Below are 144,179 nucleotides of genomic sequence, written 5' to 3'. Positions count from 1 at the left end.
AGAAAACTATTAGATAGCTGTTCATAGCTTTCATGCCAAGGAGAATGTAGCAAGAACAAAGAATACACTTTCCCGGCAATCATGGTGCATTATTTAAACATCAAGCAGGTATGTCCTGTGTTGAAAACTGGGTTAATTGCTAGGATCACCAGAACTTTATGATAAATAACGTTTTGCAGTTAAGGTTGTCGCCCTTTAAAGAAAACATTCGATTAACCAGCAACACCATTAACAACAGCTTGTAACTTCTATTTGTGACTTGGGTTCTTTGTCTGCTTAAATATTTATACAGCATCAGTGTCATAAAATTCCCAGTCTTAAAGATGATGGCAAGATTTAGATCTACAATAAGCATTCCTCTCTGCAAGGATGTTAGATTCATTAGGATGATGTGTCTCCACACTTTGAGGGATTGTAACAGATTCCTTTTTCCCCACAACAAAAACTCTGTGAGGATTGAAAAATGATAACCAAAAGTCACACAGTGAGATTCCATAGTTGTGGGCTGACTTGAACATGGAATTGCTAAATTCTGGATTAATACTTTAACTACCGCATCACATCACAGCACCCAGGTATAATGATGGGATCAAAGCTAGATGTGGATGATAATTAGTTTCACTTATTTCATCTGATAGTTTCACACTTCTCTGAGTGCTAGCTTGCATAAAAGGGTGTTACGGGATAACCAGTTAATCCCATGATGTTTATTCCATGGAGTACTGCAAACCTTCATTTTATCACCATGCTTTTCAACATCAATCTGAAGCTGCACAGTGAGTTCATTCATAGACTTAGAGCAATAAATCCTTGTTATCTCATAACATGTAGCTCTATCTTTCCTTTTCCTCTGAGGCAATGGAAAGGCTGAATGAGATCCATCAAAGTATAGAGCACAATTCAGAGGAGACAGAAGATGGTCCTCTGGCTGGTATTCAACTTATTTTGGAAGGGATGCACTCACCCCAAAGGTTCAGATGCATAGTTTGGGACTGCCTCTAAAAGCATTGAGAAATGTAAATGTCTTCTGTGGCATAAAATAAATCATTTCTTATTAGACTAGGCAGAGACACAAAGTACTACTGTAATCCCAACTGAATATAGACCGTGGGTGATTTCTCACATAGATTACTGTAGGACATAGTGGACCCGTTCTAGAAGATAGCCTGAAAAATTCAACAAGGACACCACTTGGTGACTAGAGCACTGATAATAACTGGTCATTATGAATGCGGTATGCCAATCTTATATAATCTTTACTAGCTCCCAGATTTTTAATTAGTTTAGAGTGATATGTTTTAGGTGTTGTGTTTATTATACATTTTAATTATTTTAGACTCTGGTGTGATTTTAATCTAAACTGTCTTGGGAATCCAAGTCTTAATTTGCTTATCAAATCAATATGATCCTTTGCACATAAAAACTAGTTGGAGCTGTCATCACACCCTCAAGGCAGCCATCTTGATTTTTCCTTTACTACACAATTTTGAAGATTTAGCTTTTATTAATTCTGTTTTTCAGAAATAATGTTTCGTGAGCATAGGTCTTGCACTGATCATGTTTACAGTAAACATTTTTTTTAAAAAAAACGCTTTTAGCTCTTCTAAGGCTCCTTCCCCTTACATGAGCGGAATAAATACTAGTTCTGCTGCCTTTCTCAGAATTCCAACAAAAGCTGTGTTCTTGTTCCAAAGCAACGTAAGTGTGAGAATTCACCACTTCAAACAGTGGCTGGCAGATTCAGTGTCTGATGGTCGCCATCTGCACTTTCACCCTAATGCTCTCACTTTTTTGTTTAAATCACACCAGATTCTTCCAAAAAAGGTTGATGTAGCCACACAAGGGCAAAAGAACCATTTCTGGCTTATCTTTTGACTTCAATTCCCACTTGCATTCTGTTCTGTTCAGCTAGTCATTCTTTGTACATTCTCATTGAGTGTCATAATTACCTTGTCAGTAAAAAAAAAAGCCAAGCAGAGTCTCCCATTGGCTTTTTACTCAGCTGGACCAGCCATGCATAATCAAGCATTGTCCTCCTGCTGAATAGATGACCAACAGATGGGGGACACTGAGAACCTCCAAAGCCCTCTGTTTCGAGGATGGACAGCCCATAGATCACATCTAACTCCCACAATGCTCTTCTCTTAAAGGTAGTCTCAGAAAGTAGCATGTACCTTTGTGACTGAAAAAGTATTTTTGTATAGTGTTCTGGATATCATTCAAATGCAAATACAGCCTTTTTCATCTCAAGATATTCTGTTTCTTGAATGAACAACTATTTGGGGATCAGAGCCAAACTCAATTCCTAAATCATATTTGGGGCTATAGTGCCAAACTGGCATAGTCCAGGTCTATAATGGTCAGCCTTTTCTATTATTGCTCTCTGTCCACGTTTGTTTAAATTCTATCCAATTTAAAAATGAAGAAACACAAGAGGGGATAAATATAAAGGAAATTGAAGTCACAACATTGGACAGCAGGCTGTGATCTTCATGACGAGATACATTAGCTGTAACTGTGGCAAGATGCACTAATGAGAGAGTACAGAAAAATTCTGAGCAATGCACACCTACCTTCCTCATTTATCAGCTAGAAGACTCAAATCTGCCCAACAACTTTAACATCAATTTCCAAGGGAAAACCATATAGGTTGCGGAATGCCCAGATAAAGGTAGACATATAAGTGACCCTACAAAAAAAGGCACCTGGCTTCAAACTACCACATCAGCAATGGACAATCCTGAATAGTGTTTGCATTTCTCACGGTGTCTTTACCACTTACCATTCTGCATGATGAATTAATCTATTGTGATAAAATACAAGGCTTTTGTACAGATTTGAGGCACAGTTCTTCCATATCTTTTTTTTCCCTTTTCTCCTCATACTGAATTACGATGCAGTTGCCATTCTGTGCACACTTAACCAAAAAGTTCCACTAAACAAAACAGAACCTGTTTCTGAACAAGCTTGCGCATAGAACTGCAGAACAGATTATAATATTACCTATCTAAGTGATAAACAGCTATTTCTGTAGTCATAAAAAAGGAAGCAAACAGAGAAATAATCAGGAAAGAATGAAATAAAAAAGAGTGTTGGGATGGAGAGAGAGAGAGAGGAAGAAGGGTCCATTTCAATTTCCATAGTCACTGCCATTTCCAGTGAAAGTGCTGAGTTACTGGTGCATGGGAAGGCAGTAATATAAAGTAATTCCTTCAGAAGATCTTTGATGCATGTTCCAAAAGGTCATGTATGCATGAACCTTAAAGGTGAGCACAAGGGAAGCATTGGCATGTGAGAAGCTCAGCAAATGTTCAACCCACTAAGAACTATATTGACTGACTTGCCAAACTGGCTAGTTTTAATGGTAATTTCCCATAATATCTCTGACATAGTGTTGCTTCATATTAATGATGGTATTTACTAGAAGAGGAAGAAACTGATTAGAGGAAATCTTATTTATGGACCCAATGAACCGAGAGCTATTACTGTGGGAACAGTTCATCAGGTGTAAACAGGAGCCAGTTAATGAAACAACTATGAGAATGGAACAATCTGGGAGTCATGGATCAATGTGGAAAAACAGCTCCAGCAGTGAATCCAAGACTGCTCTGTCAATGTAATAATAGCTTCACATTTCCAACAGAAAGAAATTTTGGTGAAAAATTGCCTATTTGTGTACACCACACACCTTGTATGTGTATGTGGGAGAGAGAATATGCTGCTATGGAATTAAGCAACTGTATGAAACACTAGTTCTTTGTTATCAACTTGCAGAGCACAGGGCATGCAAGTACAGTACAGTGTGACTTCTCCAAACCAGCATGGAAGTTCTCCTTTCTGTGGTGTAAAGATAACAATTTTGCTCTGGATGAGGAGAGATGATTAAATTTCACAAAGCTTCTTTCTCAGAACTCTCCGGTGGGTAGCCTTCTCCTGAGAGGAACAGAGAAGTTTCAGAGGGACAGCTGCTGTCCTCTTGCTAACATGTGAGATGAACGTGTGCTTAATCCAAATTATCTACAACAGATCCAGAAACTCAGAAAAAGGAGCAAAAATGCTTCCTCTTCAGAAGCTGCAATAATTTCAAAAACTCTTTGTGGGAGATGGGCGGTTCAGAATGTGAAAAATAAATTAATAAAAATTCCATATCTTTCCCTCACACACATACACAGTCACACACATGCACACACAGAAATACACAAACAGTTTTAGAACAGAGAGGAGCTGGAACTGAAGATTAAAGTGGTGCCTTATTCTGTATTCCCTTACGTGAGAATGCTTGTTTTTCGAATAGATGTTTAAGATAAAATAAAATGGAGAGAATGTGACCAAGCATAAGGTCATCTGTGAAACTGTTAGAAACATCTTGTCTTCCCAGACCAGAGGAGGTGTAAAAGGCCATATCAGCATTGCTGGCAACGTGAGACTGTCCATGCATGCAGTTTTTGACAGTTATATTAGAAGTTTGAAATCATTCTCCCTTTCATGAAACCTGGCACTGATCTTTTTATGTGTACGTGTGTGTGTGTGTATAGATAGATAGACAGAGAGAGAGGTGACAGATAGAGATAGATGTATCAATCTTCCCACTGAAGATTCCTCAAAGTGGGGAACTAAAAAAAGCACACAAACTTGCAAAACCAAATTAAAATAAAGAACACAAGCAAAATATATCAATAAATGGAAACCAAGAAGAAGAAACAAATAATAAAAACAAGCCATTTTACGGTAGCATGCTTCAGGTGATATAAAGCCAGTAATTACCTTTTCCGGCCATTTTGTTTTAGGATCCAGGAAAATTAAAATGACCTATGAGATTGCTAATTCTCACAGACATCCTCAATAACTTGCTCAACATCTCACACAAATGTACCAAGAATTTTTGATCTCATGAGATGTTAGTCTTTAAAACAACAATAACAACAAAGCCATAAACAAATTATATACAGTAGTTTGTAAGGATTTAGAAAAGATGTAGATGGGAATTAAGGGATCAACAGGATGTGGAAAAGAGCAAGATGATAATTATTCTATACAAAGAAAGGCAAAAGGCACAATTATTTTCATTCTCTTTCTTTTTCTACTTTTCTTACTTTCTATTGTTTTGTTTCTTGGTTATACCTTTTACTATACTGAAAAAGTAATATAGAATACAAATATAGATATATAGAGAGATATAAACAAATAATATAGTTTGGAGTTCCAGAAGATTTCGCTAATGGGATTTGCAGGTTTTTGCTGGGGGATTCTTGTCAGACCATTCAATAAAACAAAATAGTGAGCTTACAAAGTTAACACCTGTCTGAAGGAGGTTGGGAAGCTTGGGTGAACACAGCGGTGGTGTTCCCAGAGCCTGTTCAAAAGATATGTGGAGTCAGAGTGCTGATTTCATTGCAGAATACAGGGATTTATAACATACACTAACGGATAGCATTGGTTGAGCTCAGCTGCCCAATTGTATGTTGCTGATGGCTCTTTTCTTCCCAATAAATAACTGCAATGGTTGCTCATTCACTGAAGTAAAAGCTAGGGCTGCTTACAGAGGAAAGTGCTAATAAATAATTGCTGTGCCCCTACAAGCTTCTATCAATACAGTCATTGAGCTTTTACTCAATATTGTAATAGTTCATCTCATAATCTTTCATTCACAATGTTGGGCATAGCAGCACTTGCTGGTATTCAGTTTCGAGCTCACTACATGTTCTCTATAACCTTTGCAGTAGTTGCTATTTTCAGTAAATAATATTATGCCACTTACCGGTATTAATTTTTAAGCTAACCTTTTATCTGGAACTAGAACACCACGGGATGCTGCTTCTTCAGTTGAAAAGGCTGTTAGAGAACAAAACTGTCTCACCATCTGCTTTCGGCCATTTGAAATATATGCAAGGAATGCTTCCCTGCATAAAAGGGCAGGATATGTCACATTCATATGGATTCATACACTCTTATTTTTGTTCACATAAAGAGATATCAGTTGTATATCTTCCTCACCTCTGTCTGGTCCCCCCAAACTGAAAACTATTAGAAGACTGGAAGAAAAGGAACTGTATGTAAAACATGAACCCTCCCTCAAGAAGCTCAGATAGTACAAGGCCAAAGCAATACCATTTTTTATATCTTGGGAGCCACTAAGAACCTTGCATGCAAAAGCATATAAATGTGATGAACAAAATAAAAAACAAACAAAAAGAGTAATCACTATCAGAAAAAAGCAAGTCTCTTACAAATGTTGAAGCATACATTTGCATCCAGCATCCCGATTGTAAACTGAATTAAGGGGAAATAGAGTAGTGTAGGGACACGGTGGCTCAGTGGGTTAGGACGCTAAGCTTGTCGATCAGAAGGTTGGCAGTTTGGCGGGTTGAATCCCGAGTGCCGCGTAACAGAGTGAGCGCCTGTTACTCGTCCCAGCTTCTGCCCACCTAGCAGTTCGAAAGCACATAAAAATGCAAGTAGAAAAATAGGGACCACTACAGTGGGAAGGTAACAGTGTTCCATGGGCCTTTGGCGTCTAGTCATGCCGGCCACATGCCCACGGAGACGTCCTCAGACAAGCGCTGACTCTTCGGCTTTGAAACGGAGATGAGCACCCTAGAGTTGGAAATGACTAGCACCCATGTGCGGGGGAGCCTTTACCTTTACTAGAGTAGTGTTTTGTTTAAAATTATACATATGCAAATCATTTGGAGAAGATTTTTCTTTTGAAAGAGCATTGCATAAATAGGAGAGCCAATTTCTTTGATTCTGTAGTTCAGACTTTGATCACATGGAGTGTGATCAATAATGGAGTACCCATTATTATTTTATATTCACTAAAAGTACTTGGTTTGAAATGAGATCCAGTTTGGTCTATTGGTTAGGGTGCTGACCCCTCCCAAATTAGGAGACTGTGAATTCTAGTCCTGCTTTAGGCATTAAAGTCTGCCTGGGTGACTTTGGGCCAGTCATTTCTCTCAGCTCAGCTCAGCTCACCTCACAGGGTTGTTGTTATTTGGAAAACACAAGGAGGAAGGAATAATATGTATATTTGCCTTTTTCAGTTACTTATAAAGTAATAGATGTGGGATAAAAATCTAATAAATAAATACATCTGATATAAAGTGTGGTCTATCTGATTACTCATTCTTATCCCAAGAAGCTGTTGGTGATGATATTCACTTGTAGAATTTGCTCAGCTGCTTATCTGGCCTACTGTATCTCTAGTAGACAATAAGAAATGATAGAGAACAGAGTCCCATCTCACTAACTCTCAGGGTCATAAGGAATGTAAACTAACTAGAAAACAAGGACCTTGAAATTCTTTTCATTTCTTCCTCTATTTCTTCATTGTTTTCAGAATGGTTACCAAAATAACAACACTTCAAGCAAGTTATACTTTTCAATTTATGCTTATATTCATTAGGAAGTTGTAAACCCAAGAGAGCTGAAGGTTAGAAAAAGCTAGCTTAGATGTCAAATTAATTCTCCATTAAAGGAATTATATGCCTGGAACTTTTGAAAGACACCGACAGGCCCAAGGGAAGAATGGCCATTTGTATCACTTCTATCCACCTCAAAGCTTAGTGGATTTTTCTATAGGTTTTTTTTTTGCCTCTTGAAACTGATGTCTTGTAATTCTTACTTTAAGCTGTATTGTCTCCAGTGAAAAAGCTAATTCATCTAATGATGTCAACTACCAAATTAAATTGGATGGAGACTTCTCTAAGTGAAAAACCTGAGGCAATTGCCCCATTGAGTTCCCACTGGGGGGAAAAAAGGGCTTTGCAGGTGGACAAAATTATCAGATTTCTTGAGAAAATTTGTCACTTTCAGGAACAATAGTTGTATTCCCCACCAAAGGTCAGTCTAGCAGGGGTGTCAAACTGCCGGTCCATGGGCTGAATGCGTCACGTGGAAGCCGCACCCACCCCATTGCCAGCAATGGCAAAACAGTCTCGATACGTCACGCGATGGCACATGATGTCACAAGTTTGACATGTCTGGTTCTAATGTTAATAAAGAATACTTGTAGCTCAGGGTTGAAATGACAGGTCCTTGGTGCTCTCTGAGCTTGGTTTTTTTTTCTTGCAGACATTTCATTATCCAAACTAGAACGGATGATATTATTTAGTTTGTGTAATGAAACATCTGCAAGAAAACAACCAAGCTCGGAGAGCACCCAGCACCCCTCAAAGTCTAATACTGTACATTGTTGTGGACTGAAAACCTGAAGGATGGCATGCTTTGATGCCATCCATTAGTTAGGAAATTAAGGGTCATTGGTAGGCTGTACTCTTTGTTGTTGGAACAGGAAGAGCGATCTGGCTTCTTCCATCATCCAAAGAAGAATGAAGTGCAAGAAGCTTCTTTTGCCCTTCCCTGCTAGACAAAGGACTCGGTTTCTACAGGTTTTTTTGAAGGCCAGCACATGATACTGGCCCAATCAGCCCAAGAGCTACTCATTGCTAGTGTTGTGATTCAGTGTCAGCCTGTGGGTTCGGCAGCTGAATCGGACAATTCTGAGGAGGAGGAGGAAGAGTAGGAGGAGGGGATTGGAGTGCCTGCAGAGGAAAGTTCTGAGGCATCGCAGAGCTCTCAGCCAGGCCCCTCCCATCTTGTTCCTCCTCAGACCTAGTTGTGTGAGCCTGAAAGCTTGGACGAAGACAATTCACAGCTGGCTTTGTTCAAGGACGCTCGAAGCAGGAGGCAGACAAGCAGGAGTGAACAAAGGAAGGCAATGAGGCACCTCGGGAGGAGGCAAAGAGAAGCCACGCCTTGAAACTGTGTTTAAAAGGGGAATGTGTGGGAGGTGCTGGTTGCTGAAGGCAACCGTTTGAACAGCTTCTGATTTAGTCGTGGTTAGTATTTGTTTTGCTCTGTTTTGGATCTGTTTCGTTTCATTTGTATAAATAAATTTGGTTGGCTTACTTTCAGCCTATTGACTATTGAAAAGGGGTTGTCCCTGACATTTCTGCAGGGCCGGTAGTAGGCTGGAACAGAACAGCTATTTAAACAGAAACTTCAGGAAGGGAGAGGTAAACAGCTTGACTGGCTAGATGACAGTCTAGGTCCATCATTTCTTTTCTGGCCTTGAGTAATAAGCTTTCCACCTCTTCCTTTTTTTTGTTTCCTGCTTACCATTTCTTGGAATGGCTTATCATTTAAGACTATGAGCCTGAGACCTAGACCTCTTTTTTATGTCTTGGGAGACAGTGTATTTTATTTTATTGTGTCAACTTTTCTATTGCTTCATTCTTTTTAAAGCCATAAGTAAGAATGCTAGCTTCCAGGTTACAGGATTATGTAAAACATTAGAAGCAACACATCAGTAAAAAAAAAGATAACATAATAAAATATTATTTATATGGTTATCTGCAAGATTACTACGATGGAGTGATCAAAGCTCCACCTGTTTTTTATATGTACCACATAAAAAAAAGCTGGAGGTTCACTTTTTTATTACCGTATACCCTGAAGACACCTCAACAACTTACCAAAATGAAGAGTTGTTGGTTAATTTTGTCTAGATTAAGGAGCTAAGCAGAGTCGGACCAAGTCAGCATTTTCTGGGAAATTTCTAGAGGAGAGAAGAATGTTGGGTAGTCTCTAAGGAATGCCCCCCCTCCTCCTCAAGAAGAAGCAAAACACTTCCATAGTACAGGTAGTCCTCAACTTACCACAATTGAGCTCAAAATTTATGTTGTTAAGTGAGAGATTTGGTAAGTCAGCTTTGCCCCATTTTACGACCTTTCTTGCCACAGTTATTAAATGATCACTGCAGTAGTTAAATTAGTAAACTGGTTGTTAAGTGAATCTGGATTCCCCATTGACTTTGCTTGTCAGAAGGCTGCAAAAGGTTATCACATGACTCCGGGACACTGCAACCATCATAAATATGAGTCAGTTGTCAAGCAACTGAATTTTGATCATATGATGTTGCAATGGTCATAAGTGTGAAAAATGGTCATAACTCACTTTTTTAGTGCCGTGTAACTTCAAACAGTCACTAAATGAACTTTTATAAGTCAAGGACTACCTGTATTATATTGTCAAAAATGTATGGACAAGTTCATTAAATTACAAGAAACTGAGCTTGTTTATTCCAACCTGAGAATTTGGTTCAGATGAAAAATTTAACTAGAAATCAAGAAACCAATTAGCATTTGATGGCAAGCTATCAAATACTGTTGCCATTTAATGTAGCTAATACACACACATACATATATACACACATACACACTCCTTGGTGGAGCAGTGGGCTAATGCCTCCTTAAGTAACACCAGCTGCCTGCAATTATTGCAGGTTCGCATCCCACCAGGCTCAAGGTTGACTCAGCCTTCCATCCTTCTGAGCTAGGTAAAATGAGGACCCAGATTGTTGGGGGCAATAAGATGACTTTGTAATAATGCCGCTTGGGGGGGGGGGCTGCGAAAGCCCTAATAAGCAAGCATATACATAGAATGAAGGCTATTGCTAAGCACATTTGATTTGTGCTTAGATTGTAAGCCGCCCTGAGTCTTCGGAGAAGGGCGGGATGTAAATGGGATTAAATAAAATAAAAAAATACACAGCAAATAGCTACATTAAATGGCAACAGTATTACTTCTGTTGAGGTGAAATGTAAGAATCTAAGTCTTAGGGTAAAAAGGTAGACCAAACAATTTAGAAACCCATATTTTCTATTCCCTGCTTGTCCAGATCTCTTTCAGCATTAAAAAGGGCTCACATCCTTCCCTGCATACGTTTGGTGGACAAATACCAGACACAGTTCTAGCATTTCAATCTGTTCCTGCCAAGGGATGGAGCCTTCCTGATAGTTTGCCTGAACTGGATTTAGAGCAAGCATCAGCCCTTAGTACATCCTCATGCTACAAACATTGGTGCTGTTTCAACATAGGCCAAAGACTGGCATTTCGATCTCCCCCTCTTTTTCTCTTGTCTTCTTTTTTCTTCTAAATAAAACATGGTTTGTATTAAAACAGCAGTTTGTCCTGTAGAAAGAGAGGTAAGTATTAGTGTTCCACAGGAAGTGAGTCTAGCCTCAGCAAAGCTGTACATTTTTTTGCAAGCAAAAAAGATGGGAAGAATGAATATGCCCAGTGGCACCAATTTCCTGTTTAATGTTCTCAAAAAGGCAGTTGGGGGGAAAATGCCCCAAAGCACAGATGGATGGATGCAGCACAGACATCCTGTTTGGGTGGAAAAGAAAATCTAGGGCCTCTCTTTTCAAACACGAGATGGATTCCTTTTAATGAACAATTGCCCACATTGGTCTCTTACTATACATTTTAGCTTAGGAACAGTGAATACGCTGCAACCAAAATTAATCATTTGCAAAACCACATCAGGAATAGCAGCACAAGTGCTTAATTCCTCTCTGCTTTTGAGATCAACAACATTTTAAAGGTATGTTTAACTTTGGCTAAATTATACCATCTAAATCACACATGCAAGCATAAATTAGCCCAGATGATCTAATCAGGCACCTTCAACATTTTTAAATATAAACCAAATTTCCCCAATTTGGGCCCTTCCAAAGTCAATTCTTGTAAGGCGCAGATAAGATAAAATGCTCAGTTTTAAGCAACCTTTCGGTGCCATGTTCAATTTTGAGTACCACAATTTGGAAATAGGTTTGAGACTTAAGAAAATCTTTATGAGAGTCATAGAAATAAGATCTTCTAGAGCCAGCATAAGCTAAGGGTTGCTTGTGGCAAACTAGTGGACCATCTGCCAAATTTTCATGGATGGACACCCAAATACCTCCTGAGGGATGCTGGATTCTTTCAAATAATTCTAAAAAAAAAAGATAAGTTTTACATGATCCAGTTGTCAAGTCTACAATGAACCTGGCGGCAGCCATCTTGCTCATTCTTGGTTATCACAAAATGGGAGGGGGTGCATAAGATTTCTGCCAGTCTAAACATTTCACTATCCCGTGGGAACCAAGGTCATTTCTGTTGGTTAGGTGGGGAGCGCGAGCAAACTATTCTATTGGGAAACTTAGCTGATTACATAGCATTGGGGTGGGAAGTTTAACTTTGTAATAGTGTTTCTCTTTGAAGGGGATTTCAGACTTGGTTTCACTTTTGACCATGCGGATACTATGTAATCAATAAAGATGTTGAGGAAATCTCTAACCTCAGAGTTCTGATTTGTTTGGTCTCATCTCTCAGAACCTTGACATCAGTAAGCCAGTTTTTAATATTTTAATAATAGCTGCTTTCTAAATCTGTTGTTCTACAAAACTCTCACCTAAATAATATATTTAAGAAATACAGATGTATTGGTCCATCAGGGGAAAAAAAGCCAAAATCCAAAGTTGAGTAATATCTTTATTAGCACAAACACAAATCAGGTTATCTTGCCCTAGAAAATATTTACATGAAACTGTAAAGGTTTGGATGACACCCAACCACAGGAGCTGGGTGTGTTTTACCTTAAGGGGATCTAATTAAGATAGGACAGATTAATATTTTCAGATGTTTAAAACAATAATGAGACAGAACACTTTTTCACCCCATGCAGCAGGATGGAAATTAAATCAAGGGAAATGTTCTTACACAATAAGAATGAATAAGGATCAACTAGACATGGGGGCAGCACTATTTGATTAAACCCAAATAGGTCTCAATCATTGAAGAAGTGGGAACATTATGTCCAATTTACAAAGCAAAGGAAAGGCATGTTTTTCTTTTCCATCTCCCTCCCTGTCAAAATTAACTTAAGACTATTTTATTAAAACACAAATAGGCTGCAAATAAGTTATTTTATTGAGTCCTGGGCTTTTTTCCTCTTCTCATGAATGAATTAAAGAGCAATCTAATATCCTTGAACTAGCAGAAAGTTGATGGTGATTCCCACCTTGCTGCAGCTAGGATGCAGGGACATAGTGCTATCTTTATTGACAGTGTTATAAACACTTTTGTTTCCCTCCCACAAAGTGTCATCAGCCATCTGAAAACACACCCACCAATCCTTCTCCTTCATGTGGGATGGTGAAGATGATGATGCTGGAGGTTAGTTTTGATAGATGGCTAGATTAGCAAGTTTAGCCATCTGTCAAAACTTGTTCTGGTTTGCACAAGTATTTGACATGTTTGGGAGTGTTCAAAGCTGATAGATGGAATCCTCCTGTTCCAGAAGACACTGAACTTACATTCAAATCAGCCTGAATCACAGATGGGAAACACAATAAGAAAGAAAGCAATTACTTGGTTGTTTTAGCATGCAGTTACCTTACCACCACCATTGCTTAACTGCTGAGCAGGCTGAGTTCATGGAGTCAGGACTTGGTTTAGAGAGCTGATAAGCCTGGAAAGAACAGTCCAGTTTTAAGACCAGGATGCTCCCACTGCCCAAACCAAATGGCCCAAGAAGATAGTGCTTAAGAACTAGAGGGAAGGAGACATGCCTCTCAGTTTTAAGGATCCAATGGGTAGTGGGATGATCCCAACCCCTAGAGGTCACCATTAACCAGAATGGTTGGTTAAACATGTCAGATTTTATCCTTGACAAAACCTGGGATAAGGGTTAGGAAGGCTATTGCACAGATCCGTCTTGTGCACAAATTGCATTCTTTCCCGGAGCCGGAGGTCTTGCTCACAGACATCCACTGTTTTGTTACCTCCCAGCTAGATTATTGCGATGCACTTTACATGGGGCTGCCCTTGATGATCATTTGGAAGTTATAACTGGTTCAGAATGTAGCAGAGCACACAGTATTGGGTGCCCATGGTTTGCCCATGTTACACTTTCTTTATGTGAGCTGATCTGGCTCCCAGTTTTCTTCAGGGTACAATTCAAGTTGCTGGTTACCATCTTTAAAATCCTACATGGCACGGGACCTGGTTATTTGTAGGGCAGCCTCTCCCTAATAATATCCACCTATCCCACTACAATAGATAGGGTGGGAACATTCCCTAGTGGGACTTTAGATGTGTAACTTCTCTGTAGAACACCCTCTCGTCAGCAATTTGACAAGTCCCCACCCTTCTAGCCTTTCACAAGGCCATTAAAACCTGCCCTGTTACTGAAGTATTAGGATAGGGTTGAATAGGTAGAAAGTATGAAAGGAGAGGCGAGTATGTTGTGAGATATCCCAAGGGGACAATTAAGACACTGTTGTTTTTTATTGTTTCACACTTTTTTCTGTATTATGGTTGTTTATTTATTGATTTTATTGTTATTGTGAGCCACTGACTGTTCCTTAAGACGGTTGGCCATATAAATTTTTTAAACAAATCAATATATAAAAACTGATGTAGCTAAGGATGATGTAAGTCTGCTGGCAATCAGATAAAGATAATATCAGAACTGGGGGAAAAAGAGGTTGCCAGGACACATTAAAAGTATGAAAACTGTGAAAAATAAAAAAGAGAGCGATGAAACTGAAAAGCTACTGTCTCACTATAGTACAAGCAATTAAAAATTCAAATCCTAACAATAAACATATGACAAAGCTTAGTATAGAATACAGTGTTTCTCAACTGTAAAACCTGTGGCCTTCAACTCCCAGAATTCTGGGAATTGAATTCCACACATCTTAAAGTAGCCAAGATTCAGAAACAGTGGCTTAGTATCACCTTCTTTCTCTGCTCATTATTCTCAGTTTTATGTAACACGCATCAAACTATAGCTGCCTGGTTTTTGGAGGTGATGATGGAGAGTGTTTAATATTACTGAAACTTTTGTTTAATTTTACTCTGAAATGCTGTGCTCCATTGTGCAATCAACTGTTCTTATCTGATGGGCATCTTAAACATTATAAACATGTTTTGATTATTAGAAAAAAAAACTAATTACTTTCAGGATGGAAAAGTGATGGTGGTTAAGATATAAACAGAAAGAAACATGCTGTACTTGAACTCTTTTGAAATATACTCTCTGTCCTTCAAAACTGATACCCACCTGCATAACTTGCTCTGTTCACATATATGCATTACACACTTCAGAGTCACTTATTGCTCTAAAATATTTTTTATGTGTTGAGGCAATCTCCATTTTATTGGGTTGGCTTTGTTAGGTTATATGAGAAAACCAAATAGTAATCATTGGTTCGTCTGCATAGGCTTGGTTGAAGTTCACTACAATTAGAGTCTAACTCTGCCTTCGTTTCTAGATGGGCTACAACTCCAACTCACATCAGATTTTTAACATCTCCTTGCAAACGGCATGTGTACCATCGTGCTTGAAAGCAGCTACCATTGTCCCAGTCCCCAAGAAAACTGCAGTTGAGTGCCTGAATGACTACAGACCTATTGCATTAACGTCTGTAGTCATGAAATGCTTCTAAAGATTGGTTGTCCAATATCTTAGGACATGCCTCCCACTGGACTTTGATAAACATCAATTTGCCTACAGGGGAAATAGGTCGACAGACGATGCCATAGCTACTGCTTTACACTCTGTAGCAAGTCATCTCGAGAGACCTGGAAGTTATGTCAGGATGCTTTTTGTTGACTACAGCTCGGCTTTCAACATCATTTTGCCGAGCATTCTCATCAAGAAGCTGACTGACTTGAAATTCTCCCCTGCCATCTGCGATTGAATTCAAGACTTTCTTAGGGATCGGTTACAAACAGTGAGGGTCGGGTCTGCTTTGTCCACCCGCCTGAAGCTTTGCACTGGCACGCCACAGGGCTGTGTGCTTAGCCCCTACCTGTACTCTTTATACACTTATGATTGTGTATCATCTGACCCATCCACTGATATAATCAAGTTTGCAGATGATACAACTGTGGTGGGTCTTATTACAGGTGGGGATGAGACAGCATAAAGGACGGAGGTACAAAAACTATCCATATGGTGTAGTAACAACAACTTGCACCTAAACATCGGCAAGACGAAAGAGATGGTGTTAGACTTCTGGAGAAAAAAGGAGGAACCTGCCCCACTTTACATTGGGGAGGACTGTGTGGAGAGAGTTTCCTCCTTTAAATTTCTGGGAGTCTACCTCTGTGAAGATCTGACCTAGAAAGTTAACACAACCCAGGTGGCTAGAAAGGCCCAACAGAGGCTTCACTTTCTTAGGGTCTTGCGGAAGAACAGGGTAGAACAACGGCTAATGACCCTCTTTAACAAGTCTACTATAGAGGGCATCCTCTCGTATAGTATTGTGGTTTGGTATGCTGGTCTGACAGCCGCGGACAGGAAAGTATTACAGAGGGTAGTGAGCACAGCACAAGACATTGTGGGCTGTCCCCTGACACCACTGGATGACATCGCCAGGGCTCGTTGCCTTGGAAGAGTGAGGAAGATTCTCAGGGATGACTCACACCCTGGACAGTATCTCTTTACTCTCCTACCATCTGGTAGGAGATACAGGAGTATAGCCAGCTGTACCAACAGGCTGAAAAATAGCTTTTATCCGTGGGCTGTTAGGCTTTTAAATGGGACATAATCTCTGTGAACTTATGCAGAATTGACTTGGGAGGCCAGTGTGTGGTGTAGTTGGTTCACATGGTGTGGTAGGATGGAGGGTTTGTTGTCACTGTGTGTTGGGGGAGAGAGCACGGGGGGGGGAGGCTCAGCTAATCTCAATAACACATGTTGTACTTTGACAATAAAGGTTTATTATATACTATCTAGGTATTCTAGCTATTTTATTCCCAGTAAATCCAGAGCATGCTAGACTGGGAACCATTGGTCTAATTGGTCATTATGGGAGACACAGAAAGAGCATCAATTCATCATACTTAAGATGTCCTATATCCAGTAAAAAGAGCAAATGATACCACATCCGTGTGTCAGGTGGACTCCTTTCCATAATCTAATTCACTGGCAACCATTTCTACTAGAAGATGGAGAAATGCTATATGGAGCGATGTCTTCTCGCAACTTTGTAACTTGAGTAAAAATGGATTAGTACTGTTCATATCACCCCCATAAAATACCCTTCAGTATGGGTATTAAACTTTCTACTTTTTCATACTTTCCATGCTTTGGATGTTGTTTGGTATTCATAAACTATCCTAGGAATAGAATTCTGTATGACAACAAACCTTGTGAGCTAGAAATAAGAACTGACACTTGTGTAGTTTCAGGGTTAAATGTGAAGCTGTTTTTTTTTTAAAAAAAGCATTTTTCATGTAGAAAAAGAACAAATTGCCCAAGTATAGATTATTTTTACTATAACATGACTTTACTTCTGTCTAAATAGCCCCATCACAGCATCTGAATACCTTTTCCAAGGCTTTCACTGTTACCGTAGTTTGCAATATATTTCTTGACTGGTTCCTTTATTATTAGTGGTCAATCCTAAAGACAGAAGCTAGCCGTCTCTTCAGTACTTTCATGGTTGATTGCTGAACCTGCTGTAATTCATTTGGTCTTCTGTACATTTAACTTTAGTCCTTTCATTGTGCTTCTTGACTTTCATTATTGGAGCTGGTTTTTTCCCCTTCAATTTTAAAACAACACTCATTTTCTTCCATTCTAATTTCCTTCAATATATATTTCTCATATAATTTGGATAAATGAAAAGCAAACATATAGCCTTGTCTCATATTGTTACTGATGTAGAGTCAATGTGTTTCATCGTGTTCCATCTAGACCAGTGGTTCCCAACCTTTTCTATACCCCGCAACCCTAGAATGCTTCTGATACGCCCCCTTACAAAAGTAATAAACTTATTCAAACAAATTTTGAATGATGTGAACATAAAAATAATTTTGAAACTTCTAAACCCAAGTTTTTTCACCCCCTGGAATATTGTCTTGCACCCCTAGGGGGTATGAGCACCTCTGGTTGGGAACCCCTGCTCTAGACTGTGGCTTCCTAGCTTATGTAAAAGTTTTGCATTAGGCAATGAATTATTGTGGGATTCCCAATTCCAAAGGAATTTCCCCAGCTTGGTATGAATAACACAATCAAAGGCATTTCTATAGTCAATGGAACACATGCTGACTTGTCTTTGGCTTTCTCAATTAACCATTGTGCAGTAGCAATGTTTCTTGTTCCCCACACTTTTCTAAAATCAGCTTGAATATCTGGCACCTCCTATTATGTACTCCTATGGTTGGCAGTCCTAACCATTGTTTTGTTGGTATGTGAAATTAAGAATATAATCTAATAGCTTGCACAATCTGTTAAAGAATCTTTTTCTGTTACTTGCCATATTTCTGTAAATGTTCTATCAATTCTTGTAGCCTTTCAATTTGTAATTTCTAGTGTGCTGATCTACCTTTATTGTCTAGATTAGAACTAGAGACTATGGTAAAAAAATTGCTAAGTTATCGTGAGTGTTGACAACCTAATATACAGAATATCAATATATATTCTTTCCATCTCTATTTGATCTTCTCTGAATCAGTTACTATCTACCCGTTGGCATTCTTTACAACAACGATTTGAAGTTGGAGCCACTTTTGACTTCAGGTATCATTTGGAAAATGTTTTTGAGGATTTTTTTCTTTATCTACTCTTGATGTCTTTACAGATGTTATCATTATACTGCTCTTTCTCTTTCTTTCTGAAATGGTTAAATTTCTTCCTGAGATCTACATCTCTCTCTGTCTCACTGTCTTCCACATCTACGTCTGTCTGTCTGTCTGTCTGTCTGTCTCTCTCTCTAGTTTACACAGCCATGTAAACTTACAAGCAATAATAGTTGTAATAGTAGCTTACAAGCAATAATAGTTGAGTAGCTTACAAGCAATAATAAAAGCAATAAAAATTAAGAAAAACCAGCATAAGTACACCCCTTAAAATAATACAGCTCTCATGTCCAACAAAGAACTTTTCTGATCTCCAGTGACAAACTACTCCTATGCTTGCAAGAAAAGTCCAAGACTCTTTGGAAGGCTAGGAGGGTAAAGTCCTGCCACATCTTAGTGGAACGAGTGTTCCAATGAGTAGTGCCTGCTATCAAGAAGGTGCATTGAATAGGTCCAACTTTAAGGAAGGGACCTGGAATACACCCACCCTATCAGACCAGGAGGAGAAGGCAAATTCCTTCATGGAGAGGCAGTCCCACAAGTAACCAGGCCTGTGCCCACAAGTAATTCAGGCTTTAATAACTGACATCTTGGACCGCACCCAGAAAGAAACTGGAAACAGGTGCAGCTTAACATCAGCAAACAGTGGGGTACCCAAACTGAGCTTGCTGCAATCTTTCTTGGTTTTGCTTCTCTCCTCTGGGTAATTTCTAGCATTTCTTTTAACACCAAGTTTCCTGTCTTCTGTTTCTGGGTCTGTGGTAATATCTTTTCACATTTATCTTTAACCATTTCTTTGTCAGTCTTTTGAGGCAGACCAGACAGGAAGCATGACCAGATGAGCCAATTCTACTTTATTGTAAGGTTACAGTAACAGTATTTGGCAAATCTGAAAGTACCTTTATTGCTTGTCCACTGTCCACTTTACAGCCCAAAGAAACTGGGGAGTATTCGTTCTGAGCTGTTTTGCCCTGCGCACATTCCTCGTGTGATCTAAGTTGCCTCTGGCTGCCTCTCTTCTCCCTGTCTCTCAAGTTCATCCGCACTCATCATTATATCCTTTGATTTAATTCCACAATTCCTCTGGCTACCTATTAATAAGGTTCAGAAGTAAATTGCAGTTTCTGGTGTCCTCCTTGAAAATGGTAGATATATATTCAGGATCATATTATGGAAACTAGCTGGCTCTGACCCTCCACGTTAACTTGATTTGAAATTTGCACATAAAACAATTTGTGATCTATTCCACAATCAGCCTTTGCTATTATAACTCAATATTTCTTCTCCTTGTACCAATAATATAGTCAACATGACTTCTGTGTGCTCCATCTGATGATGTCCATGTATGCAGGTGCTGTTGGCTTGACTGAAACATGTGTTATCAGTGAAGAAATCATCAGGTTGGCAGAAGTTGATTAAGTTGTTCTGCTTCATTTCTCTTTTATAGCCCATAAAGCCCGGCTGCATTTTCCTTCTTACTATTTCCCACATTGGCATTCCAGTCTCCAACCAGAAGTAGCACAACTTTGCTTGCTTGTTTTATCCATTTCAGAAACTCATCAAGTGTTTTTTTTTCCTGCACCAATGACTGTGGCATAAATTTGAATAATCATAATATTAAAGGGTTGTCTGCAAAATCTACTTGATATTATTCAGCCATTTACTGTATTATACTCAAAGACTGTCTTTGCCATGTTCTTCTGTATTATGAAATCTTCATTCTTTATTTTTCATACCCTGAGTAGTAAACATGATTTTTTTTTACTGAAAGTGTCCAACTTCAATCTACTTGAATTTGTTGGTACTCAAGATGTCAACAAAATTAATTTCATCTTCGCTTTGAACTTTCTCACATTTGTGCTTTTTATATTCCACGTTCCCACTAAAATTCTGCTTTTGAAGCTTCAAATTATATTTTCCTGGATGGTAATATCAGCAACTAGATGCCTGAAAGGTTTTACTCTAGTCACATCATAAATACTAGTAGCATGTTGAGTATCATTGAAACTGAGGCCCCTATCATCAGTCACTTTATCTTGACTACCTGTATGTCTTCTTGGTAAAATACAGGAGTGGTTTACTGTTGACTTCCCCCACACAGTATGTAATGATGCTTATGTTGCTTTCGTTAAGGTGATTTCCTGCCTCCAGTATCTTCCTATATTGATGCTGCTTATTACAGGTATCTCCTTCCTTTATTTGTGCAACTGAAGTAGCCTTTATACTTTGGGTGACCCTAGGAGGAGTATACACACTGGTGTGTTTTACTTATGTCTCACAAAATTATGAAGTCTGTTCCCCTGAAGAAAAAAACAACAGGGGGGGGGGGAAATGGAGGAATGGAGAGGGCTTTCTCAGTTAATTCTAAATAGAGGCTCCAAAGCACCCTCTTTTATATTTTTTCTTCTGCTGGATTAAAGGAGGAAATCCTTGGTAGAACTGCTAAGACCTTTCCATTAGGAGATTTGGCCGATAGTTTTTAGCAATAGTAACAATTTTAAGCAAACCTTTGGAAGAAAACACCAGCCAGTGAGGTTTAAAATTTTCCTCTCTCCCTATTCATAATATACCATATCCTGGAGAATGCACTAAATACTTTTCCACTAATACTTTTCAGTTTATTGGTGTGTTATCGCAAAGAAGAGTTTGAACCACTGAACAGAGCTCCACATCCATTCAATGCCAATACAGATGGAAAATATACATAGATCTCAGTGTGAAGCAGGAGACAGATTTGTCCTTAGATGACTTAGGAGTTAAAATTCCAATTTAGCCATTATTCAGTGCAAGTTTGACAGCAGAAACAGTTCCACCAGGCATCTGAGAGCAGAGGAAGTAGGCAACAGTTCTAGCTATTAACTCATCCATACAACCAGTCCTCTGCCCATGGGGTTATCTGGTGGTGTTGGTGATAACTAAAAACTGAATCCTATTTTCAAATTCCCTGGTGATTTGGATCAGATGTAGTAATTTTCCAGCCTGTTATAGGTACTAAAGTTATCAAACAGGCTTTGTATATCCAGCAATTGCCAACAGATGAAGCCAGAAGCAAATGGATTGGTGAGAAAGTAAAAGGGGGAAACACCAGTATGGATCTGACTCCCTGATCTATGACAATACTTTGCCAGTGAGCTCTTCTAACGTGAACCTGTTTCTGGTTTGCATAGAGCAGGGAACTATTTTAACATCAGTTTCCCACAAGACTAGACTAACAGCAACTTACATAGCCGAGTTTTGTTTTGGAGACAAACTTAAATCATTTGGACCCAGCCAGGAAAACAAACAAACAAACAAAAAACAAGAGTCTCTGAAAATAATGGGGTGAGCAATATCTGAATGGCTACTATCATGCCAAATATATTTTTCCCCCTCTGTGTTAATAACACATTATTGCTCTCTTATATCACAACAATGTAAAGCAGCATCAGCTCTTGCCGCAATGTGATGGATGGGAAATATGTCCAGATGCTCTACAGTGAAATTGGAACTGCCTACCCTTATCTACAGTGCTATTGTGTGCCTGAAGTTATTAACAATGCTGATTTTTATTTCACTGCAAGTATGCATAGGGAAGGGAAATTCCTTTTCCTTATTTTTAATTCCATGGATGAGACAGGAACTATATAGCGCATTATGAATATATCTAACAACCTATAACACTAGCGGTTAAATTTCTAAGTGACTACTAAGAATAATTAGTGCTAAAGTCCCTTTTAGACTATGTTAGAATATTAGAACACTCAACACATCAGCATCTGTGCATGTAACTATACATATTAGCTTCTGAAGACAATGATAATGCAGTCTTTCCTCTGGAACAACACACCTACATTTGTACATCTAGTCCTTGACTTACAACTGGTCACTTAAAGTTACAATGGACCCACCCCAGTTACTAAGGACCCATTTTTTAAATTCTGATGGTCGCACTCACCCTTCTTAAAGTCATGTGTTCCCATTTTGGGTACTTGGCAACTGGCTCACTTTTACATTTAAGTCACATGACTATAATTTGTGACATTTTTTGCCAATTTCCAGCATTTACTTCCAGTTTCTGGGCAAAATTGATTCACTTAATAATTGCCGTACTTGCTTAACAATGGTTGTATTTGCTTAAAGGCTGTTGCAAAAAATGTCAAAAAATGAGTTTGGTCACATGATGCTTCAACATATGACCACAATGACTTACAACAATAATTTCCGGCTCAATTATAGTTATAGGTCAAGGACTACCTATATCATTTATATAACACTGACAGAGAAAGGGTTGTGGATATTCTAATGCTTGAGTAGCGTTTAAGTGATGAGTAAAGAATCTGTAGCTCTCAAGATGTTGAATTACAGTTCCTAGCATTTCTTATCATTAGACATGTTGGCACATTGTAAGCAAAAATTGACTTAGGGAGACTACTTCCCAAAATAAATTGGGATTACTTATTTCTGAGTTAACATGTTTGTTCTTGTTCAATTATTGTGCCTTTATAAGTTTGTTAATATGGCTTTAGATCAACTATTACATGTGAAATATGCATATGTTCCTCTTGATTATATCCTCAAGTACTTGAAGTCTATCAAGATAACAAAGAGCCATGGAGGCTCTGTTAGAAGAGTTACAATATGTTATTGTTATGCATTATTTGTCACCATTTGAATTTTTTCCCCCCACAAAGAATCATGAAAAATATCAAGCATTATGATCAAACTGTTTGTGGTTGTTCAATATACAATATTACTATGTCTTCGTTTTTTCTTGCTATCCATATTTAAGATTGTGTTGATACTCTATTTCTATTCTATTTTGCTTTTTGGATGATAAGTTTAGTGCGATGAAATAAACAAAGAAAAATACATGAATGAAGAAAACATAACGCTCCTTCTGACGCGGTCTGAAGACCCATTTATTTGAACAAGCTGGCCTGGCCTGATGGGGGATGTTAGGGTTTTTAATGGGTTTTTATATTGTTATTGTTTTATCTGGGCGATTATTTAATTCTTTTTAAATTTTTGTATTTTCTATTTATATGTGCCCTGTTCACCGCCCTGAGTCCCTCGGGAGAAGGGCGGTATACAAATTTAATAAATAATAATAATAAATAATTCTGAATTTGTAACACAGAATTACCTGGATTTAGAACCACCCTAGGTACAGCTTCCTGAAGTATATCTTTTATTCAGTTCCTGAAGTAATTCCTCCCATATAAGACAAATTTCATGTGATCAAAGCAAATGTTGAACTACAGAAAGAGGGTTATGTCTATAGCCAATAAACTGCTTAGATCAAGCTGAGGCACAAGGCAGGTTGGAATAAAGGATCACTTTGAGGCTTTCCCAAGAATTCCTCACTTTTTGCTGTTTCATGGGAAGGACCAAAAACAGAAAATGCAGTCTCAACAAACAGGAAGTAGTGCTGCTGTGGCCCCTTTCCCTCTATGTGCAGTTAGACCACTCTTGGTTGTGCATGGATGAATAATGTCATTCTGAAAGCGACAAATGCCAACTGAAGGATGTATATTTCCTAACCTAAAATGGAAAAAAAACCACAACCCTCTGGACATCATAATTAAAGGTTCTTTCTTCTGAGCAGGAAATATAAGTCAACTGATGTCATTTCCCATACTCATATTTCTCCAGTTGTTCAGAAAAATGGGGCATTCTTGGATTATATTTAGGTCTAGTTAATTTACATTAGAAATTGAAGTAAGAACTTTAATTGTAACCTAATGGATCTTTTCTTGGGAGTAAGGTTGTATTGCCTGAATGCATTAAGGTTTACATTTGAGTCCAAAGGAATCGAGGGCTTAAATTTGGTTTTAGGAAGGGAAAAAGTGTGAGTGAATTAGTAACACTGGCTCCCCAGACTGTGTGCAGAGGACCACAGTACAAAACAGATTGGGATAGGGCCCATATGGAGAGAGAAGCTCCAGAGTTTTGAAGAGTAAAATGGATGATTTGGTTCATGTTATCTCCTACAACCATCAACCATTCAAACAACAGAACACTGGGAGCTGGGGGAAGAAGCATGAGGGCTGCTGACTGCATTGGGTTACATAGTTTGCCCCTATGTAGATACTGGATCAACCCTTTTTAATATTGGAATAAATACAGTGTGTGCCGAAAGTCAGGCCCGCAGGTCAATCATAGTACATTTTATTAATGTTATTAACATTTTTTCAGGAAAAAAAGTTACTGTACTTAGGCATGTTCAAAGGTCATTTGTCAAATGGACAAATAAGTATTTAGAAGAAAATAACCAGTTTGAATTTATATAAAAAATTCTATATGTGCTTTGACTTTTGTTCACATACCGTATTTATGCTATCACTATATTTCTATACTGATGTAATGGATATTACTGAATCAATACAGTTTGATTAATCTAAACTTTGACTTTATTTGAAACATGTTTTCCTGTGTACAATGAAGTAGTTTTTAAAAATGGATAATGAAGTGAATTTATATTTCTTGTTACTACAGATAGCCTTCGACTTACAATCATTCGTTTAGTGACTATGCTAAAAAATTGACTTACATCTAGCTTCGCACTTATGACTGGCAAAGTGTCCCCACAGGCACATAATCAAAATTCAAATGTTTCACAACTGGCATGTATATATGATGGTTGCAGTATCCTGGGATCATGTAATCACACATTTGCAACTTTCTGAGCTGGGTTCTAATAAGCAAATTCAACTGGATTCACTTAACAACCATGTGATTCACTCAACTGAGCAAAACAAAAAAAGGTTGTAAAATTGGGTGCAACACACTTAACAACCACTTTGCTTAGTGACAGAAGTTCCAGTCCCTATTGTGATCATAAGTCAAGGACTACCTGTATCATGATATGTTGTGAATAACAAAATTTACTGAGAGCAATTCGGATTACTTTTTTCTATTGTATAAGCTCACTTTTGATTAACAATTCCCTGTCGCTTTTCACTGAGAAATTTTCTCTTTAATTACTGAAAGTAAATCCTTCTTTATTTTTTTTTTTTTTTTTTTTTGCAATCAAGCCTTACTTACTCTTTTGAGTGCTGGGAGATACCTGTGCCTAAATTAAAGAGAACATTTTAATCCACTATTATGTTTTTAAAAAGCCGGAAACAAGTGTTTCATTTCAGTGGCACTGATCTACGACTGACATGCATTGTCAAAAAAACCCACAGTGTTCTTACAAAAATAAAATTATATTTGAACCATGACTGAAACTGAAAACTTCTACAAAAAACTGAAAAATCTTTACTCAAGAAAGCCATGTAAGACCTACTGATGTGTGATAATAGTACTGAAAGCAATGGAGAAATAGACTTCCCACGAGGTGCTTAGATGTCTTTGAGAAGTTTCAAGAACTGCACTTCTTCCTTAACGTGGCTTATTGATGTCCTTTTGTTTTTGACATTTCATGAAAAATACAACCTGAGGATTATTTGAGCTTTAGGGACTGCAACTGAAAAATGAAGGGAAAAGTTCAGTGCTCCAAGCTATGCTTGCTATTTGCAGAGTAAAGAAACGAAAAACTCCTGTTCCTAGCAATTTCAGGGGAATGTCTGTCTTTGCTTAAGGCTTGTTAGAAGACAGCTTTTTATCTGGAGATCTTCTTTGTTTGTCAGGTTGTTCAAGACCAATTTTTAAAGTTACTATAGGAACAGAGCTTCAAGTATCTTGAAATACTCCATCACCATTCAGCATACGGATAGCAGACTAAACAGGCACATTACAGTAATTACCTGACAATGCACTCTCTGTTTGATTTTTGAAATCCTTCCTAAATCTGCATTAAGCCGTGTCCTGGTTCTATGTCAACCCATGTTGTGTCCTTTCATAGTGCAGCTTCCTCCTCCTCCTTTTTTCTTTTTGACATCCAGCAACTCAGCGTACCTTCAAAAGTGGCAAACATTGGCTAAAACCACCATATCCGCTGTTGCCAAAAGCATGCATACATTTCCAGTCATTTCAGTCAACCCCAATCGCTCCAGAGTATAGCTCTTTTGTAGAGTATGCATATACTGTACAGTATGAATAGTTCTGTTTCTTTAATGCCTTTTATTATTACAGCTATCGGATAGATTATTTGACAGATGACAGTCAACTAATGTTTAGTAAAGAGCTCCCCAATCTTTTTTTAGCCCAATGGGCACATCTGGAATTTGGACAATATATTCTGATCAACTATAAGATGGTTGTAAGATATGCGTGGTCAGTCAGCTTCCCGCCAATGCTTTAAATTAAAAATCAATTTAGGTGGAACATATTGCTTAGCAAATCAGAAAAACATATTGGTTGGAATATAGTTGCTGCTAAGAAACTCACTGTGATTCTAAAAATAGGAGATCTTTGTGTATTTTTTTTTAAAAAAACTTTCATAAAGGCCACCCAGAGTTGTGATCAGCTGAGTGGCTTTTTAAATTTAACTAATAAATAAAACAATTCAGTGGGTAAGATCAAAGGCCAGCCTACACCATTATTCAGTTATTAGACTTGGTAACAACTAGATAGCTATGAGAAATCCAAAAATAAAAGCAAGTTAGCTCAGGGATGTGTATGTATGTGAATCACCCACGAGGTTGGCTGGAAGACTTTTGAAAGTGTAGAGCCTCATATAGAACATATTGATATAGAACAGAAGATCTTGTGCCTCGTGGGAAGTCCTGCTGCTTACTTCACATCTCTACCTTTATATAAGGCAGGTATTTATGTGTGCCAGAGGGCTTCAATGTAATTTTTTTAAAAACTGCTGGGGAAGAGAGGGACATATTTAACATTATATATAGGATTTGTTTTCCTAAAAAGGAATATTAGTAAAACTAGAAGCTTGTTTACCTGCATTCTGAAATGTCCAATACTCTGGAAGAGAGATACTATTCCGACAATATCTAATTGGGAAGTTAAACTTGGAGAATAAGCAGCAATGGCAAAACTATCACCATATATGGAAGCAAATATAAGCAAGAGTGGTACCCACTCTATTGTATCCCATAAATACAATATATCATGCAATATGGCAACTTATAAGTTAGCAGTAGATGTGGTGGTTAAGGCACCAGGCTAGAAAGCCAGAGACTGGGAGTTCTAGTCTCATCTTGGGCACAAAGCCAGCTGGATGCCCTTGGGCCAATTACATTTGCTAATCTCTAGGAAAGAAGCAGTGGCAAACACTGCTGAAACATCTTGCCAAGAAAACCGCAGGGACTTGTCAAGAAAATTGCAGACATCTCCAAGAATCAAACACAACTGAACAGAAAAAAAACACCACATTACACAATTATACAATGGAGATATCAATACTAAGTTACCAACTTAAGACCAAATCCATTATTGTAGCAGTGTCTTTTCTTCTAATGTTATATTCAAGTTTTTTTTATGAAAAGTCACTTTATGCTTGTAATACTGATACCCTAAGTTATAATTAATAATGGTAGAATATTTCTTTCTCTTTTTTAATTTCCAATACTCATAAGTTATCTAAACAATATAATATATGTATACTATAATACTGTCTACATATTATTGTATTGAAAGAGTGTATCAAGATTTACAACAACATAATAAGAAAAATAATAAGAATAATAAGAACATAATAAGAAAAATGCAAAACTAAACCCAAAACATATAAAAAAATAACATGTTGAATATTGAATTGTTTAAAATCATGCCCCAATTTCAGATACTGGATATTCAAAAACACATTTTGGAGGTAACACTATTATTAAGATCTCAGAATCATGCTAGTTGCTTTAACAAATGACCCATTGTTACAAAGCTGGAAAGGGATTTGATCCTTATTCTTTAATTTGCATAAAAATTATTGAGCAATACATCATCCACCAGACTGTAGCAGATTTATATCTAAATCAGGATATTTTGTTCCACTGAGCAGCATTTTTTTCCTCAAAAATCCATTTTAGATGTTTTAACTTTGTCTTGTTTCATTGAACATTTCTCCTTTCTTTAATATAGCTGATCGGATGCATCTATATGATAATATAAGCTTTATTCCACAAGTAAATAAATCAAGATTATACAAATTACAGTGAAAGGTTTTGCCTCTAAGTGTTTATTAGTCTCCAAAGATACTTTCAGAATCACAGATACTACTTTTGAATTTTCCCACCCAGAAGGTTCCTGGGGTGGATTTAATCAGAATATTTAATTTTAAAAATTGGCTTACTTATTGCATTTAGCTTGTGGTTTTCCGTAGTAAATGAACAAGTTGTGAATAAATGAAAATTATTTGGAGTTATTTCTGATGTCAGCTTCTCACAAACAAATTCAGGGTTGTAAACCATTCATTAGTGACTGTTTGAAGTTACAACAGCACTGAAAAAAGTGTCCTGTGACCGTTTTTCACACTTGTAACCCTTTCAGCATTCCATGGTTACGTGATCAAATTCAGATGCTTGGCAACTGGCATGTATTTATGATGGTGATCAACTTTTGTGAACTCAAGCAAAAGCCAAGTCAATGGGGGAAGCCAGATTCACTTAACAACTATGTTACTAACTTAACTGCAGTGATTCACTTAACAACTGGGGCAAGAAAGATCCATCAAATGGGGCAAAACTCACTTAACAACTTTTTTGCTTAACCATGGAAATTCTGGAAGCAATTGTAAGTTGAGAACTATCTGTAAAGTCAGTCATATCATTTAAGTCTTTACATGTATACACTTAAATGTGACTTAATTTATTGAGCATACATGTTTTCTTTTTCTTTCGGTCACAAGACTAAAGGCAAACTCCACTGGGTGAAGTTCATGATTTCTTCACTAAAACATGTTTTCTTTCCTTTCATTCTGGGTTAGAATTTTGGAACAGAGTTAGAATTTTGGAGTTAGAATAGAATTTCGGAAGTGAATATTTTCTCCGCTCTTCCACAATAGTTTTGATAAATTACTCTAGGAAACAAGAATCACAACATAACCTCCAATAAGGTCTCAGAGCAACATTATACCATTATAACTTGCTTCACTCAAATCTCTTTACCAAAGTTTCTATCTCCACACCCATTATCTTGAAAGGAAGTCAGGGCGCTATGGTGATTGAGAACAAAGCAGTATAGGCATCAAACAGACAACAATTTCATGCCGGTATAGTTTTCTGGTGACTCAAAGATTGGGTGGACAACATTTCAGCTCAGAAGTGGGCGAAATCCCAGTCCATTGTTCTCCAGAACAAGCAAACCAAAGTTGACAAACAAAAGCATATTATACTGCAATGTTAGGAAGAAGTTTACATCACGCTCCCAGATTTCTACAGCAGGGTACTTTCTTGGAAGGATTGGAAGGTATAGAAATGCCCCATTTCAATGATAAGAACATGGGCCTGTGCATGCAATAGACATAGCTGATCATGAAGGGGGATTCATGTCTCAGATTAACACTTCAGCCCTAGTAATCGATCCAATGAACTTATCCAAAAGGGATTAGTTTTAGATATCAAATCTCCATAATCATTTGGGACAGTTGTGTTTTTCCTTGGTCAGTTGTGTTTTTCAAATGGCTTACTGGAAGAAAACCCTAACTTTAACAGATTAATTCTTAGAGGGGCTCATGAAAATATGGGGTCCATGGTGTTCTCTGAAGTTGTTTTCTTGCAGATGTTTCAATATCCGACCAGATAACAGCTACTAGCTCTGATGATGTTACCTAGTTGGATAATGAAACATCCGTAAGAAAACAACCAACCTCAGAGAGTATTAAGGACCCCTCAGTTCAAGCTGAGCTACAAATATTTTCTTCTATTGGTATCACGAAAATATCTTTCTTGCAATTTTTATTTTCATCTCAGGCTGTCCTGAAGCAGTTCTAGAAAGATCAGTAACTTTATAATTCTTTCCACAAGAGTGACTTGTCTTAGCTAGGAATGGAATGGGACAACTCACCATGGCCAACTCACCACGGCCAGCTTGCTGTGGCCAACTCACCACAGAACAATTCATGATGGCCAATTCGTTGCAGGACAACTCATTGTGGGAAAATTCAACAATTTTATTTAATTATTTAAAATAATTTAAAAAATATTTTAATTTTTGTCATTCACATTTCATTTTGTCCCTCCTTTTGCATCCTTTCTTTAATGGTTCTATTTCACAATTTCTTCGATATTATGTAACTTTTGTCTTGCAGCAAGTTGTCCCATGGCAAATTGGTCATGGCAAATTGTCCTGGGGCGAGTTGGCCATGGTGAGTTGGCCGTGAATTGGCTGAAGTAGGCTTGATTAGGATAGCCAACTCTAAAGCTGCAGGAGTAGAAAAGCAATTTCACTGATTTTGAGGACCTTGAGTGAGATGGACCATCCAATACAACCAAGTTCCTCCCCTTTTGCGAAGGAGCCTGTGCCTGTCTAAGTCTTGCTGAGAGCAATGTTGTGAACTTAGAAACGATAAGTAGACTTGAATGTTCTCATATTTTCCCCCTCTGCCTTCCTTCATTGTTTTTTACAAGTCTGTCATTCAGTAGGCTGATAAAAGTTTATACTACCATGTGCCAATCTCTAAAATTGTCCATGAGCCTGAGAACTGGAAACAGAAAAGCAGCCAAATGTTTGGGAACAGAAAGAGAAAAGCTCCAGCAGACTTCAGCCCACCTTACACCCGGCAAGTAACTGATTTCCCAATATAGAGCTGCTCTTCTCGGCATGAAAACTGCACCCACCCATATCATGTCAGCCCACAAGGATTGTGGCTTCCCCATTTGTCACCTTTGAATCAATTTCCAGGCAGTTAATTCAGCCAACTCTTCTGGTAACACTTCTCAGGGGGTGGAAGGGAAATGAAGATTTTTCTTTCTATATTTAAAACTCTCTGTCCTTGCATGCACCTGCTTGTAATCATTTTTCACATGTCTGTTATTACTGAGTTCTTTGACTTGGGATGGGGAGGGATGACTATTTTATTTTTCTTTTCTTTTCTTTTTGTTTTATATTAATGAGATTACCAGACCTCTAGTGGACATCTTGCAACCTTAAAAAAATCTTTTGAAGGAGACAGGTGGTTCAAAAAGGTAAAAAAACAAATGAATAATTAAAATAAAACCCAATAGCTTCCCTGTATTCATGTTTCAGGATGCTGGGAATGGAAAGGCCCAACTTTTTATGTTCAACCTTCAAAGATGGGAGTTGGATTTGGGAGGTGATAAGGAGCAAAACTGTTGACTTATATGTTGCAATGTTTTAAGTCTCATGTGTCAGCCCTTGAAAGTACTCCCCCCACCATAAATATTTGGGCTGATTTTCTCATGGAGAACCTTTAAGAGACAAGTGAGTGCCTTAAGCATGTGAAAGAATTAAGGCATGCAATTGGCCCTTTAGTGACCTCAAATCCAGGGCAACCAGCCAAAAGCATTTTGATGTGACCTGGATTCAACCACTCTTGCCCCTGAATAGAAGAAAACTGATTGTCCATGCTCTGATTGCCGATCAGCTACTAAGTTACTGATTTGAATTATTTAAAATACTTGTACTTGCCTTTTTGTAAAACAGCAGTCAAGATGGCTTAAGATTTTTCTTTCTAGCCACATTAAAAAGCTATCCACCAATCCTTCAGCTAGTATAAAACTATAAAAACATAACAATTGCTGCCCTGTCAATAACACTAGCAAAAGTTGCTGCCCTTACTTATGTACAGAACATGTTAAGAAATGGAGGTTAGTGGTGGATTGTCTCAATTTTTTTCTTTGCCCAACCCAAAATATCAAGAGCGTTCAGGAAACCATCCATCTATTATTTTCCTTAATGTGGGTCAGAGCTGGGGAGGAAGTGAGTTTTTGCAGATGATTAGGCAGTGAGTTTAACCATCTGTCACAAATCATTTTGGTTTTGCACAAATGTTTTGCGCAGGTGTGTTCCAGTCCATTGCCTGATATCAGCTAATAGTTTGATTGCTTTTTAATGTGAGTTCAATGCTATTTCAGGAGACAGTTCAACACCTCTTTACTCATTTAAAACATTTATATGGGCATCCACGTCAACCAAGGTGATTCTGGACAGCTTACCAAAGGCAAAAACCCAATGAAAAGATCACAAAACTACAATATATACAGCCACAAATCATAATGACACAATAAGATGGTAATCCAAATAGCAATAGCCAGTCATCCAATTAGGACTCCAGCACATCACAACTCAAAGGCCTAAGCAAGGAGCTAGTCTTGACAAACTTTTTGAAGGCCATCAGGTTTGGAGACAGCCAAATTTCAGGAGGAAGGTTGATCCATAAAATTGGGCCATTGCCAGGAAGGTACACTTCCCAAGTCTCACAAGATGACACTGTTTCAAGGAAGGAACCTAGAGAATGCCCTCCTTATCAAAGCATGGAGAGGGGGCAGAAACTGTGGAGAAGCACGTTCTCAAGTACTCAGAAGCAGTTGAAAAGATCATTGTCAGGCTCGATATGGACCCTGGGTCCTAGAATTCCCATCACTGGGAAAATGCTCACCTCCAACTTCCAGTGATTGATCCAGCACTGCTGAAGACTCAGTAGTTCAGCTACCTAGGGGAGATGACAGCACATTCCTGCAAAGTCAGTCTAGAAGCAAAGTCTGCATGCGCAGCCTATATTAAGGCTTCTGCTACACAACTTTGTTTCTTGCCTCACAATGGCAGCAAATCATGCCACTGGGTTCTGGTGATTAGGCAAGACTCCAGGGCCAAAACATAAACAAATATAGTGATTTAGTGGTCACATGTAGCTCTTGGCTACCTAGCCAAAACAGAAATTTCATTTGTGATTTTTTCCCCCGAATAGCACATGTGCAGTACTATTCTCAGGGCTTTTTTTGTCATAGAACGCTCAGAACGGAGTTCTGGCACCTTTTTTGGATGGAACCTTGTAGGCTAGGCAAGGTGGGTTGTATGACACGTGTGAGTTCCGGCACCTTTTTCTTTTACAAAAAAAGCACTGACTATTCTTATTAGTTTCAGGTATAAACTACTTGTTTTGGCAACAGTTAGAAGATGTTAAACATCTGTACAATTATATGGTAGGCAGAGATAGGAAACTTTTCTTAGACTGTCCTTGAATGCTACACCTATTGTGTAGTGGGTCCGACGCAAGGAAGAGACGCCAGCCGGTGTGTGTGAGTTCAGCTCTTTATTGAAGGGGGGTAGTGAACTGGGGAATGAGGGCTACCTGGCCTCCTTAAATACCTAGCCAGGTAAGCGGACAGCCAATGGGGTTGGCCCTAGGTTTCCCGCCGAAACCGTCCAGGCCAATGCCCCCTGGTGGCTGTTGCTATGCAGGTGCCTGCATACATAACAACACATTTCTAGCACTTTAATTGCTTCAAGTAGCAATGACACATTAAGTTAGCTACATCCGTGAATTCACCTATCACGTAATGTCATAATCATGAAAGAGACAATGGACTGGATCTGCCCCTTTGCTGTTCGCTGAAGTAAGTTAAAACAATGGAATTATAGTGAGCATGAAATTGGCACTGTAAAGTACTTGCAGCTGTGACTTATTGACCATGGGAGAAGTCAAGGAAATCATTGTTTTCTTGGTCTTTGCTAGAATTAAGCACGTGTTGACAAAAGGCAGTGATTATATAACAATTTTGTGGAATGTTTTAAATAAGCAGAAAGGATGGGCCTGAGGAGACAGAAACCTTAGATAACAATGAAGTCTGAAAAGTGATATCATGAATTTTCTTTACCTTTGAAATAAAGCTGAAGCAAAATAATTAACATCAAGGTAAGGAATTGTCCACTATAGTCTTTGTGAAAGCCAACAAATTTTAACTGTTCAGTAATGTCAGCTATGAGACATGCACAAAAAAATCTCATTATAAAATTATAATCTATAATTACAACTGTTATCATTCTGTCCCTTCAGGCCAATGATACATATATCTATATCCTGACCAGGTGTGCTTAATTTTGTTGGTTGATTCATTATGAGTTTAATATTAACAGTTATCAATGTTAACAATATCAACAAGAGCCATGGTGGTGCAGTGGTTAGAATGCAGTATTGCAGGCTAATTCTGCTGACTGCCAGCAGTTCAATTCTCACTGGCTCAGGGTTGATTCAGCCTTCCAAGGCTGGTAAAATGAAGACCAAGATTGTTGGGGATAATATGCTGACTCTGTAAGCCACTTAGAGAGGGCTCTCTATGAAATGGTCTAAGTACTATTGTTATTACTATTTACTTGATCTGAATGGTGAAAAAGTTGCTGTGTGATGAGTGGTAGCAGTTACTACATCCTAAACTTGCTATTATCCTATAGAGTAGTGGGTGGTCAGGTTTTTGTTGGAATTTTGGAGGCATAGCAAAAGAACTCTTATAAAAAGGCTCCTATGATACTTAATCTGCTTGTTAAAGTTAATGGAATTCTTAGAACATCCTTATTTTTTTCAGGCTTTCACAGGAGCATAAAGAATATACAGCTCCTATAATTAATGGAAAAATAAGCTGTAGTAAAGGTCTCCACAATATCCAGATCATTTATCTAGCCCTGGTATTAATCTGATTCTCTAAAGGTTAATTGAATAATGTCAGATTGTATAAAGTTGCAGTGACACTTGAGTGTTTTTTTTGTCTGCACTTATTTTGCAGAGGACAAAAACAATTGCAAATACCCAGGTTTGGTTCAGCAACTTCTGGAAAATCAAAGGATCCCCATTTCTTATTTATTTATTTATTTATTTATTTAGTTTTCTATACCGCCCTATTCCTGAAGGACTCAGGGCGGTTTACAGGGCAGCATATAAAAGACAATATAAAAAGATAATATAAACTTAAAATGAATTAAATTAATTAAAGCCCAACAATTAAAACAATATTAAAAAGCTAAAACCCCTTCAGTCCAGGCCTGATAGATCGAAAACCCAGGTTTTCAGGTCCTGGCGAAATGAACGCAGATCGGGGGTGGTCCGGAGTTCCACAGGTAAATCATTCCAAAGGGCAGGCTTCCATGTTATTATCAGGAATGGAACCATTAACGGTCAAGTCCTTCAAGAATTCAACCTGATCCCCTTTCAGTTCTAGCTAAGCCTAAGTGTCAGTGAAAGGATTTTTCTTCCCAGTATAAGAACACAGAAAAATATGGGTAAGAAGTTCTATTCTAACATATGTTCAATTAGAGAGAATTGGATTGCAAAGGGAAACCATTAAAATGGGCATAAGCACAATATCATTTTTACATTCCCTGGAAACACCATCTCTGATTTGAAAATAATCTATATCCATTGTGATTAATTGCTCTTCATAGCCTTAATCTCCATGAAACTAAAGTTAAAGACATCTAAAGGTTGGGCATAACTATCCTGTGGTACTAGCAGTTTCTCTATGCTGCACATTTTACTTGTTTGTATCATCTATCATAACTTCTGTCTTGTTTCTAGGCCTATAAATACATCCTCTTCCTAAACCTATAAATACATCCTTGTTAACTCTTTTATGCTATGTCATTTTAACATAAGTTCACTGTATTCTATTCACCTAACCTATTTGTATTCATATCAATTTACGAAAGCAAAAGGCCACTACTTCATTTTGCATTGTAACATCGGAATAGTCAGATACTTTGTTTTAAAAGTAAGCTTCTGTTTTATAGAAGAAAGGAATCACTGAATCATTTTAGTATTCTACAATGAAGAATATGCTAAAAGTTCCTTTGGCAAATAAGTGGAACAATTATACATAGTATTCTTTTTTGAAAGGCAATATTGGCTGCAGTTATACATAAAAAGCAATATGGTATTGAGCATAGTTTAAAAACAAGAGAGTTATGTCATGCAGGGGAAAAAAGTTATCGGACCAGGATTTGCAAATGAAGCTACCAACGCTTTACAGTTAAACTACCAAATGTGGTAAATGTATTTATCTCCTTTTTAGACACAATAATGGCATGACTCTGCCAGTTGAGCATCAGAACCAATGAGACCAATGTTCATTTGCCAAACCTATTTTATTTTACCTAATGCCATCCAGGTGACTTGAAAATGATGCTTCTAAAATTCCAGTCAACGTTTCCAGCTAGTATAGAAAATGCTAATGGGAAATTATGAAGGCTATAGTCTAACATTTCTGAAGGACTCCAGGATGAGGAAAGTTGAACTAGAACTCCCAGGTGCAGAATCAGGGATACAAGATGCTGGATGCCTGCAATTCTGCAAAAATCTGATTTATCAAGGGTTGTCAAGTTTTATGTAAGGACATCCATACTCCCAGACATTGATGAAGGCTATGACACTGAGATGCTAGAGGTAGAGAAAGAAATAGCACTGTTTGTAGGCAATTTCTTCAGTCTAAATCTCATATAACAGCTAGCATTACCTATGCAGAAAGGAAAACACTTGATGGAATACACATTAATATTTGATCAATCTAAATGTTATATGCTACTTCTGAAATATGGGAAATTAAAGGTGATCTAGGTGAGAAATCAAAACCTACATTATTCATTTTCATGATAAAATATTGGTTCAAGTACCTCAGGAAAATGTTAAAGTAATTTTTACAAGTTTTCAATACGTTAATTCATTTCTAGGCAGTATAAGATATGATTGCTAAGTAGCCAAACACTGAAATTACCACACATCAAAGGAATAGGATTTTCTACTCCACCTATGCTTTCTGGATGGAGCACAGTTGCTAGATAGACTGAATTGTTTATAGTATATCTGGAAATCTGTCTCTCTTTTTGTAGAAATTACTTGCATTTGGCTACTAATATCCCCAGTTAATTAGAATACAGGAAAAATACACACAAGAATCTGCAGTTTTACACCGCAATATCAATGAGACATTGGGAGCCAAATTGAAAAAGTCCATTTTTACTGGGTAATATTTTTCTAGCTGTGACACAAAAGGTCACACTTCTGGTAAAAGCACATAATAGAAAACACCTCCTGTTCTGCCCTTCTGCACCAGGCTATCACCTGTTTAGATTTGCCTGACTACATCATAAGGCTGCAGTCATTTGCCTCTACCAGAACAATTATTTTCTGTCATCAGGGATAGAATATTAAAGAAAACACAATGAAACTGAGGAGTGATAGATTTTGATTACCTTTCTACAAACTGGATTCTAAATATATTATTTATGCAATTGATATCTCACCCAGTCAATGCTGTACTGGGGTGATGGGACTAGTAGTCCAACATTATTTCCAAGGACAGCAAGTTATGGAGGGCTGATTCATTTCTACTTAAACCTAGAGAACATGAGTCATAGTGGAGCCCTGATTTACTCCTCAAGTCAAATGGCTATCTTAATTGTGTGGTGCTTTGAAATTCAAAGCAACTGAACCATTTTAAAGGAATAAATATTGAATTATGTTATTCATAGCTGATGCCCTAGGATATGATTTAAGACACACAACATTCAACACTGAGGTGGCAATAGTCAGCATATGAACTACCAGCAAGGAATTTCTTTCATTGTCACACCTTAGAGGAGGGCACATCTAAAATTTGAAAAGATATTCAGATTTATTTCTTTGTAAACATTTCATTAATTTTTTTACAATCATAAATACTTAATAATGTGTTGTCTGGGTCCATTGGTAAGTCAGTGGTACATATTAACTTTCTCAGTCTAGTTCCAATACTGCACCATCCAGTGCTTCCTTGGACCTCTCTTGTTCCAGCATTTTTCAACACTGGGCAAATACAATTCTTGTTACTGTTAATACATATACAATTAAATATAAACATCTTCACATTTTTTCTGATATTATACATAATATCGATAATGTCAGTTTATAATATCTTTTCTAGCCAAAACATATCTCAATTGCATTTGCATTTAAAATCCATTTGTTCAAGCAGTATTCTGGTTTTCCCGCTTTTTTAAAAAAATAACAATAATTTCCCATCAATGTTCAAAATATCTCTATTGCTTATAATTTTCTCATAATATATTATACTTGGGTAATCAAAAGCTTCCCTTATTCAAACCCTTTTAGAATTTTCATATTTCCCATAACAAAATATAATATTCTAGTTAGAAATCTATCCTTCTAGTTATAATAATACTTTTTATTTCTAAAAGTTATCTATTTTCTTAACCATATTCAAACATCTGTTTAATAATATAATATCCCATCTCTATCGCATATAGTTTTCTCATAGTAAATTATATTTGGGTAACCAAAATTTTCCCTTATTCAGACCCTCTTGACATTTTCATATTTCCCTTCTCATACCAAAATATAGTATTCTAGTTCCATATCCTATCTTTCTAGTTATAGTAATACTTTTATTTCTAACAATTATCTATTCTCTTAGCCATGTTCAAAAATCTATTTAATAATATAATGTCCCATCTAATGGGTCAAAGCCTCTATTTTCTTCAGTCTTACTCTGGCTTTCTTCCTTTTCCAACTAACTTTCCAAGTCAATGCATTTGAGTCCTCAAGTAGTTCTTCCCCTATTTTTGTGTAAATTGTTTGAAGTAAGAACGGCAATTTGATTAAAGTATTTTTTGGAAGAACCCTCAGACATTTATATTTATTAAACAGCCTAAGATATTCAGATTTAGGATGCCACAAGAAGTCCTCCATAAAACTAAATTTAATTTCTGTAACTGCTTCTTACTCAAAGTCGCAATGCACACATTGTCTCAGCCAACATACTCGTTTTCCTTTCCTCTTCAGAGTCCACGATCCACCATTGGCTTTTTGGTCATCAGTTGGAGATAAAACTAAAAACTATTACATTTAATATAAATATATTAAATATTGCTAGCATTAGTCCCCAGGACCTCTCCCCCTGCTGAGTTTCAGTGCTATCTATCCATACTTCAGTCAGCGAAAACTATACCAGCATGAGATTTATTGACCCACTGCCAGTCCTAACATTGTCCATAATTGTATCTGTTCTTAGTCATTGCTGAGTACAGAACAATAGTGTTCCGTGCAATGTGTGATAAACAAAGCAGTGGGTCATTTTTTTAAAACTTTTCTCCCGCTTCTTTAGGCCAACATGAGTTGTTAAAAAAAAGCATCTGCCAATCTCCGGGACTCTGATAGTATCAGATATCAATCTTTAGGCTGTCTTGCTCTCCCACACCCCCTATTGAGTTAAAATACACAATTTATGAAGTATTTACAACAGTAGCAACAAGGACTTCTAAAAGGGACTGAATCACTTGTAGTATTTCCAAAGAGAGGTTTGGGGAGGGGGGCTGTTATCAGCAGAACAATAAAAGTATGCACAATGTCAAGTATGCACAGTGCAAGAACTAATGTAGAAAAAGTTATATGGTCTGTGCCCAACTCCAGCATGCATTGAAAAGGATCTTCAGTGAGTTTAAGAAATGGGCAAACAAGCACATGTAGTTTTCTTTGTAACAGGAGGGATGGTTTGTTAAAACAATTTCTTAGAGAGTAGACAGAAGAATGGAAATGGAAGAGGTTGACCGGAGATTAGAGGAAATATGTCAATGAACAAAAAAAGAAGTCCACTCACAATGACTCAACGTCCAGACAACCAGAGGAAATGAAGTGCCCACACCAAAACTACTGCCCTCATATCAATCTGAAACATTAGAGATTTCAGATAAGATGAAGGCAGTGTTTAGAGAATTGCCATTTTCAAGAAACAACTGTGCCCTGGTTAAGTGCAAACTGTGACATGACCTTAATTTGTTTTCCTTTTTGACACATTCAAAATTATAATACGGTGGAAGTTTTTTGAACAGACTCTGGAGACTGCATTTAAGGGTTTCAGGAACCACGTGCTATAACACTTATGCTCTTGAGAATCACAGAGGAATTGCACATCACCATTCTACACTGGTTCAGACTACTTGAAGTTCAGGAAAGATGGAAGTCATCTTCCATAGTTGGCCATCTTCCATAGTTTAGGACTGATTCACATTGAGTGTGAATTCACAATAATTCCATTCTGGCAACACATATTCCAAGCATGATTCATAAAAATATTGTGTGATATGAAAGAAATCTATCTTAGGCTAATGAGAGGATGAGAGTGATCTAGGAAAGAGGGATTAACAGCTTACCAATTACCAATTACCCTGGCATTGGGGTGGCGTTTCAAATCCCCACGACGATTGGGAACGGCAGCAGGCGGTTTACACGGAGGGCCATATCAACACCTGGGATCGCGCCCCCGCTGTCTTCAAGTGGTGGCGTGCTCCGACCCTCCGGTTGGCACCCGTTTATCCAGGGGTGAGGGGGATCAGGCCCCTGAGCTCAGGCTGGTGTACTTTAATGCCAGATCCATTGTAAACAAGGCTCCCCTCATCCATGATTTGATCAAGGAGGAACACGCGGATCTGGCATGCATTACAGAAACCTGGTTGGGCTCAGAGGGAGGTGTCCCTCTGACTGAGCTTTGCCCTCCAGGTTTCTGTGTGTTACATCGGCCGCGGGCTCAGGGCAGGGGCGGTGGGGTGGCGGTAGTTATACGGGAGACCTTATGTCCGCAGGAGACCACTATTGAACAGATAGGCGGGAGTGAATCCCTCCTCCTGAGGTGTGGCCCTGGGGCTCAGTTGGGCTTGTTGCTAAAATACCTGGCGCCCAGCTGTGTAGCAACGGCCCTGCCTGAGCTTCTCGACGCCCTCTCAGGGTTGACGGTTGAGTTTCCCAGACTTATAGTTCTGGGCGACTTTAACCTGCCTTCTCTGGGAGGGTCGTCTGAGTTGGCCCGGGAGTTCATGGCCTCCATGACAGCCATGGACCTGACCGAAGTAATTCAGGGTCCGACTCATGGGGGAGGACACACTCTCGACCTAGTTTTCTTATCTGGGCAGTGGTTTGATGATCTGGGAGGGGGCTCACCAACTATAATGAGCCTTGGTGAAGCAGAGGGCTGATGCCTCCTTAAGTAACACCAGCTGCCTGCAATTAGTGCAGGTTCGCATCCCACCAGGCTCAAGGTTGACTCAGCCTTCCATCCTTCCGAGGTAGGTAAAATGAGGACCCAGATTGTTGGGGGCAATAAGCTGACTTTGTAATAATGCCGCTTGGGGTGGGTGTGAAAGCCCTAACAAGCAGGCATATACATAGAATGAAGGCTACTGCTAAGCTTGTAAGCCGCCTTGAGTCTTCGCAGAAGGGTGGGATATAAATGGAATAAAAATAAAAATAAATAAATAAATATTGTCCCCGTCATGGTCCGATCATCACCTCCTGCGGTTAGTCTTCCGCTATGCCACCCCCTGTTGCTGGGCTGCGGAACCGACCAGGTGGTTCCGCCCCAGGCGCCTAATGGATCTGGAACGGTTCCAGATGGCACTTGGGTCTATACCTATCCCCCTCGCTCACAGCCCAGCCGACACCTTGGTCGATGCCTGGGAAAGGGCTGCCACCGAGGCGCTCAACCATGTTGTACCCTTGCGACCCCTGACCCAGCGCAGATCCCGGTGGGCTCCATGGTTTTCTGTGGAGCTCCAGGAGATGAAGCGTCAGAGACGAGGTCTAGAGAGCTGTTGGAGATCCAGCCGGTCTGAGTCTGACCGATTGCGGTTAAGAACCTTTACGAGGTCTTATCTCGTGGCGATGAGGACAGCGAAGTCTAATTACTTTGCTGCCCTCATCACATCCGCAGATAATCGCCCGGCCACCCTGTTTAGGGTGACTCACTCCCTCCTTAATCAGGAGGTGAGGGAGGAGCCCTTGCAGGGGCGGGCCGAGGAGTTTAGCTATCATCTGACGGACAAAATCGCTCAGATTCTAGCCGGTTTGGATTCTGACTGGGCAGAGACTGATGGGGAGGAGTCAAGTGGTCTAGAGAATGTTACCTGGAGTGAATTCGATCCTGTGACCCCAGATGAGGTGGACAGGATCCTGAGGAGACTGAGTTCCGCTATGTGTTTATTGGACCTGTGCCCCTCCTGGCTGGTATATGCAGCCCGGGAGGAGACACGAGGCTGCTTCCAGGCAGTAATAACTGCTTCTTTGAGGGACGGTACCTTCCCTGCCGCCTTGAAGGAGGTGGTGGTGAGGCCCCTCCTCAAGAAGCCTGCCCTGGACCTGGCTATTTTGAACAACTATCGTCCGGTCTCCAACCTTCGCTTTCTTGCAAAGGTGGTTGAGAGAGTGGTGGCACTTCAGCTCCCTCTGTTCCTGGAGGAAACTGATTATCTTGACCCGTACCAATCAGGCTTCAGGCCCGGGTACAGCACAGAGACGGCATTGGTTGTGCTGGGCTCAGGACAGGGGTTGTTCCTCTGTCCTAGTCCTATTAGACCTCTCAGCGGCTTTTGATACCATTGACCATGGTATCCAACTGTGGCGTCTCAGGGGGTTGGGAGTGGGGGGCACTGTTTTACAGTGTATCAGCCCCCCGTCCGACGAGGCAAAAGAATGCGACCGGAACGAGAGCTGGTTCTCCTGAGCAATGTTTATTCCACGCCATAAACATCCACCCGAAGACAAATGAAGTCAGCGTTGGTTGCACAGCACAACCAACGCTGCTAAATAGCCGGCGAGGCCGACACCCATCACCACGCCCAAACAATCCAACAACCTACCCCCCTACTTAAGCACCACCACCCCTGGCCTCCGCCCTTTGGACTCTGCCCTCCATGTGGACCTCCGTCCTGTACCGCAGGTACATACCCTCCCTGTCCCCGTCCCACCACCACTGCAGCCGTCAAGCCAACCCCCAGCCAGGGTAACCCCCCTCACGGCCCCGAGACCTTACACCATCACCCCCCACAGGTCCCCAAACTGCCGCGACCTGCTCAGCCCGGGCCGTCTTCAGGCGTCGCTTGCCCCGCAGCTCCTCAGCAAGGCCGGCAGCAGGCGGCCTCCGAGCGGGCGTCGTAGACAAAGCCTCGGAGCGAGCCGTCTGCTGGGGAGGGTTTCCAGGGGGACGCTGTGCAGGTGCCGGAAGCCATCCAAGCTGACCCCAGCCTGCCGGAAGACCCTGGTGGCTGCTGGGATGTCCTGGCGGCCGCGCTCCTCCCCAGGCCGCCGGTAGGCCTCAGAGGCGAAAGGGCCGGATGCGGGCGTCCGTGGCTCCTTCCCGGCCTGCCGGAAGGCCCCGGTGGCTGCTGGGATGTCCCGGCGACTGCGCTCTTCCCCGGGCCGCCGGGACACCGTGGAGGCAGAAGGGCCGGTTGCGCGCTCCTCCCCGAGCTGCCGGAAGGCCCCGGTGGCTGCTGGGACGTCTTGGCGGCCGCGCTCTTCCCCGGGCCGCCAGAGACCCCAGGGAACATCAGGGTTGTGCGCGTCGGTGGCTGGTCACGAGGCCCGGTGAGTCGTTCCGAGGCCTCGCCGGGTGTCGGGCCTGCTGGGCCCGACATAGTGGTTCTCCTCCTACCTCCTGGGCCGCTCGCAGTTGGTGTTGATGGGAGGGCAGAAGTCCGCCCCGAGGCCTGTTTGTGGAGTTCCTCAGGGGTCGGTCCTCTCTCCCCTCTTGTTCAACATCTATATGAAGCCACTGGGTGAGCTCATTCGTGGTTTCGGGGTGGGGTATCATCAGTATGCTGATGATACCCAGCTTTTTCTTTCCACCCCGAACCAACCCAGTGATGCCCTTGACGTGATGTCCCGTGGCCTGGAGGCGGTTCGGGTTTGGATGGGGAGAAACAGGCTTCGTCTCAATCCTGCCAAGACTGAGTGGCTGTGCATACCGGCATCTCAGACTAACCAATCTTTTTCATCGTTAACTATGGGGGGGTGAGGTGTTACCCCCCGTTGATAGGGCCCGCAACTTGGGCGTCCTCCTGGATTCACGGCTCAGTTTGGAAGATCATATAGGAGCCGTGGCCAGGGGGGCTTTTGCCCAGGTTCACCTGGTGCGCTAGTTACGGCCCTATCTGGACCGAGATGCCCTACGCACAGTCACCCATGCGCTCGTGACCTCCCGGCTAGACTACTGCAATGTTCTCTACATGGGGCTGCCCCTGAGGACCACTCGGAGGCTTCAGCTGGTGCAGAATGCAGTCTCCCGATACTCCCATGTAACACCTCTTCTCTGCGAGCTGCATTGGCTTCCAGTTGCCCTCCGGGTGAGATTCAAGGTGCTGGTGATGACCTATAAAGCCCTAAATGGCATGGGCCCAGATTATCTGAGGGAGCACCTGCTGCCAGCGTCAATTTCCCATCGTCCTGTGCGCTCCCACAGGGAGGGCCTCCTCAGGGTACCGCCGGTCAAGGATTGCCGACGGGCGATCCCCAGGGGGAAGGCATTCTCTGTGGGCGCGCCTGCCCTATGGAATTAACTGCCAACGGAACTCTGGACTGCCCCCGACCTTCGTTCATTTCGCCGGGACCTTAAAAACCTGGCTCTTTGAGCTATCTAGTCTGGACTGAGGGGTTTTAATGTTTTTAAATTGTGATTCTAATTTTTTGGGGCTAGACTTAATTTAATTTAAATTTTATATTGTATTGTTTTTAAACTTTGCCTTGTAAACCGCCCTGAGCCCTTCGGGAGTAGGGCAGTATATAAACCGAATTAATAAATAAATAATAAATAAATATAGTCAAATGCATTCTAATGACCTCCTTTATCCTAAACCTCAACATGGTGATGTCCCTTTTGGGGATTCAGAGGCTGTAATGTCGTTTCAGGATCTGGGATCAAAGTGGCAAATTAGAAGGGTGTGGCAAAGGCTGGATCCTCTCTATATTCCAGGTTAGAAACTGGATCATTAGGCAAGAGAAGATCTATAAGGTGACTGTTCTCATTTTCCATGTCCTTCTCTGATTAAAAAAAAACCCATTAAACATCATGATGAAAACTTAACAGATGGTTTTCCATCTTCAATGGCTATTTTACACATACATTGCCACTTATTTGCTAGTAAGTGTGTATATATGAATCATCTCTCAGAACTCCATCTTTCTTAGTTTGCAAATGATGATCAGAAGATCATCATAATCACAAGCAGGGCACCTGAGTGCCCATATTGAGATCATGTGACTGCAGGGATGCTGCAGTGTTTGAACTTTAAGGACTGGTGAGTCAATTTTTTCAGTGTTATTGTAACTCTGAAGTCACTGAATGAATGGATGTAAACCGAGGATTAAGTGCTAAAAGAGCAGTCACTAGTTCAGAAATCTAAATAGAAAGCAAAGGTGGAACCTGCAGTTCAAATGCTGAACAGGCATGGCTGACTGGGGCAAGCAGACAATGCATTGGGAATCCTAGCTGCAAAGGAATGGGATATGAAAAAATGCTCATCTGAATATGTGATTCAAATATGAGGTTGAGCCGAGTGGGTGACACAATGCACATGTCAAGTTCCAGGTGTACATTTACTGAGTTGGGGTCTTCTTTCAATCTTGACTTTTTAACTGTCTCAATATACAGCACATCCCGATGTCCACATTGATATGTTCTCACAAAACCCTCTTGTGGAAATAAAAAATATGGATTCAAACCATCTCTTTTATTCTTTTTGTTATGAACTGTATGAATTACCACCACTGCTGAGCACAGAAATTATGCAATTGCTTCCATACCAAGCGCCACTGATTTTCATGGAAGAGAAATTGCTTCATAAAGTTATTTCAATGGAGAATAATTTTAAATGGATTCTTCATTGATAGAATATGGTGTCATCCATTGTTTTGAAAATATAGCAATAAGAACTGTATAGCCCAGGGGTAGGCAACCTCGGCTCTTTTATGACTCATGAACTTCAACTCCCAGAATTCCTGAGTCAGCATAGCTAAGTCCATGAGTCATAAAAGAGCCGAGGTTGCCTACCCCTGATATAGCCATTCCCAAACTTCTGATTTACAGCATCTTACACTATCTTCCATTTATTGCTGGGGTTATACAGTATATCAGAAACAAAGATAGACTTTATTTTGCCAGATTGGCCTAGTGGTTAAGGTACTGGCCTACAAACCAGCAGACTGTGAGTTCTAGTCCCGCCTTAGGCATGAAGCTGCCTGGAGACTCTGGGCCTGTCACTCTCTCTCAACCCAATCTACCTTACAGGGTTGTGGTTGTGGGGAAAATAGGAGAAAGCAGTATTATGTATGTTTGCCACCTTGAGTTACTTATAAAGTAACAAAGATGGGATAAAAATCTTATAAACAAACAAATAAAATGGTGGCTGGGTGTTGCTGTACGATTCTATAACTAAAACTTGGCTCTGCCAATTGGCCTGGATAGCACTGGATTAGAAGATCCCACTTACAGTCTACTTTATATACCCTCTGACACCTTAGCTATTTTTTTTGTTAATTTCAATGTGTTTATTATCTCAATGTTTTAATCTTTTAAAATATAGCTTTATTGTAAGCCACCCAGAATTGCAGGACAGCAAGATGAGTGGTGAATAAATTTAATGAATAAATAAATCACGAGTGTGGAATGACCTAGGGAAAGATATATTTTCTGTCCTTTCCTTTTCCATCTTTTTCTCACCCATGTCTTGTGTATTGCAGTCCCCTTTTTAAAATATTTTGTTATTAACTCTTTTTGGTTAACGTGCTCAGCAATCATTTTCTTCCTGAGGAGTCTCACAGATGTACAGGTAATCCTCAACTTAAGAACATTCCTTTATCCACAGTTTGAAGTTACGATGGCCTTGGGAGAGGTGAGTTATGATCTTTCCTTGAAGTTATGACTGTTGTACCACCCCTGCGATCGTATGATTGCAGTTAAAGTGCTTGTCAGCCAGTTTGTATTTACAAAGATTGCAGTGTCTTAAGGTCCAGTCACGTGATTGTGATTCGTGATCTTCCCAGTTGGCTTTCAACAAGCAAAGTCAACTGGGGAAGCTGGAGTTGGTTAACAATTGCATAAATTGCTTAACAGCTACACGATTCATTTAATAACCATGGTAAAAATTGTCATAAAATTGAGTCTGTTGACATGGTGAGTCACTTAATAACTGAACTGCTTATCGACCTAAATTCTGGTCTCAACTGTCCTCATAAATCAAGGACCACCTGTATGTACCTTATTCCACTCATAACAACTTTTTGGCTTTTCTTAAAATTTCTAACCTTGTCTCCTTTCGAGTTCATCCAAATCGCTGCTCAAATTATCAAATTCTCATGTTAATTGAATCATATGCTCTCCTCCTCCCAGCTCCTGGGAGGGTTCCAAAGTTTCCCCCCAGCTCAGCATTCTCTCTCCCACTTTCCTCCCTATTTTTCAATGATTAAATCTACTCTGTAGTGCTTCAGACTAGAGGTATTCCTAACTCAGTATAATCTACAGTACGTCAAAGAAAGACAATCTTTCCCTCCTTAGGGAAAGCACTTGTTTTGGTATGAATGTTTTGATAATTGGCCACCAAATGCAGAACTTCAGCTGTTTTAACTTCCCCCGCACCTTTGGAGTGGGTGGGTAGCTGGCTGGGTTATAGATTCTTTCAATGCTTTAAATCATGGGAGGGGGGAATTCAACAGTGAAACCAATTACAAGCAGAGATGGTGACCTCCCCTTCACTATGTATGTTCAAGCAGAGGCTAAATGCATGATTTAATTTTTAAGCACAGCAAGAGTCTGCACTTGGTAATTCGACTGGCTGTTTCAAACTCTAAAGTTCTGTGAGTGTTGGCAACAGCCTGAAGAAAAAAGGACAGAGCTTAGGAGTGGATGTGGCCTGTGCATTGTGGATTGTGCTTTCCACCCTACACTTGATGGACTGATAAGAGTACTTCTCCAGGATTTCAAACAGCAGCCTATCCTAACCCTCTCATAAAATTTTAAGGACTGCATTTTGCAAATGCAAAGCATGAATGAATGAATGAATGAACCTTTATTATCAAAGTACAGCATGTGTACAGTGAGATTGGCTGAGCCTCCCTTCGTGCCCTCCCACCACCACAACTCACAGTGACAACAAACCCACCATCTTGTTACACCATGTGAGCTAATGGCACAACGCGCCGGCCCTGCAAGTCTATCATAGAGTTATTTCCCATTCAGGAGCCTGACAGCCCATGGATAGAAACTGTTCTTCAGCCTGTTGGGGCAGCTGGCTCATGCAAGGTCTGTCCCATCTTAGTGACTAAACCCTGGCTACTATGCAGATGGAGAAACCAGGGAAATGTTCTTCCCATAGCCATAGCTTTATTGGTTTGGCTTGCCCTTCCCCCCCCCCCCCCCCAAAAGAGAGAGAGAGAGAGAGAGAGAGAAAATAACAGCATTGAATTAATCAATTGAATTTGGGCAGCTATAACGATTTCAAAATAAATAAATAAAGTAAATAGGCATTTTGGTGTCTCCATTCCATCATTCTTATCCAATCCCAACAGACCATAGCACTATTGAGCAGAAACCCAGGACCTCATTCACCACAGAAGGCTCCCAAATGAAGCAAGAGTGGCTTTTCGCACAATGTGAAATAAGAGAGGATAACCATGAAATATTTTTTTTTAGTAAGGTATATCTGAGCTGCAAAAATCTGGAAGAAAAGCTGTAACTTGCTGCCATCTAATCCAGTGAAAAAATATACATGCAAACTATTGGGAGTGATCAAGTCATAGAGGTGATAAGAAAGAACAGAAGCAATACAGGTAGTCCTTGACTTAAAACAGTTCATTGTTATGGCACTGAAAAAAGTGACTTGTGACCATTTTCCACACTTATGACAGTTGCAGCATCCCTGTGGTCACATGATCAAAATTTGGGCGGTTGGCAACTGACTCATATTTATGACGGTTGCAGTGTACCGGGGTCATGTGACCTTCTGACAAGCAAAGTAAATGGGGAAGCCAGATTCACTTAACAACCAGGTAACTAACTTAACAGCTGCAGTGATTCACTTAACAACTGTGGCAAGAAAGGTCATAAAATGGGGCAAAATTCACTTAACAAATATTTCACTTAGCAACATAAATTTTGGGCTCAGTTATGGTCATAATCGAGAACTACCTAATAGCTTTTTCTTTGTTATAAGCTGCTCTTCACCCTCTGATGAAATAAGGAGAGTTTGTACAACATATTTTAAACTTTCCCCTCTTTTATCTTTCTATCACCATCCTTTGTTACATGAATCAGCTTGCTTGCTTTATTTATTTATTTATTTATTTATTTATTTATTTATTTATTTATTTATTTAGATTTCTATACCGCCCTATTCCCGAAGGACTCAGGGCGGTTTACAGGGCAGCATAAAATACAATATAAAGATAGTATAAAATTAAAATAAATTAAATTAATTAAGCCCAATTAAAACAATGTTTAAAAAGCTAAAACCCCTTCAGTCCAGGCCTGATAAATCAAAAAGCCAGGTTTTCAGGTCCCAGCAAAATGAACACAGATCGGGGGCCGTCCGGAGTTCCACAGGTAAATCATTCCAAAGGGCAGGCGCACCCACAGAGAATGCCCTCCCTCTGGGGATCACCTGCCGGCACTCCCTAACCGGTGGCACCCTAAGGAGGGCCTCTCTATGGGAGCGCACAGGATGATGGGAAGTTGATGCTGGCAGCAGGTGCTCCCTAAAATAATCCGGACCCATGCCATGTAGGGCTTTATAGGTCATCACCAGCACCTTGAATCTCACCCGGAGGGCAACTGGAAGCCAATGCAGCTCGCGGAGAAGAGGCGTTACACGGGAGTATCGGGAGACTCCCATCACAACTCGCGCAGCTGCATTCTGCACCAGCTGAAGCCTCCGAGTGGTCCTCAAGGGCAGCCCCATGTAGAGAGCATTTTTTTCAAAATCTATCCTTCACCTTAACACAATTTATGACAGTATACAGTATTGCCCCTGTTGGTACAAAGTACTACTTTCCTTTCGGTTCATTTTCTTTACACACACACCTATGACTTCACAGGTGAGATTCGAATACAGCCGAATTCCAGACCCCAAGCAACCTGTTGAAAAAAATGTTCTGAATTTGCTTTGTTAAGGGGGAAAAAATCCCCAGTCTCAATATGAGACTAAGATACATAGAAGGAATAGTACAAGTTATCTTACATCATCTTTGCTAAATTTTACAAATAGCAGGAATATTTGCATAGTAGATTGTTCTGTGTCCAACAAGCAAAAAATAATAAAATCTATAAAAATAATAAAAACCTATCACCTTCTTTGAAGGATTCAAAAGGTTCCAGTCTTCTACTTACAAAATAGGTTTGTTTTTAAAAAACCTCTCATCTTTGTCTTTGTTACTTTCTTACTCTCTGTCTTATTCTCCTGAGAGTAATATGATAACACACCACAGTAAATTTATCCTGTACTAGAAAAGAAAAGAATTAGCTGAGAGATACCTGCTCTGTGCACACAATTCCATTAAAATGAGAAAAAGACATCCTGTAGCTGATGGGAAGCCGTTCTGAATGTCATCTCTTATAACCCAGGCCATGATTTGATACATTAGCTTAATTCCTCCATGCACGCTCCAAGACTGCCTGCCCAATAAGTCGTGATTCTTTAAATGCAGTGGGAGACCTTGTATGTGGGTTTAAGTGCTAAGACAGAATAAAGCTTCCTTAGGAGAAAATAATAGAAGTGAGAAAATGAATTGCTGTAGCATGCCTTTCAGATTCTTAGATTGCCTAACAGTGAGTCCTGACGTTGTCTTACATTACTTTTAAAAACAGAGTTTCTATAAAACTGTGTGGGTTTATGTTGATATGATCCATATGAACATAACCCAAAGTATCTGGTTTGGCTATGGTTTTTGGACAATTTCTGAAAGAAACTTGCTGTTACACAAAGTGTGAAGCAATTAGTAGGCCAATTTCAGACATTACAGCATGTTAAGCCAAAGCTGTTTCACACAATATGCATACAAATGAAGATAATCATAATTGATAAGTGCTTCATAAGATAAATATGTTTGCAAACATATATTTCTTGCATTTATTTATTTAATAGGCTGCCCAATTCCCAAATGAGTTTAGGTAGCTTAAAACTAAAAAAGAAAATATTAAAAGAACAGTATGGTATTAAAAGAAAAATACAAGAGACAAAAAGAACACAATTACCAAACCAAACCAAACTAAATCAGAGGCTTCACAACCTTCTTATCTCCAAGTTGAAACAATAACCAAGTATTCAACCTAGTTTATCCACTTTTAGATATTAAGGCTTATGGTGAGATATGCTTCTAAAATAACTTTTATATTACTAATTTATTGAATAGATTTACTATACAAATTTATGACGCTTGGGAGCCAACAGTATTAAAAATGTTAAAAACATACAAAAGGGAAAAAAAACAGCCAACATGAAACCCATAGCAATGAGATTGTAAAAGCAAAAAACGGCCTTCAACATAACTAAGAGATGGCTCTGTTAATGACCAGGAGCCATGGACTCTAGCTCAGAGCCAAGTCTAAAGGGCTTTGTGAAAGGCCAACAAAGACAGGATCAGACTGGTGTTTTGAAGGCTATTCCAGAAATCAGCTGCCAAAAAATAACAGAATAATAAAGTTGGAAGGCACCTTGGAGGTCTTCTAGTCCAACCCCCGTTCAAACAGAAAAGCCTATGCCGTTTCAGACAAATGGCTGTCCAATCTCTTCTTAAAAACCTCCAGGGATGGAGCATCCACAACCTCTGGAAGCAAGTCATTCCAACTGGTTAATTGTTCTGTCCTTAATTCTAGGTTGCTTCACTCCTTGATTAGTTTCAATCCATTGCCTCCTGTCCTGCCTTCAAGTGCTCTTCTTTGTGGCAGCACCTCAGATATTGGAACACTGTCATCCCTAGTCCTTCTTTTAATTAGATTAGACATACTCAACGCAACCTTTTTCATAATTTTTAGCCTCTAGTCTCCCAATCATCTTTGCCGCTCTTCTCCACAGTCTTTCTAGAGCCTTAGCATCTTTTTATATTATGGCAACCAAAACTGGATGTAATATTCCAAGTGTGGTCTTACCAAGGCATTATAATATGGTATTAACATTTCATTGATCTTGAGTCTATCCCTGTTAATGCAGCTTAGAACTGCATTGGCTTTTTTTGTGGCTGCAGCACACTGCTGGCTCATTTAAGTGGTTGTCCATCAGGACTCCAAGATACTTCTCGCAGTTGCTACTGTTAGGCCAGGTACCGCCTATTCTATACCTATGCTTTTGGTTTTTCTTGTCTAAGTATAAAACCTTACTTTTCTCACCACTGCATTTCATTTTGTTAGATAGGGCCCAGGTTTCAAGCTTAAGAAAAGTGTTCCTCAATCCTTTTCTCGATCTAGTTCCAGATGACTATATCAAGTTACATTAATATTTGGAAACTATAATTTTGAACTCTGCTATATGTTCTTGCAGCATATGACAGAGGAAGAAACCTGTGGTGGGCGTTGTTTGCCCCAAGATTGGCATTGTTTAGATTTACTACTCAATATGGACAGAGCAACAATCTTTGATTGATTACATTTAGGCCCAGTGGCCTAAATTCTTTATTGTCCAAAATTGCTAATTTCCACTTGGTGACACCGCATGGTTATGCCTTTGTTGCAACAGCATTTTTTTAAAGTTCTTCCAGCTGCCATAAAAGAGGTTGGAAAGCTGCTTTCCTTTTCCCATCTCCTCTTTTAATGTTTATCCTCTTGGAGTGTCTAAAAAACTGGGATGGAGTAATTGGTGCCACTCTGGAAGGACTGCCTCTTTTACACATCTTCCCCTATACCGGGGAGAATATGAAAGCTCTTGAGAAGACAGAGATGGGTACTCCTGGAGTGGCTCCACTTTTGCATCATGTCCTTCTTGAAATCAACTAGCTTCCTGGTAATTTTCATGAAGTACAGGGTTGCAAGTTAGTTGAATCCTAAAGAACACTAAATCTGCTTGGGGTAAGTCCTTCTGGGATAGTTACATAGATTATTTGTGTCAGAGATGGCACAACACACGACTCAGTTAAGTGTTCTGCTTGAACAGGAAGTAAAGGACTGAGCAGAAAGAAACAAACACACAGCATTTCAGAACTTTTTCTATCTTTAAGAATTATTTGCTAACGTTGTATTGTGATTTAACCTGATACAACTGTAAATCTAGGCCTCCCACACTCCCAACCCATGCCTTATTAATTGACTTGACAGTAGCTTCATAGACACAACTTGGCTAGTATGAGTACATTGCAGATGAAAAAGAATAACCTAAGATTTGCCTAAACATATGCTTCTTTAGCTCCAGATCTAAACGGTAGCCTTTTTCCTCTTGCCTTTCTGTGTAATGGTTATTTAGCCATTCTCACCAAGTTAGCTGGGATTTGTTGAGGTAATTGTTCTCAATGTTTGGAAACTGTTAGTCCCTGCTATATCATTTTCACTCCAAATACACTGTACAATTGGAAGAAGTCATTGTTATAACTGAAGAGCATCAGGTTGTAGAGCTTTGTGTAGTGCCACCATTGTATAATAACACAAGGTATCTTGAGACTATACTTCCAAGAATCTTGCTAGCACAGGACCTGTAATTCAAAACTCCTAGACCAGGGGTAGGCAACCTCGGCTCTTTTATGACTCATGGACAAGTCCATGAGTCATAAAAGAGCCGAGGTTGCCTACCCCTGTCCTAGACAGAAGACCATGCAAATGTTCTTGTGCAGAAGCTGTAGTATGTAACTACTGGCATTCTAAACAATTCTCACCCCATAATGCTCAACATCTAAGAGAACTTTAGAAACTGTTTCTGTTTCCACTAATCAAAATGATGTTTCATCAACATTAATTCCAGAAGAAGCTTGGTCATGTTTGCAATATATATTGTCACAAATCCAATCAGATTAACTTGAATTTTTTTTTTTAAAAAATCCTTAATCCAGAGCACTGTCTTCTTAGAGAACAAAATAAATAGCATTATTATAAAATAAACCTGTTTTGCTGCTTTATCTGTATTTTGGCTAAAAGGAAAAATCTGGAATGCTTTTTTTGCACACAGTCAAACCTTTGTATCCCTAAAATCTACCAGTGAGAGATGGATTCAAGTCCCTTACAGTTCCTGCCTAGGAACAGCCTTTAAATATTGTTATCTTCAGTGCAAAATCCTACTTTCTAGAGCTGTGTATAGTTTGATTACGGTAAGTTGTAGTGCACACCTTGCTAAGTTCAGCGTCATTCTGATGTTGTTAAGTATTTTAATTACATTTCAGGGAGTTTTAGGGAACGAAGGAATGTGGCGGCCCACACGTGGCGGAACTGTCGTGGAGCTTTAGGGGTCGCGAGGGACGAAAGCCACGATTAGTTTTGCAACTCCTTTCTAATTTAATACCCACAGTGAGTTGCCCGAATTACGAAAGACGGGGGGGGGGGGAAAGAACAGGAGAAAATAAGGAGGAGAAATATTTAGCGTAGGGCACAGCGACGCTTGCAGCTGCTCCTTGCAACCTGAGTGCTGGTGTGGCTGCACGCGCTCACTTCATTTCTCCGCCGGCTGCTGTCACCGCCTCTCCCCTCCCCTCCCCCTCCCTAGTTCGCAACCTCTCACGTTTTACACTCTGCTCTATACCGATCCGCAACCGCTTTGAGTCACAGTTCCCAGGTTCCCCCGCTCGCCTTGGGTTCAATTTGGGAAAGGAAAGCCGAGCGCTCAGAGGGCCGCTCGCCTGCGCAACGACTCAAGCCCTCAGACCCAGACGGCGGGCGGGCTTTGTTCTGCGCTCCTCCTCCTCTCATCCGGCAGCTCTGCCGGCTGGCTGCTGCGTGACAACCCCATTTCACAACCCCACCGCTGTGGTTATTTAAACCTCTCTCGCTGCCGATCCGCACGACACCCTTCGCCTGAGCTCCATACGGCGATAGCGTGAGAAGAGCCAAGGCTGCAGGGAGGGGGACTCGTCCCCAAGCGTCCCTCTCTCGCGTCCCCTCCTCCCCGAAAGCGGCTTCTCGTGCGAGGCTCACGCGGGAGAAACATATGTTCAAAGGGCGGCAGCAGCAAACGTAGAGAAGGAAGAAGCGCCTTTGTTTTCCCCACACGCCGATCAAAGAGCCCGGCTCTTCCCTTGCTCGCCCTTCCCTTCTCTGATGCAATTCAAGGCTCCGAATTGCTAAGTGAGCCCGCCGGGGTGGTGTGGGGAATGGTGTGGCGGTTAAGAGCAGCAAAATAATTATGATAAGCCTGTTCAGTTTGTGACCTGGTTTCTTTGCACGCCATCTGCCTAACAGCATTTAAGGCGTCAAGGCCTGCTTGCAATTTACGAGCGTCTTGCCGCAATCGGAAACTTTCTGCGAAAGTTGCCCTCGAGTTAATTCGGGAAGCACCGTCTGCTTGCAATGCCAGCCCCACCTTGCTTGCCTAAACGCTACTCGCCATTCGGTGCCCCTCCTCTATCCACCCCACCCCAGGCAATTGTTATGCCGTGTTAAACGCTAGCCAAGTTGTACGGCAACCCAAGGAATGCCTGTTGAGAAATGAATCTCGCTTATTCCCATGGGACGTTCTCAAGAAAGCAAGTAGAATCAGTTTGGGTAAATCACTCCCTATCCCAATTAGGTGTCTCCTATTCTTTTTTGAGGGACGCGGTGGCTCAGTGGGTTAGGACGCTGAGCTTGTAGATCAGAAGGTCGGCAGTTTGGCGGGTCGAATCCCGAGTGCCGCATAACAGAGTGAACGCCTGTTACTCGTCCCAGCTTCTGCCAACCTAGCAGAAAATAAATAAAATAAAATAAAAATGCAAGTAGAAAAATAGGGACCACTACGGTGGGAAGGTAACAGCGTTCCGTGCGCCTTTGGCGTCTAGTCATGCCGGCGCCACATGACCACGAGACATCCTTGGACAAGCGCTGGCTTTTCGGCTTTGAAACGGAGATGAGCACCGGCCCCTAGAGTCGGAAACGACTAGCGGGGGAACCTTTACCTATTCTTTTTTGAGTATATTCCATAGTTGGAGAAGAGAGAGAACCAGAAGTGGATTCCAAAACTTACTAGCTTCAGCCAACGTGGACAAATGTATGACTGATAGTCCACAAGCATCTGGAGTTTGTAAGATTTTCCACCTATGTTCTAAAGGGAATTCCAGGAATATTATCCATCTTGAGACAGAGAAATCCTACTTTCTGAGTTAGCATTTTCTAAAGATTCAGGCAGTTGATTTTAACCTTTTTTGAGTGTATAGCTTTCCTGCGTAATAGCACATGAACTTTCACCTTGTAAAAACTGTACAAGTGCTAAGCGGCACTTTAAAGTGATGATTTATTAAAGGTATCTGCAAAACAGGAAAGGAGAAAAAGAGTTTGAAAATATGAGATAATCTAGGACAGGGGTAGGCAACCTCAGCTCTTTTATGACTCATGGACTTCAACTCCCAGAATTCCTGAGCCAGCATAGTCATAAAAGCATGAGTCATAAAAGAGCTGAGGTTGCCTACCCCTGATCTAGGACCTTATGGTAGGAGAATGTGCAGACTGTCATCAATGTTCAGAAACATTAGGCAATCCATATTCATAAACTGAAATGTTACAGTATGTCTATCTTTTAGGAGGAGTTACCATAGCTGAATCAACTTCATTGCAGAAGGATTTTATCGGGCCATTTTTTGTTTTTACATGGCAGTAAACACTTTACTTTTCCACTGGCAAAAATGCAGGAATGATGGACCATATGCTGTTTCTGTGTGTTTGATCTTGCTTTAAATGGCAGATACAAATCTCCCAATCTCATAAAAGCAATAGGTGTGCACACACAGTAATAATCATACAAAGGGGAAAGGGTAAAACAGGGAGCAGGTGGCCTTATCTTTGAACTAAAAGTGTTGCAGAAATAAAATGCGTATGCCCAAGATCAAACACTTCTTCATCTATGAATGCTTTCCTTAAAATTATATTTCAGTTGTGGACCATCCTTCATTCTATGTCCTTATGAGAAGATAAGAGTTAAGGCACCCCATGTTGATATCCTGAGATGTGCTGAAACAGCACTGGTAGTCCTTGACTTACAACCGATTGCTTAGCAACTGTTTAAAGTTACAAGACTCAGAAAAAGATACTTATGTCCTGGATTTGAAGTCCCCCCTCCCCCATGCAGTCACATGATAGCATTTCGGGTGCTTGGAAACCAGCCTACATTTACGACTATTTGTAGCATTCTGCAGTCACATGACCACCATTTACTTGCACACAATGGGCTTGCTTAATGACTATGTTCACTGACTGGATCCACTTAATGACCATGTTTATTTGCTTAACTGCCACAAAAATGTTGCAAAATTGGGTTGGTCATGTGAGAACCAGCTTAATGATCAGAATGACTTATGACCATAATTCCAGGTTCAATTACAATTGCAAGTCAAGGACTATCTGTTACAGAAGATCTACTGTTAATATTTAGCTTTAGTTTAGTTTGCTTAAAAATAGGACTTATGCTGCAATCCTACATATGTCTGCTTGGAGGAAAATTTCATTGACTTCATTAGACGTCCCCCTAAATAGTTATTTATAGGATTATAAATTTCAATCTCATTGTAATTAATCTGCAATAGGTCCCACCAACTTCAATGGATCATACTTCTGCATGAAATATAGGATAGTGTAAAATACATGGTACATTAACTAAATCATGTACAAACCTTTTGACAGCCACAGAAATGTAATTCTAGTTGAAAACTAGGTGAGATTGTCACATCAGCTGCACTGGGATGCTACTAAAGGTGGGAAAGTGGCCAAATCTGGCATAAGCTACACTGTAAACATTAAAACATTTATTTATGTAGTGTATGGCATATCATACGTGAACTAGTAATATATATTAACATTTTACCAAGAGTAGTAGAACACAATAAAATATAAATGTTAAAAAGATCTATGTTCAAATACAATGTCTAGGCCACCTAACCACTGAAGCGCAGCATTGTTTATATTTTAAAAAATCAGATACTGGACTGGTATATAGCCTTAGCTTGCAGCCTGTCACAATGTGATTTACAGTTTGACATGTGATTCTGCAGTCACATTGAGGGGAAGATACTATATACCATTAATACAAATGGCAGATGCCATTTGAGGTGCGAATCCTATTCAGGATTGTCCATTGCTGGTATGATAGTTCAAAGCCTATCACCTTTTTTGTGAGGCCATTTATGTCTTCCTATGTCTGGATATTCAGCAGCCCTTTTGGCTTTCCACTGGGAATTGATGTTAAAGTTATTGAACAGATGTTGTGCAAGGCTTTCTAGAGTTGAGCCTTCCGGATGATAAATGAGGAAGGTCGGCGTGCACCAGTAGGAGTGAAGTGTTTATAATTTTTTAAAATTTTTTAATTAAAAGGATGCCTTAGAAAACACTATATACCATGTGTAAAGTAGTAAAAAAGCTACTGCTTGCAAAAAATACTGCAACTTCAATTATATTTTATCCAGAAATGCAAAAACTAAAATGAAAACTACAGAAATATTCATGATGGATTGATTTCTATAATTCTGAAGCTGTCAAAAACTCTACCAAGATTCTGGCTGGCTTATAACATTAAAAATAGGAAAACACTAACACAATAAAACCCAAAGTCATGCATGTGTAGAAGAAGGCAAAGATAAAAAAATAAAATTCTACAGGGGTCCAGCATCCACCCTACTGCACAATTTGGGGGAGCAGTCAGATTGTCAAGGAGCTTTTAATATCAGGGTTGGAGCCATCTAGATCCATGCTTTTCATGCCCCACAGGTCCTGAAAAGATGGCATTGACTGAAGGAACCTGGACTTATTCTGCCAGATCTTATGGGATGGGTAGAACTATAACATATGGGGGTGTCCACAAATAACCAGGCTCTATGCCATCCATCCAGTGTGGAACTCAGTTTGTTTTGTTCTGTGTTGGACAGTAATGCTGACAGTAACATTCTGAAGCTGAACAAAGAGGCCACTCTGTTGAACCAATGAAGGTCAGATTTTGTAAGCTGTTAATAAAAGTCATCTGGAGAGCAGGCTTTTGGGAACCCAGTAAAGCTGCTGGTATTACAAGTTATGCAAATGCTGGGCAGAGTACTAGGATCAAATGCAACATAATACAACATAGGTGAAAAGTTACAAGAACACCAGGGAAGTCAATGAATAGTGTCCATATATAGTGACTTCTGTTTTTGTAATGTATTTCATTATGTCAGGAATAACTGTTTAGTTGCCCCATATAAACCCTCTGAGCGAACAGTACTGAGTTGAGAATTTTCTTTTTATTGATCTGAAATTTATTTTTAATGCCTATAGAATAAAATACAGTAATAATGTGCCATTTCTCATTCTAGACTCTTTTTACACTGGCTGTGTTTACTTAGCATTGAACCAGTGCAAGACTTGTTTGGCTTTGCTTATTATGTTGATAAATAACTTGAGAAAAAAAGTCACTGAATTTAAGATACCTTTCCAAACTGCAATTGAATTAACACAAAAGACATGGTAAGTCTACCACAGTCCCACATCAGCAATCAGAATTAGGGCCTTTGGAATATAGACAATTGGCCAGACCTGCACATACAAGTAGTCCTTCATTTACAATCATACATTTAGTGACCATTCAAAGTTACAACAGCACTGAAATAAGTCACTTATAATAGGTCGTCGCACTTACAATGTCACAGCATTGCCACAGCCAAGTGATCAAATTTTGGGTGACTGACAAATGGCATGTATTTATGAATGTTGCAGTGTCCCAGGATCATGGATTGCCATTTGTGACTTTTGCAGCTGGCTTCTGGCAAAGTCAGTGGGAGAAGCCAGATTCACTTAACAACCTCACAATTCACTTAACAACTGCGGTGATTCACTTAATGATGGCAAATAAATTGGGTCAGACTCACTCAACAACTGTCTTGATTAGCATCGGAAATTCTGGCCCCCATTGGGGTTGTAAGATGAGGACTACCTGTGCTATATTGTCTGCTGTGGATCCAATAACCAATAATCAACATACTGAGATCGAAACATTTTGGATTGTTTCTACTCAAAGCAGTAAAGTTAATCAGTTGAAACATAATCTTGAAAGCATCGTGAGCTTCTTTCTATGCACACTCTAGTTACTGGACTGTCAGCTTCAGTGGTTAAAAAAAAGAAGAGAACCAAGAACAAAATCTACATCAATACAGGATGCAGTGAGAAAGCTGGAGCTTAAAGGAAAAAACATTGCCTCCAGCTATCAGAGGGATTCTGGCACCTCCAGCAAAGCAGACTCTTAAGGGCTTCTTCCTCCTCCTCTCTGCCTCCTCCCCCCCCCCCCCCCGCCTGCCACTGCAAATCCCTTTGGGAGATCAAAGGGGTTTGGTCCACAATACTTTTGCCAAGTTCAGGATTAACCAAGTCATAGGGCCAGCCTTTAGTTCCGCACGCAAAGCTCTCAGCAGCCTGTCTCCAAGCCCGGGGCGGGGGGGGGGGGGGAAGAGAATGTGTGCTGTCATCTGAACTGAATGTGCAAAGTAAAGCTGGAAAATAAATAATGTGGGCAATAATACAATGGACAAGGACAGTCACTGATGTGCACAGGATGGCTGAAGGGAGAACCTGCTGCAGGAATCGGATTGTCACCCTGCATCAGGAAAAATCTGTGACTTGGAGGAATGCCTAGGGCTTAAAGAGCAAGCTGTTGTCTTGGCCACCGAGGGAAACGTTAGCAGCCAAAAGGAGTGCTCTGCTGAAAGTCACAGCTGATCAGAAAGTGTTTCCCTCAAACGTGAAATACATAGGACTGAGAACCAGTTTCCAGTAATGAGGATGAAGGGAAATATTCCTTGCCCATGCTAAAAGGCATTCTCCTCTCTGTTTCACTCCACTGGTTCCAAAGCATCTTTGGACTACCTGGAGTTCTCTAAATGGTGCAGCATTACTGCTTTGCATGCCAGCTTTGTCAACATTATTTAAACACACACAGAGACACACGTCTGTATTTTCTTCAGAAGTGACAGAAATAACTGAGTCTTTATACATCTCCTCGTGCATCTAATAAGCTACAGGGCAAGTCTGAATAGTCTTAACTTCATCCACAGAATTAATATGAGTGTATTGTAAGGAAGAGAAAAAAGTCTGGATAGTGGACATTGCAGTACCTGGTGAAGAGAAAAAACTGGAGGAAATCACTAAATACAAAGACCTGCAAATAAAAGTAGCATGGCTGTCCTCGACTTACAGTGACCATTCATTTAGTGACCGTTCAAAGTTACAATGGCACTGGAAAAAGTGACTTATGACCGTTTTTCAGTTATGACCTTTGCAGCATCCCCATGTTCATGTGATCAAAATTCAGATGCTTGGCAACTGGTTCATACTTATGACCGTTGTTGTGTCCCAAGGTCATGTGATCACCTTTTCAAGCAAAGTCAATGGGGAAGCCAGATTCAATTAACCAGGTTACTAATATCAATTGCAGTGACTCACTTAACAACTGAGGCAAGAAAGGTTGTACAATGGGGCAAAACTCACTTAACAAATCTCTCACTTAACAACAGAAACTTTGGGCTCAGTTGTGGTTGTCAGTCAAGGACTACCTGTATAACTGTGGCAAAAGAAAACAAAAGTTGTACTAAAAGGCAGGCTGGGTGCATTCCCCAAATATCTGAAGCACCACTTGAACAGCATTGGCACTAACAAAATCACCAAGAGTCAATTGTAAAAAGCAGAATTTGTTTGGAACAGCTTACATCCTGTATTCCTTTACTATTATTAAACAACCATGTCTGCCTATCCCAGGTCCTTGGGAAGGACTCGATAGGATAGGCGGACAAAAAAAAATGCCAAATCCAATTTAAACATCTGGCTGACTGCGCAATCAACCATAATAATAATTCGTGAAACTTGTATGCTGCTCAACTCTCAATGTGTCTGGGAGACTCACAACAAACAAATTACAGTAAAATAAATAAAAGATTAAAAAAATGGCAAGTGTGAGGAAGCCAAAGGCCTGGGTGAAGAGTCAGCACTTCGAAACAACAGCAGAATGGAAGCCATCTGGATCTAAGCAGGAACCTTGTTCCTCAGAGCTACACGTAATTCATTGTTCATAGGTTGTGCCCTTGTCAGGAAACTTGTTTTATCATTCTCTAGCTCAGGATTTCTATGCAACTGCAGTCCAACTGATAATAGAGGGAACAGATCCAAGAAGAAAACATTAGAGTCTGACTACGCTGAGAAGCTTTTCTGTCTTTCTGCAGTTCACAGTTTGATATGTTGTTGTACAATTTGATTAAAAGGGGACTTAGACAACAGAGATTTATAAAAAAAATCACAGCTTTACTAAAAATTAATTATGTTTAAAATACAAGCAAAAAGAAACAAATATAAATTACTAGACAAATACTATTCCATCCAATTACGGTGGAACCACAACCCTTAATACTCTGAACATTCAGCTTACGTTGTTTCCCTTTTCCCCTCTAATCCTTCTGTAGATTAGTTGCAGCTCTAAATGCACCCCTTTTTATCTGCACTTGACAAAACACAAAGGGGGAGACTGCATCGTAACATCATAATCAAAGTTGTTCACAAAATCAGTGCAAATCAGCTTAATGAAATTCATTTAGTAAAAATATGGACCTTTCCTGCCATTAATACAATTTATCGCCTAGCAAAAAGATTAAAGCATGCTCAATCTTTTAACCTAAAGTCTGTAAGTATGAGATAGATCTGGGCAGCTGGCCATTACTATTCATAAATGTTCAAGGGCTTAGTTTTGATTTTGTTAGAAAAAATTTCTTGGTCCAATTTTCTGAGCCGGGTCACAAATAAACATAAATGGGCAGCTGCTGGAAGTAGTTTATTCATTCAACCACATACAATGGTTGAAGGTAGCCTACATCATTAGGGGTCTACTAGTAGAGGTATATATAAATACAAGTGGGCTTTGATGTTTAGATATGCAGATTGAGGTGCTCCTGCCTGGGCTTTGATCATGTGTAAGTTTAGGTGTGTATTAAATATTGCCTTGACCGGGAAGGAAGATCCTCCCTAGGTGTGGATTATTATACTGTAAGAGGTCTGGCATCTTCCCTTATCTTGAGGGAATGCCTGTTTCTTTGATGGAGCCAGTGAGGTGCTAGTCTAAATGTCAGGATTGTATGTTTATTCTGAAGCTTCTTGGCAATTCAGAGGGTTGCTGAAGGGGAGTGGGGGCAAATCAGATGCTTTTAACTTCCAACCTTCTTTTCTGTTTTCTTTTATATTTAAATTCTAACATTTTTTTAAAATTTCTCCCCTTGTGCAGGACCAAGCTATTGGATTCTGCGCATTGATAAAAAGATTTCTAAAAGTTGTGGTAGCCAGATCTTTGATCAATTTGGATCATCATAAGGGTGGTTTGCCTTTGATTTGTGGTGGTCTGTCTTTTGGAGGTATGGGAGAGATTCTCAGATCTGCCCTAGATAGGTGGGTGTGCATTGGACAGGGGAGCAGAAAAATATTGTTACTGCCACCCAAATTCTGTTATGAAAGATGCTTGCTTGGGAGAAAGAGACTGATCTTTGTAATGAAACAGAAAGCAGTTCCTTAGTATTGTCTATTGTTTAGCATGTCCCAAGCCATGTTCTCAGATAGACCATACAAGTCCATGGAGGCTCTATCAAACATTGTTAAACCTTGTTCTTCCTCCCACTTTCATGCTTATCAAATGTAACATTAAGGGATAAAGATGTAATGTTAAGTTATTGTCATATTTTTATAATCAGGAAGGCTATAAGGCTCTAAAGGTAAAACACACAGGTAAAACATACCCTTTTTTCCCTCACCAGCCAGCATTGAGCCAACAATTCTGGAATGCTTTTGTGCAAGATAGATGATTTGCAAATCTCTCCTGTGGAGCAGGACAGCAGGTAAAGCAATAAGGCAGCTGGGAAGACAAAAGGTATGCCTCCCCTACCCCAAGGCTAAGTGTTTTTAGAGAAGGAACCACCTTTTCTTAACTGTAGCTCAAGGTTGACTCAGCCTTCCATCCTTCCAAGGTAGGTAAAATGAGGACCCAGATTGTTGGGGGCAATTAAGCTGACTTTGTAATAATGCCGCCTGGGCAGTGTGTGAAAGCCCTAATAAGCAGGCATATACATAGAATGAAGGCTACTGCTAAGCTTGTAAGCCGCCCTGAGTCTTCGGAGAAGGGCGGGATATAAATGGAATTTTAAAAAAAAAGGACTCCGAGCTTTATTTTGAAAAAGGGCTCAAAAGTCCAGTTCATTTACTACAATCACTTTTGTACTAGAGTGAGAAGCAAGTTTCCCCCAACTCCTGCAGACTTAAAAAAATTACATCAGGGCTCTTGGTTTCAGAAAGCTAAAACCCCAAAAAACCATAAGAGAAGTAAATGAAGACTACATTATGAGAACTCAAGTCAACCTAGGTAATTTGTACAAGTAGTCTGTGTTGTGCTAAAAGTGTTGTTTTTCCAGTCAGAAGAAGAAAAGAAAAAAAACCCTAACGCAGGTAGAAATTTAAGCAGGGCTGATTTGTTCTACCCTCTTGCCTTCGAACGCACCAGTACATCAGGCTAGGTCACGCCTGCACGCACATCTTTGATATTATACCCTAACATTGCTATATAACACGCAACCGCGGTGACTCTTCAAGCCTCGTCACAATTTGGCCTTTTCAACGTCAACTCCGTCCTCTTCGAGCGTGACCAGCAATCAGAATGGCTGACCTCTTCTCTCTCTCTCTCTCTCTGCCGCCTCCTACGTTGGAGTCGTGCCCTGCGGTACAACGGCGCTCCCTTCTTTCCAAAGGCGATCGTGACAAGTATCGCTTTGCAGCGTCAGCCACTTCCCTCCCGGGGTCGATTCACACACCGCGCGAAGCCGCGCCGGGGCTCCCCGGGGAAGGGCAACCCCTCAAGTCGCTTGCCTGCCTTGACACGCACAAGGAAGGCGGAGCCGGAGCCGGAGCCGGAGCCAAAAGCGCCCGCGGTTTCCGTGCTGGACTTTTGACTCCTTCAGTACCTCGCGTGTACGACTGGCACGCAATGCTCCTGCTTTCTCAGCGCTGGGCTTGCGCGCTGCGACGGGATCAGCGGGTTGACGGTGCAGCGCGCACGCACTTCGCGGCTGCCTCCTGCCCCAGTGACCCCGCCGTCATCTTCCTGTTGCTACCGGGGAGCTGCTTTGCAGGTTTCGCCCTTGGCGGGAGAGACCTAATTGCTGATCGAAGGCGGGGCAGCTGGGGACGAGCAGGGAGCGCGCGTCCTGGGAGCGTTGCCGAAACTGGAACGCGGAGTCTCCCCCGCGTTTCTCTGAAGGCGGACTTCTTTTGGTCAGATCTCACCTCTCGGAAGGGCAGGATAAAACGCCCTTGACTGGCTTTGCCCCCCACCCCGCCAAAGGGTGAACGTGCAAAGACGTGCGCCGCGAGTGCCTCTCTACAGAATCTAGGTTTTTCTAGATTCTAGGTATAACTTTGGCAGTTCTTCGGTTACTATATATATATATATATATATATATATATATATATATATATATATATATATATATATATATATATATATATATATATATATATATATATATATATATATATATATATATATATATATATATATATATATATATATATATATATAAAAATATAAATATATATATATATATAAGCTTTCTCTGCCTGATAACGGTTTGAAAGTCACTACAAGATTTCTTTTTATCTTTATCTTCTGAGGCATCTTTATCTACAAATCAATTTATAACTTTTTTTGAGATGTGTTTTTCTAGGTTTCTTGTTGTTATTCTGTCTCTCACTGTTAAAATAAACCTACCGTTAGAATTATAGACTGCTCATTTCTTTGTCAGTGGCCAAACGTACAAAATCAGCAGGGAATTAAATATTTTTTTCCCCCTCACTGTATAGGAACAGAGCAACTTGCCTTGTTTTGATTAGATCTGCAATTCATGCCAAACTGATTTGTTTAACCATGATTTATTGACAACCACAACTGGCTAAAGCCTTAGACCAAGGTCACAAATCAGTGGCTGAGTTAATAATAATATGCTAAGTGAAATCCAAACTAATCCACTTAGCACAGTGTGCAAATCCAGCCTCTAAATCGGGCTGTTGCTCCATTGAATATATCAATGCTATATCTACACTGATCATCAGCATAATTTCCAACTCTACCTGGGACATTCAAGCCATTTCTAATATCCCAGGGGCAGCATTTTCATATCATCTGACTGAAATGCACTGTGTGCATTTGAAATCAGTTCACAGACTGAGTTCCCATTCCCTAAGATTACAGAAATCAACTGACCTACATTCCTATCTGAAGCGTTATGATGGTGTTTATAAAGAAAAAATGAACCACATGACCAGTTCTTTGCTCATGAAAGTTGTTGGGTGGGGGCAAGCCAGTTGAACCTTTCACCGAAACCTATGACAACTTCATCTTTTTGACAACAAATCAGGTCTATTTAAAAGGAGGCTGTAAGTAAGAGCAAGGCAGGCCTAAACGGAAAAAAACAGGATGTCATCAAGCCTTATCCTTGGTAGGATAGGATAGTAAAGACTCATCACTCAGATGAAAGAAAGGCATAATCATGGGGGAGGGGGGATTAATTCCATGGGAAGGAGTCACAACAGAAATGCTTATTCTCAGGATTATCCCCTGTGTTGTATTTCGTTCTGAGTAAGCTTTCAGCCAGGACTGAATGAGCAAAAGCAGTTCAAGTACAGGGTAGACAGATGTCCTAGTTTAGAGGCACTGAGCTAGTTCTAACAGACAGCTCCTGGGTCACAGAGTTCTAGTGAAATCAGGCTTGCGTGTTGATTTCAGTAACCTCAAATAATCAGGTGATGCCTCTGTTCCTGGCCTTTCCTCCTATTGTAACTGAAAGTGCTGTGCCTGCTCAAAGCCCAGATCACTGATTTTAACTGGAGACGCAGCAGAGGCTGTGGATTCCAAAAGTACATACCAGGATGTTACAGTCTATTAGACTGCACAGAATACCCTGTAAACCAGGAGAGATGATAGCATGCCCGGACTAAGAGTTAACACAAGTAAAGTTATAACCAGGATTCATTCTCATTCTATGGCTTTTGGGTTCATTGCAATTCAGTCCTTGAATCGCAGCTGAGCAACAATGGCTGTAGTATTCTGTGACTAGGGGTGGCTACTGTGGAAAAAAAGAGGACCTCGACCTAAGGACCTTCTTTGGAACAACTACAGGTAGTCCTTGACTTATAATAGTTCATTTAGTGACCATTCAAAGTTACAACATCACTGAAAAAGTGACTTATCAGTTTTTCACACTTATGACCATTGCAGCATTCTCATGGGTCATATGATCAAAATTTAGATGCCTGGCAAATGACTTGTATTTATGATGGTTACAGTGTCCCATGGTCATGTGATCACCTTTTATGACCTGACAAGGAAAGTTAACAGGGAAGCCAGATTCACTTAACAATTGTGTTACTAGCTGCAGTGATTCACTTAACAAAACAAGAAAGCTTTCAAAATGGGGCAAACCTCACTTAACAACTGTCTCAGCAACAGAAATTTTGGGCTCAATTGTGGTTGTAAGTTGAGGACTACTTTACTTCTTGGCTTGGTTTTTTTTTTTTGTGCCAGTATTAGAATTTGATGAGAAAAAAATTCACTTAGATGCTGTACTCTTTTACAGTTGTTGTTAGAACTAAAATACAACATAAATGAGAGCAACAATAAATTCCAGTATCTTAAAAGCCTAGGAGAACAAATGGATGCTTTTACAATATTGGCAAGCCCCCTTAGATAAGCACTAAGGGAGGCAAGAGCTCTAGTTAGAATATATTTATACTTTTCATTATGCTGTACCTTGTTTCTGGCTTAGCACATTTGTGTGAGCCCAGACACAGACTTGTAAACTCTGGTTTATAATATGCTACATGAACTCAACTAGTTGTGGCTTGCTTATGTGGCTCATAGTTTATGTGTAAATTAAGTATTATTTACCTTGCAATGTCTCACTACACAATAACCAAAACCAGAGCTTTTTAAAATTACAATTGAGGGAAACTGAATGTTCTTTGGAGGCTTATCAGAAGCTGTTAAATAAGAAAAAAAAATAGCAAGTGCATACGGTTCCTGAAAAAAAGTTTCTTTACAATCAATTACTACCTCCAAATACATTTGGACAAAGCAAACATGTGGTCTGCAGCAATTGTGAACAGCTTTACGGGATCCATTTTGTTTTTTACAAGACAATTGACTTATACCAATTAAAGTAGCTCAGGACAGAATCAGTAATATTAATCATGCACTAGACACTAAGGCAGAGTGAACAATACTTGGCCTTCTAAATGTTTAGCTACAACTCCCATCAGCCCAGTCAATAGGCCCAAGAATGACAATTTTGGGAGCTCTTCTTCAACAACATGTGGAAGGCAACAAGTTACCCTACACCTGAAAGTATACACAAACTGACATATCAATTTGTAGAGATCAGAGACTTACAATATTTTAAAGCAATTCAGAGAGCTGAATAACATCATTTCCATAGCAAAACCAGATATGACACACATTTTCACTACATATTCTGAATATAGTCACGCTATTTAGCAAAACTGTTATAGTTTTGAAGGCTGAAAAGGCATTCTATCACTCATCACTGTTATTTCTGTGCCATAAATCAACTAAGCGAGGATATCGTTATAAAACGCTTTTCATTTTATTTGAGCTTAAAGTAAATTGCAAATAGTTTTTGTATAAATAAAATATAAACTGTTTAATATAATTTCATCCTGAAGAAATGCACTTCTTTACTGTCACTTTCTGTAAGTATATAAACAATTATACATTAACTCTCTGGACAGCTATATTCTTGAATTAAACAAGGGGTTGAATGGCCTAATGACTCTTTCCTCTTTTATAATTCAGTAACACAATTCATTGTCAAGGACAGCATGAAGTTGTCACATTGAGAGTCAGAAAGTATCCCCAGTACTATTTGTTCTTTTTCATACAGAGATTCAGTCTTACAATTTTTATTGTTTACTCTGAATTAAAAGCTCCATTCATTTTACACACCTGTGCATATTTTCCAATCCAAAGGTTTGAATTCTAGATGAAGCAATGTGCAATATATAATTCTTTTATGCTACTGCTCCCAAGTACCATGTTTCCTGAACTTTTTGTATTGTCTAGTAAGACCTGATCAGTCCAAACAGTCCCTTGTGGGAATACCGGAAGATGGGAATTACTTGTTTTGGAGGCCATCTTTTAAAGGATCATGGTACTCTTCATTCTAGTCCTTTTCCAAATGTTACTACAGTTGAAATGGCACGTGGCACAAAACTATGTGTGTTTATATCATGGCATGATGTAATGATTGAGGTACACTGATGGCAGTATTAGTAATTTGCCAAATTAATACTTACCGAACCCAGTGAACTCTACTACCACTGAGCTGATATAATTTGGCAATTGAAAAAGCGACTTCTCCAGAACTGAGCAGTAAACTTCATCACGCCAACCGCTTCCTAAGGCGAGCTAAACTTCATTGCCATTAATTCCTGTAAAAAAACTTCCGCGCACCAGCGGTTGCATACCATTACTAATGCACACGTAATGCCAAGCCCCGCGAGGGCCTCATCTCCATGCATTACATTAGGAGGCAACTGCTTGAACTCAGCCGTCAGACTCGATCCCGAAAGAGAACCCGGGAGAGACACACCCAGCCCCCAAGAAATACTTCCGGTCTTCGCGTCTGCCCTACTTCCGAGACTTGGCCGGGCATGCTAGTTGGTTGCTATGGAAACGAAGAAGCGGAGAGGCTCCGGGTGGGGCGTTGACAACTTGCGCGGCTTTCCTCGCTGCTGCCCGCGGTGTTTTGCTAGCTGTGCTTGGGGGTGAGTTTGTCTTGAGTCCTTACCGCTGGTGTCCGTTGCCTTTAACCCCGTGTTCTTGCATCCGCACGAAACGCTGCGCCCTAAACCCGTCAAACCCATGGGCTGAGTAAGAACTGTGGAGGGACTGGCTCATTTGCGCGCCTTTGAACCCTCACTGGAGTCAGATAATTATTTCGCCACCCGTGACTGTCTGTGGAAATTCTCAATCATCCAGGTCAGGGGTCTTCAAACTTGGCCCTTTTATGACTTGTGGACTTCAACTCCCAGAATTCCTCAGCCAGCATGCCTGGCTGAGGAATTCTGGGAGTTGAAGTCCACAAGTCATAAAAGGGCCAAGTTTGAAGACTCCTGATCCAGGTCATACTTGTCTCAAAGGTGCTTTTTTTCCCCTCAAAAGGCAACTGGACTGTCGTCTTCCTCAAAGAAAGAAAAAACACACACCCTCCAGTTGCTTTTTGGAAAAGGAAAAAAAAAGCACCTTTGAGCCCACCTGTGACTATTAAGCTTTCCACAGAGAGAATTTCCCCCCCACACACACACTTCTTCTACTCCGAGATCTTTTAAAACAGAATTGCCAAAGATTGGATCTCTTGTTAAAAGAAAAGGGTACGTTTCGGCTTTATGGGAAATAACTTGGAGAGAGCTCTGGCTGGAACTGCCAGGCCTCATCATTAGGACCAAGCCTAGCATGATGGCACAACAAGCATAACAAGATTTCATGCTAGGAAAAGAGGAGCCGGGTGCTCTCTGCACAAGCTGTGCCAAGCTGTTCCTAGAAGTGACCTCATAAACCCTACACAAACATTCAATTTCTTCTAACCTTCTAGTCTCCTTGGTCAGCAGCTGAATTGAAGAAGGATGGAGGAGATGGGAATCTTTCGTTAAACAAATAGAAACAGTCGATATTCTCCCCAAATATAGAAAATTATTTGGAGATTTATCTTCATCAAACTCTCAGAGATGGGTTGGTAGACTCATATAATTTATCCCTCCTGCTGTATACAGAGTCTGGGGTTCTGTTGCTGAGTTAGCCTCTTCCCTGACAGTAGGATTCCCTCCTGTTAGACCTGCTGTGTAGAAAAGGACATGGGGCAAAAGGATTAAAAGAGGAAAAATTGCCTAAGGGGATTGGAAGCTCCTTGTCTCCCCTTTTCTTTGTCTTTTTAAAGAGAAATTGTTCACTCATCAGAATTGTACTTCAGTTACATAGTTCTTTCTCTTTCTTACAAGCTTGTTCTTTTAAAATGCATTGCCCTATTTAAAAAAGTCTGAGTTGTGAAATTCTACATTTAATTTTAATCCTGTGAAATGTGCTTCGGAATGGAATATGCTTTACTAAACAATATGACATTTCATGAATTACAGAATAGAATGTAACAGTTTGAAGAGATCTTAGACATTATCTAGTCCAGGGGTAGGCAACCTGGGCTCTTTTATGACTCATGGACTTCAACTCCCAGAATTCCTGAGTCAGCTATGCCTACCCTTGATTCTAGTCCAACGTCCTGCCATCGCAGAAATCCAGTACTGCAGTATCATTGACAGAGGACTAACAAGCCTCTGTTTAAATACTTGCAGCATAAGAGAATCTACCTCTTCCCCCAGGCAATCTGTTCCATTGTTGAACATTTCTTACTATTTGGAAATTTTCTTGATGTCTAACAAAAATCTATAATTTACACCTGTTATATCTTGTTCTGTTTTCTGGAGCAATCCCTACTCTATCTACTTTATTCATCTTTAGTTTTTCATTCCAAGCCCCTTATCATTTTGATTGCTGTTTTCTGTAATATTCTAGTTTTGCCAGTATCTTTCCTAAAATGCAGAGCATATTCTAGTTTTTATCCAACCAATGCAGAACGGAGAGACATCTCTAGACCTGATAGTTAAGATCTGTTTGTGTAGCCTAAGATTGCATCTTTTTTTTGTAATAACACCACACCGTTTACTCATCTTCAGTTTATTATTACATTATCCATGTAATTATTTTCATAATATTCATATGCATCCTTTCCTACACTCATGGCTTTGGATTTTTTTCTATCCAAATAAAGAGTATTACATTGTTTTGTTGAAATTCATCTTGCTGGCTTCTGATTGTTGTTCCAACTTGTCAGAATCTTCCTGAATCTTAATGCTGTCTTCCATTTGCTATTTCTCTCTCTTTATGTGTGTGTAACCTGGAATGGAATATAGTATAATATATAATAGTATAGTCTTATCTCGCAGCGATAAGGGTGGCAAAATCCAACTACTTTTCCACCCTCATCGCGTCCGCAGATAATCGCCCGGCTGCCTTGTTCAGGGTGACTCGCTCCCTACTGAACCAAGAGGTGAGGGAGGAACCCTTGCAGGGTCGAGCCGAGGAATTCGGTCAATATCTGTTAGATAAAATCGCTCGGATTCGAACCGGCCTGGACTCCAACTGGGCAGAGTTGGAAGAACAGGACATGAACAGTCTTGTCGACGTCATCTGGGAGGAATTTGATCCTGTGACTCCTAAGGAAGTGGACAGGATTATGAGGAGGTTGAGCTCCTCCACATGCTTACTGGACCCATGCCCTTCCTGGCTGGCTTATGCGGCTCGAGAGGGGACACGAGGCTGGTTCCTGGCGGTCATCTCTGCTTCTCTGAGTGAGGGCCACTTCCCCACCACCTTGAAGGAGGCGGTGGTGAGACCTCTCCTCAAGAAGCCCACCTTGGACCCATCCTCATTGAATAACTTTCGTCCAGTCTCCAATCTTCGCTTCCTTGCGAAGGTTGTTGAGAGCGTGGTGGCGCATCAACTTCCTCAGGTCCTGGATGAAGCGGTTTATCTAGACCCGTGCCAATTGGGCTTCAGGCCGGGCTACAGCACGGAGACGGCATTGGTCGCTCTGATGAATGATCTCTGGAGAGCCCGGGACAGGGGCCATTCCTCTGTCCTAGTCTTATTAGACCTTTCGGCGGCTTTCGATACCATCGACCATGGTATCTTGCTGCGGCGCCTCAGGGGACTGGGAGTGGGAGGCACGGTTCTGCGTTGGTTCTCCTCCTTTCTCCAGGGTCGCTCGCAGTCGGTGCTGGCAGGGGGACAAAGGTCGACCCCGAGGCCTCTCGTTTGCGGAGTCCCTCAGGGGTCGGTCCTCTCGCCTCTCCTGTTCAACATCTACATGAAACCGCTGGGTGAGATCATTCGTAGCTTTGGAGTAGGGTACCATCAGTATGCTGATGACACCCAGCTTTTCATCTCAACTCCAAACAGCATCAGTGATGCCCTCGACGTGATGTCCCGCTGCCTGAAAGCGGTCCGGGAATGGATGGGGAGGAACAGGCTTCAACTGAACCCGGACAAGACTGAATGGCTGTACGTACCGGCAAGCCAGGATACTCAGAGCATCCCACCCCTTAACATCGGGGATGAGTTACTACCCCCTGTTGATAGGGCCCGCAACCTGGGTGTCCTCCTAGACTCACAGCTATCCCTGGAAGATCACATAGGAGCTGTGACCAAGGGGGCCTTCTCCCGGGTTCGACTGGTGCGCCAACTACGACCTTATCTGGACCTGGATGCCTTACGTACAGTCACCCATGCCCTTGTGACCTCTTGCCTAGACTACTGTAACGCTCTCTACATGGGGCTGCCCTTGAGATCCACTCGGAAGCTTCAACTGGTGCAAAGTGCAGCGGCACGGACACTTTTGGGGGCCTCCCGATACTCCCATATCACACCTCTCCTCCGTGCGCTGCACTGGCTTCCGGTTGCCTTCCGAGTGAAATTCAAGGTGCTAACAATGACATACAAAGCCCTACATGGCATGGGTCCAGACTACCTACGGGAGCACCTTCTGCCAATGTCAACACCCCACCGTCCTGTGCGCTCCCACAGAGAGGGCCTCCTCAGGGTGCCACCACTCAAGGAATGTCGGCTGGTGGCCCCCAGGGGGAGGGCATTCTCAGTGGGTGCGCCAGCTCTCTGGAACTGCTTGCCAACTGAAATCCGGATGGCCCCCGACCTCCGCACCTTCCGGCGCGAATTAAAAACTTACCTGTTCCAGCAGTCCGGCCTGGCCTGATAGCTCTAATTGGGGTCCCACTTTGTTTTGACTATTGTTTTTCAGTATTGTTTCAATCTGTATACCTACCTTACTCTGTACACCGCCCCGAGTCCCTCGGGAGAAGGGCGATTTATAAAAACAAACAAACAAACAAACAAACAAATAAATAAATAAATAAATAAATAAATAAATAATATTTGAAACTTTATTCCGGCTTTATATGGAGCCATTGGCATATACTTACCAATTCACTGTTGTGAATCTATGAATAACAGCATACTCAGCTCATAATTTGCAATCTTTTCAAGTAATCTCATGGAAGATTTTGTCAAATGCTTTGCTTATACTGTGTTCAGTACATTCCCATATTAAACTAAACAAGTTATATCACAAAAAGAGTTCAGATTGTTTTGTCACAACATGCTCTTCATAAACCTTGCAAAGCAATATGTTCTTTTTAAAATGCTGACAAACTAACTCTTTAAATAATCTGTTTCAAAGTTCAAGCAAGGTGACTGGTCTGTAGTTACATGGTCCTTTTTCTCCTTTTTGAGAAAAGTTATTTGTAAAGGCAAAAAAAAAACCCCAAACCATTTGCTTTTCTTCAGTGTTCTGCACATTCTTCATGATTTCCCCAAGAACACAGAAAGAGGCTCCAAGGAAAAAAAATAAAAAATAATGGGCATGTTACCTGCAGAAAATGTTACAATAGTAACAGATGAAGCAAGAAAGAGAACAGCTTCACAATTTCTAGTTTATTTGGTGTTTTCTTTGAGTAGGACCTGTGTTTTAATTCAGGGGTCCCCAACCCCCAGTCCGTGGACCAGTACCGGGCTGTAGCATGCCAGCACAAACAAGGAAAGCCCCATCCACAGGATGCAGGCAGCACACAAATCACACCCCCTCTGGTCCGTGGAAAAATCTCTCTCCACATAACCGATTCTTGGTGCCCAAAAGGTTGGGGACCTCTGTTTTAATTGACCTAAGCAGAACCATTGCAATAAGAAGCAAGTGGCAATCCAGGTAAATAAAGATATTAACATTAATGAGTTTTAAGTTTCCATAAGTAAACTTATTACATCTAAGAGTCATGAGGGAACACTATGATATCCTTTTGGATGCCTAACTTGTCAAAAAAAAAGTACGCTGGATCTGTCTGGCTTTCTTGTATCTTTAGGATAGTTCTAGGTACCCTTCTCCCTAAGGAAGTACTTTCTGTGTTCAATCTAAGAAATCCTCAGCTTCTCTGATAGTCTGGAGGTAGATCATTGTGCCTCTACCATCTTTGTTTTCTTTTGCAGTTGTACAGTCAATAGAATAGAATAGAATAGAATAGAATAGAATAGAATAGAATAGAATAGAATAGAGCTGGAAGGGACCTTGGAGGTCTTCCAGTCCAGCCCCCTACTCAAGCAGGAGAACCTATACCATCTCAGACAGGTGAATGTCTAGTCTCTTCTTAAAAATCTCCAATGATGGAGTGCCTACGATTTCTGGGGATAAGCTGTTCCACTGGTTGATTGTCCTCACTGTCAGGAAGTTTCTCCTTAATTCCAGGTTGCTTCTCTCTTTGATTAGTTTCCAACCATTATTTCCTCTGGTGCTTTGGAGAACAACCTGGCTCCCTTTGCCTTGTGGCAGCCCCTCAGATACTGGAACACTGTTATCATGTCTCCCCTATTTCTTCTTTTCTTTAGACTAGCGGCTAGCCAAACCCAAGTCCCATAGCCGTTCTTCATATGTTTTAGTCTACAGGCCTTTGATCATCTTTGTTGCTCTTCTCTGATTTTTTTCCAAACTCTCTACATCTTTTTTGTGACCAAAATTGGCTGCAGTATTCCAGGTGTAGTCTTACTAGGGTTTTATAAAGCGGTACTAATACTTCGTGTGATCTTGATTCTATGCCTCTGTTTATACAACCCAGGATTGTATTAGCTTTTTTGGTTGCTGCTGCACATTGCTGGCTCATAGTCAAGTGATCGTCCACTAGGACTCCAAGGTCCCTTTCACAGTTACTGTTTTTAATCCAGGTCTCACCCAATCTTTATTTGTACCTTTGGTTTTTCCTGCCCAAATGTAAAACTTTGTTTTTCTCTACATTAAAACTCATTTTGTTGGATAGGGCTCATTGTTCAAGTTTGTCAAGATCTTTTTGGATCCTGAGTTTGTCTTCTGGGGTGTTGGCTGCTCCTGTCAGTTTGGTGTCATCTGCAAGTTTGATGAGTTCCCCTTCAATTCCGTCATCTAAGTCATTTATGAAGATATTGAAGGATACTGGGCCTAAGACAGAACCTTGTAGTACTCCACTGCTTACTTCTCTCCATGTGGATGTAGTGCCATTGAGGACTACTTGTTTAGTACAGTTTGTCAGCCACTACCGATTCATCTGGTGGTGATGTTGTCTATTCCACCTTTTCCTAGCTTACCAAGGAGTAGGTTGTGGTCTACTTTGTCGAATGCCTTACTGAAATCTAAGTATACTACGTCTACTGCATTTGCTGGTCTACTAGTTTAGTCACTTTATTGAAGAATGAGATTAGACTGTTTTGGCATGATCTGTTTTTAACAAACCTGTGCTGGCTACTAGTTATAACTTCATTTGCTTTGTTTGCAGATCTGTTTTTTGATTATCTTTTCTAGGATCTTCCCAGGTATTGATGCTAAACTGATTGGTCTGTAGTTTCCTGAGTCCATTTTTTTTCCTTTCTTGAAGATGGGGACCACATCAGCTCTTTTCCAATCCTCAGGTACTTCCCCGGTGCTCCAGGATTTATGAAAGATGTGGTGCAACGGTTCTGAGATAACATCTGCCAGCTCTTTCAGAACTCTGCTTACATTTGCAGCATATATAATTCTTATCATCCTCAGGAAGGAAAACAAATGTGGCATTTAACCCTGCAGATAATGAGAAAGATATTTTTTTCTGGTTTATCAAATGGACAGAAGAAAGAACTTCACTATTCTGTGCCCTAATTTATTTTTATTTTGTGTGTTTCTTTGTTAATAGGTTTTGTGACAGTCCTCTGATAATTCTTTAAAAAAATATAGAATGAAATGGATCGACATATACCTGTGTATCCTTTGCCAGAAGAAATAAGAAAGGTATGATTTTGCAAGAAAATGTGTTGGGTTTGGGTTTTTCTAAAGGTTTACAGCTATTATTAAGCCACAATTTTATATACATTCGTATTTCTGCTTTAATATTAGTATGTTTTTCCTCATGCACATTCTGCTATTCTTGAAAAAGTCTTATTTTTAAAAAAAAAATCAATCAAATCAACTTATGTCTTTTCCTATATAAAAGATTTACATGCATACACATGCACACACAAAAATGAAAAATCTTGGAAGAGGAGGAATTCTGAAGCAGACAGATATAACTTCTGCTAAGAAAAATATGAAATTAAAGGGCTTGATAACACTGGGAAGTTGGCTATACAGAAGGGTAGAATAGATGTCATGTCCATAAAATTACAGTACTGATTTTTTTAATGAGTCAGAAGATTTCAGAGAACATTCAAAATTTCCAGATCACAGAATGCAACACAGACTGCAGCAGACCTTGTGGAAAATAACTGGCCTTTAACTGAGAAACCTTCTTTATAAAAGCATATAGCAATAGCACTTAGGCTTATATACCGCTCCATAGTGCTTTATAGCCTCTCTCTAAGCACTTTACAGAGTCAACATATTGCCCCCAGCAATCTGGGTCCTCATTTTACCAACTTCGGAAGGATGGAAATCTGAGTCAATGAAGATTTCATTGACAGTGCTATTCATATGATGAGGTTAAATGTTATCATGCAGTAAAATATAGTCAGACTGGAAAGTGAATAAATTAGAATTATTTGGATTTTTGGACAGATTGTCATTGCTTTGGTGGGGGAATGTAGCAAAATCTTGAAAGCCTAGATATAGGCTTTATCTGAAGCCTGAACTTATATCTAGCATAATTAAGGTGGAATTACTTGTTCTGTTCCAGCCTACTACCAGCCCTGCAGAAATGTAAGGGACAACCCCTTTTCAAAAGTCAATAGGCTGAAAGTAAGCCAATCAAATTTATTTACACAAATGAAACGAAACAGATCCAAAACAGAGCAAAACAAATATTAACCACGACTAAATCAGAAGCTGTTCAAACGGTTGCCTTCAGCAACCAGCACCTCCCACACATTCCCCTTTTAAACACAGTTTCAAGGCGTGGCTTCTCTTTGCCTCCTCCCGAGGTGCCTCATTGCCTTCCTTTGTTTACTCCTGCTTGTCTGCCTCCTGCTTCGGGCGTCCTTGAACAAAGCCAGCTGTGAATCGTCTTCGTCCAAGCTGTCAGGCTCACACAGCTGGGTCTGAGGAGGAACCAGACGGGAAGGGCCTGGCTGAGAGCTCTGCGATGCCTCAGAACTGTCCTCTGCAGGCTCTCCAATCCCCTCCTCCTCCTCCTCAGAATTGTCCGATTCAGCTGCCGAACCCACAGGCTGACACTGAATCACAACATTACTCCTAGTCTTCTGCTTTCTCCTTCCATTGAGCTGACATGCCATAATCATATTTCTTCCTGTACTTTCCAGGGTCTGTCAGATATTCCATCAGATTTACAGTATCTATGTACATGACACTCTGTTTGGCATGATTCCATTATTAAGTTTTTGAAAAGTCTATTAGATAATTGAGAGCAGACACAATTAAATCTTAAATCACATGGATTCTTAACTAGCGAATAATATTCCTTTGAACTGAGATTTATCTTTCATTTCAGTGGGACTTAGTTTAAATATAGTATCGTTGTCAAAATAGATAAGGTGGTGGAGTGTAGAGAATAAGAATAAAAGGAAAGTAACATTCTTAGAGAATAAGGAATAGCAAAAATGACAGCCAAAATATGCAAGCTGTATATTTGAAGAGGAGCAACTTTGATTGTTTTTGACTTTATAACATTTAATTCTGTTCCCTATTCATTTTCTGCATCTCTTTGGGGGAAAAATGGCTCACAATACTGCTTTTATATGAAATCCTAAACTTATTAGGAAGTGCAATTTTATTTCTAAGTAAATCTTCAGCTTGAAATGTATAATCATTAGTGACAGCATGATAGGAATCAATAGCAGTCACAAGGCTAAGTGCCACTAAGTCCCTGGCTCACAACAGTGTGTTTGTAGCATTTAGATTGTAACAAAGGTTAGCTAATCTTCTTCCTCCATACACAATATAATTTACATAAAGGATTGTTATTAAATGATGTAATGTTTTTGGTATTGCTCTTTATTGCACCATTGTTTCATGTAGGTAGATATATTTCTTTGGTTTCTCATGACCCCCCCCCCACTTGACTTCCCATTAATTATATTTTTTATTTATTTATTACACTTTTATGCATTTAATACTCTAAGAACAAAAGACACAATCTTCTTTCTCTGTTGCCTGTATTATTTAATTATTTTTGCTGTTGGATGCTCTTTACTTATCAATGCACTGATTTTTATTATTGCTAGTGCTTAGGGAGAACGATTGACACAAAGTCACCAACTAGCTTCTGTTTATAAAAGACGATTAGAACCTTGATCTCTCTGCTCCTAGCAAATTAAAGACTATATCATAGTGGTTCTCTTTTTTATAATATAATCTATTCTAAATAAACATTTATCAGAAGTACAGAGGAAGCCAACACAGACTTCTGAAGATACAGTTTATAGAGTAAAAGTATAAGTACAACAGTTTGTAAAAATACATAATAAAATGGACCACGGTGGTTTCAAATTATATTGAATATATTAATATTCTAAAGGATTATCTACTAACATTTATCACTCATGTTAATTTACCATGGTACCAAAATGACATTCCTCTTATACAGCAACCACATACTTCTGACTTGTCAGTTGTCAGATGTGCAACAATTAAAGGAATCACTCCCTGGTTCCTGTTCCATGTTTCCTCAGGTCAGTCATATTTCCACAAGTGCATTTTTATTTAACTTGAATAACAATTATCATCCCATGTAAGCCTATTTTGGTTAGAGAGGCAGGCAAATGGACAAATAATTTAAACTTGCTGATAGGAAAGAAATTAGTTGAGATACATGTTAATACTTTGAAAAGGAAGCCTTATTCAATAAATTCAATTATTCAATAAATTAAGGTGGAACATCATCAAAATAATCACATTTTGCTTGATTGTGCAGATCTGTATATATTTTCATCCACTATAATGTGGCAGTGAGACAGACAATCGCATCCTACTGATACTTGTCAAGTAACCAGTGATTCCTGCATTGTTCTATTGGACAGTTCACTGACAAAACTGAACTGCTGTTTCTTTAGTGTGTGAAGTAGCTCAAGGTCTATCTATGCTGATTATTGAGTTTTATTCAGAAACTATCATAAGAAGCTAGCATTAAATGCTATAGCAAAATGCAATTTTTAGCATTTCGAATCATACTATATTCAGTCTTATAGCACAGAGATACACTTTTATCTTCTGTATAATAAAATATACATGGGGAAATATTATCTTGATAATAATGTATTCCAATTATTCTATATCATTTGCTTTATGTGAGTTTGTGAGCATCCAGAGAAGGCAAAATACGTTTTTTGAAAGAAATATAGATGACCACATGGTTCTATTTCTTAGTTGAAAGTTATTTTGGCTGGTAACACTAAATGTGTCTTACTCAGGCTTGAGTTTATTATTTTCAGATTATCTATATAGGTTCCAAACAGAATTGCTTGCTATCCCAAACTTCTCCCCATCCAGTTTGGTATCTTGCTGAAAGTAGATACATACATTGGAATGTCTGAAATTGTTTATTTTGAAATACAAAAGACGTGGTGCTACAAGAAATCACAGTGTTCTTTTTAGGATAACAGTCTCTCCTTTTCTTTCATGTTACAGTTCAGTTTGTCCTTTTTCAATAAGTAATTTTAGTACTTTGGAGCCTTATGGTATTTATTCTGAATAATAGTTAGTTTCATATTCCTGGGCACAGGTTGTTACTGCCAGGAAAAATATAATTAATTTTTCATTTCCTTCAGAGCCATTGTAACTATGATCAGGCTTCATGAGGCAAAGAAGAGTTAGGAGAAATAAAGCCAAGCATAGCAAACATGTATCCAATATCACAGGTACACACTTTATTAGAAAATTGTTAATACATATTTGAGACATGCCAATTAATTTGATTATGGCTTGTCTCAAATAAACATGATTAGTGTTCATTATTTGTCTTTTTCAAAACAACTTGATTTTCATTTTTAACCTTTTGGTAGTATTTGCATATCTTTGCTCTCCTTTTCTCAAGAAAGGTTGTTATTTAATATCCATCATATCCATTCCCATTTTTTGTTATTTTGTCCTACTCTCTTCTCATAGTTTAAAGGCTTTAGTGTAATATATGGCATGGGTCCGGGTTATCTTAGGGAGCACCTGCTGCCAGCATCAACCTCCCATCGTCCTGTGCGCTCCCACAGGGAGGGCCTCCTCAGGGTGCTGCCGGTCAGGGAGTGCCGGTGGGCGATCCCCAGGGTGAGGGCGTTCTCTGTGGGCACGCCTGCCCTATGGAATCAATTGCCGGTGGAACTCCGGATCGCCCCCGACCTTCGTTCGTTTCTCCGGGACCTAAAAACCTGGCTTTTTGAGTTATCTGGCCTGGACTGAGGGGTTTTAATGTTTTTTAAATTCTAATTTTAAACTTTTTGGGGCTATTGATTTAATTTAATTTAATTTTAATTTTTATATTGTACTGTTTTAATTTTGCCCTGTAAACCGCCCTGAGTCCTTCGGGAAAAGGGCGGTATATAAACTGAATTAATTAATTAAATAAATAAATAAATATATCATTAACATAATTGTAGTACAATAAACATGTTTTGAGAAAATGTAACAGATGATATCTACTATATATATATATATATATATTTAATCCCATTTATATCTCGCCCTTCTCCGAAGACACTTTTATATACATTTTGATAATTTGATGAGAAGCACTTTAAATGTGTTTTGAAAGAAAGCAAATACCATTATTTCATTTTAGTAAATCATCAGTGTCTTAATATGTTGTGCAGTGAGTTAGATAGATTAGATTACCCTGTGATGCCCACTGGTTATTTTAAAAGAACATGGCATAGAACTGCCAGCATAGATTACAGTATTACAGCATAGTGGGGAAATTTAGCTGCCGGTACTTGACATAGCCATGAAACTCACTGGGTGACAGGATTTAATATTGTGTTTTAGTCCATCTCTATCTATCCTTCCCTTAGGAGGCAAGAGATTTGTTTGGAAGATAAAAGAGACAAATATATTTATTTAAAATATTTGCATTGCTATGCTGCTGCTCTTCATGTTAGAAAAAAGGCAGGTATGCAAATAATACATAAAGTCAAGAATCACTCAAGTTGGATTGTTTTGTACAAGGCTCTCGGTGGTGCCTACTTAAATCTTGCTTTTTTCTGTTGCTATCCTATGTGTCATGTCTAAAATCTAATAACTGGGCTTTTTGTCAATTTTAGGTAGCTTTTTCTATCACCTCTATACTATATATCTCATACTGCCCTTCACTTAACTGATTACAACTTGAATTAAACTTTAAATGAGGAGTCATACTTGGCAGCAGAAGATTAGTACAATGATTTTATTATATAACTCAGAAGAATCTCCCTGTTCAGAGGAAAGTTACTTTTCTTTGCCAGTTGCTGCACAAAAAAGCAGTTAACATTACTAACTTCATTCACCTCTTAAAGTGAAAATCATACACTCAGACCCCAGGTCCATATGTATCTAATGTGAACGTGCCCCATCCCTCATCAGGATTCAAGAAAGTCTGCGTGCTCAAATTGGCATATAGTAACCAAGCCAGTATTCATATCAACCTATCCATGTTTAAAAATATATGAAGAGGATTACAGTTATGTTTATAAACTTTCAGAAGAATCTCTCTGACAAGTGAAAATGTAAGCTAATAGCATAGTTGAGTTTCTTTTAAGAATATTTAAATTTATCTTTTTCGCGTATATTATTTTATAGGTTTCTATGTCACCTTCATTTCATTGTGTAATTCAAGTTGCCATACATGGGATTTTCTAATGGTCAAAGCTATACCCTGTTTAACTTTAGCAAGACAGTTGCAACACTCATCTTTAGACCATTTTCACCATTCTATAATTTGAAAAAAAACATTGTTAAAAGTTTGGGAAATGTTAATTTAATTTTTATGTGTTGTATGTGCCAATAGTTTTCATTGTAATTGGGTTTGTTTTTGTTTTTTTGGAGTTTAATTTTTATTCATTGGAATTCTTTTTTTTCTCTTATCCCTGTGTCTTATTTTTTCACATATATTTTATTGATTTTTAAAAAACATACGGTAAATCACTTAATAGTTGGTAAACTGTGTTTGCTAGGTTTACATTTGTAAAGAAAAATCATTAACAATTGGTTTCTATAATCCATAATCCACATAGTACATTTAGTTGATTTCCCCTTTTCCCCAAAATGTCTTCTTTGCAAGCCTTGAAATAATATAGTTCTTATTATTTTGATAAGTAACAGTTACATATATGATTTTTCCCTAATATTCCTAGAAATAATCACATCAATATAATATTTCTTTTCTATCCAATCATTCTGGTTGCCTCATATTATATCCTGTTACAGTCCTTATTTAGATTTGTTTCTCCCATAAAGTTCAAAGTATTCTTGCTGGTTAAGATTTTCTCAACAGTTAATTACATTTAAAGATTTAAATCCATTTTCCCATATAAACCATCTCAACACTTTTACATTTCTTAAAGAATAAGTAAAAACAGTAAATAAAAGGAAAAGAGAGCAAGAGTAAAGAAACATAAAAAGTAAAATACTACTTAAAATATATATTTCTCCTAAGCTAATATATATTCATTCTCAAATGTCTTATTCTTTTTAACCATAATTAAAATATATTTAATCTTTAAATATTCCATTTAATGTGTCTAGTCATCTAAACCCTTAACTCTTATTCAAAATATTTTTTCTTTTTTATACATTATAATTTCCCTAAATTTGAACACATTTAATTATCTAAAACATTTCTTTCATCTAAGCCATTTCAACAGTATTATATTTGTAATGTATTGGGCTTGCTTGTAATACCATGTGGTAACGACTGGTAGGCTGTTTAAGCTGGGAGCTAGCTAACAACTCCCAGCACCTCAGACAACCCGTCTCCAGCGCTGCTATTGGTCGCCCCTAGGCGGCAATGGGTTGCTTCAAACCTATTGGCTGCCGCCTAGGGGCCAGGGTATAAATTGCTGCATCTGCAGCCCAGCTCTCTAGTTCAGATCCTGCAAGAAATAAACCATGCTCTTGCTGAATTCACTCGCTTCATCTTCATTCCTGCACAACGAACCCAGTACACAACACTGGTGACGAAGGTGGGATCCTGCTTCTTTGTTGGAGCTGAAAGTCACTAGGGGAGAGGCAGCGCATGCCTGGCGGGAAAAGCAATTTCCCCCCTCCAGTCGGCTAGCAAGCCACACTAGTGACCACACGCTCAGAAGACCAGTCCCTGAGCAACGGAGAGGCAGGATTGGAAGAAGCAGAAGCCAGCCGTGAAGACCAGCAGAATGCCCAAGGTCAGAAGGCTGCGAGAGTTCGACATCAAGAAACCAGAAGGATGGCCCTCGTACCTGTCCCAGGTCAAGACCTACCTTCAGGCGAACCAGGTCGCAGAGGATGGACTAAAGGCCGCCACGCTGCTCTGTGTGTGCGGCCCAGCGATGTTTGATCTGGCCGAAAACCTGTTCGCGCCCACGCCATTGGAATCCGTCTCCTATAACGAAATGAAGAAGAAGCTCGGAGAACACTTTCAACCGAAGATGTCAGTGATTGCGTGGCACTACGCCTTCGAACAATGAATACAGCAGCCGGGAGAAACCGCATCCGAATACATCGCGGCCTTGAGGCAAGCCGCACGCCTATGCCGATTTTCAAAAGCGACTTCGAGACTGGCTCGTCTGCGGCCTCCACAATCGAGAGCTGTAGCAAAAACTTTTTGCCAGAGAGGTCCTGTCGTTCGCAGATGCCCAGAACGAGGTCATGGCAGACAACGCTGCTGGTGGAGCCGTCCAAATGATCCGGCCCGCCAAAACGACGCAATGCGAAGAAGCCGTCCACCACAAGGACGCTGAACTCACCGAGGAGTCAGAAGAAGACGCCGAAGTCAACTAGCTGCACAGACAGCCCGACCCACAGCACTGCAACAGCAAGCAGCAAGAGACTAATTACAAGGCAGATCCCTTACCTAGATGTCCAGGTTGTGGCAGCCGCCACCAACGCTCGGACTGCAGGTTCTGGACAGCCACGTGCTGGGCCTGCGGGAAAACCAGCCACATCACAGCAGTTTGCAGAGGTCGCCAGAGGGACCGGCCATCGCATCGCCAGTCGGACGATCCGACCAGGAGAGGTACCGGGGCCCTGGGGCCGTTCAGTGTGGGTTTTTGCTCAAGCCACAGAAGTGTATGTTGCACTGGGGCCCCCTTAAACCCAAGTATAGACTCCAGGTGGAGCTGCAAGGGGTCCCCTGTAAGATGGAGCTGGACACAGGTTCCACCATTTCCATTATTTCTCTGGACACATTTAATTCCATGTGCAGTCGCAGTAGGAGATGGGCCAAGCTGAGGCCCTCTGACATACTTTTAACAGATTTCTAGAACGCAAAAGTTGTAGTCAAGGGTGAAGCCATCTTGGCCGTTAAATTTAAAGGGCTTTCAGGGCACCTGGATGTTGTTGTAGTAGGGGGCCAGAGAACGAGCCTAATTGGGCTCGATTGGTTTGATGCACTAGGCATCCAAATAACCGGTATCAACCGGACACAAGTTGGGAGCCTAGCATCAGTTTGCGAGGACTTCGCAGACGTATTTGATTCAGCCCTAGGAACTTACACGGGCCCGCCAATAGCATTTAAACTAGACCCAAATGTGGTTCCCATCAGGATTAAGCCTCGCAGGGTCCCCTTTGCCCTCAAGCACAAAATTGACACGGAACTAGACAAGCTTGTGGAACAGGGTGTGTTGCAACCAGTAGATGGTGGGGAGTGGGAAACTCCTGTTGTAACACCACTTAAAGCCAACGGGGAAGTCAGAATATGCGCAGACTACAAATGTACACTTAACCGGGCCCTTAAACAGCACGCATACCCAGTCCCAGTGGTGAGCCACATCCTGGCATCTTTGCAGGGTGGCACCACTTTTGCAAAATTAGATTTGGCGCAGGTCTATCAGCAACTACCTGTTGATGAGGCCACGGCTGCAGCACAGACAATTGTGTCCCACAGGGGGGGCTTTCAGAGTAAAGCACTTGCAATTTGGGGTCAGTGTAGCCCCGGGCATTTTTCATGGAATCATGGAACGCACACTCAAAGGTATCCCAGGGGTTTGCCCCTATTTTGATGACGTGCTTATTGCCGGAGAATCCACAGAAGTGCTAGCAAGGAGGCTCAGACCTGTCCTGCAGAGGCTGCGTGAAGCAGGCCTCAAACTAAAAAAGAGCAAATGCAGAATTGGGGTTCCCTTGACTGAATTTTTGGGTTTTTGTATTGATGCCAATGGCATCCACCCAGCTGAGTCCAAAGTAAAGGCCATTCAGATGGCACCTATCCCTAAAACAAAAGGAGAGCTGCAAGCATTCTTGGGCCTCCTCAACTTCTACCACGCGTTCCTTCCTAACAAGGTCGCAGTGGCAGAGCCACTTCACAGGCTCTTAGATAAAAAAGCTTCTTGGAAGTGGACCAGCATTCACGAAAAAAGTTTTCAGGACCTGAAGGCACTTCAGTCAGTTCCACTATCACTCATTTCAGGGAGTCTAAACCAGTCTGTTTAGCATGTGACACATCCCCATATGGGGTGGGGGCAGTCTTGAGTCACTTAGAGAAAGATGGAACCCAGGTTCCCATTGCATTTTATTCGAGGACGCTGTCCTCTGCTGAGCATAACTACGCTCAAATTGACAAAGAGGCATTGGCCATTGTAGCTGGAGTTAAAAAATTCCATGACTACTTATATGGCAGGGACTTCATGGTCTTCACAGACCACAAACCATTATTGGGGTTATTCACCACAGACAGACACCCCACATATTATCCCCTAGAATGCTGAGATGGTCTATTTTTTATCAGCTTACACGTTTAAGATGATTCACAAACCCGGCAAAGAAATGGGCCATGCAGACGGCCTGAATAGGCTTCCACTGCCACAGATTGAACCAGATCCGGCCCCAGTGGCCCGCATATTATCCATTCAGGATTGGCCAGAGTTTCCCCTCCATGCTGGGGACATAGCTGAAGAAACAACAGCTGATAAGACACTAAGTAGAGTGCTTTCTTGGGTGCACACAGGGTGGCTAGATAAGAGCCCAGGCCCTGAATTTCAGAGTTATTTTACTAGAAGACATGAACTATCAGCTCACAAGGGTTGTATCCTATGGGGGAACAGGGTCATAGTCCCCACCTCACTAAGAGACAGGGTCTTGCAATCACTGCATGAAGGTCATCCGGGTATTGTCCGTATGAAAGCTTTAGCTAGAAGCTACTTATGGTGGCCAGGTTTAGACAAGGCCATTGAAGCGCAGGTGCATGGATATTACACATACCAGCAATCAAGGCCTGCAATGCCGCATGCTCCAATTCACAGGTGGGAGGAGACTCACACTCCCTGGTCTAGAATTCACATAGACTTTGCTGGGCCCTTTCAGGGACAGCTCTTCCTTATAGTGGTCGACAGCCACTCTAAATGGCTTGAAATAATTCCAGTTGCTAACATGACTACTGCTAGGACCATCCAGGTGCTTAGGAAACTCTTTGCCACACATGGGCTGCCAGACATCATAGTATCTGACAATGGAGCCCAATTTACAGCGGCAGAATTTCAGGCATTTCTGAGAGCAAATCTCATCAGGCACGCAACATCGGCCCCATTTCACCCTTCTTCTAATGGTCAAGCCGAACTGATGGTCCGGACCACAAAAGAGTCATTGAAGCGTATAGTGACTGGGGACTGGCATCACAGATTGGCAGATTTTTTACTTTGCCAGCATTCCACACCCTGCACGGCTACAGGGAAAAGCCCAGCAGAGCTGCGTTGGGGGAGGCGGCTGATCACGAAACTGGATAGGTTACATCCAGATAGGGTGGCAGCAGAAGCTTCGTGTCCAAAACCCCTGAGGGGGCTGAAAGTGGGCGATCAGAGTGGGCCAGGAACTATGGGCATGGGAATCTGTGGGTACCAGGAAAAATTACTAAAACTTCAGGCCCCCTCTCTTACGAAGTGGGGCTGGAGGGCGGGCGAGTTGTCAGGCACCACATTGACCAACTCAGGAAGCATTTTCCAGAATGGCCACTAAGGGAGGACTACGTCATTAGTCCTTACCAAGGCCCACAAACTGGCAGCCAAGCCGGCCCATGCATAGAAGCTGAAGGCTCACGTAGCCCTAGCAACGAGGAGTTGGCCGTAGAGGAGGGAAGTCCGGAAGTGCAACATGGGTCCCCTGATGGAGAAAGCCAACCAGACTTTTACAGCCCCTGTGCTAACTCTGCTGAACAAATGGACTCTGGGGTGGGCCAACTGGGAAAGGCCAGCCAGAGAAACCCAAGCCAGCCTGAATCAATTGAACTGAGAGACACTGGCCTACCCAGCCCGGCGGGCAAGCTGGTAGGCCAGGAAGTGCCTGGGTCCTCCAGGCGTTCCACAAGGGCATGCAAACCTCCTGCTTTTTTGCAAGATTATGTGCTGAAACAATAAAGCTATAATGTTGTATGTACTTGTGTTAACTGCTGACCTACAAGATTGTATTGAACAATGGAGCTATAATGTTGTTAAGTATTGTATTATGCTGCTAAGTGGAACCTATTCACACTGGGGTTAAGTCTTTGTAAATTGTATTACTGTAATCACTTTCTGTGTTGCTATAATGTTGTTTGTTCTAAGGGGGGAGGGGTGTAATGTACTGGGCTTGCTTGTAACACCATGTGGTAACGGCTGGTAGGCTGTTTAAGCTGGGAGCTAGCTAACGACTCCCAGCACCTCAGACAACCCGTCTCCAGCGCTGCTATTGGTCGCCCCTAGGCGGCAATGGGTTGCTTCAAACCTATTGGCTGCCGCCTAGGGGCCAGGGTATAAATTGCTGCATCTGCAGCCCAGGTCTCTAGTTCAGATCCTGCAAGAAATAAACCATGCTCTTGCTGAACTCACTCCCCTCGTCTTCATTCCTGCGCAAAGAACCCAGTACACAACAATATTACTCATATCAAGAAATAAAATTAAAAGGGAAAAAGCATATAGTATTATTTAAGGAATTCATCCCTCTTAGAATGACATATGTATTCAGAATCTTTTCTATTTCTTTAACCATATTCAAACAAATGTTTCTATTTTAAATATTCTCTCTGTTAGATCCCATCATCTATTTTCTTAAGTTTCACTTTGATCTTTTTCCTTTGACCAGTGTCTTTCTTGATCAATGTGTTTTGCTGAATCAAAATGTTTTTCCATATATTCATGACTGTTGCTGTAGGTATAAGTAAATCGAATAAAGTGTCTTTATATGAGGCTTTTGCCTTTCCATGTTTCTTGAAAATCTTTTTCTTTTTCTCCTTTGCTTCTCTTATCACTTCCTTTCTCTCTGATGTTTCAACATCTCTACATTCCATTTTATTCAATCTGTTTTTTTGTCCTCAGTTTTATTTTGTAGTCTTAAGGGATGAGTTGTTTTTTCCATTTCTTGTACATTTTTCCCCACTAGGATTAAATCATATTTTCTTGCTTTGTTAAGTTCGTCTTTGAGTATTTTCAATTTTATGTCCACTTATTTGTTTTGTTTGCTCCTTCTCTGTTGTTGTTTCCTGGAAGTTTTTGTTGTTGTTGTAGAGTTAACTTAGAAATAGATTGATTTATATTTTCAAAGTTATTTTGGATTTCTTTGTGATTTGAACTTAGTGTTATTTGAATTAATTGCAGTATACTATATATCTCCTCCTGAGAGGTATTTATGTTTTCTTGGTATGTTCTATCTACATGTCTCTGATCCATGATGGACAAAAGTTGAAGTTTTCCTTCATATCTGCAAATAGCTTTAGAGTCTCGGTTAAATAGATATTTGTATTTTTTTAAAAGTTTATAATTCTCTCTTTATCTGCAGCCCAGATTGTTGTCTTTTTTTGTCACAGCTGTTCTTTGTTATTAAACCTTTGAAGGTCACAAACACAGATTAGCTTTTCCCAGGTTTTGGCAAGTTCTCTATGGAAATCATAATTCTCATAATCTTCATCCACCACTAGGTGTTAGCATCTATTTAGTTTTTAATATGAACAATGGTCTTTAAAATGAAAGTCTTAACCAGTCAACAATTTTAAGCTTGTCCAAAGTTAAATTTTAGCTTTCAAGTTTATAAATTTATTTCACTACCATATATTTTGATCCTCCATGGAAATTTTAATTCGCCGCTTCCATTAGTAAAAGGGTGGGGCGGAAGTCCCCCTCCTTCATGTCTGAAGGTATTTTGCTTCTTGGGGATCTTTTCCAGGAAATTTAAGTGTAGAATAGAAAAGGGAAAATCAGATTCCTCACCCAGTTTCAAGCACACTGTTTACTGTTGTGCTGGTTAGTTCTTTTGGACTTCAGTTGCAAGTAGCTTGGGCTGATCAGTGAAATACAACCTTTCTCCTGTCGGGTTAGAAGGCTTTCCCCAAGATGAACAGAATGACTGCTGTCATTCCAGAGTTGCCAGTGCACCCTTCTTTCTTTGCTGCCTCTCCAGGGCGTCTTGGGCCCATTAGGGTCTCCAGGCAGGATGAAAATTAGCCGCAGGGGTACGGCGGTCCACAAGCCCATGACCAGTCACTACCGCACAGGTCCGGAAGTCCTCATTGGAATTCTCCCCTGAGCTGCTTTTATCTCTCTGTATTTGTTTGTTTGTTTAGAGTAGGTTGCAAGAAAACAACAACCAAAGTGGAACTTTTTGGCAATTATAACAAATTATATCTGCTTCTCTGCTTGTTTTCTGTCCTTAGTTCACTAGAACTATGACACCAATATTCTTGGCATTAGTCCTGTGTGCTTCATTAATATTTCAACATATTTTATTGTACATGCTTCCAAGTAGGAATAATCAAAGCATTTGTGATTTATTGGAGGGAATTAACAAAATGGACACTGTATAAAATTGACAGAGCCTGTGAATGAAGTCTGCCTCTTTTTCTGCAATGCAAATTCAGGTTCACTCAAACATGTATTTGTTTCCTCGAATGTATCTTGTTTAAGATTAATAATCACATATCTACCAAATTTCATAGATTCTGTGTGACTCCTGACTCTGTGTGGCTTTTCATCATGTGATATTTTCTTCAAACGTTATAATCTGTTTATTTTGAGGATAACATTTCAAGATGGTGGCTATAACAGTTTATTATAAATCATTTTTAAGTTTGGAGTTACAGTTACTGGAAGGAGTCATAGTATAGAATGTTTAATAAATAATTATGTCATCAAATGATAGTATTTCATCCTTTAAGATATAGGATGAATAAAGAATTGATGGAGAAAATTCCATAATTTCTGATTCCTTTTAGCCAGGATTAAAGATATGTTTCTGTCCCCTTACTGTATGAATGTCTCTGTGGTTCTATTTTTTTGGCCATCTTTTCCTGCTTTTTTATGACAACTCACAGGTGTTGAAAGTAGACAGAAGACTAGATTGTGTATTCAGTATAGAAATTGCTTTTCCTATTCCAGCTCATCAGCATTCTAATTAATACTGCCACTGATCTGTAGATTATCATAGCTTGTAATAAAAATAATAGGCCTACAAAACCTATTTAATTTTATAAAGAACAGATTTCTGCACAGATATTCTTTGATACTCATAAGAACAGATGTTATTTCTATATAGATCTTAACCTAGTTACTTTTTTGAAAATAACTCAGAGTAAATATCTGTGATTTTCATTTTGTCCCCTAAGGACATTATATCCATTTGGCCCATTTGGAGAATATAAATTTTGCCTAAATTTCCAGGGAGAATGGTAAAAATGATTTTGTGAATAATTCAAGAGTAGATTATTTTGTACTTTAAGGTACGTTGAACCATACATGTTAGAAATTCCATCCAGTATAAGTAATAATAAAGAATTATACAATTGTAACATAAAGGGACGCAGTGGCTCACTGGGTTAGGACGCTGAGCTTGTCGATCAGAAGGTCGGCAGTTTGGCAGGTCGAATCCCGAGTGCCGCATAACAGAGTGAGCGCCTGTTACTCGTCCCAGCTTCTGCCAACCTAGAAGTTCAAAAGCACGTAAAAATGCAAGTAGAAAAATAGGGACCACTATGGTGGGAAGGTAACAGCGTTCCATGCGCCTCTGGCATCTAGTCATGCCGGCCACATGACCACGGAGACGTCCTCGGACAAGCGCTGGCTTCTTCGGTTTTGAAACGGAGATGAGCACTGGCCCCTAGAGTTGGAAATGACTAGCATGCATGTGCCGGGGAAACTTTACCTTTACCTATACAATTGTAACTTCAGACTCCGTGCTGAAACATTGGTTGTCCACCACTGGAATAATGTGCTAAGTGGACATTATTCTGAATCCATATAAAAAGTTGCTTTAATTAATTTTTTTAAAGGATCAGGTGTTTTTTTTCACTACATGTTGCTTATTTTTTTAGATGTCCCAAGATGAAACAATATGTAAATATTGTGGAGTAAGTTATTTGGTGCTTCATGAATTTAAGCTACTGGATGAGAAAGTAAAAGCAATGGAAAAGAAGATGAAGTTTTATGAGGGCAGTGTGGAACGGGAGAAAATACTGCAAGAAAAACTACAGTGTCTAAGTCAAGATTTTGAACAATGCACAGCAGCTAGTGAATCAAAAACAGAAAGGTTGGAACTTACTAGCCATTCTTGCTTTTCAAATTAATATGTCTATTAATATCATTCGGAGGCAAGTATGCTTTAGCTCTTTTGCCAGATTTAGCTTGCATTAGGTATATGAATTCATGTTAATCAGTCATAGTTTGAGCTACAATTTATAAGCCACTATTTACTGCTTAAAGAAACAAGTGTAATATAAGCTGTGTTATTTCCAGTACTGAAATGATAGCTTAATATGATGCACAAACCAGACAATTATAATTTATAAAACATGCTTTATAATTTGGTTCATATATAATGAAGCCACCATAGTTTCTTCTGTAAACCATGGCTTAATATAGTGCATGAACCGCCATTTTGTTTATCATAATAAGATATGGATGTAACTCCGTTACAACATCAGATTCTAAAATAAACTTTTGATGATAGAGAAGATTTGCTATCCCATAAGCTATAAAAGTCCAGAGTGTACAGAGCACTTTATTTTTTTAGCAGTCCTTAAAACATGTCTGTAAAGTAAGATTATATTATGAATAATTCCTCAGATTGCCTTTCTAACCTAATTCTAACCTAATTTCTAATTCTTTTTTTCCTGGAGTATGTTAGGTTTCTATCTGATTTTTAAACTTAATTTAGCTGCTTTGATATCTTAATCTAGAGAAATAATACCATCAAAAATCTTTGAGGAAGCAAGAGAGAAATAGCATAAATTTACATATCATTGTGTGCATGCAAAACAGGAATTGCAGGGCATTAATATGTAAAGAAGAAAAATTATAAATAATAAATACGTTTTGTATACATAAGATAAGAGGTTATTGATCAGTTTTCTTGAATATTCAGTATTGCAATTCCAAGTGTTCGAATAAGCTGTGGACTTTTCCAATTCTCAAAAAAAAACAAACCCCAGCTTGAAAGTCTTTGATGCAAATAATACATGAAGCTTGGAGAGAAGTTGGTGTTAAAAATATTGAGGTGAAGAGGTGATGGGTATAAAAAGAATTCGGGAAAGAAAGGGCAAATGGTAAGATAAAATAACTGTGGTTGAAGCTGGCTAGCAATGGAGGGTTTGTTTGTACTTCCATTCTCAAAACAAACCTCTGATTACATTCATAGTAGTTGGATTAGATGGTGAAGCATAATAAGAGTTTGCATATCTTGAAGCCATAGTGGGATACTTATTAGCTTTTGGTTGAAATACTTTAAAACTAATGAATCTAAAGATAATTTAAGACTGATTCAGTTATGGGCTGGATCAAGTTGAAGACAGTCTTATTGGGCCTGGGGCACAGTCTGATGCTTCCAGAGCATGTATTGCACAGTGTTAAAGTGGGGGCAGGAGTTTAGAATGCATATTGGCTTCTCTGATGTTTCCATTTCATTATTCTTGTCTCCCCTCACACCACCCCCTTGATTTCTCCTCTGTTGAGTGTATAACCGTATTTTGGCTGTGATAACAAGATTTTCAGCTTCACAGTTTATGCAAAATGTACAAGTGCAGAAAAGATCACCATGTTCTTTTTTTTCTTTTAGCTTCTGCAATTAATTAGCCATGGAATTTAGGATGTTTTCATAATTCCACGTGTTAAATATTATCAGTGCAGCCAAGATTTTAGTTCAGATTTTGACGAATAAAATGCAAGCGAAAGAAACTACCTGTGTTAGAAATTTTAAGGAGAATTCATTTTAATTAATGCTGATTCTGCCTAAATAATAAAGACAATCTAGTCTGCTTGTGCAGGGGCCAAACAGATGCTTATTAAATCAGGAAATGAATACAGTGGTAATAATTTGATAGCTTTTCCCACCAATCTGTGTTCAGGATGTCTCTGATCCTGGAGGTAGTGCTTGGCTGTGATGGTGAGGGTTCGTGCATATCGTCATAAATTTATCTAGGACATAAGTCACTGCATGTATTTGACATATTGTGAGCATGTTGGAGAAAATGGCTACCATTATGATTTGTCTGATCATAATGATAAGATAATATTTAGCTACATTTAAGACAGGATGTTTTTCAAGCCTTGATGCAGCTAGTTTATCAGAGAGAAATGGGGTGAGACAAACAGAGAAACAACAAATTGTAGATTAGAGTTATAAAAGATGCTAAATAGTAAAAATACATGGAAATGAAATTTCAAGGAAATTGTTAATCAACAGGACATAAAATGTCAGACCAATAGGACAATTTCCATGGGATAGAGATAAACAGAAAACAAGCTAACTGCAGATTCCTATTAATTTCTGTGGTGAGAACAAAGGAGCAGTAATAAGAATGGAGGAGCAGTAAGAGTTCCAAGTCTAATATTTTGTGACTGTGTATTCCATTAAGGGGATGTCTTTGCAAGAACTTTATAAAGGGACTAGCCTTGAAATGGACTACTTGCTTGATTTGGAATCTGTTCTCAAGCATCAATTATCCAGTACAGAATAAAGCTTTGCAAAGATTTCTATGTTTGTTGGAACTCAGTTGGGTGGAGCATAGAAGGCTGAGAACCCCTAGCATTCCTTGAAACAACAATTTCACCTCTATTTACTAGAAGGCAAAGTAGTAAATATCTATCTGCCATTCCCCACCGCCTCCATTATGTTCCTATTGCTTCTTTACTGATCTGTAGGCACTAATCATTTTAATGTTTAAAGACTGTATTTTCAGTAGGTATACCCAAGGTATGAAAATCAGCAGAAATATAGCAAAGTGCTGTAAGTGGAGGATCATTTTAGTGACAATGGCAAAGGCATCATTTCATACTGCACTGGAGAAGGCAATAATAAACCACTCCTGTATTTTTCAAGGAAATCATGTGGATAGACAAGATAAAGTGATTGTCAATCTATTGCTAGATAAAGGGCCTCTTGAGTCAGATGCCACTCAACATACTGAAAAAAAGTTGAGAATCTTTCAGAGTGCTAATTGTGTTTTTGATACAGTTATATTTATTTCCGGACTATTAGTTGCTGATGTTATCTGAAGCTGCAAAGGCAGAACTACAGTTGGAACATAGAATGTAAGAAGCAAGTACATAGGAAAACCTAACACAGTGAGATGAAATAAGTTAAATACATATTGGTATCCTATTGATACCAACTGATACCAAAAGGTATCAATTCTGCCTTTTGATCTGTTTGATTGCTTGTTTGTTTGTTTTTGCCAGTCATCTCACTGCAAGGGTCTGGGTGATTCACAACATCAAAATAAAACTATGTATTACGTATATATACAATATATACAAAAATATATAAAATCACAATAAAAATGTAATAAAAATAGAAATTATAATTAAAAGTAAAAGATGAGGAGAAAAAAGTTGGAGAAAACAGAACAAAGAAGTTACCGAAGGAAAATGTACTAAAGAATAACACTGTTATCAAAAAAATATTTTAGATGACAAGCTGCCTAGGCTCTTGTTTCATGCATTCATGTGTTCATAAAGAAATAAAACACTATTGCATCATTTGATTATTTAAAGATGCTACTAATTGCTTAAATATGTTAATAAGAATATGACTTTTCTAATTAAATGGGTGATATTTTAGAAAATTTGTAAAGGATATATTAAGAAATTCTGAAATCTTGGGCAGGGGGACTTATTAAATGTAACGTTGGAACCAAATATATAGCCAAGGAATATACTGTATTCATTTATTAGCACTGGTGTCAGCTGTTTTTTAAGTGTGAGCATCAGGCTTCATGCTGTGAAATATTTGTAACTATATCAAAATTGGAAAACGTATAAATAACTATATATCCACATTACATCGCAGTATTTAATGTCTGAAGTGCCTACAGCTTGAACTCCAGACAGTTCGTTGTGCTCTGCTGTACAAAACTGCTTGCACCCTGTCATTTTGATTTACTCTGCAATAAGGAACTAGTTATGCTCTAGTTATTATAACATACTTTGCACATGTGTAAGAGATTTAATTTACAAGCACATTAACAATTCTGTACAAATAGATGCTCAAAATGAAGCCTCCTCTTTTTCTTCATTTAGCAAGATGAAGAAATTTTCTGATCCTCTGTTAAGGATAAATAGTCCTAACTATGAGAAAAGAGGCTTTCCTTGAACAGAAGGGCATCATGGGATCCAAGGCAGGAATTAATGATTCTCATTACTTTTTTTAGGTAAAAGATTAATACTATATGTTTTATTTCTTTCAGAATAAAAGAATTAGTTACAGAACTTGAAAATAAGGAAACTGCAATAGAGAATCTAAACAAACAGTTGAGAAGCTTACACAAAGAAAAGGAAGATATATGGAGACAGTCACAACTAGCTCAGTAAGAATTCTCACATGAGGTCATTTGTGGGGGAATTTATTTTCTAATAAAATTGTTGGTCTTTCTGTCTGTTATCTACCTGAAAAATCTGTTTTCTTGGTAATTTTTAAAGCTGTATTAAAAAAGTTATAGTAGTATATACAAAGATATAAGTGTAAATTCAGATTTATTGACCAAACTAATGGCCCAATGTTTTAAGAATGTGTAGGCAAGATCCTGAATTACCAATAGTTCTAATGATTCATAGCATAAATATACCCCCTTCCTGCACTGAATGTCATAGATCAGGGGTCCCCATCACCCGGTCTATGGCATGCTAGAAACTGGGCCATGGAAATAAGTAAAGCACCATCTGTGGGAAGCAAGCAGCATGTGAAACCACGCCCCCTCCAGTCCACGGAAAAACCTCTTCCTACTGGACCAGTCCCTGGTGCCCAAAAGATTGGGAGCCGCTGCCATAGATCATTGTATTTTCTTCTCTTTTATGCCAACTTGAAAAGGAGATAAGTCTTCACTGAACAACAGGAATTTCTTTTGCTACATAAATATTTATCTGAACTTGTGTATTTGTGTTAGAAAATTATTTTCCTTACATTAAGATTGATTTAAATATTGATTTGATCTTTCAAAGAGATATAATTCTAAATATTATTTTGATTTTAAAATCATAACCATTTTTTCTTCCTTTTTTGGCAGGAAAACATTGCAACAACATAAATTTATCCGAAAGAAAACCTTTAATCTTATTCCCTTTATCAGGGGAGAACTAAACAAGCTTAAAGAAGAAATACTTGGTTTTCTCAAAGAATGGATTTCACTAAAAGGAGAGATATTTTTACAACTAAAAAACATTAATAAAATAGGACTGGCAGGTAGATTATCAAAGCAAAGCTTTTCTTACTTAGCATGTTCCACTTTCAGACTGGATTTACAGTTCACATATATTTTATTATCAAGGCAATGATACATTGAATTGATACTTTGTTCTCATTGAGACATGGTTATGGTACTGTATGGTGTGGGGATTAGAAAAATATTTTCAGTTCCCATTTTGATGCAATTTACCAAAATCAGTATGATTCTGGACATAATTTCATTTCTCTGAATTTTGGGTTACAGTTTTTGCTTTAAAATGCACATAAAAATGTTTCTTATGTAAACTGCCACTGGAAGCATAAACAATAATGACATATCACACAAAAATGGATAATCTTGGAGAAAGTTAATGGAAAAGGATATATATATTAGGAAAACAGTTTTAGGATCAACCTGAAAAATATGCCACATATTTTTCAGGTTGAAAATTGATCTGAATGTTAACTTGTAATTTTTTTCAAGACATTAACATACACTTTAGCGTACAGTGAATACTATTAGGAGATATATTTGACCATTACCTACGTATTAGGCTGCAGGGTGAATTAATCAAGTTGACAAAGTCTTTACAGGACTTTTATCAACAGTATATTGCTTGTAACATTTAGCTTTTCACTATGAATTAGAGAAGATTTGAATAACAGAATAACAAGAGTTGGAAGAGACTTTAGAGGTCTTCTAATCCAACCTCTTGCTCAAACAGGAGACAATTCCAGACACATGGCTGTCCATTTTTTTCTTTAAACCTGCAGTTATGAAGCACCCACAACTTCTGAAGCCAAGCCTTTCTACTAATTAATTGCTCTCACTGTCAGAAAATGTCTCCTTATTTCTAGGAGTAAATCCATTCTTTTGTTGTTAGCTGCGAAGTCATGTCTGACCCATCACGACCCCATGGACAACGTTCCTCCAGGCCTCCCTGTCCTCTACCATCTTCTGGAGTCCATTTAAGCTCACGCCTACAGCTTCAATGACTCCATCCAGCCACCTCATTCTCTGTCGTCCCCTTCTATTGCCCTCAATCTTTCCCAACATTAGGCTCTTCTCCAGTGAGTCCTTCCATTCTTTTAGTTTGTATCAATTAACTAGATGGCAAGTTGAAATAATTTTAGCATCCTAATAACTAGAGATACCCATTCTCTTTTCTTATAGAATACGTATCTGTAGTAGAATATCCGTGTTTTTGTTTGTATCAATTAGTTGACAAGTTGAAATAATGTAGTATCTTAATAACTACAGATACTCTGTTTTCTTATAGAATAGTATAGCAACAAATAAAGATGTTTTTGGATAATATTATGAGAGTACATAAATGTTATAAAAGTTGTAGGATGGATACATCTATATTTTTGTTTTGGCCTTTTATCACATTTCAGAAGTATCCAGTTTGAACAAAACTTTAGGTGAGTGCCAGAGGAAAAATCTAATACTTCAGGAAGAGGTGGAACACCTAAGAGTGAAGTCAGATGCAGCTGCACTGGAAGCTAAGCAACTTCAGGCTTCTCTTTTACGGGAGAATGAATTACAAAATAAATGTAATGAATTACAAAAGAAAATGCAAGGTAAGAATATGGTGTTAATTTTTGAAAAAGTGAAGAACAGTATATTTTGAATACATGTATAATTGCAGTAGGTACTCTATAATGGAAGTAATGGGAAACTGTAAATTTTCTATTATGTGTATAAATGTACATGAACCACTGATTCACGCAATCCCTGCATCAATATATTTTTGCATAGCTCTAACGAAAGGAGTCACTTCACTTTTAAAGTACCCAAGGTTCACATTTTTACCTCTATATGAACTACAATTTCTTTTAGTTTGAACAATCCATGGTTGAATTTTCAGATTCTGCCTTATTTTAAAACCCACAATTCCCAACTTGTCATCAGAGTGCAATTTCCAAATTAGAAACTCATGCTTCTTTTCTCATAGCGATATAAGAAGAAAAAAGAAAAGTCCAGCTCACAGTTCCCACAGGTAGTGGGAAATCATTGTCTTTCTTTACATCTCAATGCACCCAAACAACATTAAAACTCACTTCATATTTGTCTTTTACTAATCTCCCCATGTTGTGCACATATATGCTTCTTTTCTTTGAAATTTTATGGGCAATTTTTTCCTTAATAAATAATGGACTTGCAAAATGATATATATACACTCAACTGCTTCATCTTATTTTTCAGAAAAGGGATATAGTGTCTTGAAAGGGATTATAAAGAGATCTGTAGCCTTTTTTAGGAGATATACAAATAATTCATGTATTGTATTTTTGGGATCTCAAATGATTTATTTGCAAGGAGTAAGCAGTAGGTGAAAAAAGTATATTGTATATTCAGACATGCACAAACATACTACAGTAACCCTGAACAGCAGAAAAAGGAAACAGATCATCTATACAGCATCTTCCAACAAAATGTATATCTACACAACTTCGTCAAAGTGTCTGACCACTCAACCCAATATAGCACAACCAAAACAAGCCGTAAAAAGGATAACACAGCCATACATCAAAAACCACCAACAGACTATTACAACTACATGGAATCACTGTAGCAAGTAAACCAACTAAAGCCCTTCAAAACATTCTACATAAACCAAAAGACCCAGCAGTGCCAGAAGAAAAAAAACAGGAGTCATCAATAACATATGGTGTAAAGACTGCAACACCCACTATGTAGAACAAACAGACAGAGGACTGGCAAATGCATCCATGAACACCAACTAGCATTAAAACCCTTTAATTTCAATGCATATGGACAGACTTAACCATAATTTCAACTGGGAAACTGTGACCATCCTAGACCAAGCCAAGTCCAAAAACTCTAGAGAATTCTTGGATGCCTGGCATTATGACAAATTGGCTCAGTGGGTTAGGACGCTGAGCTTGTCGATCGGAAGGTCGGCAGTTTGGCGGGTCGAATCCCGAGTGCCGCGTAACAGAGTGAGCGCCTGTTACTCGTCCCAGCTTCTGCCAACCTAGCAGTTCGAAAGCACGTAAAAATGCAAGTAGAAAAATAGGGACCACTCCGGCGTCTAGTCATGCCGGCCACATGACCACGGAGATGTCCTCGGACAAGCGCTGGCTCTTCAGCTTTGAAACGGAGATGAGCACCGGCCCCTAGAGTCGGAAACGACTAGCACGCATGTGCGGGGGAACCTTTACCTTTACCTTTAGACATATAGATATAAACAACATCTACATACTGTTGTAAAAGAGACGAATCAACAAGCCAAAAAGGGAACAAAAAGACCAAAACATCTCCCACCAGCAATCAGATGTACATAGATTAACACCAAGTTTAAGATCAGACCAGCAATAAAAAAAGAATACTCCAATCAAGGAACTGTCAAACAATCTAACAGTAAACAGCCCAACCAAAGTACCTCCAAGATCACTCCAACACTGACAGGGCAAGCCACTAGAATATATATTGACAGCAAACCCCATTCCTTAATAGCACTGATGATGCTATATAGTTGGGGTCATGAAACATCTGCAAGAAAACAACCAAGCTCAGAGAACACCATCTCTAACATCTCTTGCCTGTCACTTCAAAGTTTTAATGGGTATCTCTAGAGAAACACTCAAAAGAAGGTGATAGTGGTTTTACCGTACAGGGTAGGATATCGGAACAATTAATGGTGCACACTTTTCTCCATATTAAACAATTCATCATTGCCATGCCTTGCTTCTTTAGGATCATAATATATATTACTTTTCTTTTTCAGTATTCAAAGTACTTCATGTATGGTTGCAGTGTTCAAACTGTATGGTCCAGGAATGGATCATTCCAGTGTTCCCCAGAGTACAATACTGTACAGCCAGTCTGGCAGACCATGGATCATTTCTGAGGTCAAAGGAATCACTTGCAAAAATTTCCTCCAAAATACCCAGATCAGGAGAAAAGCAGTGTTCTACAAAACACTGGAATGTTAGATTTCTGGACCACAGTTTTCCATTCAGCTAGTTGTAATCTTTATAAGCACTTTATAAAACATTCCAGTATTTCCCATATTGGACAGATGCCTAGGCTTGTTTAAAATTATCTAGCTATGTTTTGGCAGAATGTAGATTCAGACCAGGACTCCCTGATTTTTACTGTATTTATCCAACAGGAAAATAAGGCTCCACCGCATTCCCCCATAATTATCGGATAATTGAGGTTATCGATAATTAATTTGTGGATTGGAATACAAGAACCTTTTAAATGCAAAGTAATGAGCATGAGATGTTTTCAAAGAAAAACAAGAAAATCCAGTTGCCTCTTGAAAAAGCACTTTTGGGACATTATTTTACTTCTTAGTGTACTGAATGGGTCCTTCACATTATAGAAGTAAGATAAAATGAATCCAAATGAAAGATGCATGAAACATCATTCTGAGTCCTACCATCTTCAGCAAACCTACTTTGACCATTTTTTATTTTAATGGGTGGCTGCTGCAATACAAGAATTGGCAGCACCTACTGACCTTGGCTAATTGCCCCTATTTTAATCATAGTTAGATCTGTTCAGTATTTGGGTAAGAGACAATCAAGTGTGTAGGTTAGACTGGGGAGCTAATGAAACATTATGGGAAAAGACTATGGTTTTATTTATGTATGATTTTAATTTGTGAAGCCACTCCCTCACCATCCACTCTTGTGACTCATTCAGAATTAAAAATAGTTTAAAAAATTGGAGAACAATTCTACCAAGGAAAACAAACTCAGTTGATTACATCTATATAGCAGATTCATATATCACTTAATAGGCAGTAGGGCCAGGGCTAGATAGACCTCAAGGGGAGGGGGATTTTGTTCATAAGATCAAGTACAGAAAAGGCACACCTCCTGGGTCTTCTTAGATGACATTGTTTTATTGACAGGATCTGGTGCATGCAAACTCCTTCAGATTTTAGAAACAATTGGAGAAAGACACTTCAGTAAATATCTTAGTGACCACAAATGTCCATGTGGGAACTTGAGCTTATTCAAGAGAATCTTTATCTTCCTGCTGCTTAGTTTAAGTTGCCACTTGTTTGTAAATATGGCAATAATTCCCTTGGACAAATTATCTTAGGTAGAAAACTGTGTAATCATGTAACACTATTCATTTGGACATTGTGACCAAAATTTAAAAAGAATGGAAGCTGGGCTGTTGAATAAAGTCAAACTATACTTGGATGCACAGGGACACGGTGGCTCAATGGGTTAGGACGCTAAGCTTGTCGATCAGAAGGTCGGCAGTTTGGCGGGTCGAATCCCGAGTGCCGTGTAGCAGAGTGAGTGCCTGTTACTCGTCCCAGCTTCTGCCCACCTAGCAGTTCGAAAGCACGTAAAAATGCAAGTAGAAAAATAGGGACCACTCCGGTGGGAAGGTAACAGCGTTCCGTGCGCCTTTGGCGTCTAGTCATGCCGGCCACATGACCACGGAGACGTCCTTGGACAAGCGCTGGCTCTTCGGCTTTGAAACAGAGATGAGCACCGGCCCCTAGAGTCGGAAACGACTAGCACGCATGTGCGGGGGAACCTTTACCTTTTTATACTTGGATGATGACTTTTTTTTTAACCTAAGCCATCTTGTGATAATGCATTTTGTCTCAAAGAATTGTAATTTTTTTTTCACTCCAGAATGGCGATTTTTTCTCTCCAGTTTTCATAAGGGAGGAATGTTCCCATAAAATATGAAGAATTTCATCCCACACAAACGAAACATAAAGAGAAGGACAAGTTATCCTGTTTCCTCCACTTCCCACCCCAACCTATTTTATTATTGCACCATACAGAAATCTCAATAATTCCTAATGACATTATGGGCAAGTAATTCACAGATTTAGGATTTAACTAGGTTGGGAAAGGTGGTCACATTTTTTTTTCTTCCTATGACATCCCACTATTCTTTGACGTTTTAAGCAGTTAACTGGCAAGCTGAACATTAAGATGTACTATTTGTTCCCACTGAAATAATTTTAAATTTTCAAGCATGAAAAAACTTGTTTTTTCCTAATCTGTTTTTTCCTTCTTTGAGGTCAGTATGACCAGAAAATTAGTAAAATGAATTCCTGTTTTCCCCCAGGAAGAGCTCAGTGCTCTCCTATTTTCAGTAAATAGAAAGACACTATGACCAGCAGTGGAGCAATTAATAATAATAATAAAATAGAATTCCTTTTGAAAATAAAAAGGGCCAACATACCCAAATGCATTTATCCACATGGGCAAATATATATTTTAATTTGTCTTTAAAGTGCAGTTTGTCTTTAATTTCAAAATGATTTGCTCCTGCTGAATTAAAAGATGTGAACAAGAAGTATTATTCCATGGAATATAGTCCCAAATAGGAGTCAGTCACAGCAATTTCCCTTGCATAACCTATCTGGGTAATTAATTCCACCATTGACCTGCCCTTAATGCTAGGAAGATTTTTCTAATGTTTGGTTGGAATCTGCCTCCCTGTAACTTGAACTGATTTATCTACTGTATATCCTGCATTCTGAAATGATGAAAAGTAACTCTCGACTGTCAGTCTGTGTACTTTTTCAGATATTTGAAGAATGCAATCGTGCCCAAACTCAGTGCCCTGCTCTCAAAATTCAACATTTCCAATTCCTTTCAATCTTTATTTTGATCATTGTTACTGCCTTTATTTGAGCTAATTGGTCCATATAGCCCTGGCAGTAGGATCAGGGCAGATGAAAACACATTTTTACCATGATTTGGAAGGAAGCTTCAAATTGGATAAAGCCAAAAATTGCATTTTCTTTTAACAACCATGTCACATTGTTGACTTATATTTAACTTGTGAACAACTTCAGTTCTAAGTTCCCTTTCACATTTTCTGTTACAAAGCCAAGAATTCTTCATCCCACAGCTGTACATTATATTTAGATTTAAATTTTATTTATATTTATATCATGTGTTTATTATTTTTACAAATAACTCAAGGCAGCAAAAATCCTATTTTCCCCACAACAGCCCTGTGAGGTCAGTTGAGCTAAGAGAGAGTGACTGGCCCAAGTCACCCAGCTGGGCTTTCATGGCTATGGCGGGACTAGAATTTGGTCTCCTGCTTTCTAACCTGATATTTCACTTCCATCTTATTGAAAGCAAAACTATGTCCACGACATTCCCATAATGCATTAAGAAACTACCTTATATAGAGAGAATAAGCTTAGCCTGATAAGACATGTCCTTGGCAAATCCATGCTGACTTCTAGTATTCATCGTTTACAAAGTGTTTGCAGATTGTTTCATTACATACTTTTTGACTCATTGTTAACTATATCCTCCTTTTTCTGATTTGATGGTATCTGTTTTCCCCCATTTATCAGCAACATCTCTATAATAGTGGATGATATTAAGAGAGTAGCATTAATGTAATACATTGTCCCATTAAGCCTAGCCCGTACTACTGAGGCCAGCAGAGAGGGCCAACTGCGGATCCTGTTGGAATCCTAAAGGAAAGCTTTCTCTGCCGCAGCTCCTGCCCTTTGGAACATTCTGCCCTCCAGGGTGAGATCTGCCTAAAGACCTGGTTCTGCAAGTTGGTCTGGGGACCCAATGGGCCAGTTCAACTCTGGCTACTAAATCAATAGGAGACTTCATCGATGGAGACTTCACCTCCCCCCTCCACTCTCTGCTCCCACTTGTCCATCTTTTTTTTTAACTAATCATATGGATGTGTTTTCTTTGTTTTCTTTTTCCTTGGTTATTTTATTGTTCTATTTTACTTTCACTTTGTTTAAAGTTCCTTTTTATTTCTTCATCTTTTTAATGGTTGTGAGCCACCTACAGTAGCCCCGTGGTGAGATAGGTGGCAAATAAATTTAATAAAAAGAAAGCAAAGGTAGTCCCAATAGTAATAGGCGCCTTTAGTGCAATCCCAAAGCAACTGGAGCACCGCTTGAACTCCATCAGCATTAACAAATTCATCATCAGTCAGTTGCAAAAAGTGGCTTCACTCAGAACAGCTTACATCCTGCAACAATATCTATAACATCATCAGACATCTACATCTCCCTATCCCAGTTCCTTAGAAAGGACTTGATAGGTGGATTAAAATGCCAAATCCAGTCTAAACATCTGGCTGACTGCAATGAACCATAATAATATAGATGCATAATTATAGCCCTTCTCAACCTCCCTCTCTCTAGATGTGTTGACACAGCTCTAGAACACCGAGGATTATGGGTATTGGAATTACATGCGGAGATTGTCACTTTGGGCAAAGTAGAATTTGTGGAAATGCTCAGTATAAGTAAACTTAGGAGCACTTGTGGGATTTGCAATAACACAGGTTTTGATTATTTAAATTCTATTACTGTGCAAATGTCATCAATGTATTTTTATTGCACAAGTTAAAACAGGTAATTTTCTATGTTTGACAAAATCCTATGACACATTAATTCTTCCACCTGGATTATCTATTATGTCATACTGAAACAATTACTGAAATGTGTATGGAAATCTTTTTATATAACTGCTCTTTGCATGTTGAATGCAATTTCTCCATAAATGTAGTTTACTGAGAAGGTCAGCTTTTTGATGTACAAGAGTTCCTTTGAAATTATTTTTACATTTGATATGATTATGTGGAATCTCTCCCATGCCTATAGGAAAAGGGTCACTGTGACCAGTTGTGTTATACATTTTTGACATAATCTAAAGTTGTGCTTTTTGTCATTGTCAGATTTTTCAGGTATGTATAAAGAATGCCAGGAGGGATTAAATTAATGTAATTTAGTACTCTGTACAGAAACAAAAATCATTTTAACATATGAAAAAAGTAATTGAAGACATAGTTCTTCCCTCGGGTACTGGGTCAGGATGGGAGGTGAACATAGCATTTTTTGTGTTTTATTGATAAAGTACTGTTATTGCTCTGATGGTTTGCTAGAGTTTTAATCTTGTGTTTTATTATTGTTATTTCATATAATACAGATGTACCATATAAATTTATGAAACAAACCAATAAAATAAATAAAATTTGGCATGTATTAGGACTCGCTGGGCCAGCCTGGATTCAGAAACTTAAATAAGCCAGGGCTCATTACTTTTTGGACAGAAAGTACTAGAGAATGTCAGGACTGTGGACTAGACTGAGAAGGGGGAAAAACAACCTGGAAGGAGGTATAAGAACTGGTTCATGACGTAACCATGAATAGAAGGATGGTAACCTTTTTCTGTTGCTTCTCAACATTTATTTATTTAATAATAATAATAAGTTGGAAGGGACCTTGGAGGTCATCTAGTCCAACCCCCTGCTCAGGCAGGAAACCTATACCATTTCAGGCAAATGGCTGTCCAGTCTCTTCTTAAAAACCTCCAGTGTTGGAGCATTCACCACCTCTGGAGGCACGTTGTTCCACTGGTTAATTGTTCTAACTGTCAGGAAGTTTCTCCTTAGTTCTAGGTTGCTTCTCTCCTTGACTAGTTTCCATTCGTTGCTTCTTTTCCTGCTTTCAGGTGCTTTGGAGAATAGCTTGACTCCCTCTTCTTTGTGGCAGCCCCTAAGATATTGGAACACTGCTATCATGTCACCCCTCACCCTTCTCTTCATTAAACTACACATAACCAATTCCAGCAACCGTTCCCGATATGTTTTAGCCTCCAGTCCACCAATCATCTTTGTTGCTCTTCTCTGTACCCTTTCTAGAGTCTCGACATCTTTTTTACATCGTGGTGACCAAAACTGGATGCAGTATTCCATGTGTATAAATATGATTTATTAATCATATTTATATGGCCACTTATCTCATGCAATGTGACTCTGGGTGGCATACAAAACAATCATAAGATTTTTAAAAATGTACAAAAGAACAAAGAATATTGTTGTAAAAGGCTAAGAGGAGGCATCAGGTTTTAAACAATAGAGCTATCATCAAATTTCTTTTTTTATTTAAAAAGTTTTACAATACATTTTAACTTTAATCCCCCCCTCCCCCAGCCCCATCTAACCCTCCCTATCCCTCTCCCCCATTCCCCCCTCCCCCCCCTCCCCGACTTCCCAGAGCTAAATACAGGGTATAAAAACGAAAAACAAACATTAGCATCCATATGCTATCAACAATAAACTATTAATTCTATCACCCTCTAGCTCATGTAAAATGATTACAAACAATAATAATATTACAAATAAGAGGAAAAAAAAGGAAGAAAACAGAAAAGGAACTTTAGTCAAATGCTAAATAAAATTTCTTAATCCCAATCCTTATTCATATTAATTTCAAAGAAAAAAACTTTCATCTACTATTTACCTTCTCCCACATTTCTCACCATTCCAATCTCCAATAAGAATAAGATAAAAAATTTTAAAAATTTTTATAATCCAATTAGGTAGCCTTTGTTTATAGTAAATTAAGAAAAATCAACTTATTGTTGATTAGAAACTTGCATACCCAATCTTAAATTCAATAAATACTTTTAGTCCACAACCCTAATATACGTTTCTTGCAAACAAATAACATCAGTCTTAAATTATTTTAAATATTAAAAAGCTTTCTTTCTCCTCTATGATGAATTCAATCCGTTGACATTCTAAATTAGAAATTTAGTCACCAATCTTGACACTCCAAAGCTTTTGGAGCATATCTGAAATGACCTCTTCAGCTTCTTTAAACCGCGCCCCTCCCACAGCTTCGCTGTAAGTACGCTTTGGAGGTTCCATAACTTTCTGCTGGTCTTCCTCTTGCTCTCGTCTCGCTCGTCTTGGGGCGGCACGCGTCATCCTCTGCTCTCCTACAGCAACCGATGAAACTGTAACTTGATCCCCTCCAGCACCATTCTCCTCTATCTGTCTATCTACAATTTCTTGAAGCTTTCCCTCACCATATCCCTTTGCAACTTCCAGACATGGTAGGGGGCTTGCTTTTAACACATTGCTATAAAAATCACGTGCCTGGACCACAGTGACCAAACGATGTCTTTTACCTTCATACATCACCACCAGTCCAACTGGAATCTCCCATCTGAACTTGATATCACATTTCTTAAGTTCCTGTACAAGAAATGCAAAATCTTTCCTTCTCTTTAAAATCTTTGGAGGAATCTTTTTTAAAACCAAGACTTCTTGCTCAGCAACTAGCAATTTAGTATCATAAGCAGCTTGAATGACTTCATCTCTAATTACTCTCTTTGTAAAATAGACCACCACATCTCTGGGTAACTTCTTCTGTCTTGCAATCCATGAATTAACACGAAAAATTTTATCCATACTTCCCTCAATTTCAGATGCTGGCTGACCCAATACCGCTTCCAAAGCCTCAGAGATCAGCTGCTTTAAATCTTCTTTAGAATTCTCCTTTAAGCCCCTAATTCTAATAGCATACTGCATCTGATGATACTGAGCGAGGCTCAATTCTCCATCCATTTTGTCCCTTATATTTTCATTTATATTTTCATTCTCTAATATCTTTGCTTCTAATATAGAGTTCTTTTGACTGAGATCCTTCACTTTAACATCCAGCTGTTGCACACATTCAGCTACACTTTCAATCATAGACAACATGTCTATCCTCATTGCTCTAAACTTCTCTTCCATCTTCTTCTCCAACTTCTCCTCCAGCTTTTTCAACTTTTCATCCATCATATCAGATATTAATTGTGAATGCTTTTCAAGGGCATCTTGTAAATCCTTAAGCGTCAACGCCGGAGGAGGTACAGGAGGAAGCAAAGCTTGCAACGAGGTCTGTTGCACCGGGGAAGACCCTGCATTCCGAAGAGCTTTAGAAGTTTTGGCCGCCATCTTTCATCACTTTCACTTATTGCGCACTTTCACTTTAAAGCTATAAAATCCGTTGAGCTAGAGAGTAAAAAATAAAAGTCCACATCACCTTGACCTCCTGTACCGCTCTGCCTGCATCTTGATACTCAAAAGTATTCCTTCTGGCAGGGGTGGTTGCTAACGCCTGGTTCTGCTCCAAAATCACGGAGCAGAGACACTGCGCAGCTCGGAGCAACCCAGGCTTCGGGGGGGCTCGATCCTTCAGCCGCCCAAACTCTAAGCTCAGGCGGCTCTGGAGAGCTCAACCCCTACCTGGGGCCTCACCCCCTCCTCTTCTCCCGAGGAGGGGGCTTCAAATCCATCTAAACAGCTGATCGGCGCTGTTTACGATGGAAAAACACAGCTGCGGAGCGGACAGCCCGAAGGCGGCTGTCTTCGGCGCCGCGTCGCCACCGGAAGTCCCAGCTATCATCAAATTTCTTGTGATTCCCAACCCATTGACACACGTGAGCTTTAAGGGATTTCCAGAAGGTTGGGGGAAATGGGGAGACCTTATTGCAGACTGACCTGGAATTTAGTAGCAGTGGCTAAAAGCCAGGGCTTCTGAAGATCAGCTGACTGGACACCAGGGTTGAGATCAAAGAGCTGGAACATAAAACCTGTAAGACACTAGGCCCATTAACTGACATTTAAGGTTTGTGTCCTCTGATTAAGGTAAATGAAATTATTAACACTAATCTTTATTGATAGGCCACTCTGCATCAGTTTATCTAGTGCCCTTCTAAAGTCTTCTAAATTGATGTCCATTAGCAAATTTGCTGGCAGTGAATTCCATAGTTTAGATATGATTTCTATAAATAAATACTTTATCAGTTCTGAATCTCCCTGCATTGAGAAGGGCATCCTTTATCTTTCCCAGTTATTTCAGTTGCCATTTTCTGCACAATAATTTTATTTGTCTTTCTAATACAATTGTTCATGTAATTATTATATTTTTACTGTTCTGTATATTAAAGTCTATTCAAAATCAAGTTGTTTTTCCACTTGAGAATAAAGTATTTCAACCTATATAAAATATATGCTAACAGAACTGCTTAATTTCTGGATTATTCAGCTTTCAAGTGTTTTCCCTCAATGATTGGTCCATTAGTGGAAGAAAGTGGCAAGAAGGTGACAAGCAACAGGGAGAAAGCAGAACTATTCAACTCGTTTTTTTGCATCTGTATTTGCACAAAGGGGAAAAAAACCAGTCCAACCTATCAAAAATAGTACCCTAAAAACAGATTAGAAACACAAGTTAAAATAAGCAAGAAAATGGTAAGTGAGCACCTGTCCACCCTAGACGAGTTGAAATCTCCAGGACCAGATGGACTACACCCCAAGGTTCTGAAGGAACTGGCAGATGTGATCTCAGAACCACTGAACTATATCTTTCAAAGATCCTGGAGCATTGGGGAACTCCCAGAGGACTGGAAAAGAGCTGAAGTAGTTCGCATCTTCAAAAAAGGGAAAAAAAATGGATCCAGGAAACTACAGACTTATCAGCCTGACCTCAATACCTGGGAAGATCTTGGAAAAGATAATCAAGCAACAAATCAGTGAACACCTAGAGGCAAACAAAGTCATTACCAAAAGCCAACATGGGTTTGTCAAAAACAGATCATGACAGACAAATCTTATTGCATTCTTTTACCAGGTGACAAAATTAGTGGACCAGAGGAATGCTGTGGATATAATTCGCTTGGACTTCAGTAAGGCATTTGATAAAGTAGACTACAACCTACTACTTGATAAGATAGAAACGTGGGTTAGACAGCATCACCACCAGATGGATTCGTAGCTGGCTGACCGGCTGTACTCAGCATGTGGTCCTCAATGGAACTGCATCTACATGGAGGGAAGTATGTAGTGTGTATTGTTTAGGGCTTTGATTTAATTCTGTTTTAATTTTTATACCTTATCTGTTATTTATAGTGTTTTAATTGCCCTGTACACCGCCCCGAGTCCCTTCGGAGAGGGGCGGTATATAAATCCAATAAATAATAATAATAATATAAGGAACAGTTGCTGGAATTGGGTATGTCTAGTTTAATGAAGAGAAGGACGAGGGGTGACATGATAGCTGTGTTACAATATCTCAGTGGCTGCCACAAAGAAGAGGGAATCGAGCTATTCTCCAAAGCACCTGAAGGCAGGACAAGAAGCAACGGATGGAAACTAAACAAGGACAGAAGCAGCCTAGAACTAAGGAGAAATTTCCTGACAGTTAGAACAATTAATCAGTGGAACAACCTGCCTCCAGAAGCTGTGAATGCTCCATCATCATCATCATCATCATCATCATCATCATCATCATCATCATATTATTATTATTATTGTTGTTGTTGTTGTTATTGTTGTTATTAAAATGTCCCAGAACTGTGCCTTGATATTTTGGATGGTTTTGTATTTTTTTATATTTCCTTGAAATAAAGATTTTCTTCATTTAAGCTCAATTCCTGATGATTTTATGGACATATCCATAGAGAACTTTTGGCATCATTGCAGAAGTGATTTGTCGTCCAGACTTTTTTTTTTAAACTTCCACATTTGGTTTACATCCAAGGATATCTTAACAATCTTCCATTCTAATGTTTGTTAGGTCTGACCTTGCTTAGCCTTTCTGAGATCCACCAAGGACAACCGGGGCTGCCACTTGCTGAGTCACAATTAGTTGGAAGGATTTCAAAGAGGGGAAACAGCAAGTTTTGGAGATGTGCAGTCTGAGGCTTACAGAAGAATCTATTGTTTACAGAATAACAATGTTGGAGGGACCTTGGAGGTCTTCTAGCCCAAACCCCTGCTCAGGCAGGAAACCCCTACACCATTTCAGACAAATGGTTGTCCAGTTTTTAGAAACTTCCATTATTGGAGAACCCACAACTTCTGGAAGCAAGTCCTTCTACTGATTAATTGTTCTAACTATCAGGAAATTTCTCCTTAGTTCTAAGTTGCTTCTTTCATTGATTGGTTTCCATCCATTGCTTCTTGTCCTGCTTCAGGTTCTTTGGAGAATAGGTTGACCCCCTCTTCTTTGTGGCAGCCCCTGAGATATTGGAACACTGCTATCATGTCACCCCTAGGCCTTTTCATTATATGTGCAGCAGGGGGCTAGAATGAAGACCATTTTGTAGCCATATGTGCTGATATTTTTCCCCCCTGGATTTATTTTCTATATCATTTACAGTAAATACTTGCACAAGCCCATTGTAATCAACAAATGTTTTTGTAAAACCATTTGTAAAACCAGTGATAATCAGTTTGCAGTGTTATGTAACTCATTTTCTTCCGATATCATTACCTAATGATATGAAAACTACTTTTATTGCTTGGGAATTCTAGAAAATGGTAACAATATAAAATTTTGGTCTGGGACACACCTGTTTCACAAATTATGATAAACTGTTCCATATTTTTTCAAACTCTTGGTAAAATTAATCCAGAATGTTCCCAAAATCTCTTCCGGAGAATTGGGAGACCATCTGGTGCATTGTTTTGAGAAGACATGGAGAAAGAAAATAAAAGCTATGCCGTACAAAGGGATGCGGTGGCTCAGTGGGTTAGGACGCTGAGCTTGTCGATCAGAAGGTCGGCAGTTTGGCGGGTCGAATCCCGAGTGCCGCGTAACAGAGTGAGCGCCTGATACTTATCCCAGCTTCTGCCAACCTAGCAGTTCGAAAGCATGTAAAAATGCAAGTAGAAAAATAGGGACCACTACGGTGGGAAGGTAACAGCGCTCCATGCGCCTTTGGCGTCTAGTCATGCCAGCCACATGACCACGGAGACGTCCTCGGACAAGCGCTGGCTCTTCGGCTTTGAAACGGAGATGAGCACCGGCCCCTAGAGCTGGAAACGACTAGCATGCATGTGCGGGGGAACCTTTACCTTTACCTTACAAGTGAATATCTGCTTCCATCTCCTATATGAACTTTAGGAAGTATTTTAGATTATTTTTATTATATTGTACATCCACAATAAATTTTATTTTGCTTCTTATAATATTTTATCACTAAAACATTAACACAAATACAGGAATTATTTTTTATAAATAATTGACATTATAAAATGTTACATGCTATAATATATTGTAACTGACTTGAACCTTGAGGCGGAAGGCACAGTTGAACTAATGAAAATGATAAACAATAATTTGTTATTACAGAATTAACAGATGAAATACAGGCAACTGAGCTCAAGTTCCAGAAAGCTGCCGGTGAAATTACATATTTTAAAGAATTAGTCGTGTAAGACACTTTATTCATACACAATACTATTCTTTTTTGCTTAACAGTTTGTAATTATTTATGTGAATGCTACAGTAATTGAAAAGTTAGAGTGTATCTTAAGGTTAATATATTCTGCATTTTTGTTTGAAAAGTATCCCGTGTACAAGTATTCACACATACACATACCGAATCAAGTCAAGATCCAGCCTGTTTCCTTTAGTGGCCAACTGGATAGTTCCAGATAGTCCACTCAGAGGACTTAAAGGCTTAAATCCTGTTTATCACTGTTTCCCAACAATGCCCATGATTTTCAGATAAGCAATAAAGACAAGATCTGACTAATGCATTGGTGGAGAAAACAGTGTGACAGTGTGATTAACTAGTCCTATCCATTTTTACCATTTTTACTATCAGAGATATATTAGTGGGAAAAGTTTATGTAGTGGATTGTGAAAATTATAGTACTCATGATTGGATTAGGTTAAAAGAAGCCTTTACAGGTAATGCTTGCGTAACAATGGTAATTGGGACTGGCAACTCCATTGGTAAGCAACACTGTTGTACTTTGTGATGTAATATGACTGGGCCAATTTACGATGGCAGTGGCAATTCCACCTGCCCTTGTTATATAAATCCCACAAGGTCGAGCATCTGCCTGCATCATTGCCCTTTGTGATCTCCTGCTGTTTTCCCCATTGATGTTGCTTCTCAGAAGTGAAGGATGCAAACGGTTGTCCTGTGACCATGAGACCCTGGGACTATCATAATTGCAAGCCAGTTGCCAGCACCTGAATCATATTCACGTGACTTTAGGGATGCTGCGATGGCTGCAATGACAAGGAACGGTTGTAAGTCCCTTTGTTCAGTGCTGTCATAACTTTTAATGGCCACTGAATGAGTGGTCGCTGAACAAGAACTATCTGTAGAATATCCTTTGGACATTTTCTTAAAATTTTTGTATAGATAATAATACATCTATGTTGATCCACCTGGGCCAGAATCCATTTCCATCTACTACTAAATTGCATACAGGTAGTCCTTGACATACAATCATTTGTTTAGTGACCATTCAAAGTTTTAATGACACAGAAAAAAAGTGACTTAAGACCTTGTGCTTATAACCGCTGCAGCTTCTGCACAGTCATATGATTAGAATGTGGACACTTGGCAACTGGCATGGATTTATGAGAGTTGCAGTGTCTTGGAGGGTCACCCGATCACCATTTGTGACTTTTCCAGCCAGTTTCTGGTAAGCAACGTCAATGAGGGGAAGACAGATATGCTTTACAACTGTATGAGTCACTGCATGGCAAAAAAGTTCATGAGATCAGGCATGTCTCACTTAACTGCTTTGTTTAGCAGTGGAAACTCTGGTCCCAGTTGTAGTTGTAAGTCAAGGACTATCTGTATATAGAAGCACCGGCTTCTCTGGCTTACTGGAGAATATCAGACTGATTCCTATTGAATCAGAACCTGGGTCCGACTGGCAGCTGGAGCAGTTCTCCAAGAATTTGGGCAGGGGACTTGTTGCGCTTTAAAAAATATTCACCTCAGGCTGTTCATTGTGGTACATTGTCCAACTATGACTTGAATAACAAATGTGATTCGTTTGATTTTAAAATATAACCCAAACTTACTAGTTTCTGTGCTGGTGGTTGGAATAGAATAAGGCAATACATGTTTTCTTTTGTGAATTCATAGTTCTAATCTGGAATATATGTATATGTTTGTATATATGTATACATACATGCAATTCAAAGGAATCTATATTGTAGTTTAATACTTATCCCTATTTTAGCTTTTATAACACATGTGCACAGTTCAAACAAAAGAGGAAAAAAACAGTTAGGGTTTTTGTCTTGATGCTAGTTGGCTGTTAATACTGTCTAATCTCAGATATTTGCATAGTACAATTTTGGTTTGAGAACCATCTAGTATATTGGTGATAGATTTATTGCTTGCTTGCATACATTTCTGAGTTTTCTCATGCCAACTTATAAATAAAAGTGTATATTAAAACAATATTTAACTTTGTGTAGTTTTGCTGAAGTTTAGAACAAGCATTAAAAAGCTAAGCCACTTTATTACTAAAATTCTTTCTTTTTTAAAAGAAGTAAAATTGAAATAATTCCATGTTTTGTATTCCAGAAAGAAATCAAAGGAATGTGAAGACCATCAGAGCGAATTTCAAAAGTTGTCATCTGAAATCGGAATAGCTAAATCTCGGTATTAGACATAATGGTTACAAATATATGAAATGGAGGTGGTGTTTATAACTTCTATTTAAATAATTGTGTTCAGTGTCGTAGCACGTTTCATAGTTGTTTCATATTTCATGATTTTTATTTATTTGTTACATTATTTACCCTGCTTTTGCACATACTAAAAAATATTTATTTATTTATTTATTTATTTATTTATTTATTTATTTATTTATTTATTTATTTATTTGATTGATTGATTTGTATACCGCCCTTCTCCCTAAGGACTCAGGGCGGTGAACAGTGACATAAATATCAAAATGCACAAATACAGAAATTGAAAACAAATTAAACCCTATGCTAAACATAGAAGATTTGTCTAATTTTCTTAACCTAGATTCCTAGTCTCTGTTTCCTAACCTGTTTATATTATACTTCTTTTACTAATTTTCAATTTATTCGGATCATAAGTCTGTTATAGAAAGCTCTATCTTCTCTTTGTACAATTATTAAACTTTTAAAAGTTTCTTTTAATTACATGGATTTGTATTTTTATAAATATATATTTCTAGGTCTCATTTTGTTACATTTCCTGTAATTCATTTGGACTCTTATTTAATGAAGAGAAGTTCTTCCCATAAACGTCAGTTCCATTTACTATTAAGGGCCATTTAAAATGAGAGAGACAGAGAGAATGTATATGTGTGTCTGAATATTTCAGTTATGTTATTTTTTTTGTTTTACATTTAGGTTTACTCATATAGTGACAGAAAAAGAAAAATCGTTACTTGCCTGCCAACAAATGTATCAATGTTTACAGGAAGAAACAATTGCGAAAGAAAAAAGGGAAGATAATTTTAAAAAGCGAACAAAGATTTTGGAAAGTGAATTGGAAACAATCAACAAGCTTCTGAAACAGCAAGAGGAAGAAATAGTCATCCTTAAGCAAGAAAGGTAATTAGAAATGTCTTGGCTACAGGTGTAAGTGTTTTTGCTAGGTTTTCTTTCCACATGCAATACTCCTCACTCAAAATAAATAATTACACATGCTGTTAGTGTGCAATAAAAGAATATTATTTTAAATAAAAAGAAAAGTATTTTGTACAATCTCAAGCATGTTTACTCATTAGTGATTCCCATTGAACTCTACAGGTCTGCAGTGTATATACCTAAGATAGAACCCATAACCAGCCAAGAGTAATAACAAATAGCGGTCCTAACTGAGATTAATAAAGGTTCAATACCATTCAGGTCAATGGAAGAGGTTAACAATTTTTTAAAAATCTATTTACTTTTATTGTGAAGACTGAATGATTAATTTTCTCTGATATGCCATACCCAGCTTTTATTATAGACATTGGAGAAATGAAAATGCCCAAAGCATTGAATATATTTTATCTAAATTGTCATTTCAACTTCTAACCAAGTAGCTTGATGACATGGGATGGAGGACTGTATAGTACAGTATAGCTGACTCAAGAAATCTGGGAGTTGAAGTCCATGAGTCATAAAAGAGCCGAGGTTGCCTACCCTTGGTATAGTAGATGCTGTTACTGCTTTTTACTTAGTAATGTTCAAGAGAAGGGGCTCATATTGTCCCAGGCAGATGACCCTAGCAACCAGAGAAGAAACAAAACTGGGTTTCCCACAATTTCACTTGCTATTTAGCTGTGGCTATTTATTTACTTCCTCACCCACCTTACTAATTTGGATTCCCATACTGTTGAAAGGAATTCACATGGAAGTTCATATGAATTCAAGAGTAATATGAGATTTAAGCTTGGGGTGCGATGGCTCAGCAGTTAAAGATGCTGAGCTTGTTAAGTGGAAAGCTGACAGCTTGTGTTTGAGACCTGAGCACTGGGTGGGCTCCCGTTACTTGCCCCAGCTCCTGCCCACCTAGCAGTTTGAAAGCATGCAAATGTGAGTAAATAAATAGGTATCACTTTGGTGGGAAGATAACATTGTTCCATGAACCTCAGTGCATATTCATGCTGGCCACATGACCACCAAAATAACTTTGGATAATGCTGGCTCCCTTGGCTAAGAAATTGAGATGAGCATGGCCCCCTAGAGTCAGAAGTGACTGGAGAGGGGAAACCTTTACCTTTTATGAAATTTAAATAGTAGTTCTTATTTCATACTATATACTATCATCGCATTATATGAATTCTCAACTACATTATGCCTCTGAAAGTAATGCATGCCTATCTATTTTTTAAGGGGGTAATAGTGTTATTATGTTATGATAAAAATAATTTTCTGTGTATTTTTCTAAATATGCTATCCTATGGGAGATCTTTGCTGCTTTTGTCTGGTAAGTGGGATCATCAAACGAGCTTGCAAACAAATATGAAACATGAATCCACTACGCTTAGTTGTATCACCTGTGCGACAGGTTCAGCATCATAAGATCACAACCTTATTACAATAATTAAACTTTTTTGGGTAACGGTACCTTGTTCTTTTATTTATTGATTTGATTTTTATAGCTGCCCGTTTCAACAAATGACTCTGGACATGGTACATTATAAAACATAAAAACAAATTAATTAAATAACTAAAACAGTACAAAATACATACTAGTCACCAAGTAGAACTATTGTCATGAATGAAAATGCAGCCAGGAAATGGGGCCACTCAGAAATCCAGCCCCAGGCATGTATCCAGGACCTCTTTCCCTTATGAAAGGCCAACAAGATTGGAACCATCCTTATCTCCGAAGGGAGAATGTTCCAGAGGGCAAGGGCTATGGCAGGGAAGGCATGTATCCTGGTTCTCACCAACCAACATTCCTTGGTTGACAGAACCCATAACATGACCAACCTGCTGGACTGAATTGAACAAGGGGAAACAACCTGGAGAAAACGGTCTGTTAGGTAGCCCAGTCCCAAGCCATGAATGGCTACAAACTGATAACCAACACCTTGAATTGTACCTGGAAGCACGCTGGCAGCCAAGGCAACTCACATAACAGTGGTGTTACATGTGTCAGATATCTGACACACGTTAGTCCCCCTGCAGCTGCATTCTGCACCAGTTGAAGCTTTTGAATGCTCTTCAAGGGTGGCCCCATGTAGAAGGCATTGCAGTACTTCAGATGAGAGGTCACAAGAGCATGACTGTCCATGAGCAAATCCTCCTTGTTTCTTAAGTCGTTTGCTGTGAAGACATTTCCCCAATTTGTAGATGCCCCAAATCACTCTTATCAGTGAGAGGGGTGGCATAAATATTTAATAAATAAATTATGGCACACGGATACACATGCTGGATTTATGCAGGCATAAGTGTTCCTGAGATAACATAGTGTGTCTTAGACAAATGGGAGCATCACATGGCTAGGAATGGTTAATTAATCATTTATATATTTCATTACACTGTTTTTCCAAGGGACTAAGTAAAAATTCAGGGTTTTTTGCCCTGAATTAGGGCTACAATGTTATATACCTAGGCAGTTTTAATATTCCAATACATATTCCAGCCTTTCCTAACAATGTGTTTAGATTACAAATCCTATCATTTCTCTGTGAGCATGACCATGTAGCTGGCCTGAAAAGTAGTTCCTTATCTCAGATAACTGTGGATTGATGCCCAAGAAGTTCTATGTAGATATTTTTCTTTAATTTTTTTGAAAGGTAATTAATTTTTCACCTTGGAATTGGTGTATCGGGATTGTGGTTAATTCATTATGTAACATGCTAGTCCTAATATGTATATGTTTGTATTTTAGTATAATGCTTATCAATTCACGCCTTGCTCTCCAATATTCTTTAATCCAAGAACATAAATAGGTTCTTAAGATCTATAATTGTTGCTATTTTTCAATAGATGGGATCCAATAATATAATTTTCCTCTTTCCTAAGTGTTCCCAAATAGAATTACAAAGTGTACTAATTGGTGATAGGTCAGGATTTGATATGTACAATCAGATAATTCTCCCATATCTACTATTTTCTAAAAGCAGTTGCAAAGACAGGAGCACAGGCAAAAGTCAAACAGCTGTGCTTATCACCTGTGTACTTTTTTCATTCTAAAGTGAACTCGCATATATGTTGTTTCCCTCTAGGGAAAATGTGTCCTGATTTTTGAAATATAGATTAGGGATGCAGGGAAAGAATTACACATGCCCTTATACATACCACTCAGCCAATTCAAGTAGTGTACTAGATCTCTTTTGTGTGTCTAGAGATAAGGCTGACCTCTTCTCGGAGGTCACAGTACACCTTAGCAACAATAGCGACCATCAGCCTGTAAGTGTGACATTGCAAGGCCGCTCAGATTTAAGACCAAATAACATGGCTGACAGATGGCTCACCAAAAAGGTAGAGGTGACCCAAAATAAAAGGTTAATTTGGGCCAAAGTTGGTAGTAAAGCAATATTAGAATGCCTTAAAACAGAGAATGCTACTAAGTGGGCTAGAACAATACAGTCATCTACTACTGACTGGATGTCAGCCTTTCATTAACTTTGCACCAGTAGTTATAAGCTCTAATTTTAGATAATGCCTGAATTGTATGAATTCCCAATTCAGCTCTAACTGCTGCAGCAGATGTTCTTGGATCTACACCCAAAATGCATCTCAGATGCTGGGACTGTGTTTGTTCTAGGACTATGGTTGAGTAAAGACCCCAAATTTCTGCTCTATACAAGAGCATTGTGGTAACCTTAGCCTTATAAACCTTGAGTAATGGGGCTAGGGACCCTGGGTAACTATGGTTCTTTAGTTTGAGCAATAAATTCAAATGGGCTTTTGCTCTAAATGTACTCCGTTGATGATGGCAGGCCCAAGATCCAGTCTTGGAAAAAGTTACGCCCAAATATACAAAGGTATTAACCTGCTCAATTGGTTCACCATCTAATTGCCACTTATGTCTCTGATGATTTCTTCCAAACACCATTATTTTCGATTTAGATTTGCTAATGATTAGGGAGTTATCCTGGCAATAAGAGCTGAATCTTCTTAATAGCCTACGTAATCCTACTTGTGAGTATAATAATAAAATCATATCATCAGCATAAAGCAAGCTGTTACAGTAAGTATTTAGGATCATCGGCATGTGTACCATGGTATCCTTCATTAACCCTGGCAAGTCATTGATGTATAAATTAAATAATAATGGGGCCAGGATACACCCTTGCCTTATCCCTTTATTTGTGTGAATCCTGTTAGTCAGGGCCCCATTAACCCCATACCGCACCCTCAAACAGGTACTTGTGTAAAGGGCTTTAATCAAAGCCAGGAGTCTGGGTTCTATTTTAAGAGATGTCAATTTACTCCATAGTACGTCTCTATTTACCATATCAAATGCTGCTGTAAGGTCTATGAAAGCAGCAAACAGGGGTCTCCTCTTATAGGCATATTTGGCAATTAGATGGTTCAAGACAAAGCAGTTATCAATAGTAGATCTGTTTTGTCTAAAACCTCCTTGTTCTTCTGTGAGGATGTTGTTTTCCTCTACCCAGATTTCAGTTCTGTTCAAAAGGTTGTTGTTGTTAGCTGCGAAGTCGTGTCCGACCCATCGCGACCCTATGGACAACATTCCTCCAGGCCTTTCTGTCGTCTACCATCTTCTGGAGTCCATTTAAGCTCACGCCTACTGCTTCAGTGACTCCATCCAGCCACCTCATTCTCTGTCGTCCCCTTCTTCTATTGCCCTCGATCTTTCCCAGCATTAGGCTCTTCTCCAGTGAGTCCTTCCTTCTCATTAGATGGCCAAAGTATTTGAGTTTTAGCTTCAGGATCTGGCCTTCTAAAGAGCAGTCAGGATTGATCTCCTCTAGGACTGACCGGTTTGATCGCCTTGCAGTCCAAGGGACTCGCAGGAGTCTTCTCCAGCACCACAGTTCAAAGGCCTCAATTCTTTGGCGCTCAGCCTTTCTTATGGTCCAACTTTCACTGCCATACATTGCAACTGGGAAGACCATAGCCTTGACTATACGCACTTTTGTTGACAGGGTGATGTCTCTGCTTTTTAGTGTGCTGTCTAGATTTGCCATGGCTTTCCTCCCAAGGAGCAAGCGTCTTTTAATTTCTTGGCTACAGTCCCCATCTGCAGTGATCTTGGAGCCCAGGAAAATAAAATCTGTCACTACCTCCATTTCTTCCCCATCTATTTGCCAGGAATTGAGAGGGCCAGATGCCATGATCTTGGTTTTCTTAATGTTAAGTTTCAACCCAAGTTTTGCACTCTCCTTCTTCACCCGCAACAAGAGGCTCTTTAGTTCTTCTTCACTTTCTGCCATTAGAGTGGTATCATCTGCGTATCTTAGGTTGTTGATATTTCTTCCGGCAATCTTAATTCCAACTTTTGATTCATCTAGCCCTGCCTTTCTCATGATGTGCTCTGCATATAAGTTAAATAGGCAGGGCGACAGTATACAGCCTTGCCGGACTCCTTTCCCAATTTTGAACCAATCAGTGGTTCCATGTCCAGTTCTCACTGTTGCTTCTTGACCCGCATATAGGTTTCTCAAGAGACAAATAAGATGGTCTGGTACTCCCATCTCTTTAAGAACTTGCCACAGTTTGTTATGATCCACACAATCAAAGGCTTTAGCATAGTCAATGAAGCAGAAGTAGATGTTTTTCTGGAACTCCCTAGCTTTCTCCATGATCCAGCGTATGTTGGCAATTTGATCTCTAGTTCCTCTGCCTCTTCGAAATCCTGCCTGTACTTCTGGTAGTTCTCGATCCACATACTGCTGAAGTCTAGCTTGTAGGATTTTAAGCATGACTTTACTAGCATGAGAAATGAGTGCAATGGTGCGATAGTTTGAACATTCTTTGGCACTGCCTTTCTTTGGAATTGGAATGTAAACTGATCTTTTCCAATCCTGTGGCCACTGTTGAGTTTTCCAAATTTGCTGGCAAATTGAGTGTAGCACTTTTACTGCACTGTCTTTTAAGATTTTGAATAGCTCAGCTGGAATACTGTCACCTCCACTAGCTTTGTTGTTGCTCAGCTTTTCTAAGGCCCACTTCACTTCACATTCTAGGATGTCTGGCTCGAGGTCAGTGACCACCTCATTGTGATTATATTCAAAAGGTACCTAGCATATATTTTTGCTACAATGTCAATCAGGCTGATGGGCCTATAATTACTAGGATCCTTTTTATTCCCTTTTTTATATATGGGGACAACTATTGCCATCTTTCACCCATCTGGTATATGGCAGGTGTTATTTATGTGTGTAAAAAGACCTGCTAATACAGGGCCCCACCAGTTGGAAAATTTCTTAAATAATTCTGCTGGTAAAAAATTCTTGCCTGGGGCTTTATTGCTCTTTAAGCTTTTAATGATGGACTGTATCTCCTTTTCTGAGACTGGTGGCCAAGGGGGGAGAGTTCTAGGATTTACCAAATCACTGTTTAAAAATAATATCTTTACCGGTTCGGTGTGGGCAAACAAGCACTGATAATAATTCTCCCAGTCCGCAGCAGAGATTGGTATGTCAAATGCAAATCTCCGTTCCTTCAGGATACCTGCTACAGAGTGCCAAAATAATACTGAGTTATGACTTCTGGTAGCCAACTCAAGTTCTGACCAGATTGAAATGGCAAAATGTTTTTTCTTTAATGTTATAGGTTTTTTTTATATTCCCTTCTTGTGTGCAGCATCTTAGCTTGTATATGGGCAGTAGGATTCCTCTGGGCAAGCCTCATGGCTGCCTTCAATTTCTTTTTCAGTTGCTGGCAATCAGGATCAAACCAGCGAGGTCTACCCACTTGGGCTCTTTTTGTAGAAGGTTTAGCTGTTAGGTGTTTCTTCAGTATGTTACAAAGATTGGAGAATGCATTGAAGGCTGACATCCAGTCAGTAGTAGATGACTGTATTGTTCTAGCCCACTTAGTAGCATTCTCTGTTTTAAGGCATTCTAATATTGCCTTAGTACCAACTTTGGCCCAAATTAACCTTTTATTTTGGGTCACCTCTACCTTTTTGGTGAGCCATCTGTCAGCCATGTTATTTGGTCTTAAATCTGAGCGGCCTCGCAATGTCACACTTACAGGCTGATGGTCGCTATTGTTGCTAAGGTGTACTGTGACCTCCGAGAAGAGGTCAGCCTTATCTCTAGACACACAAAAGAGATCTAGTACACTACTTGAATTGGCTGAGTGGTATGTATAAGGGCATGTGTAATTCTTGTCCTTACCTCCCAAAATTTGGAGATTACCCTTAAAAATTAAGGAGACTAGGAGCAGGCCAGCAGCATTACTTTTACAGTCTCTCGAGAGCTACTGAGGATGGTTATCAAAGAACTCCCCTGGGATTCCCTTCTTCTGGGCAAGCTCATACAGAGAGGGACCCAGTCTAGCATTCAGATCTCCTAATAATACCACTATGGACTGAGGGTACAGTATAGATATACCTTCTAGGATAACTTCCAAGCCCATCCAATATTCGGAATTATAGTGCTGGGATGTGGTTGGAGGAATGTACACATTTACCAATATTAACTCAAACTGGTCATATTCAAATTTGACAGCTAGAAAGTATGGATACTTATCTTCGTTATATAATTTCTCTCCCTGCCATTGCAACTCTTGCTTTATAAGAATGCATAGCCCACCAGAGGGTCTCCCTTTGTTCTTTGTTTTTAGGGCTGGGGAGGCCCATCCCTGAAAGCCTGGCAGTTGTAGTGGTTCGTCCACTTCGGTTAGCCAGGTTTCTTGAAAGGCTATTTACGTCAAATCTAGAGAGAAAGCTCATTAGTCCACTATCAACCATCCCTTTCTAGCCAGCTATGTTCCAGGTCATCAACTGTATGGGGTTCTCAGAGGCAAGGTGGTCTGGCTTGGTTGATTGGCTAGATGGTAAAAATGCCAGATGTCAACTTGACATTGGAGATGGGTCGATATCATCTAAGCTTCCCATATAAACACGTTGTGAGGTTCGATATTTCTCCTCATGGGTTGCAGAACTTGTTGTTGCTCTTCTATATCTCGGTTGCCAGTGTGCCTCTGCTCTTGCTCCAAGAATGATTTTTTTTCCAATTGGCAGGTACTCTGGCTTAAGTCTATAAATGTAGATTTATGCCCATTTTTGGAGAGGCTTAGCTGAGGGTTCATCTTGTGGAAAGATGTTGTGGGAACTTCTAAATCAAATGAGGATGGAAGCTGGATTATATCCTTATTGTTTGTCAGCTTAGGGGGCACTGGGTGATGAAGCCCTTTGTCTTTCAGTTGTTTCTCAGAGGCTGGGTCAGTCAGTGCAGTTACCCCACTCTCAGCCTGTGTGACAGCACCTTTTTTACTGTTGAAGTAAAGGCAGATTGTTGATTAAATATCTTGTCACAAGGTTGCGTGGTTAGTGGAGCCAAATTAAATAGAGGCTTTACTGTAGATTGAGTTGTTGTCGGTGCCTCTTTTAGGTCATCCAATCTTTGAATGATGTTAACTTGCTCAGGTTCTGGCAATGCACTGAATAGGTCAATCAACATTTCCTCTGGCACATCCTCAGCAGTTCCTGCAGCTGTGGGTAACACAGTTTGTATATTGCTTCTTTGCTTTCTCAGGGTCAGTTCAGTTGCAGCAGTCTCAGGCTTAGTAGTGTGAGGGCTGTTGCAGCCTATATTTAAAGCGACAGTTCCCTCTTGGTGACGCTGTTTCAGGAGTGGGCACACTTTTCTGAGCAAAAGACCCTTATTGGAAATATTGAGAAGGTGCTCACAAAGGGCTTCATTCTGAAGAGCATGGAGGGAATTGTGGGCTGCTTGAACAATAGGAGAATTCTCATACATTGCGTTCTTGCTGGCAGCCACTCTGCATGTAGTAGATCTATCAGAGTGAATTCACAGCGGAGCAGCTGGCTCAGGGACAGCCTAATAGCTTCTCTATTGCTCCAACGCCCTCTATTTACTCTCTTGTCTAAATTTGCAAAGTAACCTGGTTAGCTTGCAAACTGTAGTTATATTGGTCATCTCTTAGGCCTTTGCCTGATTGAGTGTTTTCTCTGTAGGTGTTCAAATTTTTGGGAGGAAAACAAGGTCCTTCTCTAGTTTCATTTTCTCAGCCATCCCATGTCTGTCCATGGTTATCCTCCCAAGTCCTTCTACAGTATTTGGGTGGCTCCTAACAAACTTTGCAAAAGATTCTTTCAGGCAGTCGACCTTATTTATGACAATTGACAAAAGATCATATATTGAGTTTACAGTTTGAGCTGTAAGCAAACATTGTCTAGAGAGGAAGTCTGTCACATTTTCCCCCTTTAAATTTGTTACATCTCCCTCCTGTGCAAAAAAGGCTGTTGCTGGGTTCCAAGGATGGGAGCCACTCTCTGAGAGGGAGGAAGACAGCTCTACACGCTGTTTGCTCTCCAGTTCAGTTTGTAAGTCCCACTCCAATGAGTCACATAAATTAAATTTATCTGATAAGGTGCCTGCGAATGAGTTACTTACTGGAGCAGACTGTCTGTTTGCAATATAATCTTCCATTTTCTGCTGCTTCAAAGGCTTGGATAAACTCTCTGCTGCAGAGTGCTGTCTCTTCCTTCTTTTCCCCATTCAAGTTTGTTAAAACAGGTTTAAAAATAAGTTTAAAACTATGGTTTAAAAGGTTAAAATGGGTTAAAAATGGGTTTAAAAAGTTAAAAAGGGGTAGGTTAAAAATACAATATTAAAAGAGGTTAAAAAGTTAAAATAAAAATAAAGTAAAATAAAATAAAACTTACTTTTGGAGGAGCTCTTTACAGCCTTTGCTGCCTCTCCACCATCTTGGCTCCACCCAACTGAGGAAGTCAGTATTTGTAAAAGGATCACCATGCCTCAATTTTCTATTCAGGCTAGGGCCTAGGCAATACATAGGAAACATCCTTTTTTCTTCGTTGGCTTCGACATATTGGACTGGAACAATCACTTAAATGAACTGTTGTAAGTCAAGGACTACCTGTACACCAATTACTGTATCTTATGTTATTTGTGGAATAACATAATGCTATAAATTCCTTCAGACGTATAATTAGGGTACCTTTTGATGTAGTGTATTTTTTATTTTGGGAGGATTTCTAGATATAAATATGATCTACTGCTTCAAAATCTGCTGGAAGAATGCCAGAACTGAAGAGAGTCGGAGAAGAAATCTCATTTAGAATTGTTTTTATCATCTCTTTGGCTAGATTGGCTAGAATGCATCTTATGTATGATTTTTTTTGTACAATTAGGGAGTCTGTACTGGTTTCCCATAAGAAGATAACAGAACAGCTGCAGGAAACAGTAAGGCAGAAAGTGCTGAATGAAAAGAATTGGCAAGAAAAGGTAATACTAGGTATTCCAGTTATTACTATACTTGTGTGTTTTCTACAACTTGCTTAGTTGTCAGACAATGCATCCAAATGTTTGCTCTATTATACTTTTACTTTTGTATTCTTTGCTCAAAGTTAAGATTAATACATATTATAAAAGAGTTTCCTTCCTTTGATTTTATTTCACAGAATCCCCTGAATATTTACATTTTTAAAAGCATTTAAAATTTAAAAAATTCTGAAACAAAAAATATTTTTTTATTGAAAAACAGAACAATATTGTACATAAAACAATATAAAGTACCCTGGCTGGCTGAGGAATTCTGGGAGTTGAAGTCCGCAAGTCTTAAAGTTGCCAAGTTTGAAGACCCCTGATCTAAAATATAGATTAATCTGTTAAACTTTCTTCATTTATTAAAAACTTATTTATTTGAGCAATCCGGCCTGGTTTGATGGGTTAAGGGCTGGGTTTTTAACATGGTTTTAATTACTGTTTATATCGGGCATAATATTTAATTGTTTTTTAACTTTTGTACTTCGTTTTTAATATTTATTGCCCTGTACACCGCCCTGAGTCCTTCGGGAGAAGGGCGGTATAAAAATTTAATAAATATAAATATAATATAATTTTATCCCTATAACAACAACCCTGTGAGGTGCATTAAGCTGAGATGGAATTAGTAGTTCAATCAGTGAATTTCATTGGGTGAGAATGAACTCAAACCTGCATCTTCCCAGTGCCATAATCCAGTGCCATAATCCCTGCCCTTTCTTTTTTTCCCCCAGTTAAACTATTTAGCCGTGATGTTGCTCAGCAGCAAAACTGGGCCATTTTATTGTGGGTTTCTTCACACGCATATCTAGACTCAGAAGCCTGCCTACATTGAGAAGATGAGCTGGGAAGGATTTAGCACCTAAGGCAATCTGCGCTAGAAATTTTTCTACCAAATTCCTACTTAATCCTGACTGGCTTTATCTCAATTATGTCCCCCTCAGTTGCAAGGCAAAGGGATTTGGGGGAGCCGGGAGGAGGAGTTGCACTGAAGAGGCAGGCAGGTGGACAGTGTAGATCATATGGCCAGCTGTACTTGCTGCACTTGCTGTCTTCTTGTCTTGGTTTAGCTTCTTTAAGAATGTATTTCTACTTCTGCTTGGCCATTAAACCTCAGGCTGTGAATACTTGGTTTTCAGATGTCCCACTTTTTCCTTTCAGCAGTTTCTCAGAGACAGGATATAATTTTACCATGAATTGGTCTGTTTACACAGTTGGTATCTGTTATGCAGCTTGGTATTCAACATAGGTAACCAACTAATAGCAATAAGAGACAGCACTTACATATTTGCTGACAACTATTAAAATGTGCCGAATGTCAAGTGCTCCAGAAATGCTCTCCTCAGACTAAAGAGATGATGCTGTCTTGTTCTTGGGTCATTGTGCCACTATATGGGAATAAAATGTTCTTTTTGAAAAAAGAGGGGGGAAAATCAAATAACGTGTACCCTAAATGCATTATAAACATATTGTGCAAAAACGAAGAAAGAAATTATTGCTAGACAACTTGGACAAGATAATTGAGAATTTTTTTTCAGAATTCTCATTATTATGGTTATTAATTGCACGGATTTCATGTGTTAGTTTAATGGGAAATATTTTCATTCTGAGATCAGCTTCCACTTGTGTCAGTACTGCTGACAGTGGCTTGAGAGTGCTTTAGGACTCTTTATGATCTATGTGCTTAAGGCTTAATAAACACTTTTGCCACATGTCATGATTGATGATGAAGGTACTTAAAAATGATGCCTGAGTAGAAAAACATCATTACTCTGATGCAGCAGAAAGAAATGTGTCATTAAATAGATGCCAATTTCCCAAGTTATAAGGTCAGATCTAGTCACTGAGATTGTGTTCTAACTTAGAAGCCTCCAACCTTTTGGGCACAAGGGACCGGTTCCGTGGAGAGAGTTTTTCCATGGATCAGAGGGGGCTGCCTGCCTCCCATGGATGGGGCTTCGCTTGTTTGCATGGCCCAGTTTCTGGCATGCCACGGACTGGTGCCGGTCCACAGACCATAAGATCTATGATGGATTGTGTTACCTAAAGTAGCATTTTCTTACCATGGTTCTAAATGCTTATGGGATAAAGACTTAACAACTGTCCATCAGCAATTATTAAGAAATACTGTATAGCCAGAAGCTATTGAGACTAGACTAGAAGCTATTGAGAATTGTAATCTTAATTAGTTTCCCTAATATTTTAAAGCTATTTTAGAGCTATTCAGGTTTGCAGGTGATTTTTCTTGTGAAAGAAAAATATTCTAATTTTCTAAAATAACAAAAAATAAACAACTGGAGGAAGCATTTAACCCAACTGGTGCATCACTTGACTTCTTTCTTTTGGATAGGGATTCACATTTCAACTATCCTTAAAATCCTTATACTTATGAATTAGTAAATATTACAGTACTATACAACTGTAATATTCTGTTTTAAGGATGTGTAGGTAGACAGGGACACAGTGGCTCAGTGGGTTAGGACGCTGAGCTTGTCGATCAAATGATTGGCAGTTTGGTGGGTCGAATCCCGAATGCCACGTAACAGAGTGAGCGCCTGTTACTCATCCCAGCTTCTGCCAACCTAGCAGTTTGAAAGCACTTAAAAAATGCAAGTAGAAAAATAGGGACCACTACGGTGGGAAGGTAACAGCGTTCCGTGCGCCTTTGGCGTCTAGTCATGCTGAACACATGACCATGGAGACGTCCTCGGACAGGCGCTGGCTCTTCAGCTTTGAAACGGAGATGAGCACCAGCCCCTAGAGTTGGAAACGACTAGCACACATGTGCAGGGGAAACTTTACCTTTAGGTAGACAGGATTTATCTTTTTCTTTCTATATAGGGGTTTGTGTGTGGATGTGTGGGTATGAGTCTGACAGAATTGTACACTGAACCATGTCATTTTGCAATGCAGCTTTAATAATTTATTGGCAGTGATTATTTAAATATAATTGTATGTGTAGCTGTACTTACATTTACTTTTATCATTTTATTATAGCTTTTACACAAAATTGTAACTAGTGTATAAATTTAGAAGAAAGAAAAGAAAATGATTAATATCCATATATATTGGACAACATTATTTGTTATATGTTTATACTGTCTTTAAATTGTTCAGAGATTCTTGCAGAGATTTAAAAATGTCCCATGGTGTGACACTTTGATTGAAAGCTAAGTTAATGAAATCATTATTTTATATTGGCTGAAGAAATTCATCTTTAAGTTACCATTGAAAAAGTGCAATAAAGTAGTCTGAAAGCTGATTGTCTCTTCCATTTCAGGAATCACATCATATTTTAGAATCTCTTACAGTAGGGAACAAAATAGAAAAACATGCACAATGAAAACCAATGGGTTTATTAAATAATTTTAGATTCTGGATATAATGCATTTACTTTGAAATACCTGGCTGCGTTTGGACCTCATTTCAACCCTGAGTTATAAATGTTCTCCTTTATTAAATAAAACATATATTGATTAGAGTTTCATGGATTAGAAATGAAACACTTTTCATGGTAATCCTCTTTTTCTAAATCTTTTATGAATTTTTGTGTTCTGTACTATTGTTATGGTTTGTATTCCAAAGTAATTACTGTCAAATGCTGTACACTTTTGTGTTATTTGTACATTTTTATCAAAATTGTAAATATAAGGATCAGGCTGCATGTCTTGACCAACTTAAGTCCCCTTATTTCCACAAGTAACATTGTACACTGTGTCCATTGAACATTGTGCCTATGTAAATTGAACAGAGACTTAACTGATTTCCAAATGTTTGCTTTCTAGGTTGAAACTGATAGAGTGAAAGAGCACTCCAGTCACAAAGAAGAGATTGCTAGACTCAAAGAAGAAGCCAAAATAGAACTAGATATTGAGAAACAAAAGCATCAGGAATTAATTGCAAAATATCAGAAAGATCAGTATGAGCTGCTACATACCAAGGTTTAAGCAACTGAAAATAAGCTATTTGTTAATGCATAGCCTCAAGAATAATTTAATTTCATTCTTTATGTCATAGGACAAAGGGTCACAGAGTTGTCCCATTTCTTTTTAGATGTTAATTGTTTAGTAAAGGTAAAGGTTCCCCCGCACATGCGTGCTAGTCATTTCCGACTCTAGGGGCCGGTGCTCATCTCCGTTTCAAAGCCGAAGAGCCAGCGTTTGTCCGAGGACGTCTCCATGGTCATGTGGCCAGCATGACTAGACGCCAAAAGCGCACGGAACGCTGTTACCTTCCCACCGTAGTGGTCCCTATTTTTCTACTTGCATTTTTACGTGCTTTCGAACTGCTAGGTGGGCAGAAGCTGGGACGAGTAACAGGCGCTCACTCTGTTACGCGGCACTCGGGATTCGACCCGCCAAACTGCCAACCTTCTGATCGACAAGCTCAGCGTCCTAACCCACTGAGCCACCGCGTCCCTAATTATTTAGTTCTGATATTAATAAGCAATCTACAAAATTAGCCATTCTTGTTGGAAGTCAGCAAATGGTCTCGTGTTTTAGTCACAACTGTTCAAAATGCACATATTTATACAATCAGAATTCAACTGTATGAACAGTAATACAGGTAGTCCTCAACGTATGTCCACACATGAGCCCAAAATTTCTGTTGCTAAGCAAAACAGTTGTTAAGTGAATTTTGTCCTATTTTATGACCTTTCTTGCCACAGTTCTTAAATGAATCACTGCAATTATTAAGTCAGCAACTTGGTTGTTAAAGGAATCTGGCTTCCCCATTGATTTTGCTTGTCAGAAGGTCACAACAGGTGATCACATGATCCCAGAACACTGCAATCATCATAAATATGAGTCAGTTGCCAAGCATCTGAATTTAGATCATGTTACCAAGGAGTGCTGCAATGGTCGTAAGTGTGAAAAGTCACTTTTTTCAGTGCTGTTGTAATTTCAAATAGTCACTAAATGAAAGTTGAGGACTACCTGTATAATTCCAATTTCTGAGTATTTATCCCCTTTACAAAATTATAACATTACAAGGAGTTTTCCTTACTGATATTTCTTGAGTCCTTCAGAGATGTTTTGTAGGACCAAGAACCCCATGAAACAAAAGTGACAGTTATTATATTTATTTCATACTAAAAAATCCCAATATGGGTCAAGATTTGCTTTAATCCTTTAAGAGTCATCCAAGATACTTATTTATAAAAGCAAGTTTGTCTCTCTTTGTTGTGTGTTTAAGAAGACTTATGCAATTCTTCATTTGAAAATAAAGATTTACTATATTTATTTCATTTATGTATTCAAGTTTAATGTTTTTAATCACTCCCAAATCTTGTGAATTCCACTACTATAGAGTACTTTTTAATATTCATATCATGCTAAGTACAAGCTCTTTATAAGTCTTACATGGAATGGTGTGATGTTTCCTTATCTTTGTTCTTCCAAAATCACTTAAAACTATTTAAATCTACTTAACCAAGGTATGTTTGTCAAAGTTCTCTGACAAGAATTGAATGTCAAATTTGTTTTCAGATACCTCTGTTGATATGTAATGCTACTAATAAACTGAAGGTTGAAATGGAGACACTTGAAAAGAAACTCCATGAAGCAGAGAGGAAGGTTAATGAGAAAGATCACAAGAGGGAAAAAGAATGGCAAAGCCTCAAAAGGCAAATAACTGAGCTTGAGTTCCAGCTGAAGGAAGAACAGAACATTCATAATTCAGTGACAGAAGAGATGAAAGAAGAAATTAAAAAGAAGACCTGTGAACTGGAGAAACTAACTGAGGAACAAAAACAATTGATTCAGACAATGAATCAAGTTCAAGAGGAGGTATGAACTCAACCAAAGGTCAGACCTGGTTCATTATACGATATCCATTTTTATATTTTGGTTTGTTTGAGATACAAAAATTCTAACCTAACAAATGGTGGATATTTAGACAAGGAGTGAAAATATAAGACCAGATACCATTTCAGTTGCTCTCTCTTTCCCATTATGAACAAGGATATCAACACATGGTTTAGTGCCTGCTAAATAAACCAATTCTAGATCTAAGATTATTAAGTCTAAAGCAAGCTATTCTCATCAAGGCATGGAAGAGAATCATGATATATTAATTTCTCTGCATAGAACCCATTTTCTATAAATATGTACTGTATGTATAGGACTTTCTCTTTATTCTCTTTTTTGTAAATGGGATTTCTGCTTGGAAAGAGAATCTTATGGGCCACATATTTCATAGAGGCAGGCAATTGATTTGAATATAAAGTTAGGAATGGGCAAAGTGCACATAATGCCACTCCTGTCAGGTTTATGTAGTATAATAGCTTTCTCATCATGAATTTAGAATAAATTTTAAAGTATTTAAAATTTTCAAAGCAACATACTGAATTTGTTCCATTAATTACCCTATAGTGAGCATGAAGACAAAAGGAAAAAAATGAAAAATAAAGAGTTGCAATTGAATAGTAGTATATTTAGCCAAAAGGCATTTGAGAAATCAAGTCAAAAGAGTTTAAAAGAAAACAAATCAAGAAAAATAAAAAAAATATAAGAATGTAACTTTTTTAAAGATGTAAAAGAGGAAGTGAAACCTATTTTTTATGGAAAAGAAGTGCAAGGAGGATTTGCATTTGAGTGGTTAAAATTATTAAAAAATTAATGTATGTACTTGTTCCTTTGTTGGGCGTTATTTTTATACTGTCCACTTAAAATATTCTTAGTAGTTGTTTCTTCATGGGAAATTCTGTAGTAGAGAAAACAGTCCTGTTCTTCAACAGCAAATCTCAAACCTCAGAGCCATAACATATTTCTGGAACACTGCTTTCTGAAAACTGGCAGGACAGAATGAGAACAGTCTCCTGGCTTTGTTGATTTGTTTTTTAACTGTTGTGCTGAATTCCTTTCAGTAGAAGGAATTACGTTCAGAATATTTGGAAATCTGGTCTAAATTGTTGAAACATTGGGAGTTATACTTTAGTTACCCAAGCCTGGCTAGGCCCTCAGGCATTTTTTGACAGTGGTGGTGGAAGGAAAGGGGGAAAACAAATCTAATTATAGGATTCTCATGATATATCCCTCTGATTCAAGAGGCAGGAAAGAAAAATCTAATTAGCTATCTGCCTATGGAATATCCTTTCCTAAGTTTTCCTAATTGAATTGTATCTTAAAATAGATACACTTGTCATAAAAATCATGCCTTATTATAACTTTTTGACAGTAAGCTGTGCATATAGATGAACAGAAATGATTGGAACATGGGCATTGTTTTGTGTTGTGTCAGTGGCTGTAGTTCAGTTTTTAGTTATTATCGATACATTCATTATTGTAATCTTTATTTTGACTGCATATAGTCAATCTATATACCCCACTATGCTACATACCCCTTTATATTGGATATGACTTTATTTACTTTGATTAAAAAAAGAGAAATGATGTCATGTCTTACTTAATAAGGTTTCTCTTGGATTAATCATTAGTGAAATCAGGTTCATATTATTTTTGAGCCTTCACAATTGCCCCTGGTTCATTTTTAAAAATCATTCTAAAATGCAAAAAGCATTTAAATCCTTTAAAGTAGTGGACTTTTAATTAAAATGATTAATATTTCAGTGGCAGATTTAATAGTTTTAGTGGGTACATTCAAATTTGGACTAGGTTTCTGCCATGAAGGCCTGCTACAATGAGGATGCCTTGATTTATCTTTCCACTTTTCCATTCTAAGGCTTGAAGCAAGCACTAAAGACATTTCTGGTCACTGTGGTTTTCCTGGGAAGCAAAGTCACTACTCCTAAATGAATTCAATCTCTGAAGCACTTTCATAGTTAGCTAATCGTTAAAGCTAATGTCCATCATGGAAAGCAAGGTGTCATTTTAGTGAGATAAAGCAAAGTATATTTTCTGTTGAGTTGTGCACCATGAGTCAAGGAAAAAATATTTTATGAATGAAAATACGGGTAGTTTCCCATAACAATTTAGCTTTTTTCACTTAATCCACTTAATCACAATATATGCCTTCTACATATATTAGACCTCCACTGCAGTAATTTACATCTGACTTGGAGTTGGGAATGGAAGTCCAGCAGTCTGGCAAGAATCAGCTTGGAAAAGCTATCTTTGAGAAAGTTTGTCGAGGAAAACTGTTGAAAATAAAACAGGCAATTTGAGAGACAAATTGTATGTATGTTTATGAAATTTAAAAAAAAGCAAAGCAGTCCTAGAAGAGATTGGAATAGAAACATAGAAAAAGAGACCAAAATTAGATCATCCAATGAAATCAACCTATTTTCAGAAATAGAGACTTATTCCTTCATGCTGCACATTGTTCATTTAAAGAGGAATGCCAAGTGGCTTATTCAACTGATTTGTTTTAATGGGCATTTCTCTCTGTAAATTTTGGTGTGATGCAAATCTTTCATTCTTATGTCATTGTAACTGGATTTTATCTTCATATCTAAAGAACTGGGGGGTTAAGCAATGGCAAATTGCAAATTGATTGTGATATGCCATAAGGCGATGGGATTCTAATTATACTTTTAAAGCTGCTTAGTATATCTAAAATATAGTAACACTTTAGATGTCAGGCATAATATTTTTATTAACCACACCCATGATGAGAAACACAGTAGCTAATAAGAATAATTGTCACCTGGATATGCTGGTTATCTGTGGCATGGTTGTAACCATTTCAGTACACAATGTGTTGACTGCACACGCTGTTCTGAGTACACTATGTTTTGAGATGCTAAAAACACCCAATATTTATATATCTGTTGTTGTCATCTCAATAATGTCTTATGAAATATGTCTTTCTTTATCCTCATAGAATGCCCTTCTCCAGGACACTGTACGCAGGGAGTGTGAGGAACGCTATGAGCTTACTGAGGCTTTGGTTCAAGCTAAAGAACAAGTCATGGAACTAAAAAAACTTGGTGGAAACTTTCCCTTGACACAGTGTTCCCTCGACCAGGGCAGTTCAACTTCCTCCTTGACTTTGATCAACAGTCAGAGGTGCCCAAAAGCTTCTAAAAGGATGACATCTGAGATTTCAAGGACCACTAAAGCAGTAGTGTGTGGTAGGAATCAAAACAGCTTCAGTGTTAGCTTGCCTGCTCTACCTACATTGCAGTCACCTCAAAGGAGAACGTCTCTAGATGAATCCAGGAGAAGGATCACAGCAGTTATACAAAGACAAATGAGTCAGCTATGATGAGAAAAGAATTGCTACCCAGGAACAACAACTTTGGTACATTATCTAAGTTTCTTAAAATGAGCCTTCAAGAGGTAATGTTACAAGAAAATACATTTGTGGGAATAAACATGTTTTTAGGGATGAACATTTTTATGCTGGCAGCATGCTATTAAGCTATGAGGCCATGCTTTGCTTACCAAGCAGTTTGAATTTTATTATACAATCATGCTTCCTCATTTCAATCACAAAATGGTGATGACTTCAGTATAGTGGTTTCTGGCTTGCCACTGCAGGCAGCAAGGTCCAACGCATAAATTTTCCTTCCTGTTAGACATTCACTTAATCTAGCAAAGTAAAAGTCATAGAGAAACATCCCAGTCTAACTTTGTAATACCTCATTAAAAAATACGATGTCATCAAAACTAGACTAGACATATTCTTGTGATTGCCTGCCTGGCTACATATGATTACGGGAGCCACCCAGCTCAATGTAAATTAATATATGCATCGTGTGTATATGAAGTACAACAAATTAATTTAAGTGATTTCCTTCCTTTCTTCATTTCCCCATCCCCTGAACATAGACCCACGGATTCCATTTTGCAATGGTATTTTAACTCACTCGTTTCCATTGTTACCATGTTAATAAAAACCTTCTGAATTGTTTGTACAATTGCCAGTTTTCTTCTAAAATCCTTACCTATATTGAGGCTCGTAGAGAGAAGCCATCTATGGCAGATAAAGTACAAAAGTGTCTCAAGTAGAGCGGGATGTTTGTCCCAGCAGCCAATGATACTCCTGCATGTAGCTCTGTGGGAATATATCTTCCCCAGCCATTACTTTCAGCCACAGTATTTGTCTACAGAAGAGGGCCTAGATCAGGGGTAGGCAACTTTGGCTCTTTTATGACTTGTGGACTTCAACTCTCAGAATTCCTGAGCCAGCCAGATCCTATTTAGGGTAATGACTTTTATCTCTGGGTGCTGGCACCGTTATAAAAATGATGAAAAGAAAACATCAAAAATTGTGATTATGTTGAAAAATGGTTGGGCTACAATTGTAGATGTTATAATTAGAGAAATGCTAAATGGTTGGTGTAAGGAGCGGCTGTATGGTTTGTTTAATGAGTGTAAAGGCTGCAACCTGTGCCCGATAATTGGAAAAATGCTATTATTGCTCCCTGTACAAAGGAAAAGCTAGCAAGAATGAATGCAAACACTCCAGGGAAATTACTTTGTTATATTTTCCTGAGAGAAAATTTTGAGAAGAACTCTTGGAGGAAAAGTCAGAGTATTAATCTAAAAAAAATAGCCAACCAACCAACAACTAGTGAACCATTCAGTGAAAGCTCTGGAAACTGTTGACTCTAGTTTAAATGGATATCTTCAGTCTTGAAAAAGGCAGTTGGGTGGATTACGATGGCATTTTCAAATATCAACAAGGTTGTGCTGTAATGCAAAAGAAGGCTAAGACCTGTCCACTATTATTTTGAAGTGCAGTGATCTTCATACTGTTTCATTCAAAATTTTTATGTATCTATATATTTATTTAAAGCATTTATGTAGCCACCCATCTTATACTGAACTCTAGGTGGCTCTCAATCAGGAAAATAAAGAGAATGACCTCAAACTCATAGTGTAGAAAGGCAAATACTATTTCACAGGTATGACAGACCAAGTGGGATGAGTCTCCTAATGGCAACAGAACAATTGAAGGATGCAATTTGCCTCCAAACAGAAGCAATAAGAAAAGGAGCTCTACATTATGCTTAAAAACATCCATATGGTGCTGTTGAGAGAATCTGTTACAATAAATAAATAAAATATTTCAAAGAAGAGCAAAGTAGTTATAATAAGGAACCTTAATTATCCCAACCTTCCCCCCCAATTTAATTAAACATAAGTTTGCCAAACTTGGTTTTTTTGAGAAATTCCTGTCCTGGTTTGCTGACAGCAGTCTCCTTCAGAAGGTAGACAAAGCAGAAGGAAAAGAGCTACTTTTTGCCTTAACAGGATCAACTAATGAAGAGGTGGAGGGAATGATGATCAGATTGGCAGCTGACAAAAAAGAGAAAACTGACGGGATGACTAATATTCTAGAAGCACAAAGTTGAAAACTATGTTGACGGATGATGCTGAAAATAAAAGACGTTTAACAGAGGCAAATGTAAAGTCCCTTACTTAGCAGAAAGTAGAGTTGCACAGGTATATAAAATGTATGATAACCTGGTTGATACTAATGCATGTAAAAAGCTTCAGTGTGCAACTTTAGCCTGGTCAATGGAAGCATAGTTAACTTTCCAAATCATGGGAGATAATCATTCTACATTGATCAGAGGACTGTGTTCAATTTTGAAAGCTACATTTTAAGAAAGATTCAGAGGAACCAACTGGTGAAGATGGCCAGGATGATGAGGTAATTGGAAATTAAGTCTGAAGAAAATGGGTATGTTTTTCCTTGAAGAAAAAAAATGACTGTGGATATGCCCTTTCAAGTATCTGAAGAAATGTCGTAGAAGACTTGTTCTATATAGTTTGAGACTACAGGGATGGAATAAGGCTCTGTAATATTCTCAAACTGAAGAGTCAACCACCACAAAGGTATTAATTTGATTTTCTGTACTATGATTCTGTACATGGCTGTCTTTGCTGTGGACATTTTGACTCAATCTTTATATATACCGCATTTATTTGTATACAGTAGCTTTGGAATGACATTCATTATGAAAACCATATTCAAATAACATTCTTAACCTTGTTGAATTTACTCATTTTCTAGGCTTTTGTAATATATAAAAACATCAATCTGCCAAACACTAAGACACAAGTGTTTGCCCTACATGTTCAGCACAAAAAGGCACAGTTGTCATTGTCTTGGTTTGCAGGTTGTACAATATATTTGCTAGATCATTAACTGATTAGTTGGTGTGTGAACCCAGCCCCTGTGTGGATTCAGGAGCTAAGTTAGATGTTTTTCAAAGTTGGCAACTTTAAGCTGTGTGGACTTCAACTTCCAGAATTCTCCAGCCAGCAAGCTTAAAGTTGCCATGTTCAACAAACATTGATCTAGAGACTCTTCTTTTTCCTGACTTGTGCTCCTGAAAGTTTTTCTGTAGGGCAGCATTTCTCATGGAGTCAAGTTTCACATGACAAGGTGAATACCAATTTTGTTATGTGAGTTGCCCTTAAATGTGGGTTGATGAGCAGCCATAACATGAACTTCAAAGATCATCCTCTCCACAAACATTCAACCTATTTCAACCCACATTTAAATCATTCAATGTTTTTATTCCTAAGACCGAGTTATTGAGTACACAAAGTTCCTAGTAAAGTGCCTTACACTAATCAGACTTTCTAAACTCAATAAAATATCTTGTTCAGCTAAAACTTTGCTGATGTGAAAGCTTCCTTTCATATGAATGCTGCAAGTGGATGACAAGCACTTGTAAATGTTGAGTTTGGAGGTAGTTCTCAATCATTGATGACAGCACTGAACTGAAGGGAGGTATGCCCAAAATTATGGCTGTTGCAGTGCTCCCATGGTCATGCTGTGTAAATTTGAGCACTTGGCAGCCTGCCTGCACTTACAGCCTCAACTCCCTCCACCCAATTCCTCCCCCCCCCCACTCCAGTCAACCACCCAATCCATCAGTGCAAGCAAAACTGCCTGGGTTCAGTAAGCCTCACTGTCCACCTCACCCTCCAGCACAAGTAAAGTTGCTAAGGAGGCTTCCAAAGCACCACAAGAATGGAAACTGCTTGGGGAATGGCACAAAGCATTAATAAGAAGGCTGTGCTTAGCATAGGTTGTGCATGTCTATCACTAGCTAAAGAAAAAAGGCAAAGGTAACTTGGGCACCTGGTGAGCTGGGTGGGCAGTGAGTCTTTTCAGACCATGGCAGCTTTGCTTGCGCTGATGGGCTGGCTGGGTGGTGAATCTTCCTGGTCTAAGCAGCTTTGATTGCACTGGTGGGCCTGATGGGCAGTGAAGTTTCCCAGGCCTGAGTAAGTGCACTGATGTTTCAGATGGGTGTTTGAGCTTTCAGGGATGGCTGCAGCTTTGTACTGTACTGTGGCACACACACACACACACGCCAATTTGTGCAAACCCTGCACCTGGCATCCTAGGGCCTCTTTCACTTACCTAGGACTCTGTCTGCTTAATGCCCCATGAGATCATTTAATGACCAAAACCAGGACTACCAAAATTGCAGTGAGTGAGTAAAATGATCATGTGACATCTCATTTAACAACTGTTTCACTGACCAACCAAGATTCCTCTCCCAATTGGTCGTAAATCAAGAACTATCTTAGCACTTAAGTATTTTGCATTGTCCTAGTATAGTTTAATTTGACAATCACAATGATCTCATCTAGGATGAATTGTGAAATCAGCAGAAATTATAGCTAAAATATTCCCTTTAAAAAACCCACAAAATTTGGTGGATATTTGAAAAAGGCATTTTACTTCCACTTGCAGCATAATCCCATTTGCTTTAAACTCTAGGATTATGGAATGTTTAGTCTAATCAGCATACTAGGAAGCTGCAGTAGGTGGATTTAGTCACAAGAAGTCATCTTAACTACATATATCTTGGGGAAAAAATCCAATATGGTATAAATATTTATCATAAAGTTGCTTTCATGTTAGTGGCCTTTTAACATTGCTGGAGCTTTTCTTTTTTTTGCAATCAGCTGGAAGCAGAATTTTTGCAGTGCCTGTTTCTGTAGCTACAGTAAGATCAATTTCCAATATCTGCTCAGAAATAATTTTCATTTAGCAAAAGTTGCCCCAAAGGTCTCAAAAGTCCTTTTTCATAAGGCAACTGGACTGAGGAAGAACAACAAAATGTTTGTTGTTTGTTGTTGTTCTTTCTAAAGGAAAAAAATAGTCCAGTTACCTTTTGAAAAAGCATTTTGAGACAATTATGATTTGGATGACTGAAAATCTCCAGAGACCTTTGCCCCAAAGGCGCTTTTTCAAAAGGCAACTGGACTTTCTTGATTTTTTTTCCTTGAAAATGTTTTGCTTCTCATCCAAGAAGCTTATTCAGTTCAGAACTGAAGTGCTTTCAAGGAGAAAAACACAATAAAGTCCAGTTGCCTTTTGAAAAAGCACCTTTGGGACAACCATTACCTGGATAACTGAGAATCTTCATAGACTTCTAGCAGCTCCTACTTGCAGTCAATGCATGGCAATACCTATCCATTACATAGTTTAGTCAATAGGTGGCACTAGCTGTAGTTGTACCTCATGCAATCAAGAAGTTCCTGTTATTGTTCTATTCATGTTAAAGAAGAACAAAACAAGTAAGTTTTTGTTTAATGTCTGATGGTAAGTTCTTTAAACTATTCATGTCAACAGTGATGAAGTTCTTGTCTTACAGAACATGTATTACATGTTGGTGATTGTTCCAAAGGACATAGGTCCGCAATCTGCCCCTGAGATTCACATTTGCAACAGCACAACTCAGGAGCACTCATAAACCACTTGGTTTGATAGCAAAAACCGAGGGGAAAAAATAGTCCCACGTTCAGTGTGGGAAACTATAAATGGAAATCAGATTGACTTTCTGACTAACCTGGTTATTGCTGATTAATGGGAACAGAACAATGATATTAATTTCCCTTTTAAACTTTATGATGAGCAAATTAAGGAAACACACTCAAGCTAGCCTTCAGCAATTTTAGGAAGCTTTCAATTGGTGCAAAATGTGGCAATTAGGTTGCTAACTAGAACATGCTTCATTTGCCTTGTTGGTTGACTCCTCAGCACAGTTTAAGGTGTTAGTTTTCATCCTAACAATGAGAAGAATGCCACTACCACTGCCACCACCAATATATTAGATCTTGATATAACTCTGCATGAGCAGGAAAGACCCTTCTGAAGACATCCTTACATTAAGATGTCCATTTGTAGAGACAAAAGAGATGGCCTTCTCCATTCCTGAACTATACAATCTATTCTTCTGAGTGTGGCTAAGCCAATACCTTCCCCCTTTAGTCAAAGTCTTGACAACTCTTTAGCCAGTCTTTTAAAGATGGATTAATGATTAAATAGTTATTGTTTTTAAAAGATTTCTATTGTTTTACTTTTATTTGATAAATCTTATGCATAGGTAAAGGTAAAGGTTCCCTCGCACATGCGTCCTAGTCGTTTCCGACTCTAGGGGCCAGTGCTCATCTCCGTTTCAAAGCCGAAGAGCCAGCACTTGTCCGAGAACATCTCTGTGGTCATGTGGCCGGCATGAGTAGACGCCAAATCTTATGCATACTAAGGACTAAATTTGAAACATAAGTGAATAAAATCCTATCAATGTTGCATAAACAAATCTTTTGTTATTCCGCAAGTCATAGATAAATCTGTCATATTAGGTTGTTTCAATTATGTTTTTCAAAATAGGTTTTAAGGTTTTGCTATGATGTGCTCAGAAGAAATACTTACCTGCATCAATTTCAGATTTTGTGCAGATCCTGAAAGCCAATTTTATAAATTTATATTCATGCCCACTTTTGCTTTCTTCTTCGTGTTGGAAGGACAGCACAAACTATGACCATCACCATCTTCTAAAGAGTCTTCTTATTGAAAACTCTTTGCTATAGGCATTTTGTCTGAAATATCTGTGTGCTAGAGATATTTGTGCAAGATTAATCTGCATGCTGGACAGTGTGTTACAAACTCCTCCGGGATTATTAAAACAAAACTGTTCTGACAAGGCATAGAACTTTTTCATTACTCTTGGCCCTCAAGAGAACTTCTGCCCACCGAGCATAAATAAAATGACAAACACTTTCCATCATTAAGAGCTTTCCATCCAGAGTTTTGCCTTTATTGTAAATTTAATTCAGTGCCAGGATATAATGACCTTGCATTCCCAATGAACAGCAGGAGTCTTTCTTTGTACCCACAAACCAGCAAAAATTCTGTTATCAAGGAATGACACAGAGTTCTTCACGCCTGATTATTCAAACAGAACAAAATGCAAAGAGATATAAACAAAAGCCCAATCATGATGTAATGTTATTTTGCAAAGGTTTTGTTAAGTTCTCCATTAAATATGAATTTGATTAATTTAATAGGGTACAATAGTGGTAAGGTTAAAAATATTTCACAGGGATCTCAAAAGAAATTTCTTAATGGAAAATGTCTGAATGTGACATAAGTCAAAGAAAAAACCAAATGTTGGTAGTGAACCAGATGTACCCGGGAGAGGACAGACTGCTTTTGTTCATTAGGCTGTCTAAACTCCTGACCCCTCAGGGTTTGCAATACAGCACAGCCTATCCAAAGACACCTAGTTCTAGACTCTATCAGCAGGAAGATCACAGCGTACCGCATTATTAAAGCAAATTGCTTCACACACAAAAATGCCGACTAGAGTTGACTGCAAAATCTTGCAGACAGTTAAGAAGATTGAAGGGTTGTGTTATTTTTACAGTTTTCCACTAGTTTTGAATAACATCCTGTTAGTTTTGGAGTGCTGGTATTTGTTTTTAAGACGTTAACTTTTTT

The 144,179-nt window shown here is 39.2% G+C and overlaps 1 protein-coding gene across 1 annotated transcript; it reads left to right on the top strand.

Moving 5' to 3' along the window:
- Positions 1 to 85,072: 85,072 nt before the first annotated feature.
- Positions 85,073 to 136,494, top strand: LEKR1 (leucine, glutamate and lysine rich 1; the record flags this gene model as incomplete). Its single annotated transcript, XM_081329993.1, has 11 exons — positions 85,073 to 85,195; positions 92,691 to 92,905; positions 97,059 to 97,178; positions 97,875 to 98,050; positions 99,431 to 99,616; positions 113,959 to 114,040; positions 116,171 to 116,248; positions 116,974 to 117,177; positions 127,385 to 127,478; positions 133,007 to 133,324; positions 136,302 to 136,494. The coding sequence occupies 10 exons, from the start codon at positions 85,073 to 85,075 to the stop codon at positions 133,310 to 133,312; spliced, it is 1,584 nt and encodes a 527-aa protein (XP_081186119.1). The 3' UTR covers positions 133,313 to 133,324; positions 136,302 to 136,494.
- Between the last annotated feature and the right edge of the window lie 7,685 nt (positions 136,495 to 144,179).

The sequence above is a fragment of the Vipera berus genome (genome assembly GCF_964194415.1).
Source record: "Vipera berus genome assembly, chromosome: 5".
Taxonomy (NCBI): Eukaryota; Metazoa; Chordata; class Lepidosauria; order Squamata; family Viperidae; genus Vipera; species Vipera berus.
This window is presented reverse-complemented; position numbering and strand designations above follow the sequence as displayed.